At 47.4% G+C, this 116,889-nt stretch overlaps 1 protein-coding gene and 1 pseudogene across 1 annotated transcript; one reads left to right on the top strand and one right to left on the bottom strand.

The window, feature by feature from the left end:
• Positions 1-1,709: 1,709 nt before the first annotated feature.
• On the bottom strand, positions 1,710-101,166 carry MARK3 (microtubule affinity regulating kinase 3). Its single transcript, XM_062181087.1, is given in 19 exon segments — positions 1,710-2,609; positions 4,419-4,463; positions 6,487-6,513; positions 11,048-11,305; positions 21,511-21,614; positions 24,583-24,800; positions 29,170-29,323; positions 29,826-29,938; positions 30,203-30,302; positions 30,544-30,663; positions 30,767-31,003; positions 34,959-35,015; positions 39,133-39,203; positions 44,092-44,157; positions 45,249-45,297; positions 55,094-55,147; positions 74,584-74,624; positions 74,627-74,774; positions 100,997-101,166. Coding segments are annotated over 19 exon segments (2,259 nt in total). The 5' UTR covers positions 101,048-101,166; the 3' UTR covers positions 1,710-2,263.
• LOC133751669 (cytochrome c oxidase subunit 6A1, mitochondrial-like) lies at positions 68,434-68,764 on the top strand (annotated as a pseudogene).
• Positions 101,167-116,889: the final 15,723 nt, after the last annotated feature.

Consider the following 116,889-nt stretch of genomic DNA (forward strand, 5'->3'; position numbering starts at 1 on the left):
CGCACCACTAACACCAAAGCAACCATGAATACACACCTAAACACCACTCAGAGCGGTCAGTGGATTCAGACCTTCATTTGGTCAGCAATGTGTTGAAACGTGGTCACTGTTTATGACAAATGAGCAACCCAAAGAGAAAAGCTGTCAACACTTGTGTTAGCACAAAAAGCCTCTATCCCATCAGCCAATCTCTGGGAGCTCTACTTCTGTATTCCTTTTGTCCTCCATGAACACAAGACACCTGACAGTTCAAAACCAGCCCTAGGCGTGGTGGACAGAAGTAGGCCACAGCCCAGTGTCAGCTGGGACAGGCTGGCTGCCGTGGAACAGCTTTGGCAGCCTGTGACGAGCCAGCTTTGGGGACAGGAGTCGAAAGCAGTCAATCGCACGGTGACGGAGTGTATAGAGCAGTCCCGGAGCCTCTGCTTGGAGTGCAGAACCTTCTCCCCTGGGCTCTGCCGGCGGCACCCAGCCGAGTCTCTCGTGCGTGTGAACCTCCTCAAGGCTCACGTCCGTGGAGTGCCCCACTTCTCTAACCCTCGCTGGCTTGGCGGTGTTTCAATGAGATATACAGTCAGCCAGCACCCAGTGGCAAGGCTGCAAAGCTCCACCTCGCGGGACTGCCGAAAGCTGTTGGAGGAGGAATCTGGGAGCAGGCAGGGGACAACTTCTTACGAAGGTCTGAGAGTTCCAGCAAGGTGAGAATGATGCCCTGGGTCACGGGACGGGCAGCGTGCCCAGGGCAGGGCTGTAGCCTGTCTTCTCGGACTCACACCTCTGAAGAGGAATCATCCCCCAACCCTCAGCCCGTTTATCCAACTGCCACTCTGCAGCTCCCTCCTGCCCTAAACTTCTCCCCCAGCCCCATTTTGAACTCACAGCAATGCGGTCCTTCCTGCTGCTCAGACCAAAACCTGGGAAGTCACCCTTGGCTCTTCCCTTTCTCACATCCATCCAAGGGTAAATGCCAATACTTATTTCAAACACACCCAGAATCCAGCCAGTGTGTGCACCAGCCCGCGCTTACCGAAGCCAGAACCACCTCACTCCTGTTGCTACCCAAGGCCTCTAGAGAGCTTTTCTGGCCCCTGCTGGGTCCCCCCACAATGAATCCCAAACACAGCTGTCAGGGCCATCCTTTGACAGTTTGAGGCCATGCCACTCTGTTGTTGGAACCTCCTAGGACGCAGGACATGAACACTCTTTTACTCTGGCTTCAACTTCCGCTGAGCGCTGTCTCCTAGATGCCTGTGGGGGATGCTCGCCTACTCAGGCCCCTGGGTACCCCCACCCAGGGCTCCTCCGCCTCAGCACCCCATCACCATGGCAACTCCCCAGTGAGAAAAAGCGTCAAACTGCGCGAGGAGTTCAGTGCCCCCGTAGCCTTGTGTAGGTGTGAGGAAAGCTGCAGGTCTGACTCTGGAGCTGAGTCACGGAGCGCAGTCACCTGTGCCACGGAGAACCAGCCCACGACTAACAAGACTGCACTTCTCCCATGAGGCCCCGCGGCAGCAGCGGCCCGCCAAGCCCCATCCCTTCCTTCGCAGGCCTTGGAACATGGTGCTGTTCTGCTTTTGGTCACCCTGGCGATGGAGGAAGCACTTTCAGTGCCTGCCTGAGTCTGAGTCTTAAATACAGTATTAGGAGACAATGCAAGATTTTACTGAGAAAAAGTGAATTTTTAATTATCTTGTGAATCTACTTAGAAAAACACACACAAGCAAAGTTCACAACTATAAATTTAAACCTTTTGCACTAAAAAAAAACACAAAACAACAAACACAAAACCACAGGCATGAACTGTAAACCTGTATTAATCATCAACTACTCTTAAGGTTAATTCTTAGCAGTAATTCAGTATTTTCCTCCTTGGCAATTGTGATGTTTTAGCACCAAATGATCTCCTGCAGAGGTACTGGTAACAACGCTGGCTGCCGGTGTCAGGAGACGCTCTGCACACACCACTCCCCACACACACGGCCCACTCTCACGCCACACAGACAGGAGGCACGTGGATATGGTGTCACACGCTGACTTCCAGGGCAATGGAAATAAGACAGAGGGCACAGGGGTCACACGTCTTTTAATGTAGTGCATTCGTAGAAAAAGGCAGCTTCCGCTCCCAGGCGTGCGCTCGTCCTTGGGCTTTATATCATGATTTAGAAGATGCAGACGTTATTGCCTAAATATCATTCTATACATTTCCATCAGTGTTCAGGAAAACACTTTCAACTGCTACTTAATTTACACCATAATTACTGGGTTACAGCTTTAGCTCGTTGGCGATTTTGGAAGCAATGTTTTTGAAAGCTATGGATGTCCCTGATATCCGCTTAAACCGGACGCCGTTCAGAGACAGTCTGGGCAGCTTGCACACCTCCATTTCCCACTGCACGAGGTTCTCTGCGTGCCCATCGCCGTGGACACAGAAGAGCAAGAAGCGCTCCCTCTGCTCATAGTCGCAGCTGTTGGCGTCCAGCACTTTGCGGATCTCCCGCATCATGTCGCTGGGGTCCATGGAGCTGGTGGTCTTCATGCTCCAGGTGAAGCGCAGGGAGCGAGGTTTTGCTTCTTTGTTCTCGTCCTTCTGCTCAGCAGATACGTTGCGACTGAAATGCACAGTGGCAGGCTTATTTTTAACTGCACAGGAAAACCAGCGTTGTCTACTTCAGCTAGCTCACCACATCTTCAACACAGCACAGCAAGCAGCTCCACAGTTCCTGCAGGCTCACAGCTGGAACCTGTTCTTTTACGAAGAAGTATTATCTAGCTCTTCCCCTCCCAAATCATGACCCACACATGCAAAACTATACCTACTTAGGAATCCTTCAGCCACCTGTTCTTACTAAAACAAGAAAGCTATTTGGAAATGAGGCCAGGTAGACAGAGCCCGGCTCTTCTGCTCAGGGAGGGAGCCACTCAAGCCTTCGGCTGTTCCATCTCGGCTGCTTGGTCTCCATGTCTTCCTGGAAGACCACACACCATAGCCACCACAGAACTGGTGACCGGGTAAGCAGGGACTCAACATCCATGGTTTACAGCCACTCTCCCTCCAAACAGCGCCAGAGGCAGTGCCAGGTGCAGGCGGCCATTCTCTGTCACTTCCCACCCCTCATTTTTCCTTCTATTTTGCTAAACTTGCGATTTCATAGCTTAGAATAATCTGACATTATCTTGCTTCCAAAGTAAATGTAAAAATGCAACGTTACAGGCTTGCCTGTCCGCTAAGACTACGGTGACCTGTCTGCTTCCTAGGAGGGTCTCAGCAGAGTCAGACACTAAGTAGGCTGCCAAATGAGCCAAAGTCCTTAGATGATCTGGGGCTCTGAAGACAGGCAAGCACACAGCAGCAGCACTGAGAAAGGGCAGTCTGCTAGAGGGGTTTGGGAAAGAGCTGGATTCTGCCCAGGAGGGAGGAGGGGACAGGGACAGTGAAGGATGGCCTCCTGAGGGGTGGGGGTGGGGGGGTGGCCTCTGAGGGGAGCTATGAAACCTCCACAGAATTTTAATACAATGGAGATGAGGATGGAGTGGATTGGGGTGTTCTGAGCCAAGTGAGTACCATAAGCAGAGGTAAGCAGCAGGAAAGTACAGGCACAGTAAGGTGCACAGACCAACGGGAGCTGGGGCGGAGAGTCACCCCACAACAGCAGCTGGCATTTACTGAGACCGGCCACGGGCAGGTTTGGTTTTACTTGATACTAAGAGGTAAGTCCTGTCATCACTTCCCTGTTATGGATGTGGAAACTGAGCCGGGACAGCTGAAGCCCACTCCACGCTGGGACAGGCAGGCCTGGGTGGGACACTCGGCCATGACGTGGTCGAGCTGAGGCTGCTGGGGTGGCTTGCAGTAACCCATGCAGAGCCTTGCAAGGATGCGGCTGGCCAGGCAGCGGGGACCACTGCAAGTCTGAATTCAACCACGTCACATGATCAGAGCTGTGATTCATAGACAGTTCCACAGAACACAGTCCTAAGCCTCTCATATCTGTGCAACAACAGCTATACCTAATTGAAAAGCAAACATTTGGTTATATAATCAGCCTTAAATAATCATTCGTAAATGAAAATTCTACTCAATATTTTGCTCTTATTCCTTCAGAACAGAACCATGTGAGGGGTCACTAACATGTTGAGGGCTTCCTTTGACCCCCAGACCTGGGTTCAGGCTGTGGATGTCTGGAGGCAGGCATGGCCATGCACTTAACAAACACAAGAACCCAATTCCCCAGGCTGCAGCCGGGAAGGCTTTGGCAGTAGGGAGGCGCCCTCCTGTGGCTGCCAGCAGTGGCACAGCCAGCTGGTCTGCACCCGCCCACCTCAACAAGGACACACACTATCCAGACCTCAGCGTTGCCAGGGCCACAGAAATTAGGTAATATCTACAAAAGATTTCAAGTAAAAATTATTTCCCTCACCTTGAGCCCTCATATCTCCCGTTCCTCTCATATTCAGTTGGAAGCCTCAACGAATAGAGTGTAGAAGCAGAGAGAAGTGGGAAAGAGAAAAGAAATCTTACATGCTAGTACAGACATTATAAAATGAATACATCTAACATGTCTGGTCCCAGTGGGGCTTATTAAAACTCCTCCCCTCCACCTGACTGAGCTGCCACGTCTTCTCCATGAGGCCGCGCAAGGGGCTGGCCGGACACCCACCTCACACAGGCAGAGGTGTCCTGGCAGGCTTTTCTTGGAGCGCACTCATGGTGCTGGAATGGAAGCGTTCTTGCTTTTTAACCACTCCCACAGCCTAACATGTTTTCACTTAAAAGGAAATAGGCTATCTGTTAAATTCTACATTCAATAACATTTTCTGTCCAAGGAAAAATTGGACAGCTGGGAAGACTGCTTAAAAACTGATCACGGAGGAGTGGGTATTGTGGTGCAGTGGTCAATCCGCTGCTGGGGATGCGGGCATCCCATAATGGAGTGCCAATTTGAGTCCTGGCTCCAATGCTTCTGATCTAATTTTCCACTAATGTGGCTGGGAAAGCAGAAGATGGCCCAAGGAGTTGGGTCCCTGCCACCCATATAGGACAGCTTGATGGAATTCCTGGCTCCTGGCTTCTACCTACCTGGTCCAGCCCCAGCCCCAGCCCCAGCCGTTGTAGGCATTTATGGAATGAACCAGTGGATAAAGATCACTCTCATTTTCTCTCTTTCTCTGTCACTCTGCCTTCGAAATAAATGTTTTCTAAAAAAGATCACAGAATGGAGTTCCCAACAGGAAGCAAGCATGAAATTTTTCTAGTTTTTAACAGAATTCATGTTAACAAAACCTTGCAGTGACTCATCCGTTTCTTCAAAAACCACAGCTTGGCCTTCCGTTGATGGAGAGGCACAGGCAGAACGCGGTCTTTGGTGGCAGCTTCCCGCCTTGCACGTGCACATTCTAGACAGCAGAGTTCCTGGCGTTCTTAATGGCCATCATCAAAGAGCCTCAACCGAATGGGAGCTCTACTGACTACAGGGCCTGAGTGAAGACAGTGAGGCACACGAGCTCTCTGCAGTGCAGGCGAAAAAGTGGCTTTTGAATGGAATACTATTAACTTCAAATTTCTGGAAACATGAAAACACTTCTGCTACAAAGCTGCTCATATCTTAATTTCTTAAAAAAAAAAAAAAAAAGGCCGGCGCTGCGGCTCACTAGGCTAATCCTCCGCTTGCGGTGCCAGCACACCGAGTTCTAGTCCCGGTCGGGGCGCCGGATTCTGTCCTGGTTGCCCCTCTTCCAGGCCAGCTCTCTGCTGTGGCCAGGGAGTGCAGTGGAGGATGGCCCAAGTGCTTGGGCCCTGCACCCGCATGGGAGACCAGGAGAAGCACCTGGCTCCTGCCTTCGGATCAGTGCGGTGCGCCGGCCACAGCGCGCCAGCCGTGGCAGCCATTGGAGGGTGAACCAACGGCAAAGGAAGACCTTTCTGTCTGTCTCTCTCTCTCACTGTCCACTCTGCCTGTCAAAAAAAAAAAAAAAAAAAAAAAAGCCAAACCAAGTGAGGCTGTAGGTCTGAATTCCATGCTTGTTTCCAGTCTCAGGGCATTAGCTAACTCCTCTGCCATTTCAGTCTTGCTAATTCAGACTTCAGTGAACACCAGGGCTAACACAAAGGCACTTACCTCTCACAGCCTGCGGCTCCTCAGTAACTGCACACTAGTTACCGAGACCCTCATTCTTCAAACAGGAGCATGCCAAGTGTTATTAGTACGAAGACAGAATTATTTGGATGCTAAATAATTCTACCAAAGACAGATAATGCACAGAGCATGCACAGGGCTTGTGTTGCATGGGTGCCAGAGCTCCTTTAAAATGTCTGACAGAGTTAATCTGTTTCTTTCCAGTTTCTTTTCAAGGAAATAAGTACTTAGTTCTCAGCAGAAAGTTTAGTTTTTAAGGAAAAAACAGGGCCAGAAAGCCAAACCTGATGTTAATTGCAGGAGCCATTTGGGAGTGAGGATTAAAAAATAAGTGTGTATATATAAATCCTACCTTTTGATAAACCTGAATGACATGTTTCTAAAAGAAATTAAGCCAAAAAAAAAAAAAATTAACAAAAGTGACTTGCACAAACCAAACAGAAAATCTAATCAGTTACAGACAGAAAAACAAACAAACAAAAAACAACAACAACAACAACAAAAAAACCACAGGGCTCCTCTTTTGGCCAATAAACAATGAACTGGTAACATGTTGAAAAAGTAAAATTATTGCAGATAACTAAATGAGTGTGAAACAGAAATTAAAAACTGCAGTTGTAAGAGAATGTTTAGTAATAAATACTACTGACATTGGCTATAATTGTATTTGAAGTTTTATAGATGGATATACTTTAAAGATAAAACTCAATGTCTTGTGTTAAAGACATGCTTTGCAATGTAATAGTAACATTTCTAAATTTTCTTCAGAATATGAGTATCTAAGGAACAAAAATCTCACCTTCCTATATAAGCATTATAAATGTCATTATAAAATATTTAACCACTAAAAGGTTCGACTTATTTCAGAAATGAGTTAAATATTTACAGAATGCTTGTTACAATGGTATGATATAAATCACATTTTAAGAAAAAATACAGTATTGGGATTTAAAGTATACTATTCAGAGATTTAGATCTCAATGAAAATTAAGTCATCAGGCAACAGTATGGATTTTATTTTTATGTAATAAACTGAAAAGGAATGAGATGTGTAAACTGTGCCGACAAGACCCCGACAAGAGTTTCCAGGGTTTCATGTTCCTGTCATCAGCTTCCCTAAGCAAGGGCAGGATGGGACCTGTTAACCTCCATTTGTAAAACCAGCCCACTTCTGAACTACACCCACCCATATGTATTTGTTGAATGCCAGAACGGAACAATGAAATGTGGATTTCTTCCAATTGGCGCTGACTCTGGCCCTGTTTTATATACCAGTGCGTCCCATTTCGGAGCACCAGTTCAAGCCCAGCTGCTCTGCCCCATCCAGCTCCCTGCTAACACACTAGGAAAACCAGCAAGAGATGGCCCAAATGCTTCAGGCCCAGATGGAGTGTCTGGCTCCTGGCCCTGGCAACTGTGGCCAATTTGGGAGTGAATTAGCAAATGGAAGATATTTCTCCAATTCTCTCTCAAATAGATAAATAAACAAAAAAGACATCTTAACTACTATAGAAAACTGCCAACCACTTCATGATCAGACCACGTACACAGAAAAAAAGGAACACATGAAAGTATTTTATAAATAAGCACTACATGATATACAAGGTGATATTATTTGAACATTTATTTGAAAGTGATTAAAATGTCTTTAATCTATACTTTCCTTTCCCAGGGTTACCAGTCAAAATCTCTATCACCACCTGTCTTAGCTGTTTCTCCCATGACCACCACATCCCAACAGAGGGAAGACCTTGGACGAAGCTGAAGGATGGAGACCAAACAATCTGGATTCTTGCCGGAATCACACAGATCCAGCTGGGGCCCAGAGGCACTGTGTCTGGGCTATGGTGCCGCAGGGAAAAGGATCTCCAGGCCCTCAGAATGGGCTGGGCCTGCTGCAGGGGAGCCCACAGTCCCCCAGAGCCAGCGCTCTGAGGGCAGGTCTTCTGACACTAGCCTTCTTCACACCTGACCAGCCCAGCGCTCCCTCACAGGCAGCAGCTACGGACAAACGTCTTGGCTTTTCAGGCATTGCCACTTTAATTCTAGCAGTGATTGCTAAGGGGAGGATAGAAGTTTCAATGTAGCAGCAAGGATTTTAATTCTTTTTAAGAACAAAGTGGCTAGTACTAAGGGAGAAGACAGACCTGTTTGCAAACTTTAAACAAAATCAGAGAAAAGGCTATCTTTCTGTAAAAATTTGGGGGTAGACAGAGAGAGCGAAGGAGAGGGGGGAAGGAGAGGGGGAAGGAGAGGGGGAAGGAGAGGGAGGGGGGAGGGGCAGAGGGGGAGGAAGAGGGGGAGGAATAGGGAGAGGGGGAGGGGGAGAGGGAGAGGGAGGGGGAGGGGGAGGGGGAGGGGGAGAGGGGGATCTACTGCTTTCCCAGGCATATTAGCAGGTAGTGGGATCAAAAGTGAAGCAGCTGGGACTCAAACTGGTGGCCATATAGGACGCTGGCACTGCAGGCCGGGGCTTTAACCTGCTGCGCCATAGCACCAGCCCCAAGAATTTTTTAAAAACAAGTAACCTCAGTTTCCAATTTCAGTTTGAACACAAAATAAATGTATTTAGAAATGAGAGACCAGGAACGTGCCTGCCTTTGCTGAGCTCTCCAGGAAGGCACAGCGCAGCACCTTGCAGGCCTCTTTGGAGATCCACCGACCTGGCTCAGGCACCTTTGTGCTGTAGGAATCTTGGACGCACTTCCTAATCTTAGAACCTCATCGTTAGTTTCCTCTATAAAATGGGGAATCTCTACCCTACAGGGTGGACTGTGGAGATTCCGTGACTCAAAGGGAGTGTATGTCTATGTTACCAGATCATACACATATGTGTATGTGTAAAACGAGTACAGTTATCTATGGATATGCATCTTTACCTATCTTAGCACATGGTAAGCATCCCAGCAGCAGCTGATGTTCTTATTAATGGCAGTCTTAAAACGATCAGAAAAGGGCACAAAGATAATCAAATCATCTCAAAGATTTGAGTGTGCAAGGTTTTATTTAAAGAACCATTATGTAACAAACTATGAGGACATAAAGCTTCCTTTTCTGAACTCACAGAAACCTGACTGCTGGCACATTCTTTCTGTGCTCAGGGCTCTGAGAGAGAAACGTCTGTGACACTAAGCCGGATAGGGAGGTAAACAGCCAGGTGAGTGGTACCTGGCTCCATCTTCTACCACCCAACTTTCATAGAAAGATCTCATTTCTGAGGTAGGATCTGGGAGACAAGCAGAGAAAAAGGAATGAATTATTTGGGGGCGTGGCAGGGAAAGGCACCAGACTTTCCTTGGGTTGAACTCAGTCTCCATTGCTGATCACTAACAGGTTCCCCAAACCTGGCAAAGCACTTTAGACCTTTTTGTTTTACGCACTCTGGATGGGGTGTCTTAGTGAAGGGCTGAGAAGAGAGTATGAGGATAGGCTGAGACCTCTGTCTCCTCTGACTGCCAGTTAATGCTAATGGGTGTGACAAATCCTCTCGAACGAGGTACTGAACATCCTAACAGAACATAAACACTATTCAAGATGACTCATCCAAGTCTTAAAGGATGACTGGTCTAACATAAAATAAAATTACTGGAGTAATTAAGGAGCTTGAAAAGGGACACTTAGCTCACAGTTTAAACAATGGAGATGGGGTAAACCTGGCAGTGGAGACTTTGCTCTTGCTCTGTATGCTACAGACAACAGGCAAGGGTCTGTCCCAGGAACACCTGCAGGATCGGGACCACCTACCCATAGCTCAGCTTCACTTCAAAAGATTTCCTCTGGCCAGTCCCTGAACCGGCAGGGCTCCTGGGCTTCCAGAGTGCATTCCTGGCCAGAGGTCTGGTTTCCTATCTTCTTATAGCAGCCAATATGTCTAGGCTTTTGCAACTTCCACACTAGTTATGGAAATAGAATCTCCTTGAAGGACCCTTAGGGTCTCTCAAAGCCCACAGCCTAATGGACATATGAGATATTTTATACACAACTAGATATTCTGAGACTAAACTAAGGGTTTTATTTCTAAAATTATGCCATTTGAGTAAAGTTACTAATTGTTGTAATACAACTTTCTGAGACCAAGAAAGAGAACAATGTTAGGATTTAAATTGGAACAAGCGCAGTTCTCTTAATGTCAATGAAGTGAGAGAGCAGGAGGTGTCCCTCTCTCCCAAAGCTGGGATGATGACCAGGACTATGTAACTTTCTTTGGTGCCTACTATGGAATGCCAGCTGCTTATACCTGTATAGACTTGGGGTTGTGCTAACTGCAGTGAACATATGCCTGATCACAAGGAGCAGTTAACAGCAGAAAGCTTCCAAGTGCTAGATAACTTTCTTTTTTTTTTTTTTAACTTTTTTATTTTTTTTATTTATTTATTTTTTTTTGACAGGCAGAGTGGACAGTGAGAGAGAGACAGAGAGAAAGGTCTTCCTTTTGCCGTTGGTTCACCCTCCAATGGCCGCCGCGGTAGCGCGCTGCGGCCGGCGCACTGCGCTGTTCCGATGGCAGGAGCCAGGTGCTTCTCCTGGTCTCCCATGGGGTGCAGGGCCCAAGCACTTGGGCCATCCTCCACTGCACTCCCTGGCCACAGCAGAGAGCTGGCCTGGAAGAGGGGCAACCGGGACAGGATCGGTGCCCTGACCGGGACTAGAACCTGGTGTGCCGGCGCCGCAAGGCGGAGGATTAGCCTGTTGAGCCACGGCGCCGGCCTAGATAACTTTCTAAGTGCTGTGAAAAGACTCTGAGCTCTGCAGTTTCTGTTGTAAAGGTTTTAGTTATCTAGATTTACATAAATCAGAATAAGAGGAGCTAAAGGCAGAATGAAAACCTTCCATGAAGCAGCTTCACAAACCACAAAAGACATTTCTCCTTTTGCTCTATTTGTTCCCAAACAACCAGCATCATCTGCACTTACCTCCTTGTGAGTTTTGAAGTTAATTTACTAAAAAGGTTAGTGGAGCCTCGGCTTCGGGTCTGGGACAATGGTGTGGCTTCATGGGACAGGCTGGGTGAGGCAGGTGGGCCGTTGTATGTTGCAGTTCGCCGCTCCCGGGGCTGGCCGTGGAAAGTGCTACGGGTGGCAGTGCCTCTTGGGAAGCGGATTCGATCCGGAGTGGCTGCACTGCTAATACTGTGAGTTGAAGCGACTGGGGTCCTCTGGTCAGGGACGGTGCTGTGAGATCAGAAATAGGAGGCTCTGAGATCTCCTGTTCACAAAATCATGGCACAGAGAATTCACATCACTTCCCAGGGCAGCAAGTCAGGTATAACAAACCCAAATCCAAGAGGTGCTTATAGGACTTACAAACAAAAGGAAGTGGGACAGGGGACCAAGCAACAGCATGTAAGAGAAAGCTTCATGGAGTTCCAGTTTACATACAGTCTTTAAGGACAAGATTAATGGAAGGGAATTTAGGACAAGAACGGCCGACTCAAGCTTTTCCCCTCTGCTTCCCTCTCAAATTGCTTCCATGTAGAGAACTGTGCCAACGTAAAAGAAAGAAAGGATATGGAGGCGTAAGTAAACAACAGGCAACTAAAATGTCTGGAAGCACAAATGGCATAAAATCCCACATGCTGAAGGCAACTCAGGAGGGAGAAGGAATTTCTTTTGCCCTTTGTGGTATGCGAAGGCACAAAAACACACAGATGACCAAGGACAGGGACAGGATGTGCTTAATCACAATCACATTGAAGGACACCTTGGGGACAACTGTAACAAAATCTTGGACTATAAAATCCACGGCACAAAACTGAGCAGCAGTGGGTACACAGCAGTTTCACAGGAATGTGGATTTTTCTTACACAGCCTTGAAGTTATCCCCTCCACTGTCTACTGGAGTTAGCATCATCCTGGGGTGCCCACAGGCTGACATCGACATCGACTTCTGATGTCTCAGCCGGCAGGTGGAGGATGTGGCACAAACTGAGGCAGGGCTAGCTGCGTAAGCGAACACTTCTGTCAGGCTGGGAGGGGTTTGGGTTCAGGCAGAGGCAGAAACAACAGTATGATGGAGTAATGGTGAAAAAAGAGGAAAATGCTATTCAAAGCACACACCTTCCTCCCCAGACAATCTCAGCTTTGTGAAAGAACAAAAATCTCTTATCTTGTTTTGAGGATTTTGGTATATCTGATAACCTAGAGCTGGCTTTTTTTCAAACAGAAATTTAAAAGTTTATTAACTTAAAGACTAAGTGTTCCGTGTGAACTATCTATGTGAGAGTAACAGCACCCTCTGAGTTTGCTACAGGCAAAACAGCGATTCCCTTTAATCCTGACGGACACAGTCTAAGGTGTTCAGAACCTGATACACTGTGTTCTCTCCTATGCACACATATCAATGATAAGATTTCACTTATAAATCAGGCAAAGTAAGAAATTAACAATAATAATATAGAAAAATATACTGTAAAAGAAGTTGCTTAAAACTTAAGAATTGGGGCCAGCATTGTGGCACTGCTGGTTCAGCTAGTTGTGACATCACATCTTAGTTCCAGTCCCAGTTACTGTCCTGATCCAGCTTCCTGCTAACATACCAGGGGAGACAGCAGAAGATGGTCCAAATACTTGGGTCCATACCCACTCATGCAGGAGACCAGGATAGAGTTCCTGGCTCCTGGCTTCAGCCTGGTCCAGACCTAGGCACTGTGGCCATCTGGGAAGTGAACCAGTGGATGGAAGATCCCTTTCCTTCTCTCCCTTTCTACTTTCAAATAGATAAATATTTAAAAAGTGAAAGAAATGGAAATTTATGAATAATTTCTAGAATTTTCCATTTAGTTTTTCTGGACTATGGCTGACACTAGGTAGCTGAAATTGTCCAAAGTAAAACCTTGGATGAGAGGGGACAACTGAGATAAGCATATTGTGCTGTCAATCTTCCCGAAAACACACTGACATATTTTCAGCGGACTACTAACGTCAAGAGTGTAGTTAATAGTTGTTACATATCATATCCTGTTTTTTGTTTTTGTTTTTTTTTTTGGACAGGCAGAGTTAGACAGTGAGAGAGAGAGAGAGAGAGAGAGAGAGAAAGTCTTCCCTCCGTTGGTTCACCCCCCAAATGGCTGCTACGGCTGGCGCGCTGCGCCGATCCGAAGCCAGGAGCCAGGTGCTTTCTCCTGGTCTCCCATGTGGGTGCAGGGCCCTAGCACTTGGGCCATCCTCCACTGCCTTCCCGGGTCACAGCAGAGAGCTGGACTGGAAGAGGAGCAACTGGGACAGAATCTGGTGCCCCAACGGACTAGAACCCGGGGTGCCGGCGCCGCAGGCAGAGGATTAGCCAAGTGAGCCGCGGCACCAGCCACGTTCTTTTAACAATAGTTTAAAACTTTGCTCCTCATAGGACATCTATTCCTTTATAAAGGACAGCCAAAGTTCCTAAAGAGTCATCAAAGCTCCTTCTTTCAAGATGGGAAAATTCTTTAGAGCAAATTAGCTTTTTACAGACCCTGGTGGTTGAAGGCTGCAGTTCACCTGCACAGACAGTGAAGGGCCAAAGCCACCCCTGGAGGACTCACTATGACCACTCCTACTCAACTCCAGTTCAGTCATGACATCTGCAGGATCCCAAGGGACAGTTTCTTTCCATTAGGGACAACAGAATTTTAAAATTCACATAGTATCTTTTCAACATCTTTTAGCAGGAATCTTTCCTGTGTCTGAGATCTAGAGACACTGGCAAGTGCTTCCCTTCCTCAACTCCCACTGACAGACCTCTGTGACATCTGTGACACAGACCCCGGTGTCAATGTCTAGCAGTTCTTCAGTCGGCCCTCTCTGTCCACCTCTGCCATCAGAATCTTGGCGTAGGGCTTTGTTCCTCATCTTCATCATCTCCCTGACTTCATCCTATACCTCCAATCTATCCTCACAACACAAACATGGCCTGTCACTCATCTGCTCATACCCTTTCAGGTACCTGCGGTCTGCACCCTGCCACACTGCCAGGCTCCACCTTCTGTTGCTTCCTCTTGGAACCTGACTCTGGCTCTCCTGATCAGCACCAGTCAGTGAACTTCTCCAGGACTTCCCCTCTGCCTGGAGAGCGGGCACCCATGCACTCTGGAGGTCATTTCCTCCATGAGGTTTCCTGATGTGCTGCTCCTTTAGCGTCTGTAGTCATGTGTGCCACACTGCATCACAGGGACTCTTTCCTGCTGGGACTCCCTGGAAGAATGGCCCATGATCTTGTCAGGGTGTCCTGTGGGGTCAGACGGAGGCCCAGGCAAAGCAGGTAATCAATACATGCTCTTCTTAAGGAGACAAGTCAGTCCAAAAACAAGCTACTGGAATTCTGACATTCCTAACATGAGGGAGACAGGTCTTTAAAATGAACTGGTCAAAGGCCGGTGCCCTGGCTCAACAGGCTAATCCTCCGCCTAGCGGCGCCGGCACACCAAGTTCTAGTCCCGGTTGGGGCTCCGGATTCTGTCCCGGTTGCCCCTCTTCCAGGCCAGCTCTCTGCTATGGCCCGGGAGTGCAGTGGAGGATGGCCCAAGTGCTTGGGCCCTGCACCCCATGGGAGACCAGGAGAAGCACCTGGCTCCTGCCTTCGGATCAGCGCGGTGCACCGGCCACAGCGCACCGGCCGCGGCGGCCATTGGAGGATGAACCAACGGCAAAGGAAGACCTTTCTCTCTCTCTCTCACTATTCACTCTGCCTGTCAAAAATAAAATTAAAAAATAAAATAAACTGGTCAAGAAGGGCTGCTTACATTAGAAAAGTTTATTTTCATTTATTTGAAAGGTAGAGAGCAAAAGAATGCTTCCATCTGCTGAGTTACTCCCCAAATGCCAACAGCCAGGGATGGGACAGGCTGATGCCAGTAGCCTAGAACTCTATGTGGGTCTCCCACATTGGTAGCAGTGCCCAGGCAATGGAGCCATCATCTACTGCTTCCTGGATGATAGAGCAGGAAGGCAGATTGGAAGTAGAGTAGTTAGGACTCAAACCATCACTCCCTATATAGGATACAGGCATTCCAAGTGGTGGCTTAACCTGCTGCACCAACACCCACACCTGTCTTTGCATTTTTATTTGAAAATTCTCCCCTCTGCTTTTGGAGAGTGGCTCTATATAATCAGAGAATAACTGGAAAAAAATGCCTTATATAATAAATAAGTAGAAAGATCTCATTTTCCCCTATTTAAATGAAGGGCAGTGAATGAGAGATCAATCAACTGATCGGTGATCTATTCCCTGGTTCACTCCTCAAATGCCTGCAACAGCCTGGGCTGCACCAGGCCAAACCGCAGGGGCCCAGAACTCAGTCTGGGTCTCTGAGGTGTGTCAAGGACAGAAGTACTTGAGCCATAAGCTGCTGCTTCCCAGAGTGTGCACATTGGCAGGAAGTTGGAATCAGAAGTAGAGCTAAAAGTCAAACCCAGGTACTCTGATATGGTACGTAGACAATCAAGGCAGCATCCTGTTATGCTAAAAACAAAAAACAAACAAACAACACCAATCCCAGTCTCATTTTATTAAAAATTTAAGAAAAACTTATTTATTCATTTATTTGGAAGGGAGAGAGAGAGAGAGAGATCGATCTCCCATCCACTGGTTCCCAAATGTCTGCAACAACTAGGTGCTGGGCCAGGCCAGAGAGCAGCCTGGGATTCAATACAGATATTCCACAGGGGTAGCAAACACTCGAGCCAGTACGTGTTGCCATCCAGGGTGTACATTAGCAGGAAGCTGGCTCAGAAGCAGAGCTGAGACACGAATCCAGGGATTCTGATACAGGATGCAGTCATCCCGAAGGGGGAGACTTTAACTGCTGCACCAAATATCCACTCTTTTAAAGATGCCCTTTTAATGTCAGTGTGTTTGGACAGGGTTTTCTGTCACCTCCAGCAGAGAATCCTGACTCAGGTATTTAAAGAAATGCCTGGTTGTTCCTTGTATGTGTGTACAAAGAGACATATATTTGTATAAAAATTGTAATTTTCTAACACATCACAGATAAACACAATTATTTTCTCTGCTGTTTTACCTATTCAGGACAGGTTAATATGCTCACATGTTGACATTTTCTAGCCCAAACCGGGAACTGAGATCAAAGGATATACCAAGAATAGCAGGGGGAGGGGAGGCAAGAGTTGATTGCTTTTTCCCTGGAGAATACTAATTCCAAAAACCAAGGGGGAGGGAAAGGTTCAACTGAGTGCAGAGCAGCAGCTATACCATCTATCCATGAGACACGTACAGGCAAGACCTACAGGTATGTGAGCTGTTGGACCTGGCCTCATTACAGCCAGAGTCCTCTCTCAGAAAGACTGCCAAGTTGACATTTCCATTATAAACTGCTAAGTTTTATGATGCACCAATCTTAAAGGTGATTAAATCAATAATTTTTTGGATACAGTTCATGTCCTTCCATATCCTCCATTAAACGAGCAATAAAACAGATCTGTGCTTTTGGCTCCTGTGGTAGACAACTGTCCTGACACAGAAACAGTAACTCAGTAAACGTCTTCCGAATTTTAAGTTCATAGACTCAAACTCGCAAAAATTGTATTTACAACAGCTCCAAAAACATAACAAGCTACATTTTCAAAAGCTGGTTGCTGTGGAAGCTTGAACAATATTTCCTTTTCCAGAGAAGTGTTAACAATTATGGTTACAGTCACACTCCAGTAAACAACATTCCATGTAAGCAGAACAGCAGCTGTATTACATTTTTAGTAGTTCTGGGTCCAAGGAAGCACCATGTCTTAAATCTTACAGAAATAACAATATTTTTTGTAAAATTCAAGTTGCAAGAAGTTGAATTCCTATTAATCTTCCCAACTGTTTTATTTTATGTTTACTTTTTTCTTAAAAAATAAATAAATAAATAAAGCCTTTAATCCACTTGAGGTAAAGGACAGGTGGTCTGAATCAGTCTGATAGGATGTTTTAGCTCATATCAGAATATTCTGACATGAAAAGTTTTAGTTGCTGACTAAAAGCATATTCAGGGGCTGGCGTTGTTGCGTAGTGGGATAAGTCTCTGCCTGCGGTGCCAGCATCCCACATGGGCACCAATTCGTGTTCCAGCTGCTCCTCCTCTGATCTAGCTCTCTGCTATAGCTTGTGAAAGCAGAAGATGGCCCAAGCTTTTGGGTCTCTCACACATGGGTACTTGAGCCATCACACCTGCTGCCTCTCAGGTGTGCATCAGCAAGAAGCTGGATCAAAAGTGAAGGTGGGACTAGAACCCCGGCATTCCAATATGGGATTCAGGCACCCCAAGCAGCATCCTAATTGTTACACCAAATGCTTGCTTATAGCTTTATTTTGCAAATAGTGAAGCTCATAAAATAAAAAGAAAGATTGGACCAGTCAAGGATCAACAAATGGGCTTGTGCTGTAGTGCAGTGAGTTAAAGCCAAGGCCTGCAGCACTGGCATCCCATATGGGAACCAGTTTGAATCTCTGTTGCTCCAATTCAAATTCAGCGACCTGCTAACACACCTGGTCAAGCAGGGGAAGACGGTCCAAGTGCTTGTGGCAGATCCAAAGAAACTCCTGGCTCCTGGCTTCAGCCTGACCCAGCCCCATTTTTGTCAATGAGGACTGAACCAGCAAAAGGAGAATCTCTCTGTCTTTCTCTCAAATAAATAAATAAATAAATAAAGTCTTTAAAAAATCAACAAGTAAAACTAATTCTCAAAAGGAAAAACCTATGTAAAAAAAATCAATTACTGGGGCCAGTGCTATCGAACAGCATACAGCCACTGCCTGCAGTGCTGGCATCCCATATAGGCACCATTTGGAGTCCCAGCTGCTCTACTTCCGATCCTGCTCTCTGCTATGGCCTGGGAATGCAGTGGAAGATGGCTCAAGTCCCTGGGCCCCTGTACCTGCATGGCAGACCTGGGGGAAGCTCCTGGCTCCTGGCTTTGAATGGCCCAGCTCTCATTGCTGAGGCCATTTGGGGAGTGAACCAGTGGATAGAAGACCTCTCTTTCTCTCTCTCTGCCTTTCAAATAAATATAAATCTTTCCTTTTTTTTTTTTTTTTTTTTTTTTTTTTTAAATAAATTAGACTGTCGGGGTAAGCGCTGTGGCACAGGGGGTTAAAGCCCTGGCCTGAAGCACTGGAATCCCATATGGGTGCTGGTTCTAGTCTGGGCTGTTCTGATCCAGCTCTCAGCTGTTGCCTAAGAAAGTAGTAGAAGATGGCCCAAGTCCTTGGGCCCCTGGACCCACGTGGGAAACCTGGAGGAAGCTCCTGGCTTCGGATCGGCACAGCTCTTGCTGTTGCAGCCATCTGGGGAGTGAACCAGCTGATGGAGGACCTCTCTAACTCTTTCAAATAAATTAAGAAAAAAAAAAAAAATCTGTCTTGTGAAACTCATCTTCAAAAGCATTTGCTACAACTCAACATACCTTCATGATAAAAATCCTCAATAAATCAGCCACAGCAGGAACACGTCTCAACATAATAAAAGCTAAATATGACACACCCACAGGCAACATCATGCTGAGGAAAAGTTGAAAGTGGAGATGCTTCCTCTGAGATATGGTGTGGGGAAACAAGATAGAGACGCCCACCTTCAACACCAACACTCCTTTTCAATACAGTACTGAAGTCTCGGCTAGAGCTATTAGGCAAGAGAAAGAAATAGGATGGGGCCAGCGCTGTGGTGCAGCAGGTTAACGCCCTGGCCTGACGCGCTGGCATCCCATATGGGTGCTGGTTCAAGTCCTAGATGCTCCACTTCTGATCCAGCTCTCTGCTATGGCCTGGGAAAGCACTAGAAGATGGCCCAAATCCTTGGGCTTCTGCACCCACATGAGAGACCTGGAAGAAGCTCCTGGCTTCGGATCAGCGCAGTACTGGCTGTTGTGGCCAACTTGGGAGTGAACCATCGGATGGAAGACCTCTCTCTCTGCCTCTCCTCTGTGTAACTCTTTCAAATAAATAAATAAATCTTTTAAAAAAAATGACAATTAAGACACCCCATCCCCAAACATCATCCTATATTCAAAAGCTTGAGACACTGGTTAAGTCTTCATATAGCTTTTATCAGCCATGACTGTTCTCAGGTTGAAGTTCTCAATGAACACATCCAGAAGAAAGAAGTCTAACACACTTAAGTTCAGACTAGGAATGAAATTCAGTGTGGTTGTTTCCGAAGTTAACAGGTGCAGGATCTTGTAACTTACTAGTATTGTAAATCAATGAAGGTATAAGATGGATATGTGGGAGAGGAGAGGAAAAAGCAACAATCTGCCTAAGAAGCCCTCTGTGCAGAGAGATTTGTGCATCTAAAGGAAGACTCAAAATTCCTGTACCAGCCAGGGGTGGGCCAGAGTGAGGTAAGGAGTTTGGAACTCAATCCAGGTCTCCCAAGGGGTTGGCAGGGACCCAAGTACTTAAGCCATCAGTTGTTGCCACTAATAGAGCCTATTAGCAAGAAGCTAGAAATGAAGTGGAGCCACGACTCAAATGAGGCACTTCAGTGTGGATGCGGGCATCCCAAGGGGTGTCTGTTGTGCTCAACAGTTGCTTACACAGATTTTCAATTCATTTATTAGAAAGAAAATGAAAATTCAGATACTACTAAAACTGTGGGCCCTGTCTTGTAGGGTTTGGTGCTGGGGCTTTGACTTGTTAAAGGCAGCACCTTCAAACGCTAAGTATCTCAGTGATTAGTACTGAGAAGCAACGAGGCCAGGTCCAGGCCACTGAAGAGTCAGTCCCCAGGGAACACAGAAAGGCAGCGCCTCCAGTGAAATTTAAGAAGCCTCAAAACCACTTCCACAGGGCGAGCTGAGTACCATGGGGAAGGTCAGTGGGCAGAGAATGGGCGCGCACACAAGCCCTGCTGAGTGCACAGACACAAAGTGGGGACAAATGACAGATGGCGGTTCTCGGTCTGAACACTCTACCTCACAGCACCATACGGTGTAAAGCCTGAAAGGAGCCCGGCAGAGTAGTGCAAGAACCGAGGATCATTTGTGATAACAAGAGGGGTCACAGAAAGTTTTCCCTGTCCTGCAGGCAGAAATCTGTAACATTAGAAACTTCTAGTAAAGTCATATACATATGTACACACCAATACACACACATTCATGTACACACATATGCAAATGTATCTCATATTAAGTCACTTTTGAACTCTAAGAAATTTGACAGAGAATTAAAAAAAAAATCAGAGACTAATACAAAGAAATAAGTATACCAATCATTATCTATGAATCAGCCCAGTTGCCAAACTCTAGTTCTTAATGATTTTTAATCATAAGGAAAAATATAATGTTACACATAAACACAGAGTCAGAAAAGAGAACACAAAAATGAAAATATTTCTAAAAGCACTAAATAATAAATGTCACTTTACAACTCAGACTCCAGTGACTGCGAGACAGGGAAATGACACACAGTGTGGTCTTAAGGGCGGAGGAAGAGTCTGCTTCAGCAGTCACTGAAGTTAGTGATGCCACATTTCCTGTCATCAATGAGATCCAAAAACAGAAACCTTACAATGCAGTTTAATGTCAGAAAAAAAGAAAGAACGACGATGCCAGACATGACCATTAAATAACGCTCCAGTGAGGAGGCCACAGGACAACACACGGTTTTACAGATTTCCACCTCGGCACCCTGACTCACGTCACATTAACGTCAACTTAGTTTACACAACTCTTCCAAAAATAACACAATCCGTAAGAGCCTGGTAAATTTGTTCTATTTACAATATATCTAATGTTTCTCTTTTTCTTTCTTTTCTTCTCTTTAACCTCAAACTAACTCTACCTTGCAGTTTCCGGAACTTTAACCTCAAGAAAGTCCCCTGCAGTATGATGCTCTCCTCACTGACGTCTCACACGCTTCACGTTGTCAATCATGCTCCTCCCATGCATGCTTGCTCCTCAGCCAGAGGAAAACACCTCTGCTTCTCCTGGACTCTCCAGTGGTCTCTTCCTAAGGTGGACACTACGCTACCACTCTGCTACCTGTGGCAAACAGCTGACGTTGGCACATCCTTCAAGGGTGTGACTCCTGGTCTCAGGCCTTCATCCCTTCTCTCTTTTGGCCTTTGTGCAAGAAATTAACGTGCAAAAAATTAAATTATTTCATTTCCTTATTCACTGTCCTACAATGAAACCATGGTTTACCATCTACCTCCTCTGGGAAATCTCCCTGGTTTAAGGCAACCCTTCTCATTATCACACATCCAGTCAGGAGGTTCAGGCTCTGGACACTTTGAATCCTAAAGTCTTTCTAAAAATAAGCACTCAAATTTAACCTATCATTAGAAAATACTGACTGTTAATGCTTGAATTTTGACGATAAAAACCAAGAAGTAAATAACATGCTACCATTTATCTTGGGGGAAAAAAAAGAAACAAATTTTCTTGCAAACACAGGTGAAATTTTGTACCTGTTCTCTTTGCCATTCTGAATCACTGAGTGTCTATCAGCTGTGGTTCTCTCACTGCAAACGTAAGTATTTCGCCGTGTCATTCCACCAGATGCTGTGTTACTCTACAAAAAAGGGCATTTTTATGTTCCATTATTTGGCCAAGTACAGCACAACAACAAAAGAATTTACCTACACAGACATGAATACTCAGTCATTAAATCAAATTATACTAAAACATCAACCACAATGTCCAAAACATCAGAAGAGGGTTTGAGGACAGTAATCTCTATGCTCTCTCCTGGCAGAAGAAACGCAAAGTAACCATGGTAGATTGGCTCTGAAAAGCTGGTCTACAGGGGCTGGCGCTGTGGCATAGTAGGATAAGCCTTCGCCTGCAGTGCCAGCATCCCATATGGGCACCAGTTTTGTGTCTCAGCTGCTCTTTCTTCTGATCTAGCTCTCTGCTTATGGCCTGGGAAGGCAGGACAGGATTACACATGTGCTTGGGCCTCTGCTACCTAAGTGGGAGATCCTTAAGAAGCTCCTGGCTCCTGGCTTTGGACTGGCCCAGCTTCAGCTGTTGTGGCCATCTGGGGAGTGAACCAGCAGATAGAAGATCCTTCTGTCTCTGTCTGTAACCCTATTTCTTCAATAATATTTTTTTTTAAAAAAAGTAAAGCTGGTCTACAAAAACAATAAAGTAATAATTCGTGAATTACTTTAAATAGGACAGAGGGTAATCATCTGTTTTTAAAAGCAAATATTTTTCAAAGCTAAAAAGCAAGATTCTATGGGGCTGATGTTATAGCACAGTGGGTAGTAAAGCCACCCTCTGCGGTGCTAGCATCACATAGGAGCACCACTGTGTCCCAGACGTTCTACTTCCAGTCCAGCTGTTAATGGCTTGGGAAAAGCAACAGAAGATGGCCCAAGTGCTTGGGCCCCTGCCACCCCTGGGAGTCCTGGATGGAGCTGGGTTCAGGTCAGCAGTGTAAGTACAGACAATCACCTAATGCTCTCTCGCATTTCCTTCCCCTTGTGACTTCATTAATTCGTGATCCTTGGCACATGGCAAGGACTCCAACAATGTCCTTGCTCCTAACAGCCCTCCGAAGACTCAGTGCAAACACGTGGCTAGGGCATGCAGTCAGGCCCCAGGAGGCTTCTGTCTGCTGGCACTGTACGCTGCACTTCACATCCTCTGAGCTAACAGGTCAGCCCATTTCTCAGTGCCTATCACAACCTAGAGCTTAACAGATGTTTGGGAGTCACTGGACAGGCCCAGAAAGAAGATCTGATCACTCAGGTCTTACGTGGGGTGCTATCATGTGACATGCTGCATCCCTTGAAAAAGCATGTTGAAACACTCTCCAATTCAACAGCGTTAAGAGGTTAGGCTCTCATGAGGCGAGTGGGCCACGAGGGTTCTGCCTTCATCAATAGCTTAGTGTCTAATAAAGAGCTTTAGGGAAGGGCTGGCACTGTGGTGTAGCAGGTAAAGCCGCTGCCTGCAGTGCCCACATCCCATATGGGATTCAGTTGGGAGGCCCAGATGCTCCACTTCCAATCCAGCTCTCTGCTATGGCCTGGGAAAGCAGTAGAAAATGGCCCAAGTGCTTGGGCCCCTGCACCCACATGGGAGACCAGGAAGCTCCTGGCTTCTGGCTTCAAATTGGCTCAGCTCCGGCCACTGGAGCCATTTGGGAAGTGAGTCAGCGGATGGAAGACCTTTCTCTCTCTCTCTGCCTCTTCAAATAAATAAAATCTTAAAAAAAAAAAAAAAAAAAAAATTATGGAGTAAGTTTGTCCCAGACACAGCAATTGTCTCCTTCAGAGAACATAGCAACAAGGCACCTTTTTTTTCTTTCTTTCTTTTCTTTTTTTTTTTTTTTTGACAGGCAGAGTGGACAGAGAGAAAGGTCTTCCTTTTGCCACTGGTTCACCCTCCAATGGCCGGTGCGCTGTGCCCAGTGCATTGCACTGATCCGAAGCCAGGAGCCAGGTGCTTCTCCTGGTCTCCCATGTGGGTGCAGGGCCCAAGGACCTGGGCCATCTTCCACTGCACTCCCGGGCCACAGCAGAGAGCTGGCCTGGAAGAGGGGCAACCGGGACAGAATCTGTGCCGCAGGCGGAGGATTAGCCTAGTGAGCCGCGGCGCCGGCCCCATTTTTTTTTTTTTTTAAATTCCTTTCCTTTTTTTATTTCTTCCTTAAGAGTTATTTCTTATTTGAAAGGCAAAAGCAGAGAGAGGGGGGAAGGATATATATGAAAAGAAATATTTCTTAAAATATCCAATTTCTTTTTTTCCCCTTTTTAAAGATTTTATTTATTTATTTAAAAGGCAGAGTTGCAGAGAGGCATAGGCAGAGGCAGAGAGAGGTCTTCCATCTGCTGGCTCGATTCCCAAATGTCTGCAACAGTCAGCGCTGGGCCAGGTTGGAGCCAGGAGCCAGGAGCCAGGAGCCAGGAGCTTCTTCTGGCTCTCCCAAGTGGGTGCAGGGGCCCAAGCACTTGGGCCATCTTCCACTGCTTTCCCAGGCCATAGCAGAGAGCTGGATTAGAAGAGGAGCAGCTGGGACACAAACGGGCACCCATATGGGATGCCGGCGCCACAGCTGAAAGCTTAGCTTACTTTGTTAAAGCGCCAGGCGCCAAGAAATATTTTCCATCGTTGGTTCACTCCCCAAATAGCCACAACAGCTCAGGTAGGAGCAAGTCAAAAGCCAGGAGAGAAGAACTCCATAAAGTTCTCCCACATGAGCCATCTTCCACTGCTTTCCCAGATGCATAAGCAGGGAGTTGGATAGGAAGAGAAACAATCAGGACTCTTATGGGTGCTCATGTGGGATGCTGTGGTCACACCCAGCGGATTAACCTACTGCACCACAACGCTGGTTCCACAAGGAACCATCTTGGAAACAGCATAGCCCTCCCCAGATATTACCCTTGCTGGAACCCTATCTTGGGTTGCCCACTCCAGCGAAAATAAATTACCCAGTCTCAAGTATTCTGTTACGGCTAAGAGGTAAGAGGGAGTGTAAACTCCAACACTACACGCACAGGAGCACTCTCTGGATCAACACTACTTACACTAGGGACAGCAGAGCTTTTCTTGCGTTCAGGAATATCTGCCTTATTGGGATTACTTGCATTCCCAAGCATTGGGCTGGCTGGAGCAATTCCCTTGCCTCCAATAGCACTGACGCTCGTTTTCCGGGAGGGGATTCCATCTTCTTTGAGGTCACTATCTGCAGTGCTGGTCTGACTCCGTTTTGGATAGGTCACAACTGAAGGAACAGCTGGTCCAGCTAAAATAAAGAGTGCAGGTTTTAAGACAGAACAGTTTTCCATCTTACTTTGTAAAAATATACATATGTTGTAAGATGATCTAAGATTGTTAAAAGTAAACATTAAAATCCCGTTTTCCACTGATACATGTTTACTCTATACAATGAATTAAATTTTGAAATTTCACTAATAGTCTTTTTCTGCCTTTTTCCTTTTTAAAAAAGATTTACTTATTGATTTGAAAGGCAGAGTTATAGAAAGCGAGCAAGAGGGAGAAGGAAAGAGATTGTCCATCTGCTGGTTCATTTCTCAAATGGCTGCAATGGCCAGGGTAGGGCCACTCCAAAGCCCAGGTGTCTAAAACTCCATCCAGGTCTCCCATGTGGGTAGCAGAGAGCTGGCACAGAGGTGGAGCACCCCAGACTCAAACTGGTGCTCAATGGGATGCTGGTGTAGACTGTGGTTTAACCTGTTTACCACAGACCTGGCCCCTCTGCTTTTCTTTTCTTTTTTTTTTTTTTAATGTTTTATTTATTTCAAAGTCAGAATTACAGAAAGAAACAGAGGGAGATACGGAGGGAGATCTTCCATCCACTGGTTCACTCCCTAAACGGCTGCAACAGCCAGAGCCGGGATAGGATGAAGCCAGGAGCCAGGAGTTTCATGTGGGTACAGGGGTCCAAGGACTTGAGACAGCTCTGCTGCATTCCCAGGCTCACTAGCAGGGAGCTGGATCTGACACAGAGCAGCCAGGACTCACTGCTGCCCATATGAAATGCCAGCGCTATAGCCAGCTGCGTTACCTGCTACACCAAAAAGCTGGCCCCTCCTTTTCTCAAACATTAAAAAATTTGGGGCCAGAGCTACGGCCTAGTGGGTTAAGACACTATCTGCAGTGATGGCATCCCACATTGGTGCTGGTTCGAGTTCCGGGTGTGCAACTTCTGATCTAGCTCCCTGCTAATGTGCCTGGGAAAGCAGCAGATGATGGCCTAAGTGCTTGGGCTCCTGCACCCAAGTGGGAGACCTGGAAGAAGCTCCTGGATCCTGGCTTCAGCCTGGCCCAGCCCTGTCTGTTGTGGCCATTTGGGGAGTGAACCAGTGGATGGAAGATCTCTTTCTCTCCCTCTCTAATTCTGACCTTCAAATAAACAACATTTAAAACAAACAAAAGATTAAAATTTTAAAGTTTATTTATTTGAAGGGCAGAGTGACACGAACAGAGACAGATGGTGAGTGTGTACGTGAGTGAGAGGGAAAGAGAGAGATATTGGGTGGGGGACAAAGAATAGATTTTCCATCTGCTAGTTTATTACTCAAATCCCCACAACTGGTTCAGGCCAGATTATGCCAAAGCCAGGAGTCAGGAACTTCATCTGGGTCTCCCATGTGGGTGGCACAGACCCAAGCACTTGAGTTACCACTGCTGTCTCCCAAGGTATGCTACAGTAGGAAGCTGGATTAGAAATGGATGTGGGGCTCAATACTAGGCACTCTAATATGGGATATGGCCACCCAAGTGGCAGCTTAACCTGCTGGGCCACAATGTTTTCCCCGAAACTTTATTTATTTATTTATTTTAAGATTTTATTTGAGAGGTAGAGTTACAGTGAGAGGGAGAGACAGAGAGAAAGGTCTTCATTCTGTGGTTCACTCCCCAAATGGTCGCAAAGGTCAGAGCTGAGCCGAACCAAAGCCAGGAGCCCAAGCACTTAAGTATCTTCTACTGCTTTCCCAGGCCATAGCAGAGAGCTGCACTGGAAGAGGAGCAGCCAGGAATAGAACCAGTACCCATATGGGATGCTGGCGCCACAGGCGGAGGATAACCTACTGTGCCACAGTGCCAGCCCCACCCCCAAAGCTTTTTTAATTAGTAAGTGTCTAGAAACTTCCTTTAGAAACAATTTGCAGAAGTGTTACTATATAAATAACTAACCAAACCACTAGATATACAACATGCAAAGTGTATATACATCTCAGTGAATTACAGCTTATTTTGTACAGTGGATACTTTTACCTTATGGAACAAAACAGTAGGTATTTTATAGGTATTTCTTTTGAAGATTTACCTTGGATTTTAAAAGAGCACTCATAGGCTTCTAGATAAACAGGAAGCTGGGGAGACAGGGAAAGGTGGCAGAGAAGAAAACATGGTCTTCCTGCAAGCTGCAGGGAGGAACGGGTGGATGTCCCTGAGAACAGCACTGTGCAGGAGGACGTTAACTGGTGCCTGCAGTAAGCTGTCTGGAGATGCCACTGTAGTACAGGAGACTCCGGATGCAAAGAGCTTGGGAAATGAACACGAGAGCTAGGACACACATCAGATAGGATGCCCAGCACCAAACGCTCATGATTTATTCTATAAGGTAGAAGTGAGACTGTATTTGAGGTCTGCTGAAGTGGGCATATGGAGAAGTTACTTCTGGGAGAAAAATCTAAATGGTAAAAGTATTTGGCCAGCGCCGCGGCTCAATAGGCTAATCCTCCGCCTGCGGCGCCAGCATACCAGGTTCTAGTCCCGGTTGGGGTGCCTGATTCTGTCCCAGTTGCCCCTCTTCCAGGCCAGCTCTCTGCTGTGGCCCGGGAGTGCAGTGGAGGATGGCCCAAGTGCTTGGGCCCTGTACCCCAAGGGAGACCAGGAGAAGCACCTGGCTCCTGGCTTCGGATCAGCGCGGTGCGCCGGCCATTGGAGGGTGAACCAACGGCAAAAAAGGAAGACCTTTCTCTCTGTCTCTCTCATTGTCCACTCTGCCTGTCAAAAAAAAAAAAAAAAAGAAGTATTTGGAATTTAACTAAAAGTAAAGAAGGGCTTACTGAGGTTGGCGATGTTCACATTATAGAACAAAGCATCAATCAAGTACAGGTAACACTATCGTCATCATTGTTTTCTTCCTGAAATCAGCACAGATTCACTAACACTGTACACTTTCAGGTTACCACTGACTTGAAGTTTTTATCATTTTTATTTAGAAAATACAAACTCAAAATTTGAGTTCTGAATGGAAACAGACATTACTCCCATCCACTGACCCCACTTATTTTCCTGCACTCATTTATGTCTGTCTATTTAGCACTACACCCTCATTACACGTACGGATCATGAACACCAGTCAGGAGACAGAACAGTCCCCTCTCAGAGACCCTGAGAGCTACGCTGCCATAGCTACAGCTGCCCCCCTCCCACCTTATCCAACCTCATCTCTACAATTCTGCCACTTTAAGAGATGTCTGGACACAGTCACTAGTACGTAACATTTGGAGTTGTTTTCCTACTCAAGGCAATCCCCGTGAGGCGTACTCAAGTTACTGTGGCATCTTCGTCTGTTCCTGTACATGGTGTAGACCATAGTGTGGACATTTTACAATGAAATTTGGTTTTTATGTAGTCAAATGTGTGCTTTTTTTTTTTTTTTTAAAGATTTAGTGTTTGAGGTCATAGTTAGAAAGATCTTCACCAGTCCATGTTAAAAAGCACATTATCCCATGTTTTCTTTTAATATTTCTCAGATTCTTTCTGTTTTTGTTTTTTTTTTTTTTTTACTTTCATGTTCAGTCCACCTGGAATTCATCCGTGCATAAGATGTGAGAAATGGATCCAAACGAACACTTTTCTGATAACTACAAGGCTGTCCTAATAGCACTTACTGATTACTAAACCAATGATTTCTTATTTGAGAGTCAGGCTGGCAAAGTTCCTATCTACTGGTTCACTCCCCAAATGCCAACAGCAGCTGGGGCTGAGCTGGGACCACCAAACCCAAAAACTGGGAATGCAGTCCAAGTATTCCTCATAGACGACAGGAACCCAATCACCTGAGCCGACACTTGCTGCCTCCCACAGTCTGCAGTAGCAGGAAGCTGGAGTCACAAGTCAGAGCTGCGAGTTGACTCAGGTACTCTAATGTGAGATGTCCAGGCCAAATGCTCATCCCTTTGTGTTTTCTAATTTTTATTTTTTATTTTATTTTTTTTTATTTTTTTTTTTTGGACAGGCAGAGTGGACAGTGAGAGAGAGAGAGACAGAGAGAAAGGTCTTCCTTTTGCCGTTGGTTCACCCTCCAATGGCCGCCGCGGTAGCGCGCTGCGGCCGGCACACCACGCTGTTCCGATGGCAGGAGCCATCTTCTAGAGAAGAGATGGACAGACCTAAAGCCCAAAGCAAGAAGGCTCCCAGAGGGCAGATGGTAGATCGAAGTCTCACTCAGCAAAAGCACCGAATGTACAACATGGGTCCAGCCACCAACTGCAGGCATGCTGGGAAAGGTAGAGGGACAGCAGGCCAGTCTCCTGCCTGACAGATCCTGAGGGAGAGGTGCTTCCCAGTGGCAGGAGGCCCCGTAGTGAGGGGAGACGCCCCAAGGGAACACACCGGAACAACCTCACACTTACCATGGTCACTGTACCTTCTCTGTTTCTGGCTTGAAGAAACACTTCTCTGTACTTTGTGATGAGGAGACTGACCAGTACTGTTGTTGAGGTCACTGCTCGGCCTGACCTTAGCAAGTGAGAGATTGCTGCTAGAACTGGAATCACTAGCATCCAGCTAAGAGAAAATGAGAAAAACAAAGCAAACCACAACACAGATCCAAATGGCTTCTTCATTAGGAAACTAAACTTCTCGTCGAGCATAAAGCTCTCATATAGCTCATCCAGAGAGAAAGAATTATAATGTGCAAAAATGGTAACCTTAAACTTGCACAAAAGTATTTTTTTATGACTGCTAGAAAAGCCCACAAAAAGTAACATTTATAATCTTTTTTTGAGGCTTTTTCAAATAACTTAAAATGCTCTATCCACTTTGCTTGATATTTCTGATCATCTCTAAATTATTAAGGACTATAGGCTAAAGCCCAAGTTTGGACAGTATCATTAAGGGGTGAAGCTAAAATCGTAGTGCTAGCAGACTTAGTAGGCTGCTTCTTACAGGCAAATTTTACAATATTTCAAATATACATTTAAAAACCCCTTAAGGACCAGTTCATATAAACTAACAATGTACATAAAGGTATTATGTAAATATTATCCTCCTCTCGGGTTATTCTTACCTCTGAAGATTTTCTCCCCAACAACAAATATGTTGCTGTGATTTCATCATATTTCATTTTACTAAGAGATTCTTGAATTTCTTCTTGTGAATATCCCATTCCCACCATAATATCTAACAGAAAGATATAATACAGTTACTGTTTGGTTTGGGTAAGAAGTCATTCTGTTACCAGGTATAATTTATTTGACCTGAAATATTACACATTTTCTAACACACAGGACCAGTTTGTTGTTTCATGGTTACTGGGTGCTACTGTAGAAACTGCAGAACTACGTTCCCAATCTAACAACAGACAAGCTGCCGACACACGAGCCCAGACAGAGGCGTTACAGAGGGACAGACAGACAGACAGACAGGCAGCCACAGGGCAATCACCTATTCTCTTCTGATCGGAGATGTCTAGTTCAGGTTCGACAAAGGGTTTCAGTTCATCTTCCTCATGCCCTGCGTTGATCCACCTGTCCTTCATGATTTGCTGGAAAGGTGAACTGTTCATTAGCAGCAGAAAATATACCAATAATTACAATATTAAGGAAACTTGATTTTCAACATTTCAATAATTATATCTCAAAGGAAAATTTAAAAATACGTTTTTAATGTTTGAATTCCTTCTTAAAAAGTCTCAGGAACGTGCTCAGTACGTCACCCAATTCAACAAAGCTCTTAAAACCCCGTGGAGACCCTCTAAAGCGGTTGCTCACTTCCGCTGTGATTACCTCTAGAGTGCCTCGTTTGATTGGATTCAGCACCAGGAAGCGTTTGAGGAGGTTTTCACAGTCTGTGGACATGTAGAAAGGGATTCTGTATTTCCCTCTTAATACTCTCTCTCTCAGTTCCTTTGAGGAGGTAGAGAAGAAAGAAAATGAGTGAATTGACTGCTAGGTTTTTAAAACTCCTTTATAGTTTTGTGAAGTACACAAATGTAACTGCTTTCTACACCTTTAGATTTTGCCCGTCAAAGGGAAGGGACCCGCTGACTAGCGTGTACAGGATGACGCCGAGACTCCACACGTCAACTTCTGGCCCATCATACTTCTTGCCCTGGAAGAGCTCTGGGGCTGCGTACGGAGGACTGCCACAAAACGTATCCAGTTTACTGCCAACAGTAAACTCATTGCTGAAACCAAAGTCTGCTATTTTAATGTTCATATCCGCATCTAACAATAGATTTTCAGCCTAGAGGAAAACACCAAGACAAAAATGAAATTTACTCAAAATATAATCAGAAAATGATAGGATTAGCATTTCATAAAAATTTTTCAAAATGATATGAAATTATTATCTCTTAATGACAAAGTATTTTTTCTAGAGAAAAACAGGAGGCAATTTAGAATTCCTAATTTAAAAAAAAATTTTAATAGCTCTTCCTTCCAGCACTTTATTTATTATTATTTTTTAAATATTTTATTTATTTATTTGAAAGTCAGAGAGTTACGAAGAGAGAAGAGAGAAGTCTTCCATTCGATGGTTCACTCCCCAATTGGCTGCAATGGCCAGAGCTGCGCCGATCTGGAGCCAGGAGCCAGGAACTTCTTCCGGGTCTCCTACATGGGTGCAGGGGCCCAAGAACTTGGGACATCTTCTACTGCTTTCCCAAGCCATAGCAGAGAGCTGGATTGGAAGAGGAGCAGCCAGGACTAGAACTGGCACCCATATGGGATGCCAGCGCTTCAGGCCAGTTAACACACTGCACCACAGCGTTGGCCCCTATTTATTATTTATTTTTAAAGATTTTATTTATTTGAGAGGTAGAGCTATAGAAAGAGAAAGGGAGCCAGCATCGTGGCTCAACAGGCTAATGCTCTGCCTTGCGGCGCCGGCACACCGGGTTCTAGTCCCGGTCGGGGCACCGGATTCTGTCCCGGTTGCCCCTCTTCCAGGCCAGCTCTCTGCTGTGGTCCAGGAGGGCAGTGGAGGATGGCCCAAGTGCTTGGGCCCTGCACCCGCATGGGAGACCAGGAGAAGCACCTGGCTCCTGGCTTCGGATCAGCGCGGTGCGCCGGCCGTAGCACACCGACCGCAGCGGCCATTGGAGGGTGAACCAACGGCAAAAAAGGAAGACCTCTGTCTCTCTCTCACTGCCTACTCTGCCTGTCAAAAAAAAAAAGAAAGAAAGAGAGAGAAAGGGAGACAGAGAAAGGTCTTCTATCCGCTGGTCCACTCCCTAAACGGCCACAATGGCCTGAGCTGAGCAGATCTGAAGCCAGAAGACAGGAGCTTTCTCCAGTTCTTGTGTGGGAGACCCTGGAAGAAGCTCCTGGCTCCTGATTGGACCAGCTCTGGCAGTGGCAGCCATTTGGGAAGCGAGCCAGGGGATGGAAGACCTCTTTCTCTTTGCTTCTGCCTCTCTCTAACTCTTTCAAATAAATAAATAAATCTTAAAAAAAAAAAAAGTTAAAGGTAGGGGCTGGCACTGTGGTGTAGCAGGTAAAGTCGCCGCTTGCAGTGCCAGCATCCTATATGGGTGCCAGTTCGAGTTCCAGCTCTCCACTTCCAATTCAGCTCTCTGCTATGGCCTGGGAAAGCAGCATAAGATGGCCCAAATCCTTGGGTTCCTGTACCTGGGTGGGGGCCCAGAAGAAACTCCTGGCTTTGGATGGGCCAACCTCCAGCCCTTGTGGACATCTGGGGAGTTTACCAGCAGATAGGAGACCTCTATCTCTACCTTTCCCTTTGCCTCTCTGTAACTCTGTTTTTCAAATAATAAATCTTTAAGAGAAAAAAGTTAATGGCAGTAAAAGCAAAATAAAATAAAAGTTAACGACAGTAAGAAGCCAGAAATGTAATCTAATCCTGGTTTGAGTTTTGCGGGGTGGGGTTTAGTGAGAGGTCCCAGAAGGTGTATCCTTGAAGGGCAGTTTTTCTTCAATATTTATTTTATTTGAAAGGCAGAGCTAGAAAGAGGGAGGGAAAAACAGAGTGGTCTTCCATCCTCTGGTTCACTTCCTAAATGGCCAACAGCCTGGCCAGGAGCTAGGATCTTCTTCTGTGTCGCCCACGTGGGTGCAGGGACCCCAAGCATCTATTTGAGCCATCCTCTGTTGCTTTCCCAGGTGCATTAGCAGGGAGCTGCATCAGAAGTGGGGCAGCAAGGACTCGCACTGGCACCCAGATGGGATGCTGGCACTGAAGACAGTAGATTAACCTGCCATGCCACTCCGTTGCTCCAGCTGGTTCACTCCCCATATGGCTACACAGCTGGGGCTGGGTCAGGCCAAAGCCGCAACAGCAGAACAGTAGAACTCCAGCCAGGTCCCCCACGTGGGTGGCAGGGGCCTAAGCACTTGGGACTATTCTCTGCTGCCTTTCCAGACGCACTAGCAGGGAGCTGGAATGGAAACAGAGTAACCAGGACTCACACTGTGCGCCAAAAGAGCATGCCAGCATTCCACATTGGCGGCTTACCCTGCCAGCGTTCCACACTGGCGGCTTACCCTGCCAGCGTTCCACGTTGGCGGCTTACCCTGCTGTGGCCACAATTTCAGCCCCTGGCATTCTGTGTTTTTTGTTTTGTTTTGTTCTGCTTTTTCCATTTACTTTGAAAAAAAATGCAAAGACAGAAATCATCCACTTCCCGATTCACTCTCCAAATTCTTGCCATAGCCAGTGCTGGGTCATGCCTAAGCTAGAACCCAGAAGTCAATTCAAGTTCCCCATTTGGGTGGCAGAAACCCAAGCATTTGTGGCATCATCTACATTATTGGCATTGTTGTGCCAAAATGCTACAAGGTATGCATGAGCAGGTCAGAAGAGGAGCCAGGACTGAAACCAGGCACTCCTGATATGGGATGTGGGCATCCCAAGTGGTGATTTAACAGCTGCGCCAAATGGCCTGCCCCTCACCTTTTTGTTTTTAGTTTGACATTTATTTATCTATCTGAAAGGGAGAGTTACAAAGATAAAGAGGGAAATACAGAGATCTTTCACCTATTGGTTCACTTCTTAAATGGCTGCAACGACCCAGGCTGAAACCAGGAGCCAAGAACATCTTCCAGGACTCCCACATGGGTACAAGGGCCCAAGCCCAGGGGCCATCCTCTACTGCTTTCCCAGAGACATTAACAGGGAGCTGTATCAGAAGTGGAGTGGCCAGGATGTATACCCATATGGGATGTAGAAATTGAAGGTGGTAGTTTAACCCACATGTCATAACGCTGGTCCTCATTACTTGTTTTTAAGATTATTCTGGGTGTAATGTAAAAAGCATTTTTTTTAACCTGCTACGCCACAGCATAGGTCCCTCAAATAAATGTTAAAAAGAAAAAACAAAGCTGTATCTGGAAGAGAAGCAGGGTATAGACTTGAGCATGTGGAAACGCTACTGGGGAGAAGACAGTAGAGAGAGAGTAAGCAAAGCAATGCAGAGGAAAGAGGCAATGGATAGAGCTCAGAACTCAGAGCACAGGCAAGGCAAGCACAGGCACTCCACTCTCCTGGAACCAGAGAAGAGCGAAGGGTGCATGCAGGTGTAGTCAGGCTTGAGGACCTGCTGGAAAACCACTGTCAAACGTGAAACCTTCTACTTACTATGTCAAGAGCCAAGGCAGTGCTAGAACAGAGAGGAGTCTCAAACAGGACGTCTGAGGCCAGTGCTGTAGTGCAGCAGGTTAAGCCACGGCTTGTGATGCCCACATCCCATATCAGAGTACTGGTTCAAGTCTTAGCTATTCTGCTTCTAATCTAACTCCCTGTTAATGGGCCAAGTCCCTGGTCCCTGCCACCCACATGGGAGACCTGGATGGAGTTCTTGGCTCCTGGCTTTGGCCTGGACCAGCCCTAGCTACTTGCAGCCATTTGGGGAGTGAATAAGCAGATGAACGATCTATAACTCTGTTTTAAAAATATGAATCTTAAATAAAAAAAAAGAAAAGGCACTTCTATAAACAGGATGGAAACAGTACTGAGTAGGGTGGCGTGATGACTGTCCTCTTGAAGAAACTACTACCCACTTTCACTGAAATGTAACTTTTAATAAACTTTACTATCACCTGATTAAAATGATTCAATTACTACAGGATTTATTGCTTTCTTGATCATACAAACTAATCTCTGCCTCATTTGTCTAACGATTCTTGGGAGAACTGAACACATACAAATATGGCATACACTTAGGAAGGGGGCTGGCACTCACCTTGAGGTCTCTGTGCACGATTCGTTTTTGGTGGCAGTACTGTACTGCAGACACGATCTGGACAGGGAGGGAGGGAGAGATTGAGAGGGAGATCCAAGTCAGTCACCATGGGTGTACATTTATAATTAAGATGGAAATGCTCTGTTAATGTTCACATATGCAAAATATTCAGTAAGCACTTGAATGTCTGTTTGGGTTTCATAAAACAATTTTCTAGAAAAATTCAGGGGTAAGGACAAGGAGAGCAGGGTGAGACAATGTTCTCCTTGTTCTCACTGGTTCATCCTACCTGCTGCCATTCACTTCATATGGAATGTGGTGCCACAACACAACTAACTTCCTGGGTCTCAATGATCCCAGCTGCCCAAAGGCCCAGGACCAGATGATCTTGTTCACTCTTTATCTTTAGATTTATCTATTTATTTGCAGACTGTCAGAGGGAAAGGGGGGGGGGGGGTTGTGAGAGAGAGAGAAAGGTGGGGGGAGACAGAAGAAATCTGTCCACTGGTTTACTTAAATGCCTGCAACAGCCAGGACTAGGGCAGATGGAAGCCAGGAGCCAGGAACTCATCTAGATCTCCTATGTGGAAGGCAGTACTAGGGCCATGTTATTCTGTCTCTCAGGTACATTAACAGGAAGCTGGACAGAGCGGCTAGTACTTCAATGAGGCACTCCACCACTTGGGACCACCTGTACTGGACATGTAACCTTACAGAAGCTTGTCTGGTATTCTGGTTTACAATAAGCATGGAGAAAGGGCCAGCGCCGCGGCTTAATAGGCTAATCCTCCGCCTGCGGCGCCGGCACACTGGTTCTAGTCCTGGCTGCCCCTCTTCCAGGCCCCTCTCTGCTATGGCCCGGGACTGCAGTGGAGGATGGCCCAAGTGCTTGGGCCCTGCACCCCATGGGAGACCAGGAGAAGCACCTGGCTCCTGCCTTTGGATCAGCGTGGTGCACCGGCTGCAGCACGCCGGCCGCGGCGGCCATTGGAGGGCGAACCAATGGCAAAGGAAGACCTTTCTCTCTGTCTGTCTCTCTCTCTGTGTCCACTCTGTCTGTCAAAAAAAAAAAAAAAAGGCATGGAGAAGCTGGGCTGGGATTATGTCATAGTCAGGGTTTTGATAAGCAGCATCATTATCTTATTTAATGAGTATTTGTAACATTAGATCCACTCATAATTAACTAAAGGTTCAAAATCCAATGTTAAAATACAGGTTTTAGAGCACCTGTTTTCCTTGGATTATCGCCATTGCTGCTGTGTGCTGCAGCATGAGAACCGGGAAAGTGCAACAGTTTGGTTTTCCAGAGCAAAGCAACAGGTTCATTATACCCAGGACACTGGCAAACTGAACTTACCAGGGCCTGATCCATTGTTTCCCTTTTCCCATTTTTCTATTTTTTTTTCTCGTACTGAGATTTCTTAAATATAATTTAAAATCTGCTTTTGATTCGGATTTGACAATCCTGCCCTTTCTCAAAGAGATCAAATAATTTATCTTTCTTTAGCTCCAAACTAACCTGATGCCACAACAAATCGAACATACTCGACTGTAGGCTGCTGCTTTTGCGCACTGTGTGCCAGGTTGGAAAGAGTCGTTTCTACAGAGGGCTGAGGACCTGGATGTTTCTGGGCTAACACATGAATGTCAGCCTGCTTCAAGTCCAGTCTTCCTTGACAAATGGAGGGCCAACACGACCAGTCCACTGAGAAAGAATCCATTCTCTTCCTTCGAAAATAATAAGATTTAAGCCAAAAAATAAAAATGGCATAGAAGGTAATCTGGGTGAGGAGGGAGAACAGCAAAGGAAAAACCATCTGCCGATGAGTGTGGGAAGAAGGGCCTATCGGAGGCAGAATGCAGATCACAAAGCAGTGTGCTTTGTGTGTGGCACACCTTCCTCTTTGTCATAAACAGGAAGTTGTTTTTGTTTTCATTTAAAATGATGACACACTATCAGCTCCTAGGAAGTGTGGTATTTAGAAACACAAAGCGGGAACACCAGTATCATGCTTGACCCTTCTGGATGCAAGGAATATGTCTTAGGCAAATATCCTGGCAAGAAGGGACTGCACTAATTCCATGTGCTATGCTGTAAATCAAGTCATTAACTGTAAAAGCACAGACACAAACCATCTTTCCTGGTCTAAGTCAAGGCTTTGGAATTTCTGCAGCAACCTTGAAATAAAAATCTGATTAATTTCTGCAGGATTTAGGTTAGCAAATGTCCAAGTCCCTCTGGCAAGCTGGATCCTGAGGGGGAAGGATGGAGATGGCAGAGGATAGGAAAGGAGTTGTGGGTTCAGCTTCAGCCCTACTCTTGCTAGTCTGTATTAGCTCTTTCCTGGTGGTCAATAACCTGTATCCACATCACTATCTCCAAGTCAGATTTACCTGATGGGAAGAATTTAAGTTGTATTGGGCAAAAAAAAAAATCTTGGCTTCTAGGTAGCCGATTGATACCAAGTGTGATCCAGTTATGGAAGGGATAGGCTTACTTCCTAATAAAAGTCTGAGTTTTTGGGTCGGTGCTGTGGCGTAGCAGGTGAGGACACCACCTGCAGTGTCGGCATCCCATATGGGTGCAGGTTTGAGTTCCAGCTGCTCCACTTTCTGATCTAGCTCTCTGCTACAGCCTGAGAAAGCAGTGGAGGATGACCCAAGTCCTTGGGCCTCAGCACCCACATGGGAGGCCTGGAGGAAGCTTCTGGCTTTGGATCAGCTCAGCTCCAGTCATTGCAGCCATCTGGGGAGTAACCAGTGGATGGAAGTCCTCTTTCTTTCTCTCTCTACCTCTGCCTCTCTGTAACTCTGCCTTTCAAATAAATAAATAAATCTTTAAAAAAAAAAAAAAAGTTTGCGTTTCCTCTCATAGGCCACAAATAAAATTATATTGGAACTAGAAAGAAACACAGATTTCCATCAAGCGTCACTTTATCTTTTTATAGAAAAGTGAAGACCAGAGAAGTAAAATGATAGCCAAAGTTAGCTTCAACTTTGAAATTTAGTAGATTTTAGTTCAAAGTATCCATTAATATGTTTTTTAAACTCTTAAAGGAAGAGCAAAAGTTAAGAGACTTGAGTCCTTAACTGTATACAGCAGACTAAAGGTAGCATCGAGAGGAAACTTAAAAATCAGCTAAAACTGCCTTTCTAACATATGAAGATTAAAAAGTCTCCCAATCCAAATGTAAGTGAATAAAAACTGAAAGGTTCTGAGAGAAAAGGGCTGGCACTGCCAATGAAATCACTGTCAGTGATTCTTCTGAATCAGGGGTAGCAAGTTATGGCTTAGGGGGTCGTCCTTGGTCCATCCTTGTTTCTGCAGGTGACAGTTCATGGGAATCCAGTCCTGCTGACCTTGTACACTATTATCTACAGCTGCTTCTATGCTGCAGAAGAGACTGTGTGAACCTCACAGCCTAAAACACGACTGGTCCTTTATAGGAAAAGGCTATGGATCCTTATCCTAGAGGAGAACACAGCACGGTCCTGACGAGTCTGAGGTCTGCACCTGGGCAGAGCTGCTCTTTCGAGGCAGGAATCTCTGGCAAGCTAATCTCCCACGCCTCAGCTGTCCTAGCATTAGCAAACAGGCAATATTCTTTAACTGACAAGGCTGCTGGCAAGACTTACTAATGTAGATAAAGCACTTGTCCCAGTGTCTGGCAGGTAACAGTCAGCCAGTAAATAGTAATCTTTATTAACAAAGATAGTTAAAAGTTGCCTTTATGCTTAAAACTGCTTATTAACAGAAGTATCTCTTTAAAGAAAAGTAAGCCACTGACAGATTACGGTATATCTTATGTAAGGCAAAACAGACAATGAATGTTGGCGTTGTGAAACCTTTCTTGCTAAAAGCTTGAAAATAGTTTTAATGAATGTAACCACAGGTACTTTTTAAAGGCTCTATTTTTTAAAGTTCAACTGTTAAAAAATGAAGGTTCAGGGTGAGACTAACATCCCAACTATAAAAGCGGGACTAGCACCCACAGTTGCCTCTACTACGGCACTTCAGGTATGGATGGTCCTACTTAATCAGTCTTTGTTGAACTGAATGGCCAACCCCTGCCATCCAGCCGGCCTTATGAGCATTTACGGAGGCAAACACTTGTTTGCTTCGGGTTTAAGCAAGATAACTTCATTAACAAACTAAAGACAAGTTGATTCATACCTGTCTAAATTTAGCTCTTGCTTCTTTTTCCTTCATTCTTCCATGTGCAACCAAATAGTCAAATACTTCACCTATAATCGAGAGAAATATAAGTAAACAGAAGTCCTACTTCTGAGCATTAATTTTCCCATAAATTGATAATGTTTCACTTTGCAATGCGTTAATTTCTAAGTACAGCTGTGAAGTTAGCCAGAAATATGTGGAATTTGAACTAAGCTAGGCTTACAGTTTTGTCCCCAGGCATTTAAAATAATCAGCATAATCTTTAAGCTGGAGAAAAAGTATTAAAATTAAATTCTCACATGCCTATACAACTTTTAATTTTAAGGGTGTTTTCTATACACTTTAATAAAAACTGACCAGTGAAAATTGAAAGTTAAAATGGATTAGGTTGGCCGGCGCCGCGGCTCAGTAGGCTAATCCTCCGCCTGTGGCGCTGGCACACCGGGTTCTAGTCCCGGTTGGGGTGCCGGATTCTGTCCCGGTTGCCCCTCTTCCAGGCCAGCTCTCTGCTGTGGCCAGGGAGTGCAGTGGAGGATGGCCCAAGTGCTTGGGCCCTGCACCCCATGAGAGACCAGGAGAAGCACCTGGCTCCTGCCTTCGGATCAGCGCGGTGCACTGGCTGCAGCACGCCGGCCGCGGCGGCCACTGGAGGGTGAACCAATGGCAGAGGAAGACCTTTCTCTCTGTCTGTCTCTCTGTGTCCACTCTGCCTGTCAAAAATTTAAAAAAAAAAAAAAAAGGATTAGATTATTCAGTTAAAAGAGTATGTCCTCATTGAACGATTAAGATAACAAAACATTTCCTGGGTAAATTTGTTTTATTCAAGAGATTATTTATCGAGTGCCTACTAATTGCCAGGCACTGTTCTAGGCTCTGGAGAAATGCAACAGAAAACACAGCAAAGCCTCCTTCCTCCTGGAATTTACATTCTAGTAGGGGAGCAAGGAAACATGAGAGGTTAAGTGCAGGGGAAAGAAACAGGCAGTGTGCTAGCTTGCGTGTGCTTTCCCAACCACTTGAGGGAGTAGAGAGTGGTTATTTGGGAGGAAGATTCCACCAAGTCAGAGACAGCAAGGAGGTCTTGAGGCACAGCTCCCAAAGAGCCCTGAGGACGCTGGCCTCCCCCTAAGTGAGCTGTAAAGCAGACAAGATCTAACAATTGGTCACTTGCTGGTTGAGGGAGGGTTAAGATGAAGGGAAGGAACAAGGACACCTCTAGGGAGCTCAATGTAACAATTTAACTACACCTGACAGTGGCTTGGGCTGAGCGGATTGGAATAGGAAATGGGGGCTAAAGACAGGGAAGGTAAAACCAAAAACTCCCCATAAACAGCTACAGCAATTTATGCCATGTTAATTCCTTGAGGAAGAGAGGTGACATTCTAGAGAACAGAGTGTTAGCACTGCCAACTGCTTATCAATTTAGCATAAATAAAGACTACCTCTGACACCAACAGAATACTTGTACAGAAAATTACACAGAAAATGTTTTGGGGAAAGAAATACATATACTTCTTATTCACACAGCATATGTAGCTCCGTCACCCTAGTAACAACATAAAATACCCTGACACTTAAAACAGCTTTCTGAATTATACAGGATCTTATGAGTTAAATGCTAGCTCAGTGAAATGTCAGCATTTTCTACGTGAATGAACTTCTATTTGCAGAAAAGTACACAATGTCAAAACAAGTGGTTAATAAGTGAAAACAATTAAGGATGTGGGCACAGTACACAGAAACAATTTTAACTTTTTAAAAAAATGGCTTAAGCCCAATAGTTCCTATACAGTAACACAGATGAAGTCCAAGCCTATCAATATGGTTTTTAAATATTTTTATTAATTCAAGTGCAACATAAACCTCTTAAGAGATTTCTGAAACTACAAAGTCATATTCACAATTACCAAGTTATAAATTAGGAATTAATTTTTTTAAGGCTTTATTTATTTGAGAAGCAGAATTACAGTGAGACAGAGAGACAGAGAGATCTTTCATCTGTTGGTTCACTCCCCAAATGGCCACAATGGCCAGAGCTGGACCGATCCAAAGCCAGAAGCCGGAGCTTTTTCCAGGTCTTCCACGTAGGTGCAGGGGTCCAAGCACTTGGGCCATCTTCCACTGCTTTCCCAGACCATTAGCAGGGAGCTGGATCAGAAGTGGAGCAGCTGGGACCTGAACCAGCACTACAGGCAGAGGCTTAACCTATGCCACAATGCTGGCCCCAGGAATTAAATTTATAATCCAAGATTTCAACCCAGATCTCTCCTCTTTTCCTTTATTAAAAAATGTATTAACACTTAGATTAAGCAGCTGAACGAAAATCTCCAGAAGCTATTTAGAGACAAAAGAGCGACAGTGACTCTCGCCCTGGTTGGGGTGTTGTTGGACAGAAGGCTGGGATAATTTGGAAAGGCCTCAGCCGCACTTCACGTCCTGTGACTGATGAGCGAAGGGATCCTTGGCACAGAACAATCTGAGCTTTCATGATCTCTGTTGCTTTGGATGATTTCTAGATCCTTTCCTCTTTTTTTTTTTTTTTAATTTATTTATTTGAAAGGCAGAGGGGGAGAGGGGAGAGGGAAGAGGGGAAAGGAGAGAGGGAGAGGGCCGTTGTGACCATCTGAGTGGTGAATCAGCAGATCTCTAACTCTGACTTTTAAATAAATAAACCTTTAAAAAAAAAAAGATTAAGGGAAAGGGGTAGTCAATTTAACGAACGTTTTGTTGTTTTGTCAAGGATACAACAATGTCTTGAAGACTGGCAGTGCGTTGTTCAGTTCATTAAAACTAACGGCCCACTCAAGACAATAAACTACTACCACCACTGATTAAGTACTGCCCAAACGCTGGTCAACGCAGATGGCTAACACCCCCACTCTGAAGTCAGCAAGTTCAGCTGGCCTGGTATTTGTCAAGACACATGGCTGAGAGGGGCCACTGCCTGCATTCACCCCCATCTGGCTTTTCCAAAGGCTATCTTCCTTCTGCTGGATCTGGATGCCTCTCAGGTGTTTTTGTCTTGCCCTCACGTAACAATAATACTGTCCAAGACCTGGGCACCTGAAACAGATGGGGACAGATGACTGTGACAAACTGCAAGCCCCAAGAGGCTCTCTGGTGTCAGAGGCAGGGGTCCAGGCCCAGCAGCACCACTGCAGTGAGATGCCCCACCCTCTGTTTCCTCCAAGGTGAAAGTCTCCCCATCTCCTCCTAACCACACCATGGAGTCATCATGAGACTATCTGACGCTTTCAGAAGGCACCAGGTAAGAGAAAGCACCTTGAACTCTGATGAGGCTACACCAACGAGGAATTTATGAACTCTACTTATGGGTGCCTATCTATAAAGCAAGTAGGAAGGTTAGAATTCCATATAGATTTTTTAGTCCTATAAAATTAAGTCTCTAGCTTTTCCTACTATTCCTCGGGTCTTAAAATACCAACTAACAACGAATTACAAGTGTGAAAAAGTGGTCAGAGCATGGGAAGTCAGGTTTTATCTCCTGTAATTCACTTTTCCTCACAAGTTTACAATCTTTTATTTAATGAGGCTATGATTTAACATTGCATCTCTGGGTTTTGCAGCCTGGATTAAGGTGCTAACGATTTAACTACCATCCTGCAGATTCAGCAGAACGTATCCCCAGCAGTTCGTAATATCACAGATGGAGTCCAATCCTGGTTGGTGAGTACCTGCTCTGTGTCAGGCATCGACACCAACAGCTGAGCAGGACAGTTTCTGAGCCCCACAATCAGAAACTGTATGCTCAGTCCAAACTCAGTCCGAAAATGAGAATCTTCATAAAAAGACAGCATGCATTTCAGAAAATGCCTACAGCTTTACAACCTTGTAGGCAAATATGTATCAGTCTTTAATCTCTATTTTAAGGAAAATATAGTTACTGTAATCATTTCTGGCCTTGGGAAAGATGATATATTAAATCTGATAAACAAAAACATGGAATACATATTTATTTCAAACAAACCAGTAAATACATTTAAAAATCCAGTATTTGGGATAAACAAAATGTACACATACAAACACACACACACACATACCCCAAATCGACTGTTATTCAGTCTTAAAAATGAAGGAAATTCTAGCATGCTGCAACATGGATAATCTGGGAGATATTATGCACTGTGAAATCAGCCAGTGACAAAAGGGCAAATCCTTATGACCCCATTATACTGGATCTGTAGACGAGTCAAATCCATAGAGCCAGGAATAGAGTGGTCATCACCAAGATCTGGGGAAGTGGAACTGGAGAGTCCATGTTTCATGGGGATGCATCTGTAGCTCAGGAAGATGAAAAGCTCTGAAGAATGGTGAGTGCTGCACAGCAATGTGACTGTCACACTGTCACTGTCAACAATGTGACTGAACCACACACTTGTGAATGGATAGGATAGCAAATTCCATGTGATGTCTATTTTAATCCAATAAAACAAATCTAACTACTTGAATATTATCATTTTATAATCCTAATGGTGATAACCCACAGAACTGCTAAGCCAGTATATTACAACTCTGGATTTAGAAAAAAAATCTTAACCATTATCCATATGGGCAGTGAAGTAGTGTATTCTTTTTAAAGAAAAGAAAATACGGGCTGGCACTATTAAAGCCTTGGCCTGCAGCACCAGAATCCCATATGGGAACCGGTTCAAGACCGGCTGCTCCACTTCCAGTCCAGCTCTCTGCTAATGCACCTGGGAAAGCAGCGGAGGGTGGCCCAAGTCCTTAGGCCCCTGCACCCACGTGGGAGACCTGGAAGAAGCTCCTGGCTCCTTGCTTTGGATTGGCTCAGCTCTGGCCGTTTCAGCCATTTGGGGAGTGAACCAGTAGATGGAAGACCCCTCTCTCTGTATCTACTTCTCTCTGTAACTCTTTCAAATAATAAAATAAATATTTAAAAACAAAGAAGCCTTCAATATATTAGAGTGCTCTTACCTCCGCTTGCATACTCCATGATTAGGTAGAGTGTTTTTTCAGTTTCAATGACTTCAAATAACTTCACTGGGGGAGGTGAGAGAACATAACAGGAAAAGAAACAATTGTTTATATTCACAAACCACACATATAAACCGTAACTTTAAAAACCAAGTTTTTCTCTGTTACAGATTTTAATAGCTCGTCTTCTTAAAACTGCATTTAGTGAGTTTTATCTTAAATTACAACAATGGAAAAGGTTTTATAGAAGCGTGGAATTCCATAAATATAGACCTTCTAGGTGCCCACAAAAGTGACTTCAGTGCACACTAGTAGTCTAGCCAAGGGCATCTACTCGGACTGGCTCCATTGTGCCACTGTCTGGCTGTGTACTGGCTCGCTGACCTCCTAGTAGCTCATCTTTTGTGCCACAGGACAAGTGGTTCTCTTTCTCTCCATTTGTAGAATCACTCAGATTTACTCCACTCCTACAAGTGCTGGTCTATTCACTGGTCATTAAGGCTTTAAGGACCAAATTATACTTCGTTGCTTGGGAAACGTAACTCTGTAAGACCAAGGGTTCCTTGAAACAAGTAGAAGAGATCATGGTGCAACTGTAAAGAACTTTAGAGAATGATTTTCAGTGGGTAAGTGTGATTTTGCCATCGCAATTCCTTGTTACTGATAGAAATATTCCTACTACTGCCAATTCATAAAACCATTAACAGCAATTAGAAATAATTATTTATAAATGCAACTAAAACGAATCTCTGAGACTACCAAGTCATTTTGCATATGTACTTAATTTTGTTAATATTTACTTTAGAATTAAATTCACCCAAAAGGGGTGGGTGTGTGTGATTCTGGTATTAAAAAATATTTAACAAAGTTAAGACATATGTGTTGGTAAACAAGCAAAATAAAAATAAAATCCAATATTCCAATGCAAATTTTCTTTTCTAGAAAAATTATTTTAACACAATAGGAATTTTAAAAAATCTTAACCTACTATCAAAGATACATTAGTAAGTAGGAAACTCTATTCAGAGTACAATTTAATTACTTGAAAGGCGAAATAAATACATTGAGTAATAAAGTGTTTTTGATGGAAAGCTGGAACCTGAAAATCAGAGTTGGCTGGCTATCCCCAAAGGCCTAAAAATGAAAAGCAGAAATACCTATGTTTGGATGATTTAAAATCTTCATTATTCGTACTTCTCTGAAGAGCTAAAAAAAAAAAAAAAAAAAGACACAATTTTCCCAAAACAAATTATTAAACATTAGATTCCACTGCTGCAGCAGAAATTCTTCTCTTAGCTATCTGGTTCGCTGCTAATGTTCTAAGACTAACATGAAAGTTTGGAGTGGCTTAAAAGTACCCTTACCATCTATTACCAAATGGTGTTCCCACTTCTAGCCGCCTTACCTCCTCTCAGTTGGTAAAACGTGCTATCTCTTCATCCTTCGAGTCTCAAGCATATGCTCTGAAAACTTCTCTAAGTGGGTCTCACTTGTTCTAGATCACAGATGTCTGCCCGCTTCTTCCCCAGAATGTGTCAAGCTGTGATGATGCAGGAAGTACGCCTGTCTCCTCACTACTAGACATCTGGAACCAACCATGGCACACACAGGAGCACACTGGCTTGGCAAATGCCTGCTTGAAAGCACTGACCACCACGTGGTTTGAGCCAGCCTCCCTAGCACTCTGATTCCCACACTCCCTTAAGTCCTGACTGGCAGGGTGCTTGTTACCAAGTTGTCAGAGTTTTTCTGCCAGGAGAAGTCAAATGCAAGCAACCACTTTTAGTCTTTATTATTTACTTTATTTAAAAGGCAGAGTGACAGAAGATGATACGCACACGCACACACACATACACACAGAGGGAGAGAGGGAGAGAGGAGAGAGAGAGAGGAGAGAGAGAGAGAGAGAGAGAGAGAGAGAGAGAGAAAGCAATGTTTTATTCACTGGTTCACTCCTCAAATGCCTACCACAGCCAGGGCTGGGACAGGCCGAAGCCAAGAGCCAGGAACCCAATCCAGCAGTCCTACGGTGGTGGTAAGCACTGCTTTCCCAGGCACACAAGCAGGGAGCTGGGTCAGAAGCAAAACAGCAAAGACTTGAACCAATGCTTCAATACAGGATGCTGGCATCGCCTGCAGAGGCTTAACCCGTGAAAATTACTACTAGCAGTGCAGCTGACCAAAACAAAATGAATTAGAGCCAAAGAGCAAGAAAAAAAGACAGAATACTATAGGAACTCAATGGAGAGAGAGCTTGCTTCTGTCTAGGGTGGTGTGTGCCATGGAGGTATCAGACTTAAGCAGGATTTAAAATATAGGTATCTAGAGTTGAACATGCAGTAGGTGTGCTCTGTGTATGTGAAAAAAGATGGAGAGGAGCAAACAATTCAGTTATTTAAGGAAGACCAAGAGATCCATCTTGGCAAGAGCAGCAAATTTCCAAGTGAGCACTTCAGGCTACCACATAGGAACTTAGACAAACTGCAGGTTTCCCAGGTTCTACCGACCGCTACACCTGAAGTGAGGCTTCAGAATATTTCATTTCAGCAACCACCCCAAGATGTGGTGGTTTGAAAAAATATATCTATATGGGCCAGTGGTTTGGTGTAGCAGGTAAAGCCATCATCTGCAACACTGGCATCCCATATGGGTGCCAGCTCATGTTCTGACTGCTCCAGTTCTGATCCATCTCCCTGCTAGGGGCCTGGAAAAAGCAGCAGAATATGGCCCAAGTGTTTGGGTTCCTGAAACCCATGTGGGAAGACATGAAGGAGACTCCTGGCTTCAGCCAGGACTAGGGCCATCTGGGGAGCAAACCAGTGGATGGAGGATCTTTCTCTCCCCACAACCCCTTCTCTGTAATTCTTTAAAATGAACAAATAAATCTCTTTTTTAAAAGATTTATTTATTTATTTGAAAGAGTTATATAAAGAGAGGAGAGGCAGAGAGAGAGAGAGAGAGGGAAAGAGGGGAGGAGGGGTCTTCCATCTGATGGTTCACTCCCCAAATGGCTGCAACAGCTGGAGCTGCGCTGATTCGAAGCCAAGAGCCAGGAGCTTCTTCCGGTTCTCCCATGCAGCTGCAGGGGCCCAAGGACTTGGGCCATCTTCTACTGCTTTCCCAGGCCATAGCAGAGAGATGGATCAGAAGTGGAGGAGCTGGGTCTCGAACCAGCGCCCACATGGGATGCCAGTGCTTCAGGACAAGGCATTAACCCACTGCGCCACAGCGCCGAACCCACAAATAAATCTTAAAAAAAAAAAAAAAAGGCCCATCAATTCCTCTCCCTAAAAGGCAAAACTTAATATTTCTTCCTTTGAAAGTGGGCTGGACTTGGTGACTGATTCTTATCCAGCAGAATATGGGACAGTGACAGTGGGAACTTCAGAGACCAGGTACTGGAATGGGCGCCATGTTCTCGCACTGCTCTCAGAGTGTCATGAGCACATTCGAGCACCTCTGTGGACAGGCCCCCCCCCGACAGGCGGTGAGAACACATGCCCACAGAGCGAGGACCTGCAGTCTTGGTAAGAGCCACGAGAAAGGAGCCTATGGAAACTGCTCCATCAGCCCCGGAACTCTCTGGATGAGAGTAGGTGGGATTGACATCTGAGGAAATCCTCTCTATAGAGTGCCTGAGTCAGATCAGCCACACACGTCACTCTCCAACTCTGGAACAGAAACTGGAGCTGACTGAATTGATTCGCTTTTGCTAAGTTTTGGAGTTAACTTATTAGACAGCAGCAGACAACTAACATAACACAATACACTGGGAATCTCTGACACACGGCAAAAATCATGCCAGAGACACACTGTGGAAACACAACGGAGAGGCCCGCACCTGGCTCACTTGGTTAATCCTCTGCCTGCGGTGCTGGCATCCCATATGGGCGCCGGTTCTAGTCCCGGTTGCTCCTCTTCCAATACAGCCCTCTGCCATGGCCTGGGAAAGCAGTAGAAGATGGCCCAAGTCCTTGGGCCCCTACGCCCACATGTGAGCCAGAAGAAGCTCCTGGCTTCGGATCGGCACAGCTCCAGCGCTTGCGGCCATTTGGGGAGTGAACCAATGGAAGGAAGGAAGACCTCTCTCTCTCAGTCTCTCCCTCTCAATGTCTAACTCTACCTCTCAAATAAATAAATATTAAAAAAAAAAAAAAACACAAAGGAAAGACAAATGGAGCCACAGAGAGATGACTAATAAAAAGCTTAGTCCTGTAGACGGAAAGAGCAGATAGCCACAAATTCTCAAACAGGGGTGGGCATCGTGGTACAGCGAGTTAAGCTGCCATTTGGGAAGCTGCAAACCATACTGAGTGGCTAGTCTGAGTCTCAGTCCTCCATTTCTGATCCAGCTTCCTGCTAATGTGCCTGGAAAGACAGCGGATTATGGCCCAAGCACATGGTTTCCTGCCACCTGTGCAGGAGACCTGGATGGAGCTCCTGGCTTGGCTTGGCCTATCCCTGGCTGTTGTAGGCATTTGGAGAGCAAACCAGAGAATGGAAGATCTAGAAGACCCTATAAGCCCCTCTGTCACTTTCCTTGTCACTCTGCCTTTGGAATAAATAAATCTTAAAAAAAGATTCCCATGTAGGGTACTGTCAGGATATAACCAAAATAACTTCATATATTTACCTATCAGAATGATCTATCAGGTAGAAATTGGCAGGAAGCAAATGAGTTAATGAAATTCATGCCAACACAAACGAGGAGGATGGGGAAGAGGCAAAAAGCTAACAGTTATCAAGTGTCTAGCATATCTGAAGCAGAGCTAGATAGATGCTTTACATGTATAATGTTATCTTAGTTTCAGTAACTTAAGTGTACAGAAATACCCATTTCTTTAGTTATTCTTACTTATTTGCAAAGTTGTACAAAAGATTCCCTTATAATTTAAATTATTCTCTATCTGGTGCTTTTCTTCTTCAGTTTTTTGTTTTTAAATTTTATTTATTTGAAAGGAAGAGTGGTGGGTGGGAGGGCAGGAAGAGACACAGAGAGAGATATCTCTCACCTGCTGGTTCATTCCCTAAATGGCTACAATAGCCAGAGTTGGGCCAGTCCAAAGCCAGGAGCCAGAAGCTTCTTCTGGGTCTCCCACATTGAGTGCAAGGGCCCAAGTACTAGGGCCATCTTCTACCACCTCCCAAACGTATTAGCAGAAAGCTGGAGCTGAAGTGGAGGAGTCAGGGCTTGACCTGGGGCATATGGGGCAGCAGCTTTACTCACTGCCTCATAATGCCATCCCCAGGGAAGATTTTCTTTCCTTCTTTCTTTAAGATTTACTTATTTGAGAGGTGGTGGGGGGTGGGAGTGGGTTTCTATCTACTAGTTCACTGCCTAAATGGACACAATGGCCAGAGCTGAGCCAATCCAAAGCCAGGAGCAAGGAGCTTCTTCTGGGTCTCCCACGCATATGCAGGTGCCCAAGGCCTTAGGCCATCTTCTATTGCTTTCCCAGGCCATAGCTGGGAACTGGATCAGAAGTGAAGCAGTCAGGACTCAAACTAGTGCCTATATGGGATGCCAGTACTGCAAGCAGCAACTCTACTACACCACAGCGCCAGCCCCAAGATTATCTTAGAGACAATATAGAAACTACAAACCAAGTAAAAAAAAAGTCTGATACATTCAACTGTATTAAAATTAGGAATTTCAGCTATTCAACAAAAGACAACATCAAGAGTGAAGATATGGGGCTGGCGCCATGGCATACTTGGTTAGTCCTCCACCTGCAGCGCCAGCATCCCATATGGGCGCCGGTTCTAGTCCTAGTTGCTCCTCTTCCAGTCCAGCTCTCTGCTATGACCTGGGAAGGCAGTGGAAAATGGCCCAAGTGCTTGGGCCCCTGCACTCGCATGGAAGACTGGGAAGAAGCACCTGGCTCCTGGCTTCAGATCGGTGCAGCTCCAGCCCTTGCGGCCATTTGGGGAGTGAACCAATGGAAGGAAGACCTCTCTCTCTGTTTCTCTCTTTCACTGTCTGTAAATCTACCTGTCAAATAAATAAAATCTTTTAAAAAAAGAGTGAAGATATTTGTCATATATAATAGTATACCAAATATATAATGATCCTCTAAAATGAACAGGATATAAGAATCTACTGGAGATTGAACAAAAGGCCCAAGCAAGAGGACAGATGGTATAGTTCAGTGGGTTAAGTCCCCACCTGGGATGCCTGTATCCCTCACTGGAGTGCTGAGTACCAGCCTACTCTGCTTCTGATTCAGCTTCCTACCAATGGGCCTGGAGCAGGGAGGGGGTGGAGGGGAGTGGCTGATGGAGCAAGTACTTTGGTTTCTTCTACCTTCACAGAAGACCCAGATGGAGTTCCTGGCTCCTGGCTTTGGTCTGGTCAGCAGATAGAAGATCAGTCTCTCATTCTCTGTCATTCTGCCTTTCAAGTAATCAAATAATAAAGAAAAAAATTTTTTTTAAATTTACTTATTTATTTGAAAGGCAGAGCTACGGAGAGGCAGAGGTATAATGGGGACAGGGAGATGACTTTCATCTGATGGTTCACTCCCCAAATGGCCACAGCTGAGCCGATCTGAAGCCAGGAACTTCCCCTGGGTCTTCCACATGGGTGCAGGGGCCCAAGGACTTGGCTCATCTTCTACTGCTCCCCTAGACCATAGCAAAGAGCTGGATCAGAAGTGGAGTGGAGTAACTCTGCCTTTCAAATAAATAAATAAATCTTTAAAAATATATATATATGTGTGTGTGTGTGTGTGTGTGAAAAGATGCTGTTCCTCTTCAGTAATCAGGAAAATGTTAAAATTAAAACCACAGTAAAATATCACTTTTTAATATCCACCAGATTAGTGGCAAGAACTAAAAAATCAGAGAAAAACTATGATAAGGAAGAACATTCTTGCATCCTATCGTATATGCCACCAAAGGACTATAAATCAGCACAACTGCTTTGGAAACACTTCGGTTTTTAACAAATGGAGATAAATATTCCCTGTGAGCCAAGAATTCTACTACTGAGTATTTACCCTTAAAAAACTTGCACAAGGGCTGGCACTGTGGTGTAGTGGCATAGTGGATAAAGTCACCGCCTGTAGAGCCAGCATCCCATTTGGGTGCCAGTTTGAGTCCCAGCTGCTCCGTTTCCAATCCAGCTCTCTGCTATGGCCTCGGAAAGCAGAAGATGGCCCATGTATTTGGGCCTCTACACCCAAGTGGGAGACTTGGAAGAAGCTCCAGGCTCCTGGCTTCGGATCAGCCCAGCTCCATCAGTTGTGGCAACCTAGGGAGTGAGTCAGCAGATGGAAAACTTCTCTTCCCCCCGCCCCACCTATCCATCTCTCTCCCTTTTAAATAAACTAATCATTAAAAAAATAAAAAAGAAAAGAAAAGAAACTTGCACAAAGGGCTAGACTTGTAGCACAGTGGGTTAAAACACTGCTTGAGATGCTGGCATCCCATACAGGAATGCCATTTCAAGTCCTGGTTGTTCCACTTCTGATCCACCATCCTGCTAATACACCTGGGAAAGCAGCAAATGATAGCCCAAGTCCTTGGGCCCTGGCACTCATGTGGGAGTCCAGGTAAGAGTTCCAAGCTCTTGGCTTCAGCCTGGTCCTGCACAGGCCATTGCAGCCACTTGGGGAGTCAAAAACAGATGGAAATGTGCACACACATTCTCAAATCCTCCCTCCCTCCGTCACTCTGCCTTTCAAATAAATAAATAAATAAATGTTTTAAGAACAAAAAAACATAAAAAAAAAAAAAAAGAAAAACATTTTCACAAGTGCACCACCAGAACACACACAGAATGATTCAAGAGTTCCAGGCTCCTGGCTTCAATCTGGCCCAGCCCTGGTTGTTGGCATCACTGGGGGAATAAATCAGCAGATGAGATCTGTATCTCCCTGTCGCTCTACCTTTCAAATAGATAATACAACTCTACAAAAATAAAAAAGTATCAAATATTGGTACTATCATATCATTTCAGATGATATGTAAGAAATTCTCCCATTCTCCAAAACCTGAGGATCTAGTAGCCAAGAGTCCAAGGATTGGGATAATATCAGGAAACATTAATTTAGTGTTTGGTACTAACAAAACAGATTTGAAAGACTGTATTGGTTATGCATCCCATGCAAGGTGTACATCAGTATGTTCCTCTGCTGCCTTCCCACTGGGAGGATGCTAGAAATGCTTCTTCACGGAAGTCACGAGTCAGCCAAGCTACAGGAAATCATAGCATTGCGTCCTAATGCTGGTTCAGTAATTCACTGCATGACTGATAAGCTACAATCTCAGAGAACTTCAATTCACTCATCTATAAAACACAGATTTTTAAAAATTGCTTCATCACTACTATGAAAAGTACACACAACAACATAGGTGTGTGTAGTCATTAAGAATTTGATTGGGGGGCCGGAGCTGTGGTGCAGCTGGTTAAAGCCCTGGCCTGAAGCACCAGCATCCTATATGGGCACCAGTCCCAGCTGCTCCTCTTCTGCTCCAGCTCTCTGCTATGGCCTGGGAAAAGCAGTAGAAGGTGGCCCAAGTGCTTGGGCCCCTGCACCTGCATGGGAGACGCGGAAGAAGCTCCTGGTTCCTGGCTTCGGATCAGCGCAACTCTGGCCGTTGCGGCCATTTGGAGGGTAAACCAGCGGATGGAAGACAGCTCTCTGTCTCTAAACTTTTTCAAAAAAAAAAAAAAAAAAAAAAAACTTAAAAGAAACGGGTTAGAGGCCAGTGCTGTGAAGTAACAGGCAAAACCACTGCCTGCAATGCCTCTACTTCCGATCCAGCTCTCTGCTATGGCCTGGGAAAGCAGTAGAGGATGGCCCAAGTCCTTGGGCCCCTGAGCCCACGAGGGAGATCGGGAGGTAGCTCCTGGCTCCTGGCTTTGGATCGGTGCAGCTCCAGCTGTTGCAGCCATCTGGGGAGTGAACCAGTAGATGGAGGACCCCCAACCCCTCTGACTCTGCATTTCAAATAAATAAATAAATCTTCTTTTAAAAAACAATTTGATTAATCAAAAAACTTTTTTGCTTAAATAAAGGGGAAAAAATTGTCTCTACCTCTCTCTGTAACTCTTTCAATTAAATAAAATAAATATTTTTTAGTCTTTTTTTTTTTAGTCTTTTTTTTCTTTTTTAATTTTTGACAGGCAGAGTGGACAGTGAGAGAGAGAGAGAGAGAGAGACAGAGAGAAAGGTCTTCCTTTTGCCGTTGGGTCACCCTCCAATGGCCGCCGTGGTAGGCGCGCTGCGGCCGGCGCACCGCGCTGATCCGATGGCAGGAGCCAGGTGCTTCTCCTGGTCTCCCATGGGGTGCAGGGCCCAAGGACTTGGGCCATCCTCCACTGCACTCCCTGGCCACAGCAGAGAGCTGGCCTGGAAGAGGGGCAACCGGGACAGGATCGGTGCCCCGACCGGGACTAGAACCCCGTGTGCCGGCGCCGCAAGGCGGAGGATTAGCCTAGTGAGCCGCGGTGCCGGCCAAAATAAATATTTTTTAAAAAATTTATTTATTTGAGGGGCCACTGATGTGGTGCAGTGAGTTCAGCAACTATCTGCAATATCTGCATCCATGTGAATAGCAGTTCCAGACCTGCCTGCACTTCCAATCCAACTCCCTACTACTTTGCCTGGCAGGGCAATGGCAGATGGCCTGAGTGCTTGGGAACCATGCCATCCACATGGAGAGAACTAGATGGAATTCCAGGCTCCTGGCTTTGGTCTGGTCCAGCCCTGGCCATTGCAGCAGGTAGCTGGGGAGGCGGTAAATAATGGCTAAGTATTTGGGCCTCTGCTATCCATGTGGAAGACCAGGATGGGATTCACAGCTCCTGGCTTTGACCAGGCCCAGACCTGGCTTTTGCAGAAATTTAGGGAAGAGAACCAGTGTATGGACATTCTTCCTATGCCTTTCAAATAAATAAATGAATAAACAAACATATCCTTAAAAAAAAAAAAAAAAGAAAGAAAAGAAAAGCCTTAGGCCCATTTTGGGCTGCAATTTACAAAGAAACACTTTTGTAAATATTTATTTTTTACTTATTTCCATCTACTTGAAAGGAACAGCAATAAGAGACCTTCCATTCACTGGCTAATTCCCCCAAATGCTCACAACAGCTACGGATGGGTCATGTGAAACCAGGAGTCTGGAACCCTACCAGGGTCTCCCATGCTGGTGGTAGAGAACTGTGCACTGGCGTTATCATTCCCCATTTCCCAAGATGCATTAGCTGGAAGCTGGATCAAAAGCAGAGCCCAGCACCTGAACCTATGCTTCAAATAGGATGCGGGCATCCCAAGTGGCGGCTTAACCCATTGTGCCACCCCAGAAACACTTATTTAAATATTTTTAGTGCAGGAGCGACCATTGTGGCATAGTGAGTAAAGCCACCACCTGCGATGCTGGCATTCCATATGGGTGCCGGTTCAAGTCCTGGCTGCTTCATTTCTGATCCAGCTCCCTGCTGACGAAACTGGGAAAGCAGCAGAGGACTGCCCAAGTCCTTGGGCCCCTGCACCCATGTGGGAGACCCAGAAGAAGCTCCTGACTTCAGTCTGGCCCAACACTGGCCATTGTGGACATTTGGGTAAGCCAGCAGATGGGAGGTCTCTCTCTCTCTCTGTAACTCTTTCAAATAAACAAAATAAACCTTTAAAAAAAGTTTAATGACACCAAAGTGATTTTAAGAGATTTCAGCATTACCTATAAGAAATATATACAAACCTGCAAATATCAGTTACATGAAAATATTATTGTGCTGTATTTTTTGCTCTATTTAATATTTAGAATATTAAATTTTAAAATAGAGCCTTCAGTTTATTCTATTAAGGACATTTAAAAATCATTAACTGAAGATAACCCAACCATTTTTAAATATTTGAAGTTGCATTCATTTGAAGACTAGGAAGCTTTACTAAACATAATAAATTAAAAATACCAACTGAGGTTTTTAAGGAACAAATTACATGGCAACTAGCACCAGAAATAATGTGTTAAATACTGGATACTAGACCAATCTTACCTTTTGTAGACTTGTTGGATTCAACTGAGTTTTGTCAATTATTTTTATGGCAACCTAGAAAAAAACATTTCCAGATTTTAAGAATTCGGTAATTACAGATATTAACTGGTAACAGTGTTGTAAATATCCACATATATGACATCATTAAAATGCAAGTAAACTGCAAAACCTTAAAACATAAAGCTGTATAATTGAAAATAGGGTCTTTGGCTCCTGGCTTCAGATTGACACAGCTCTGGCCGTTGCAGCCAATTGGGGCAGTGAACTAGGGGATAGAAGACCTCTCTCTCTCTCTCGCTCCTTCTTTGTGTAACTCTTTCAAATAAATAAATCTTAAAAAAAAGAAAATAGGGCTTCATGCAAATAAGCACATTACTACCTCCTGGTGTCCCACACGAGTACAGGGGCCCAAGCACTTGGGCCATCCTCTACTGCTTTCCCAGGCCATAGCAGAGAGCTGGACTGGAAGTAGAGCAGCTGGGACCCCAACCATAACCCATATGGGATGCTGGCATTGCAGGCAGTGGCTCTGCCCGTTATGCCACAGCACCGGCACCTAATAAAAATATTTATTTATTTATTTAAAAGAGCTACAGAGAGAGGTAGAGACAGAGAGAGGTCTTCCATCTGCTGGTTCACTCCTGAGATGGCCGCAATGGCCAGAGCTGAACTGATCCAAAGCCAGGAGCCAGGAACATCTTCTGGGTTTCCCATGTGGGTGCAGGGGCCCAAGGACTTGGGCCATATTTTACTGCTATCCCAGGCCATAGGATATGTTCACTCCTCTTCTGGGGAGTGAACCAGCAGATGGCAGGTCTCTCTTTCCCTGCCTCCCTACCCAAAACCCCATAACTCTACGTTTCAAATAAGTAAAAATAATAATAATAATAATAATAGAAAAACTGCTGCATCACAATGCCTGTCCCAACATTTTAATTTACTTACATAGATGGGGGCAAGAGAATATCTTCTACGTTTCCCACAACAAAACAGAAAAGGAGAGGGCTGGCAATGGGTCATGGTCTGGTTGGAGTCCTGGTTGCTCCACTTCCGATCCAGAACTCTGGTAACTGTCTTCAGAGGGCAGTGCAGGATGACCTAGGTGCTTGGGCTCCTGTGCCCATGTTGGAGACCCCAGGGAAACTCCTGGCTCTGGGCTGCAGATTGGCCCAGCTCCAGCTGTTTTGGCCATTTCAGGAGAGGATCAGCAGATAGGGGACCTTTCTCTCTGTCTCTCCCTCTCTCTCTGTGACTCTCTGCTTCTCAAATAATTAATCTTCAAAAACACATTGCCAAATTCAATGTCATGAAATATTTCCTGCCGGCGCCGCGGCTCAATAGGCTACTCCTCCGTCTTGCGGCGCTGGCACACTGGGTTCTAGTCCCGGTCGGGGTGCCGGATTCTGTCCTGGTTGCCCCTCTTCCAGGCCAGCTCTCTGCTATGGTCCGGAGTGTCGCGGCGGCCATTGGAGGGTGAACCAGCGGCAAAAAGGGAAGACCTTTCTCTCTGTTTCTCACTATCCACTCTGTCAAAAAAAAAAAAAAAAAAAAAAAAAGATGGCCGGCGCCGTGGCTTAACAGGCTAATCCTCTGCCTTGCGGCGCCGGCACACCAGGTTCTAGTCCCAGTTGGGGCGCTGGATTCTATCCCGGTTGCCCCTCTTCCAGGCCAGCTCTCTGCTATGGCCCGGGAGTGCAGTGGAGGATGGCCCAAGTGCTTGGGCCCTGCACCCGCATGGGAGACCAGGAGAAGCACCTGGCTCCTGGCTTCGGATCAGCGCGATGCGCCGGCCGCAGCGGCCATTGGAGGGTGAACCAACGGCAAAAAGGAAGACCTTTCTCTCTCTCTCTCTCTCACTATCCACTCTGTCAAAAAAAAAAAAAAAAAATTTCCCAAGTTTTCATCAGTGGATTATACTATTTAAAAAAATAATAAAAAAAAGATTAAATAATGAAAACACTTCTAAACTATACATACTAACATGGCAAATCTCTTCACATTTTATTAACTCTTCAGTTGAGTTGATTCTGTAAGTTTATGGGTTTACATAGCCCAGAATTCCTCCCACAGTGTCGTGCAAAGTGAGAGTTTAATAAGCACAAACACAGACTGCTACTGAATCTGAAAACTTTTTTTTTTCCTTAAGGTTTTTTTATTTACTTGAGAGGCAGAGTTATAGACAGAGAGAAGGAGAGACAGAGAGAGAATTCTTCCATCCACTGGTTCACTCCCCAAATGGCAGCAATAGCTGGAGGTGGGCCAATCCAAAGCCAGGAGCCAGTGGCTTCTTCTGGGTTTCCCATGTGGGCCCAGGGGCCCAAGCACTTGGGCAATCTTCTACTGCTTTCCCAGGCCATCAGCAGGGAACTGGATCAAAATGGAGCAGCCGTGACTCGAACTGGCACCCATATGGGATGCTTAACCTATTACACCACAGCACTGGTTCCTGAATCTGAAAACTTTTAAAATATTTAAAAAAAAAGGAAAACTCTTGAGGTAGCCAATGACGACCAGTTCTAGACAAGTTTATGGGTTAACCACATAAAATGTGTACAAAGGGGGCTGGTGCTGTGGTGTAGTGGGTAAAGCCACCACCTGCAGTGCTGGCATCCCATATGGGTACCAATTCAAGTCTCAGCTGCTCCACTTGGGACCCAGCTCTCTGTTATGGTCTGGGAAAGCAACAGAAGATGGTCTAGGTGCTTGGGCCCCTGCATTCACCTGAGAGAGCTAGATCAGCCAGGCCCTGGATGTTGCAGCCATTATTATAATTATTTTAATAATAATTATTTTAATTATTTGAGTCACAGCAGATGGAAACTCCCCACCTTGCCTATCTAATTCTGCCTTTCAAGCAAATAAATAAATCTTTGAAAAAAAGAAATACATATAAAGGAAACAAATGGGTCTCCTGAGTCTTTGTTCAAAAGGGGGTGAGTACACTCCCCAGTATTTCAAAAAGCCACTAGGATACAGAAGGAAGAATTTTAGCATCTATCTATATGATGTATTTATCTTACGAAGTGGACCAAAAACCAGTGTTACTAATAACTACTAAATGGACTGGCACCAGCACTCTTACTTGGTTGCTTGTCACTTGTGTAAATATGATTTCTATGGACTACAGGGATCCAGTGGGGGCTGAAGATGGAAGGACACGTGGAGAAGGCTTTGCCAGGGCTAGGGAATGTAAGTTAACTGAGCTTTGCACCCAAGGTCCAGGACAGCAAATGAGCCTGCCCCGAAAGAGGGGAGCAGCTTTGCTTCCCACTGTGCATCCCTGACAGCACAGATCCGTCAGACATGCTGAAGAAAGCAACCAAGTCTGGGACACAGACTCACACCCGTCAGTCCCTTTTATACTCTTCAGAGTCCTCACTGGGGCCGGCACTGTGGCACAGCAGGTTTTAAGCAGCTGCCTGAAGCACCGGCATCCCATATGGGCGCCGGTTTGAGTCCTGGCTGCTCCACTTCCGATCCATCTCTCTGCTATGGCCTAGGAAACCAGTCAAGGATAGCCCAGGTCTTTGGGCCCCTGCACCCACGTGGGAGACCCAGAAGAAGTTCCTGGGTCCTGGCTTCGGATCAGCGCAGCTCCAGCTGTTGTGGCCATCTGGGGAGTGAACCAGCAGATGGAAGACCTCTCTCTCTCTCTGCCTCTCTTCTCCGTGTATAACTCTTTCAAATAAATAAATCTTTTTTTTTTTTCTTTAAAAAGAGTCCTCATGACCCCAAACACGGGTTGATCTAACAAATGAAAATTGAGACATTAAAATAAGTATTATAATCCCTTCCAAAATAACAACAAACCCACTACATTTTTTAAAGATTTATTTATTTATTTGAAAGTCAGAGTTACACAGAGAAGGAGAGGTGAGAGAGAAAGAGGTCTTCCATCCACAGATTCACGTCCCAGATGGCCGCAACAGTTAGAGCTGTGCCGATCTGAAGCCAGGAGCCAGGAGCTTCCTCCAGTTCTCCCATGCAGGTGCAGGGTCCCAAGGACTTGGGCCATATTCTGCTTTCCCAGGCCATAGCAGAGAGCTGGATTGGAAGTGGAGTAGCCGGGTCTCGAACCGACACCCATTTGAGATGCCAGCACTGCAGGCAGCGGCTTAACCCATTCTGCCACAGCGTCAGCCCCACCCACTACATTTTAATATAATATATTTTAATGAAATTTTCATGTGCTTCTACTTTCAATCTGTTGTTATATGTCCTTGTTATATACTTGTTATGTATCCTCTGGAAAACTCCACGTTTGTATAACAAATGACACAAGCAGATGTCTTAATAGTATTACAGCACAAAAACAGTTTGCAGGCCTCCAACAGTGTCTTAGAAAGCTTCCAGAGTCCATGATTACGCTAAAAACAGCCACACTCTGTGTATTAGTCAGGCTTTTAAAAACCACTTAACTCGGTATAAAGTAAGTACTTGCCCAAGTTATTTATTTCTTATGAACCTATTAACCTCCAGAGGAGCTCAGACAGAAAACCACTACAGCAAGGCAACAATGATGCTGACTCTAAAGTAGAAGGACCACTACCTCACCTCAGGAGGAAGCAAATCAGAACTGGGAAGGGGTGGAGAGCAAATGTGTGTGTGTGTGTGTGCGTGCGCGCTTGAAAAAAACAACAAAGAATTTGAATCCTGTATCTGGAAAATATAAGGCTCAAAGGAAAATACACTAAATAAGTCAAAGAAAATATTAGGTGCTGGAATATGCAAATGTTGACTATCTTGTACAATGTCTCAACTGGGGAGTAGATGTCTTATCCTTATAGCCTTTGCACAAAAGTACTCAGTAAATGTTTGCTGAGTTGACTGAGGCCTTGAACACTCAGCATCAGGAACCAAATACATATTAGAGATGAAGACAAGATAGTTAAGAAACAAGGTTTGTGGTATTTTAACAGACACTAACATGATTTTTAAAAGTTACTTCGATTTGGGGCTAGCTCTGTGGCATAGTGAGTAATGTGGCTGCCAGCAACACTGGCATCCCATATGGGCACTAGTTCATATCCTAGCTGGTCCACTTCTGATTCAGCTCCCTGGTGACGACCTGGGAAAAGCAGCCAAAGATGGCCAAGTGTTCGGGCCCATGCCACTCACATGGAAGATCCAAAGGAAACTCCTGGCTTCAACCTGGAGAGATCTGTCTTTCCCTCTAACTCTTTCAAAATAAATAAACTGCGGCGGCCATTGGGGGGTGAACCAACGGAAAAGGAAGACCTTTCTGTCTAACTGTCCACTCTGCCTGTAAAAAAAAAAATTTTTTTTTGTGGGGCTGGCACTGTGTTACAGCAGGTAAAGCTGCCACCTGTGCCATCAGTATACCATATGGGTACCAGTTTGAATCCCGGCAGCTCCACTTCCAATCCAGCTCCCTGCTAATGCACCTGGGGAAGCAGGAGAGGACGGCCCAAGTGTTTGGGTCCCCGTACCCACATGGGAGATCAGGAAGAAGCTCCTGGCTTCAGATGGGCTCAACCCCAGCTACTAAAGCCATTTAACAAGTGAATCAACAAATGGAAGACTGATCCCTAATTCTGTTTTTCAAATAAATATTTTCTGAAAAAGTGGCATTATATAGATGATAAAAAATAATTTACAGTATGACAGCTGAAATAAGAAAGCAAAGTGGTGCTCTGCTGGACCTTAGAAGGCATCAGGAACATATTTCACCACTCTGCACATGTTCAAAAATTACTACAAAAGCATTTTATTTATTTTGGGACTATCGATTTTATTGAGTAGATAAGTTTATAAATATAAAATCCCCCAAAAATAGTGACCATGGTTGTATAACAATGCAGATGTGTTTAATAGGGGCTGGCACTGTGGCACAGTGGGTTAAAGCCCCAGCCTGCAGCATCAGCATCCCACTTTGATCCAGCTCTCTGCTGTGGCCTGGGAAAGCAGTGTAAGATGGCCCAAGTCTTTGGGCCCCTGCATCCATGTGGGAGACTCAGAAGAAGCTCCTGGTTCCTGGCTTTGGGATCGGCCCAGCTCCAGCCGTTGCAGCCATTTGGGGAGTGAACCAGTGGATGGAGGATCTCTCTAACTCTTTCAAATAAATAAATCATTTAAAAATGTGTCTTACGTCACTGAACTGTGCTTACAAGTGGTTAAAACTGCAAATTTAACTGTATTTTATTATAACAAATAAGTACTCACATCTGTGTAATTAAGTCAATTCTAATTTGTAGGATTTGGATTTATATGGATTTATTCCCCCTGCACATTAACTGTTCTCCAGGTCATATTAAAAGCATGCTGATCATCTCTGCTTTTTAGTTAAGTCTATTACCAGAATACTAAGGGTTTCCTTCACCCTTCTGTTTGCTCACTTCCAAATCCGCTATTAATCTTCAACCAAGGGAAATTGTCTTCATAAATAACTTTTTTTGTCAGTCACTACAGTTGTTGTTTTTTGTTGTTGTTGTTGTTGTTTTTGACAGGCAGAGTGGACAGTGAGAGAGAAATAGAGAGAAAGGTCTTCCTTTGCTGTTGGTTCACCCTCCAATGGCCACCGCGGCCGGCGCGCCACGTTGATCCGAAGCCAGGAGCCAGGTGCTTCTCCTGGTCTCCCATGGGATGCAGGGCCCAAGCACTTGGGCCATCCTCCACTGCACTCCCGGGCCACAGCAGAGAGCTGGCCTGGAAGAGGGGTAACCGGGACAGAATCCGGCGCCCCAACTGAGACTAGAACCCGGGGTGCCAGCGCTGCAGGCGGAGGATTAGCCTATTGAGCCGCGGCGCCAGCCCACTACAGTTGTTTTAACTACAAGTTCAATTAATCACTGTCCCTCAACCCCAGGAAACTACTACTTACTGAGTTTTGGTATAGTATCAAACACTAAGATGCACAGCAATCTGTAGAGAGTACTAAGATATCCGTCCCTTTTCTAGCTAGATAATTCTGCAAATACTGCAACTAAAATGACAACCAAAATGGGCTGGGTATAGATCAGATATGACACATAACGTCTAATAAGCCAGACATTAAGGAGATTCGAAAAAAATTAAAACAATGTCACTTTCCTCAATAATTTCTTTTGGAAAATAGATACTTTTCATGAAAGTGCTATTTATGTTAACATGTAATAGGTTTTTTTATGAATTAACATATATATATATTTTTTTTTTTTTGACAGGCAGAGTGGACAGTGAGAGAGAGACAGAGAGAAAGGTCTTCCTTTTGCCGTTGGTTCACCCTCCAATGGCCGCCGCGGTAGCGCGCTGCGGCCGGCGCACCGCGCTGATCCGATGGCAGGAGCCAGGTGTTTCTCCTGGTCTCCCATGGGGTGCAGGGCCCAAGGACTTGGGCCATCCTCCACTGCACTCCCTGGCCACAGCAGAGAGCTGGCCTGGAAGAGGGGCAACCGGGACAGGATCGGTGCCCTGACCGGGACTAGAACCCGGTGTGCCGGCGCCGCAAGGCGGAGGATTAGCCTAGTGAGCTGCGGCGCCGGCAACATATATTTTAAGTACCTCGTTTTTTTGATGTTTTTGAAACAAATGTATTTATTTGAAAGGTAGAGTGTCAGAGAGAGAGAGAGAGAGAAACACACAGCCATTACAACTCTCCCCACTCTGAATTCTTGCCCACTGACCTAAGGAGAGCCTTCAGGCTGCCTGACAGTTTACTACAGTTCTCTAGTCTCCTCCTTCTCCTATCTGCTTGATAATTACTTGTACCCTAGATCTCTAATACCTGCCTCAATTCTCACACTCTTGGCTGATGATTTTGCTTTCTATTTTACTAAAAAGATGTATGTACTCAGATGAGAACTTCTACAAGCTCCCACCACAGTTAGGAGCCGCTTGCATGTACAGATGTCAGTCCCCTTTCCTTTCCTCCTGTTGCTATGAACGATCCACACCATCCAAAGGCCAATACCACCATCATTCCCTCTCACCCACTCTAGTATCCCTCCCACAGCACCATGTTTTCCTTTTTTGTTAACTTGTTGGCATGAGCAAACAATCCACGTTGTGCAACTTCTAAAAACCACATCATTTAACTTTGTTTTTGTAGCTACCATCACATTTCTCTGTGCCTGCAAAACTCTCTGACACTAGGTCTACCACCTATAGACTCCTGAACGAATATATTACATATTATCATAGATATCACATAGATACCACAACATATTTGAAGGATATGCAGGAACATCTGGACCAATCAGCAGTAAACACTCAACTAAGAAATTAATAAAGAAGCAACTACTGATTCTAGACAAAATTTAAAAATTATATAAGAAGATAAATGAACATAGCCAACACTCAACAATCTCTACATACTCTGAAGTAAATAAACTAACCTTAACCAAACTTATCATTGCAACAGAAAGGAAAGTAAATGTAGAAGTGAGATATGGGCCGGTGCCGTGGCTTAACAGGCTAATCCTCCGCCTTGTGGCGCCGGCACACCAGGTTCTAGTCCCGGTTGGGGCGCCGGATTCTGTCCCGGTTGCCCCTCTTCCAGGCCAGCTCTCTGCAATGGCCTGGGAAGGCAGTGGAGGATGGCCCAAGTCCTTGGGCCCTGCACCCGCAAGGGAGACCAGGAGAAGCGCCTGGCTCCTGGCTTCGGATCAGCGCGGTACGCCGGCCGCAGCAGCCATTGAAGGGTGAATCAATGGCAAAGGAAGACCTTTCTCTCTGTCTCTCTCTATCAAACTGTCCACTCTGCCTGTCAAAAATTAAAAAAAAAAAAGGAGTTATATCCTCATCCTCCATAAGGAGGAAATCAATGACGTCTAAAATATTTAGTTAATAACTGATAGATCATCATACAAAAGAGCTTAAAGAAATCAAAATGGGAGGCTCTGAGTCCTAAGGGAAAAGCAGCTAAGAAATGAAACTTCTGGGCCGGCCCCGCGGCACACTTGGCTAATCCTCCGCCTGCGGCGCCAGCACCCGGGGTTCTAGTCCTGGTTGGGGCACCAGGTTCTGTCCCGGTTGTTCCTCTTCCAGTCCAACTCTCTGCTGTGGCCCGGGAAGGCAGTGGAGGATGGCCCAGGTGCTTGGGCCCAGCACCTGCATGGGAGACCAGGAGGAAGCACCTGGCTCTGGATCGACACAGTGCGCCAGCCGTGGCAGCCATTTGGGGGGTGAACCAATGGAAAGGAAGACCTTTCTCTCTGTCTGTCTCTAACTCTGTCAAAAAAAAAAAAAAAAACTTCTGAATTTTGGTTAGAGGTTGTTTTTTTTTTTAATTAGTATATTGCACTTTTTTTTTTTGACAGGTAGAGTTAGACAGAGAGAGACAGAGAGAAAGGTCTTCCTTTTTCCGTTGGTTCACCCCCCAAATGGCCTCTACAGCCGGCGCTGCGCCGATCCGAAGCCAGGAGCCAGGTGCTTCTTCCTGGTCTCCCATGCGGATGCAGGGCCCAAGCACATGGGCCATCCTCCACTGCCTTCCCGGGCCACAGCAGAGAGCTGAACTGGAAGAGGAGCAGCCGGGACAGAACCTGGCGCCCCAACTGGGACTAGAACCGGGGTGCCGGCACCACAGGTGGAGGATTAGCCAAGTGAGCCACAGCACCGGCCAGTATATTGTACTTTTAAGCTATGTGCATGGATTACTTTGGAAAACACTTTTAAGGTTAAAAAAAAAAGGTGGGGGGACAGCACTGTGGTGCAGTGGGTAAAGCCACTGCCTACAGCTTCAGCATCCCATATGGGTGCTGGTTTGAGTCCTGGCTGCTCCTCTTCTGATCTCTCAGTTGTGGGCCTGGGAAAGCAGAGGAAGATGGCCCAAGTTCTTGGGCCCCTGCACCTGCATGGGAAACCCAGAAGCTCTGGGCTTTTGGGTCAGCCCAGCTCTAGCTGTTGCAGCCACTCGAGGAGTGAACCAATGGATGGAAGACCTCTCTCTCTCTCTGCATCTCTGTAATTCTGCCTTTCAAATAAATAAATCTTTGGGGCGGGGGGCAGTTCCCACAGCTGCACACAGTGGGCCACTCCCAGATTTCCATGCTCCATCCCCTCCAGTGCTTGGATCTTGTCAGATTGGCTCAATACCCTCTCAGCTCTTACACGGACCACTCTCCTTGCTCCAGGGCCCTCTCACTACCACCATCTTCCTCACTCTACCCTTATTCCTCTTCTACACTGCAAAGACCACATTTCAGGAGTCTCCAGAATCTAGTTTGACATAAAAGGGATAACACATCAGTTTAAGAGCCCGCATTAGAACAACATGAATTCAGCTAACATTGAAGCAAAAACAAACACCAAATTTATGATGAAACTTGAGTGGAAGAATGGCGAAATCAATGATGCTTTACTAAAAGTTTATTGGGACAGTGCACCAAAGAAATTAGCAGCCTACAAATGGATAACTCATTTTAAGGAGGGTCAGGTCAAGAGAGTGTTGTAGATGAGGCTCACAGTGGTAGGCCATCTAAAACAATTTGCGAAGAAAAAAATCAATCTTGTTTGTGTCCCAGTTGAAAAGGACCAACCCTGGCCGGTGCTGTAGCATAGTGGTAAAGCTGCCACCTGCAGTGCTGGCATCCATATGGGCACCAGTTCAAGTCCTGGCTGCTCCTCTTCCGATCCAGCTCTCTACTACAGCCTGCGAAAGCAGTAGAAGACGGACCAAAGTCCTTGGGCCACTGCACCCACATGGGAGACCCAGTAGAAGCTCTTGGCTTCAGATCAGTGCGGCTCCGGCCTTTGTGGTCATTTGGAGAGTGAACCAGCACATGGAAAACCCCTCCCCCTCCACCGCCTCTCCTTCTCTATCTGTGTTAACTCTGATTTTCAAATAAATAAATAGATCTTGAAAAAAAAAGGACCAATCACTAACAACAGCAAAAGCAATAGCTAACAATACAGACATCTCAATTGGTTCAGCTTACAAAATTTTGACTTTAAAGTTGAGCAAGCTATCTGATCGATGGGTCCCTAGGTTGTTGGGCCCAGCTCAGCTGCACACAAGAGCAGAGCATGCAAAGAAAATTTTAAATGAGTGAGATCAAGATCCTGAAGTATTTCTTAGAAGAATTGTAACGGGAGATAAAATGGCTTTACCCGTACTAACCTGAAGACAAAGCACAATCAAGCAGTGACTATCAAGAGGTGGAAGTGGTACAGTCATGGCCGGCGGCGTGGCTTAACAGGCTAATCCTCCGCCTTGCGGCGCCGGCACACCAGGTTCTAGTCCCAGATGGGGCGCCGGATTCTATCCCAGTTGCCCCTCTTCCAGGCCAGCTCTCTGCTATGGCCCGGGAGTGCAGTGGAGGATGGCCCAAGTGCTTGGGCCCTGCACCCGCATGGGACACCAGGAGAAGCACCTGGCTCCTGCCTTCAGATCAGCGAGATGCGCCGTCCACAGCAGCCATTGGAGGGTGAACCAACGGCAAAAAGGAAGACCTTTCTCTCTGTCTCTCTCTCTCACTATCCACTCTGCCTGTCAAAAAAGAAAAGAAAAAAAAAGGAAGTGGTACAGTCAAAGCAAAAGCAGACCAGTCAAGAACAAAGGTCACAGTGACTTTACTCAAAGCTTCCATGGGAAAATGACCAGCACAGCCACATCAGAGTGCCCTCCTGCACCACACCATGCTCCTGCTTTCTCTGAACAAACGCGGCTTTGCTAGTCCTGATTGGGCTCCTTTGACTTCATTTTGTTTCCTAATCTTAGTTAAGTCTTAAAAAGCCCATTTTTCTTCACTTAAAAATGTAAGAAGACTGTATTCACATAAATTCTTGGTACCCTCAGTTTTTTATGAGTTATGTAGATGACTGCTATTATCCCTTACAGCTGTACCTTGATACTGATGGAGCTTATGTTGAAAAATAAAGCTTATCTACTAAAAAAAAAAATTTTTTTTTTTTTTAAACTTTTAAGTACCAATGACTGATAAATTTAAGTTGTCCTGTAATTCATGAGGGAAGAGATCTGGAGAAGCTTAAAAAAAAACCAGTGGGGAAGAAATGAACTTGAAAGAAACCCTGTAGCTTGAGAAAAATTATAGTGTAAAAACAGGTATTTCAGAAGCCAAAATAATCTTAATCTGTGAAAAGTTAGCCAAAAATAAAACAGAACTCACATCCCCGAAGTCGGTGTTTCTAGGACTGTAAGGATAACAGATGACCTTTTTAAACACTGCGTAACACTGATTAACATTCACCAGGATTGTGATTCAGAGAGCAGCTCACGCAGAACTAATGTTGGGGACTGGCATCCTGGCCACGGCCTGCAATCACTGGCATTCCCCTATGTGCACCAGTTCAAGTCCCAGCTATTCTACTTCTGATCCAGCTCCCTGCTAATGCTCCTGGGAGAGAAGAGGAAGATGGCTCGAGTCCTTGGGCCCCTGCATCCATGTGGGAGACCCAGATGAATCTTCTGGCTTTGGCCTGGTCATTTGTGGCTATTTGAGGAGTGAGTCAGTAGATCTTCCTCTCTCCCCCACTCTCTGTAACTCTTTCAAATAAATAAAAATAAATCTTTAAAAAAAGTTTGAATGTCAGGCTCAGGAACTTATCTGTCATAATGAAGGAATGAAAGTGCTTGGGGATTATTAGACAATGGAACCAAGATAATTTTCAGAAAGAAAACAAAACTCACATCAAACAATCAGAAGACACTGTTAACTACAGTCAGAGTAAGTCCCTGGTGAAAATTCATATAGGTTGATGGAATTAAAAATAATCTTTATGCTTGTTTGATACCTTCCAGAGAAAAGTTCAGCTGTCTCAGAAACTGCGCCATACAGAAACAGCCAATCATTTTACCAGTTTGATCAAACTGCAAAGGTGTCCTATGAAAACATGGTTGTTGTCAGCAAGAACTCTAAGGTTGCTTTTCTCAGAGAATGGATAACATTTTCATCCATGAGGTAAACCAGATAAATTTTACAACCAGTGCTTGTGTTTTAAAAACATACATAATCCAGGGCCAGCGCTGTAGCATAGTAGGCTAAGCCTCCACATGCAGCACCAGCATCCCACATGGATGCCGGTTCATGTCCCAGTTGCTCCTCTTCTGATCCAACTCTGTTAATGTGCCTGGGAAGCAGTGGAAGACGGCCCAAGTTCTTGGGCCCTTGCACCTGCGAGAGAGACTTGGAAGAAGCTCCTGGCTCCTGGCTCCGGATCAGTCCAGCTCCAGCCATTGTAGTCATTTGGGGAGTGAACCAACAGATGGAAGATACCTCTCTCTCTGCCTCTGGCTCTCCTTCTCTGTAACTCTTGACTTTCAAATCAGTTCTTAACTATAATGGTTATGGTGTAAGTTCAATTTAGATGAGACCCCTTTTCCAGGGAGCTAGACTGAGCAGCTGGGACTTGAACTGGTGCTCTGGTGGTCCAGGAGGAAAATGGCAGCAGTGGCAGCCGGGACCAGGGTTTCTAGGCTTCTAGGTCAGTCCCACCTACAGATGGGTTGGCCTATGTCAAGTGGCACCCATGGCAAGAAGCTCTCAGCTCGCACGTGGAAGGTCCTCACCTACTTTGTCACGCTCCCCAGAGTGGGCATGAGCATGCGGAACATCTACCTGAAGTCGCACCACGAGGTGCATGAGAGACCCAAGTTCATCACCTACCCCCATCTCCAAGTGGTCCAAGCCCTTTCCACAGAGAGATGGGAATCATACTCTATTCCATAACCCTCGAGTGAATCCACTTCCAACTGGCTATGAAGATGAATAAAGAGAACCTGGACCCTTAGGCCTGTACCGGGGACCATAGCACTGGTTTGGACCACCAATCTACAAGTGGATCAGGAAAGTATATGGGGCCTTAAGCTCACCTTCCTCACTTGTGTCAAATGCTGAATTATACTGATCTTCCATCTCTGCTTATGGCAGAAGATGGCATAAATAACTTAAAGAATACAAAACTAAGATTTTGATGTCCATTTCTGATTGGTTCACAGTCTAAAAATTGAAGTTTTTTTTAAAGAATTATTTTATTTATTTGAAAGAGTTACAGACAGAGGTAGAGTCAGAGAGAGTCTTCCATCCGCTGGTTTACTCCCCAACTGACCACAACCACCAGAGGTACGCCGATCTGAAGCCAGGAGACAAGAGCTTCTTCTGGATCTCCTACATGGGTGCAGGAGCACAAGGACTTGGGCCATCTTCTTCTTTTTTATTTTTATTTTTTTTGACAAGGGCCATCTTCTACTGCTTTCCCAGGTCACAGCAGAGAGCTGGACTGGAAGAGGAGTAGCCGGGACTCGAACTGGCACCCATGTGGGATGCCAGCGCTTCATTTGTGCCACAGCGCAGGCCCCAAAAATTAGATTAAGAGCCATCCTAGAGGCTGGCATTGTGGCAAAGTGAGCTAAGCTTCCACTGGCATCCCATATCAGAGCACCAGTTCAAGTCCCAGCTGCCCCACTTCCAATCCAGCTCCCTGGAGAAAGGGGTCTCATCTAAATTGAACTTACATCACAATCATTTTAAGAACTGATTTGAAAATGCTTTCAGAATATACATATTTTATACTATGATTATACTTCATTATTCTAACATGTCTTTAAAATAAAAATGCCGGGGCCTGCGCTGTGGCATAGGGGGTTAATGCCCTGGCCTGAAGTGCCGGCATCCCATTTGGGCACAGGTTCAAGACCCGGCTGCTCCACATCCAATCCAGGTCTCTGCTATGGCTTAGGAAAACAGTGGAAGATGGCTTAGGACCTTGGGCCCCTGCACTCACGTGGGAGACCCAGAAGAAGCTCCTGGCTCCCAGTTTTGGATCGGTGCAGCTCCAGCCATTGCGGCCAATTGGGGAGTGAACCATCGGATGAAAGACCTCGCCTCTCTCTGTGTAACTCTGACTTTCAAATAAGTAAATAAATCTTTAAAAAAAAAAAAAAAAAAAAGGTCGGCGCCGTGGCTTAACAGGCTAACCCTCCGCCTTGCGGTGCCGGCACACCAGGTTCTAGTCCCGGTTGGGGCGCAGGATTCTATCCCGGTTGCCCCTCTTCCAGGACAGCTCTCTGCTATGGCCCGGGAAGGCAGTGGAGGATGGCCCAAGTGCTTGGGCCCTGCACCCGCATGGGACACCAGGAGAAGCACCTGGCTCCTGCCTTCGGATCAGCGAGATGCGCCGGCCGCAGCGGCCATTGGAGAGTAAACCAACGGTAAAAAGAAAGACCTTTCTCTCTGTCTCTCTCTCTCTCTCACTATCCACTCTGCCTGTCAAAAAAATAAAATAAAATAAAAATGCCTTTCTTCAATGATTGCATAGTTTTTTAAAGGATCATTTGTGTTCACATAGTTGTGAATTAAGTACATGACACTCCCTATTTTAGGAAATTCTTTCCAGTATATAATTCTACAATCTCTGCTATCACCTCAAGAGTAACACTTAAAACTGTCTCTTAACACAAAGTAACCTTTAATTGTATACTGACTTGGTAAGAACAATTAAGTCTCTGAATATAAAACAACAGCACTTCCAGCAACCCTCTGGGTTTCTTTGGAGGTTCTAGTTAACACAATAGGCAAGATATACTATGTTGCTGTCATGCACAAAGGAAAGCTCACAGAAACTCAGATGTTAGCTTTTAGTGATTTGAGAAAGGGACAGGCAAGCCCCTCCTTTCACTGTCTGCGCTGGAGCCATGACTCCTCTTTCAATTTCAGTTTCCTGCTAATGTGCACCCTGGGAGGCGGAGAGAGATGATGGCTCAAGTCCCTTGGGTCCCTACCGCTAGGTGGGAAACTCAGATCGAGTTCCAGGATCCATGTTTGGTTCAAATAAATAAGCAAAATTTTTAAAGTGTACTAATAAATAGACTACAGAGATTTTAGAGTTCTTTCTAGTGGAAACATGTTACTAAACCTGTAATAAACCTATATTAAAACCAACTTTTGGCCGGCGCCGTGGCTTAACAGGCTAATCCTCCGCCTTGCGGCGCCGGCACACCAGGTTCTAGTCCCGGTTAGGGTGCCGGATGCTATCCCGGTTGCCCCTCTTCCAGGCCAGCTCTCTGCTGTGGCCCGGGAAGGCAGTGGAGGATGGCCCAAGTGTTTGGGCCCTGTACCCCATGGGACACCAGGAGAAGCACCTGGCTCCTGCCTTCGGATCAGCGAGATGCGCCAGCCACAGCGGCCATTGGAGGGTGAACCAGTGGCAAAGGAAGACCTTTCTCTCTGTCTCTCTCTCTCACTATCCACTCTGCCTGTCAAAAAATAAAAATAAAAACCAACTTTTGAGTAATGATTCCCTTAATTTTTTATCAGTATGACCCAGCAATATTACTCCTTGGTTAAGTATCTTTGAGAAATTAAAATTTATGTCCACAAGAAAGCTTGGTACAGCAGGCTGTGTTACCATCTGTCAGGCTTGCATCCATCCTGAGTGCCTGTTTGAGTCCTAGCTGCTCCCCTCTAGATCCATCTCCCTGCAAATGCACCTGGGAAAACAGTGCAAGATTGCACAGGTGCTTGTGTGGCCACAGTGGAGACCTGGATGGAGTCTCTGACTCCTGGCTTCAACCTGACCCAGTCCTGGCTGTTGTAGCCATGTCAGGAGTGAACCAGTGGATGGAAGATCTCTCTTTGTCTTGCCCTCTCTGTAAATCTGCCTTTCAAATAAAATAAGTAAATATTTTTAAAAGATTTATTTATTTGAAAGTCAGAGTTACACAGAGAGAGGAGGAGAGGCACAGAGAGAGGGAGGGAGGGAGGGAGGGAGGGAGGGTCTTCCATCCATTGGTTCACTCCCATTGGCTGCAATGGTCTGGAGTTGTGCCGATCCAAAGCCAGGAGCCTCTTCTGGGTCTCCCATGGGGGTGCAGGGGCCCAAGTATTTGGGCCATCTTCCACTGCTTTCCCAGGCCATAGCAGAGAGCTGGATTGGAAATGGAGCCACCGGGTCTCAAACTGGCGCCCATATGGGATGCCGGTACTGCAGGCAGCAGCTTAATTCGCTATGCCACAGCACTGGCCCCAATAAATCAATCTTTTTTAAAAACAAAACTATTATAGCCTTCCTAAATATTCACATAACTTGGGGGTGGCAGCGGGGAACACGGACCACATTCACATAGCAACAAAAATTACAAAACATCCGGGGGTGGTCTCTGGTCTGGTGGCTAAGAAGTCTGCATCCTATATCAGAATGGTTGGGTCTGGCTCTGGTTCCTGACTCCAGCTTCTTGCTAATGCAATCCTGGAAGAAAGAGGTGATGGCTCAAGTAACGGCATTCCTACAGCCCACCTGGAAAGAGTGGGACTGAGCTGCCAGGCCCCTCACTACAGCCCCTGCTGCACGTGGTATTTGCGGAATGAATCAGTTGACAGGAGCACAAAGGAGCCCTCTAATAATTTTTTTTAAGTTATAAAAAACCCTTAGAACAAATTTAACAAGAATCATACAAAACCTACATGAAGAGAGTTACAAATCCTGAGAACAAAACTTCATTTTCCTGGATAGAAATCACTTGGTACTATTAAAATATCAGACTTTCTCCCCAAATTAATTTATAAACCCAATTAATTTCATCAAAATTCCAGTGAGACTGTTTTTCAGAACATGGCAATTTGATACTAAATTTCACCCTAGACATGTAAATGGCAGAAAGAACTATGAAACTTTTGAAAAATAAGAATGATCAGCAGGGGACATAACCTATTCAAAAATATCAAAATGAACAAATGCTGCAGTGATAAAACCATTCCAGTATGTGTCTAAAACTAAATAAACAGGCCAAAGAAACAAAAGAACATATGTTGGAATTTAGTAAGAACAAAGCAGTCAGTGGAGTAAGGACAGATTGTTGGTTCCAGGACAAGCTGTAATCCATGTGAAAAACTAAGTTGGGGGCCAGCATTGTGACACAGCAGGTTAAGCTGCTACCTGCAACACAGGCATCCCATACAGGTGCCGGCTGGTATTCCAGCTCCTCCACTTCCAATTAGCACCCTGCTAAAATGTGCCTGGGAAAGCAGCAGAAGATGGTCCAAGTGCTTGGGCTCCTGCACCCACATGGGAGACCCAGAAGAAGTTCCTGGCTCCTGGTTTTGGCCTGGTCTAGCCTTAGCTGTTGTCCTCCTTCCCCCTCTCTCTGTAACTCTGCCTTTCAAATGAGTAAATTTAAAAAAAAATTAAGTCAGATCCCTAAACCTCATGATAATCCCCTGATAGATGCACCAAATGAATTAAATATTCAAATGTGAGTCATAGGAGCATTAGCAGAAAATATAGAATTTTTTTTCGAACTTTTTTTCCCCTAAGATCTATTTATTTATTTGAAAGGTAGAGCTACAGAGAGGCAGAGGCAGCAGCGGGGGAGGGGAGGTATCTTCCATTGGCTGGTTCCCTCTCCAGTTGGCCGCCGATTCTAAGCCAGGAGCCGGGAGCCTCTTCCAGGTTTCCAATGTGGGTTCAGGGACCTAAGGACTTGGGCCATCCTCTGCTGCTTTCCCAAGCCACAGCCAAGAGCCAGATTGAAAGTGGAACAGCCAGGACACAAACTGGCATCCATATGGGATGGCTTTACCGCTACGCCACAGCGCTGGCCCCTAGAATGTTTTTTAAATCCTGAGACAAAGTAAACTGTTCTCACCAATACATGAAACCCAAATGTAATAAAGCATTGGCTTTACCAGCTATGCCACAACACTGGCACACTTCATATTCTTTTTTTTTTTTTTTTAATAACAGGCAGAGTGGACTGTGTGAGAGAGAGAGAGAGAGAGAGACAGAGACAGAGAGAAAGGTCTTCCTTTTTTTCCGTTGGTTCACCCTCCAATGGCCGCCGCGGCCAGCAACTGCGGCCGCATACCGCACTTATCCAAAGCCAGGAGCCAGGTGCTTCTTGTGGTCTCCCATGCGGGTGCAGGGCCCAAGCACTTGGGCCATCCTCCACTGCACTCCCGGGCCATAGCAGAGAGCTGGCCTGGTAGAGAGGCAACCGGGACAGAATCCTGCGCCCCAACCGGGACTAGAACCTGGTGTGCCGGCGCGGCAGGCGGAGGATTAGCCTATTGAGCCACGGCACCGGCCTTCATATTCTTTTAAAAAAAAGTTTAGGGACCAGAACTGTAGTGGGGTGGATAAAGTTGTCACCTGCAGTGCCGGCACCTCATATTTGCACCAGTTCAAGCCCCAGTTGCTCCACTTCCAATCCAGCTCCCTGCTAATATGCCTGGGAAAGCAGTAGAAGATGGCCCAAGTGCTTGGGATCCTGCACCCACACAGGAGACCCAGAAGAAGCTCCTGGCTCCTGGCTTTGGATCGGCCCAACTCTGGCCACTGCAGCCATTTGGGGAGTGAACCAGCAGATGAAGGACCTTTCTCTCTGTCTCTCCCTCTCTCTGTCTTTAACTCTATCTCTCAAATAAATAAATAAAACTTAAAAAGAGAAGTTTATTTAAAAAACAGTTTAATTAGCTCAGAAGTAAGTCTAAATATATACATATGTGTGTGTGTATATATATATTCTCTCTTCTTTCTCTTACATGGAAATAAACTGTACAATGTCGTAACAGAAAAAAACATTAACTCATATTTACCTCTCTGCCTGTAAGGATATGTCTTGCCAATTTCACTTTGCAAAATTTCCCTTGCCGATTGTTTTCAACAGTCTGTAGTTTCCGATATGAGGTTGTTCATCTGCACAGGAAGCTATGGAGTTTCTACACCGGGCTCCAGTGCGCCCAGTGCGAGAGGTAACTTCTTGACGCCCATCTCCATGTGACGTGTGCTACAATACACACAAAGACAAGGAAATGAGAGAATGCACCGTACTTGCCAAGTTTTAAGAGCTTCTAGTTGAAGAAACAAAACATTACTGACCACATGATATAAATGAGGAAAACAAGAATACTGAGAAGAAAAATACCAAGTGTTGAAGTTCAATGAGGTATTCATTCATAAAGCAATGCTACAGTCCTCAATTTACCATGATTTTTGAATTCACAATGATGTGAAAGTGATACAAATTCAGTAGGACCTACACTCTGAACTTGGATCCCTTTCTAGGTTGTATGCAACACGACCCTTTGATCTGGGCAGTGGTAACCACACAATGGGAAGGGAGAAGGATATGGACAGCTGATTCTATTTTTAGATATGGTATTCCATGATTACATGAAATACCTAATACTTTATAAAAAAGGCTTTGTGTTACATGATTTTGCCTAACTGCAAGCTAATACAAGTTTTCTAAATCTATTTAAGGTAGGGTGGGCCATACTAATATTCAATAGGCTAAAAATATTGCATGTATTTTTAACTTAAAATGCATTTTACAGGACATAAAGCATCTGTTCTGAATATATGGCTGTAACATAAAATAGGAGTAACAGTACTACCTTTCAGTCATACAGAGCTTAAATTTTCTAAATGCTAGTAAACGCACCCACAAGGGGCTGGCACTGTGGTACTTGGTTTAAGCTACTACTAGCCATGCGGCTGGCATGCCTATTAGTGCTGGTTCAAGTCCTGGTGGCTCCACTTCAGATCCAGCTCCTCCCTAATGCACCTGGGAAAGCAACAGATGGCCCATGGTATTTGGGCCCCTGCCACACATGTAGGCTTCAGCCTGGCTCAGCCCCAACTGTTGTGGCCATCTGGGGAGAAAACCAATGGATGAAAGATTTCTGTCTCGTGGCAGCGCTGTGGTGCAGCGGGTTAAAGCCCTAGCCTGAAGCACCAGCATCCCATATGGGTGCTGGTTCTAGTCATTGCTGGCCCTCTTCTGCTCCAGCTCTCTGCTATAGCCTGGGAAAGCAGTAGGAAATAGCCCAAATCCTGGGCTCCTACACCTACATGGGAGACCCGGAAGAAGCTCCTGACTCCTGGCTTCAGATTGGCTCAGCTCCAGCCATTGCATCCATCTGGGGAGTGAACCAGCAGACAGAAGACCTCTTTCTCTGTCTCTATCTCTCTCTGTAACTCTTTCAAATAAATAAAAATAAATATTTATAAAAAATTTCTGCTCTGTTATTCTGCCTTTCAAATAAACAAATAAAGAAAATTTTAAAAGGCTGTGGTAAGGATCAGGTGTGTGAATGCATTTTTTAAAAAATTACTTACTTGAGCCGGCGCCGCGGCTCAATAGGCTAATCCTACTTTGCGGCGCTGGCACACCGGGTTCTAGTCCCGGTCGGGGCACCGATCCTGTCCCGGTTGCCCCTTCTTCCAGGCCAGCTCTCTGCTGTGGCCAGGGAGTGCAGTGGAGGATGGCCCAAGTGCTTGGGCCCTGCACCCCATGGGAGACCAGGAGAAGCACCTGGCTCCTGCCATCGGATCAGCGCGGTGCGCCGGCCGCAGCGCGCTACTGCGGCGGCCATTGGAGGGTGAACCAACGGCAAAAAGGAAGACCTTTCTCTCTGTCTCTCTCACTGCCCACTCTGCCTGTCAAAAAAAAAAAAAAAAATTACTTACTTGAAAGGCAGAGTGACCTTGCTGCACAATAGCAGCCCCTCCCCACAGCTTTGGAAGCAGCAGAGAAGCTAATGTCACCATCTCATGAGTATGCAGCTACATAACTCTTCATGAGAAATCCAAAGAGAAACTGGATTCCCAATTTCTTTCTACACTATGCTACCAACAATTCAAAACAATTCCACACGCACTCATAGCCACTTCAATCCTCTTTCTACATTCACCTTTTCCAACTTTCTGTCCAGGAAAATGTCCTTTCATTCATTCTCCCTATATCTAAGTAAGAAACTACTTTGTAATATAACTCACATCAAACAAAATGAAGTGTTGTAAAGCTAAAGAAAGCTTAAAACTTATACCACTGACCTCTGATGCCCTCAAAAGATGGCCTTTTCAGAATTTCAATGTTACTCCCCATGTACTTCCTCATATTCCTGTCACTATATGTTTTCACACTCATATTCCAGGTTTTGTGATAAGTTCTCATCTGTCCTGTGCAATGATCACATAATAGGGCAGGTATATTTCCTAGGAGTTAGACGCTACTTAGGGGCCAGCATCATGGCATAGCAGGTTAAGTAGTTGTCCGAGATACCAGCATCCCATGTAAGTGCCAATTTGAGACCTGCCTGCTCCACTTAAAATCCAGCACACTGTGAATGCGCCCGGGAAGGCGGTGGAGGATGGCCCAGGTACTTGGACCCTTCATCCACATGAGAAACCAGGAAGAAGCACTGGGCTCCTGGCTTCGGCCTGGCACAGCCTCGGCTGTTGTGGCCATGTGGGGAGTGAACCAGCAGATGGAAGATCTGTCATTATCACATAATACTGTATTGCAATAATCTGTTTTATTATAAATGTGTTTTAAGCATGCTCTTATGAACTAGAGAGGAATCTAAGAAACTTGTAACACTGTTCATAAAACAAAAATGATTCTAATTTCCAAATCAGAACTTGGGAAAATGGCCCATCTGTAAATGAATTGATTAAGTGGTGCAGTGGGTTAACACCCTGGCCTCGGCCGGCGCCGTGGCTCAATAGGCTAATCCTCCGCCTAGCAGCGCCGGCACACCGGGTTCTAGTCCCGGTCGGGGCACCGATCCTGTCCCGGTTGCCCTTCTTCCAGGCCAGCTCTCTGCTGTGGCCAGGGAGTGCAGTGGAGGATGGCCCAAGTGCTTGGGCCCTGCACCCCATGGGAGACCAGGAGAAGCACCTGGCTCCTGCCTTCAGATCAGCGCGGTGCGCCTACCGCGGCGGCCATTGGAGGGTGAACCAACGGCAAAAGGAAGACCTTTCTCTCTGTCTCTCTCTCTCACTGTCCACTCTGCCTGTCAAAAAATAAATAAATAAATAAATAAATTAAAAAAAAAAAAAAAACACCCTGGCCTGAAGCACCAGCATCCCATATGGGCGCCAGTTTGAGAGCCGACTGCTCCACTTCCTGTCCAGCTCTCTGCTGTGGCCTGGGAAAGCAGTAGAAAATAGCCCAAATCCTTGGGACCCTGCACCCATGTGGGAGACCCAGAGGAAGTCCTGGCTCCGGACTGGTGCAGCTCTGGCCGTTGCGGCCAATTGGGGAGTGAATCAACAGATGGAAGACCTCTCTCTTTCTGCCTCTCCTCTCTCTGTGTGACTCTGACTTTCAAGTAAAATTAAAAAGGAAGAAAGGAAGAGATGGAGGGAGGGAAGGAAGGAGGAAGGGGAGGGGGAGGAGGACAGGGAGAGGGAAAGAGGGAGAGAGAGAAAGAGAGAAAGAGAGAGAGAAAGAAAGAAGAGGGGAGGGGAGGGGAGGGAAGGGAAGGGAAGGGAAGGGAAGGGAAGGGAAGGGAAGGGAAGGGGAGAAGGGAGGAAGGGGAAAGGGAGGGAGGGAGGGAGGAAGGGAGGGAGGGAGGGAGGGAGGGAGAGATGGAAAGGAAAGGAAAGGAAAGGAAAGGAAAGGAAAGGAAAGGAAAGGAAAGGAAAGGAAAGGAAAGGAAAGGAAAGGAAAGGAAAGGAAAGGAAAGGAAAGGAAAGGAAAAGGGAGAAATTAATTCAGAGAGGAAGAGAGATCTTCTATCCACTGTTTACAGATCGCTGAACGGTCAGCTCTGGGACAGGCTGAAGCCAGGAACTTCTTCCAGGTCTCTCCCTTGGGTCCCAGGGGTCCCAACTGAACAGCCAGGACATGAACCCACAGCACCCATATGGGATGCCAGCATCACAGGCAGCAGCTTTACCCACCATGCCACAATGCTAGCCCAATAACAAAGCTTTTTCTTTTTTTTAAAGATTTATTTTTTTACTTGAGAATCAGAGCTACCCAGAGGAGAGAGTTACACACAGAGAGGAGAGGCAGAGAGAGAGGTCTTCCATCTGATGGTTAACTCCCCAATTGGCAGCAACAGCCGAACTGCACCAATCCGAAGCCAGGAGCTTCTTCCAGATCTCCCACATGGGTGCAGGGGCCCAAGAACTCGGGCCATCTTCTACTGCTTTCCCGGGCCATAGCAGAGAGCTGGACTGGAAAAGGAGCAGTCAGGACTAGAACCGGCACCCATATGGTTGTCAGCACTTCAGGCCACAGCATTAACCCGCTCTGCCACAGCACCAGCCCCAACAATGCTTTGACACTAAAGCTTATATATATATAAATAGAAGCTACCCTAATAGACATTGTTACATCAACTGGAGGATGGTTTTAAAAGAAGTTTGATCATGTCTGTAGTATGGTTACTTCAATTTCATTAGAATTTATGTTTCATGAAAACAAGAACAGTTTATTATGCACAAAACGGATACATAATAAATACTAAAATGAGTAAATGGTATCAAAATACTAATTACTGTAGTATTCAGGTTAAATTATTGGAATCTTCTCTCCCTCCCTCCCTCTCTCTCTCTCTCTCACACTCACACACCAGGCACTGTTTTAAGTATGGGAAACATGGCAGTACTTAAAACAGTCACTGTCCCCATAAGATATGTGTCCAATGGTTTTACTATTTATGGAATGAAAACATAATCATTAAAATTATACTACTATCCAAATTCTGGCTAAAAAAAAACAACTGCAATATAAACATACACTAACTTGTTTTATTTATTTATTTTTTTAATTTTATTTTTGACAGGCAGAGTGGACAGTGAGAGAGAGACAGAGAGAAAGGTCTTCCTTTTGCCGTTGGTTCACCCTCCAATGGCCGATGGCAGGAGCCAGGTGCTTCTCCTGGTCTCCCCTGGGGTGCAGGGCCCAAACACTTGGGCCATCCTCCACTGCACTCCCTGGCCACAGCAGAGAGCTGGCCTGGAAGAGGGGCAACTGGGGCAGGATCGGTGCCCCGACCGGGACTAGAACCCGGTGTGCCGGCGCCGCAAGGCGGAGGATTAGCCTGTTGAGCCACGGCGCCGGCCACTAACTTGTTTTATAAATTCATCATTCCATGTATTGAGTTTTCTACAATGAGGTACAAATACTAATTTTTGCACAAATCGCTGCCTTCCATAGCAGGTAAAACAGAAATACAAGAAGAATCTTAAGATTCAGAGGCATCTAAAGTTTATACTTGTGCTGACTCGCCAATGTGCCAAACCTACTCCCTTGTGTTGTGCCCTCACGAGGACAGGGTTTTCCTGCCTTGTTCACAACCAGACATCTTAGAATGCAGAACAGTGTCGGACACATGGCAGAGGTAACAAACATTTTTGCTGTATGTTAGCTGAGTTCAAGGCCTTTTCTGATCTATTCTAGTCTTCTTCTCCCATGACATCCACCGTGCTCTAGCTTTTGAGTCTAACTTTTATTTAAGAGTCTTGTTGCCTTAATTTTAATATCCTTTCTTCTCTTCAAACCTAAGAAAAACCTACTAATTCTATTGCTTTTGTATCATTTCTCACTGTCTCCACCCCAAAGCCTTCCACAACTCTCCCTGTGGCTCATCACAAGTTCTGAATTCTTTGGGCTGCTAACATAATTTGCCTGCCTGTCTTTAATACTACTACTTTTACTTTATTATCAATTTGCTGTAGACTATATTATTGGCATTCTTACTTCTGAGTTCAAGGATTACACTGGCCTTGCTGGAGGGTATGTACAGATAACCACATGGCTAAGTTTGAGTAAAACGTCTCACTAGTAAGCTGCAAGTCAAAGTGAATGTCATTCCTATCCAGAAGCATTTTTTTTTTAAAGATTTATTTATTTTATTTGAAAGTCAGAGTTACACAAAGAGAGGAGAGGCAGAGAGAGAGAGGTCTTCCATCTGATGGTTCACTCCCCAGATGGCCACAGCAGTCGGAGCTGCACCAATCCAAAGCCAGGAGCCAGGAGCTTCCTCCAGGTCTCCCACGTGGGTGCAGGGGCCCAAGGACTTGAGTCATCTTCTACTGCTTTCCCAGGCTACAGCGGAGAGCTGCATTGGAAGAGGAGCAGCCGGGACTCAAACCCGCGCCCATATAGGATGCTGGAGCTTCAGGTCAAGGCATTAACCCACTGCGCCACAGCGTCGGTCCCCAGAAGCATTTCATTGCCAGTGCTTCACCATCTCCAGCCCTATGCTTTTCTGCTCTCCTGCTGCTGCCTTTTTTTTTTTTTTTTTTTTTGACAGGCAGAGTGGACAGTCAGAGAGAGAGAGAGAGAGAGAGAGAAAGGTCTTCCTTTGCCATTGGTTCACCCTTCAATGGCTGCTGCGGCCGGCGCATCTCGCTGATCTGAAGTCAGGAGCCAGGTGCTTCTCCTGGTCTCCCATGGGGTACAGGGCCCAAGGACCTGGGCCATCCTCCACTGCCCTCCCGGGCCACAGCAGAGAGCTGGCCTGGAAGAGGGGCAACTGGGACAGAATCCGGCGTCCCGACCGGGACTAGAACCTGTGGTGCCGGTGCCGCAAGGCGGAGGATTAGCCTAGTGAGCCACGGCGCCGGCCTGCTCTCCTGCTTCTGAGCACTGTCCCAAGACAGCCAGCCATGAGACTAAATCAGCCTAGACCTGAAGATCAGTCTCCAAAGGAGCCAAAAACCCTCAAATAAATGAAGTATCAGCAATTTTTAATTTAATTTTTATTCAGATATTTTTAAAGATTTATTTATTTGATGTCAGAGTTAAAAAGAGAGAGAGATCTTCCATCTGCTGATTTATTTCCTAATTTGCCACATTGGCCAGGGCTGCGCCGATCTGAAACCAGGAGCCAGCAGCCTACTCAGGTCTCCCACGTGGGTGCAGGGGCCCAAGGAGTAGGGCCATCTTCTACTGCATTCCCAGGACATAGCAGAGAGCTGGATGGGAAGTGGAGCAGCCGGGACTTGAACCAGCGCCCATAAAGTGATGCCAGCACTACAGGCAGCAGTTTTACCCACTATGTCACAGCACTGACCCCAACCACTAAAATTTTGGTGTTTATTAGCACAGCACAACCCAGCCTAACCTAATACATACTCATATAAATAAATAATCACAATACAAAGATAAAGATACTTGTATTTCTCCAAAAAAGAGTCAAACATCTGACGTTTGTTAAATTCCAACACGGTTGGGCCGGCACTGTGGCTCACTAGACTAATCCTCAGCCTGCCAGCACCACAGGTTCTAGTCCCGGTTGGGGTGTCAGATTCTGTCCCAGTTGCTCCTCTTCCAGTCCAGCTCTCTGCTGTGGCCCGGGATGGCAGTGGAGGATGGACCAAGTGCTTGGGTTCCTGCACCCGCATGGGAGACCAGGAGGAAGTACCCGGCTCCTGGCTTTGGATTGGTGCAGCACCAGCCATAGCGGCCATTAGGGGAGTGCACCAACGGAAGGAAGACCTTTCTCTGTCTAACTCTGTATGGCCAAAAAAAAAAAAAAAAAAAAAAAAAAAAAAAAATCCAACAGGGTTCACTGTATATTTCAACCGCTATTTCCTTATATAATGTCCTTAAATTTTAAAATCTCATGGCTTGAAGCTGGTGTTGTGCTGCAGTGGGTTAAGCCACCACCTGTAACACTGGCATCTCATGTGAGCTCTGGTTTGAGTCCAGGCTGCTCTACTTCCAATCCAGCTCCCTGCTGATGGTCTGGGAAAAGCAGCACAGGATGGTCCATCCAAGTGTTTGGGCCCCTGCACATGCACTGGAGACCTGTAGGAGGCTCCAGAATCCTGGGTTTGGCCTGGCCTTGCCCTGACTGTTGTGGCCATCTGGGGAGTGAACCAGAAGATGGAGGATCTCTCTCCCTCTCTCTCTAAAATTCCGCTTTCAAATAAACAAATAAATCTTCTTCTTTTTTTTTTTAAGACTGACTTATTTGAAAGGCAGAGTTACAGAGAGGGAAGAGAGAAAGAGAGAGGTCTGGCCGGCGCCGCGGCTCACTAGGCTAATCCTCCGCCTTACGGCGCCGGCACACCGGGTTCTAGTCCCGGTCGGGGCACCGATCCTGTCCCGGTTGCCCCTCTTCCAGGCTGGCTCTCTGCTGTGGCCAGGGAGTACAGTGGAGGATGGCCCAAGTGGTTGGGTCCTGCACCCCATGGGGGACCAGGAGAAGCACCTGGCTCCTGCCATCGGATCAGCGTGGTGCGCTGGCCGCAGCGCGCCTACCGCGGCGGCCATTGGAGGGTGAACCAACGGCAAAAGGAAGACCTTTCTCTCTGTCTCTCTCTCACTGTCCACTCTGCCTGTCAAAAAAAAAAAAAGAAAGAAAGAGAGAGGTCTTCTATCCACTGGTTCACTCCCCAAATGGCCGCAATGGTCAGAGCTAGGCCAAGTCGAAGCCAGGAGCTTCATCCAGGTCTCCCACGTGGGTGCAGGGGCCCAAGCATTTGGGCCATCTTCTACTGCTTTCCCAGACACATTAGTAGAGAGCTGGATGGGAAGTGGAGCAACTGAGACTCAAGCTGGCACTCATATAGGATGCCGACACTGGAGACAGCGGCTTAACCCACTACACCATGATGCCGGCCCCAAAAATAAATATTTAAAATAAATTTTATCTCTAAACAGAAGCAAATAAAACTGCCTTTTGCTTCCATTTAGCCTTCACTTTACCCATTCACCACTACTGACCCTAAGAAAAGTTTCCTAGTCTTATACAATTGCACTCAAAGCTGATACAAAATATATTAACATATAATTGTGAATCTTATACCATTAAACTAACTACCTCACTCATACTGTTTTCTTCCCAGAGAACCAATAAACAACATGCACACTTTCACACAGAAAAGTGTTACAAAATTCCTTGGTAGTCAAATTTTGTGGTAGCACTGAACATGTAACAGATACTGAAAAGCTATTTTTTAAGATAGTATTTATTTGAAAAGCAGAATGACAGACACAGAGGGGAACATAAAGAGAAAAAGATCTTGTACCTGCTGGTTCATTGCTCAAATGGCCAGGCCAAAGCCAGGAGTCTAGAATCCTATCTGGGTCATGACAGAGGCCCAAATACTTGGGCCACCCTCAGCTGCTTTCCCAGGTGCATTAGCAGGAAGCATGATCAGAAGTGGAACAGCTGGTACTCCAACCAGTGCTCTGATACGGGATGCTGGTGCCACAGGTGGTGGCTTAACCTTCTACACAATGGAAACCTTTTGGATGTAATTTGTAAATTAAAGGAGTTCTGATTTTATTTTTCTGTGGAATTGGGCTGACACCACTTCATCCACCACACTGCCACTGAAAATAATGCAGAATCTAGCCAAAGTCAAGATTTCCACCCTTTTTCATTACCAAGAGAAGCTTAACGTGTATTTCTGATTATAGCCAGCTAAATAATTTTTTCCCAGACATAGCCAAGTTCAGGGTAGCGATCTGAGTTAGTGCTGGCCAGTTCTTATTAGTGAAAGTCTACTGCTTCATTTAGCATAAAAGGGGACAGACAAGCTAACACAGCCCCTTCTTATCTTGAATGCAACCACGTAGGGGGAGCTGCCTGTTACTCTGTAGCTACAGGAGTTCCAAACATGAGAAAAATGACAAAAATATTTTGCAAGAACCAGTAACTCCAATCTTATTGAACTGCTGAATGAAAGCTAGAAGTTGCCTACCTATGGATTCCTTTGAGAAAAACAAATGCCTGTATGTTGTTATCTTCAGCCTAAGTATTTACTGATACAAGGAGACTTCATGGAAAATATATACTCTGAAAAAACTATGCAAGGATTTCAAAATTCCTTTGTACCAAAATAAATTTACCTTCTCATTCCATTTTTTCCACAAACTTTTTAAAGTACCCTCCATCAGGAACCATATCAAGTAAATATAAAAAGCAATTTTTTAAAAAATGGAGAATGCACTCCATTTTTATTTATAAACTAGTTTGTTAAAAATCTATCTACAGGCCAGCGCCGCGGCTCAATAGGCTAATCCTCCGCCTTGTGGCGCCGGCACACCAGGTTCTAGTCCCGGTCAGGGCACCGGATTCTGTCCCGGTTGCCCCTCTTCCAGGCCAGCTCTCTGCTGTGGCCTGGGAGTGCAGTGGAGGATGGCCCAAGTGCTTGGGCCCTGCATCCCGTGGGAGACCAGGAGAAGCACCTGGCTCCTGGTTTCGGATCAGCGAGATGCGCCGGCCGCAGCAGCCATTGGAGGGTGAACCAATGGCAAAGGAAGACCTTTCTCTCTGTCTGTCTCTGACTGTCCACTCTGCCTGTCAAAAAAAAAAAAAAAAAAATCTATCTACAAATAAACACCAATTATAAACCACTGTATAATCAGAAGATACAAATTAAAATAGTCCACAGATTGGGGCTGGCATTGTGGTATACCATGTAAAGCTGCTGCCTGTGATGCTAGCACCCCACATGGGCACCAGTTCAAGTCCCAGCTGCTCCACTTCTGATCAAGCTCTCTGCTAACATGCCTGGGAAAGTAGCAGAAGATGCCTCAAGTGCTTAGGCCCCTGCCACCCATGTGGAAGACCAGGAAGAAGCCCCTGGCTCCTGGCTTTGTATTGGCCCAGCTCCAGCTGCTGTGGCCATTTGAGGAGTGAACCAGCGGATGGAAGACCTTTCTCTCTGTCACTCCCTCTGTCTGTAACTCTACCTCTCAAATAAATAAGAAAATATATTTTTTTAAAAAACTCCATATAACCTAAACTTTTTCAAAAATTTAACAAAATAAACATGATTCTAGAATTGTTCTGCCTTGTACCTATGTGGCAGAGATCCAAGGTGGAATTTGAGAGGTCTACTTAAGTGTCTCCTACATGAGAAGAAATCAAGTTTACAAGTTTAAGATAATTTACACCACGTTTCAGTTTTTCCCAACCACGATTGGTGCCTTTTACAAAACATGACATGTGCCCACATATCCTTTCTAGCCCTTAAAATAACAAGCCACCTCCTTAACACATGAGCAGCTTTGTCAAATGTAAAAACCTACAAAGCCCAATTGTGACAGTAAATGGCCTTCCTCCAAGACAAATTTCACTTCTGAAAGTAGCTAGGCAACTATTCATTCACAGCATGAGAAAGGATTTCATAAGATTAAACAATTTATGATTTTAAAAGCTCATAGCAAACTAGGATTAGAATGGAACCTCCTTGACTTGGTTAAAAAAAAAATCATAGACCAGAGATTAAGCTGCAGCTTACAATGCTGACATCCCAACTTGCAGCACTGGGGAGGGAATCAGAGGATGGTTCAGATACCTCTCTCTCTCTCTCTCTCTCTCTCTCTCTCTCTCTCCTTTTCTATATATCACTCTGCCTGTCAAATAAATAAACCTTTAAAAAAATAATCATAGGCCAGGCCAGCGCTGTGGCTCAACAGGCTAATCCTCCGCCTTGCGGCGCCGGCACACCAGGTTCTAGTCCCGGTCGGGGCACCGATCCTGTCCCGGTTGCCCCTCTTCCAGGCCAGCTCTCTGCTGTGGCCAGGGAGTGCAGTGGAGGATGGCCCAAGTGTCTGGGCTCTGCACCCCATGGGAGACCAGGAGAAGCACCTGGCTCCTGCCATCGGAACAGCGCGGTGCGCTGGCCGCAGCGCGCTACCGCGGCGGCCATTGGAGGGTGAACCAACGGCAAAGGAAGACCTTTCTCTCTCTCTCTCTCTCTCTCACTGTCCACTCTGCCTGTCAAAAAAAAAAAAAAAAAAAAATCATAGGCCAAAAAAAATCTGGCTTTTTGGTGCAGTGGATTAAGCCATCACTTGTGACCCTGGCAACTCATACTGAAGTGACAATTCAAGTACAGGTTGTGGCCGGCGCCGCGGCTCACTAGGCTAATCCTCCGCCTTGAGGCGCCGGCACACCGGGTTCTAGTCCCGGTCGGGGCACCGATCCTGTCCCGGTTGCCCCTCTTCCAGGCCAGCTCTCTGCTGTGGCCAGGGAGTGCAGTGGAGGATGGCCCAAGTCCTTGGGCCCTGCACCCCATGGAAGACCAGGAGAAGCACCTGGCTCCTGCCATCGGATCAGTGCGGTGCGCCGGCCGCAGCGCGCTACCGCGGCGGCCATTGGAGGGTGAACCAACGGCAAAGGAAGACCTTTCTCTCTGTCTCTCTCTCACTGTCCACTCTGCCTGTCAAAAAATAAATAAATAAATAAAAAATAAAAAAAGAAAAGAAAAAAGAAAAAAAAAAAAGAAAGTACAGGTTGTTCCATTTCCTATGCAGCTTCCCTCACCTGTGAAGGCAGCAGAAGTTCAAGTACTTAAACCCTGGTTACCCATGTGAGAGACTAAGATGGAGTTCCTGACTCCTAGCTTTGGCCTAGCCCAGTCACAGCCACTGCAGCCATTTCAGGAGTAAAACAATGTATGAAAAAACTCATGGGCGCTGGTTCAAGTCCTGGCTTCTCCTCTTCCGATCCAGCTCTCTGCTATGGCCTGAGAAAGCAGTGGAAGATGCCCCAAGTCCTTGGGCCACTGCACCCATGTGGGAGACCTGGAAGAGGCTTCTGGCTTCTGGCTTCGCATGGGCTCAATTCTGGCCATTTGGGCAGTAAACAAGCAAATGGAAGACTCCCCCCACCCCCACCTCTACCTCTGTAACTCTGCCTTTCAAATAAATAAATCTTAAAAAAAAAAAAAAGGCCAGTGCAGTGGCTCAATAGGCTAATCCTTTGCCTTGTGGCGCCGGCACACCGGGTTCTAGTCCCGGTCGGGGCGCCGGATTCTGTCCCAGTTGCTCCTCTTCCAGGCCAGCTCTCTGCTGTGGCCCCGGAGTGCAGTGGAGGATGGCCCAAGTGCTTGGGCCCTGCACCCGCATGGGAGAACAGGAGGAAACACCTGGCTCCTGGGGATCAGCACAGTGCGCCGGCGCAGCAACCATTGCGGGGTGAACCAACGGAAAAGGAAGACCTTTCTCACTGTCTCTCTCACTGTCCACTCTGCCTGTCAAAAAAAAAAAAAAAAAAAAAAGAACAGATCCAGGGATAGACACTGCTGCATAGCGGGTTAAGGGGCCACCTACAATGCCTGCATCCCAGATGGGTACCAGTTTGAGCACTAGCTACTCCACTTCTGATTCAGCTCCCTGCTAATGTGCCTGGGAAAGCAGAGGAGGACGGCCAAAGTATTTAGGCCCCTGCACCCATGTGGGAGACCTGGAATAAGCTCTTGGCTCCTGGCTTCCAGGCCTAGCTATTGTGGCCATCAGGAAAGTGAGCCAGATGGGGATCTCTCTCATTGTCTCTCCCTCTCTCTTTGTAACTTTGCCTTTCAAATAAATAAAAATAAATCTTTAAATTTAAAAAATAAAAACAGATCCAATCAAAGAGAATACAAATCTAAGGCATAGAGATAAGGGAACATAAGAGACAATCAAAGGAATCTTATTTAAAAAACAAAAGAGGGGAACAATTTTTAGCAAGCAGTCAAGATGCCACTTGGGCCACCCACATCTCATGTCAGAGTGCATGAGTTCAAGATCAGGTTCTGGGCCACGGCTCACTAGGCTAATCCTCCACCTGCGGCACTGGCACCCCAGGTTCTAGTCTCAGTTGGGGCACTGGATTCTGTCCTGGTTGCTCCTCTTCCAGTCCAGCTCTCTGCTGTGGCCCGGGAAAGCAGTGGAGGATAGCCCAGGTCCCTGCACCCACATGGGAGACCAGGAGAAGCTCCTGGCTTCAGATCAGCGCAGCGCTGGCCATAGCAGCCATTTGGAGGATGAACCAACAGAAAAAGGAAGACCTTTCTGTCTCTCACTGTCCACTCTGTCAAAAAAAAAATCAGGTTCTGCTCTCCATTATAGTTACTCTGGTTTACTTCCTAACTAGCTGCAACAGCCAGGGCTGCCAACAGCCCCCAGGTGCTGGCTAGCCGCAGCGGCCGGCCACGGGGGGAGCACACACACCTGCGGGCCCAGTCCAGCCCTGGCTGTTGCAGCTAGTTAGGAAGTAAACCAGAGGATAAAAGATCTTTTTCTCTGTCTCTGTTATTCTGCCTTTGAAATAAATAAATAAATCTTTAAAAAAAGAATGAAAGCAGTCTGAGGTTTTTGTTTAAAAAAAAAAAAAACCAAAAAACAAAAAACTGTGGGGCCAGCGCTGTGGCGCGGTAGGTTAATGCCCTGGCCTGAAGCATCAGCATCCCATAGGGGCGCTGGTTCGAGATCCGGCTACTCCACTTCGGATCCAGCTCTCTGCAGTAGCCTGGGAAGGCCGTGGAGGATGGCCCAAGTCCTTGGGCCCCTGCACCCACGTGGGAGACCTGGAGTAGGCTCGTGGCTCCTGGCTCCAGATCAGCACAGCTCCAATCGTTGTGGCCAATTGGGGAGTGAGCCAGCGGATGGAGGACATCTCTCTCTCTCTCTCTCTCTCTGCCTCTCCTCTCTCTCTGTGTAATTCTGACTTTCAAATAAATAAATAAATCTTTAAAAAAAAAAAAAAAAAGCTGTGTGGGTGTGGAGAGGTAACCTCACTGGAACGCACTACAGAGGCTGAGGACCCAGGACGGCAGTGAGCAGGTCCACACACAGTTCTGAGTTAATGATGTCTGTCCGTCACTGCTCTAGGTGCTTTACTCTCTGTCTCATTCAATCACTCAGTTATCTGACCAATATTTATTTATCAGTCACCCACAGGTATTCAGAATATCAACAAATAGTCCTGCTTTTATGATGCTTTTAGTAACCTGGGGAAACTGACAAAACATAGTGAATACAAGAAATATGCAAATTATATGGTATGCTAGCAGGTAATAAATGCAATGGGAAAAAGAAAAAATTAGGGGGTGAGCACTGTGGTATAGGTTAGAAAATGCTCTTGGTTTCAGCCTGGCCCCACACCAGCTGTTGTAACCATCTGTGGAGTGAACCAGTGGATGGAAGATTTCTGATTTTTCTCTGTCTCTGTGTGTTAACTCTGATTGTCAAATAAATACATAAATGTTTAAAAGTAACAATCCTGGCCGGCGCCGCGGCTCAATAAGCTAATCCTCTGCCTGTGGCACTGGCACACCAGGTTCTAGTCCCAGTAGGGGCGCCAGATTCTGTCCCTCTTCCAGTCCAGCTCTCTGCTGTGGCCCGGGAGTACAGTGGAGGATGGCCCAAGTGCTTGGGCCCTGCACCCCATGGGAGACCACGAGAAGCACCTGGCTCCTGGCTTCAGATCAGCGCGGTGCGCCAGCCACGGTGGCCATTGGAGGGTGAACCAACGGCAAAAAGGAAGACCTTTCTCTCTGTCTCTCTCTCTCACTGTTCACTCTGCCTGTCAAAAAAAAAAAGTAACAATCCCAGGGTTGGCTCTGTGGCATGATGGGAGTTCCCATATGGGTGCCAGTTTGGGGTCCCGACTGCTCCACTTCAGATCCAGCTCCCTGCTGATGTGCCTGGAAAAGCAGTGAGAGGATAACTCAAAATCTTGGGCCCCTGCATCCACATGGGAGACCCAGAGGAAGCTCCTGGCTCTTGGCTTCAGAATGGCCCAGCTCCAGTCATTGCAACCATTTGAGGAGTAAACCAGCAGATTCAAAGTTTCTCTCTCTCTCTCCAACTCTGCCTTTCAAGAAAAAAAAAAAGTAACAATCCCAAAAGATGATCCTGGGTAAATTTAAAATGTTAACAAAAAAGAAGACTATCCTTCCAGCAGTAGTATGAGGTCAGGCCATTACTACCACCAACCCTATTTTATAGACGAGGTAACTGGGACACAAACAAGTTAAATAACATGCTGAAGGCCATGATAAAATGCTAGGTTAAATTATTAAGACAAAAATCACTATTGTTGTGGTTTAAAAATATGACCCCCAAAGTCTTTGACCTCCCAGTAACATCCACACTCCCTCCACTTGAACCTAACCGGGCTTATATCTGCTTTAGTCAAAGCACAATGGTAGAAGTAGCCAACCTTGGAGACAAGCAACTTCTGCCTTGTTCCCTGCAACACTGAGTCACCATGGAAGAAATGTATCTCACCAAGGCCTCCTGTGCAGCTGCTCTGGTAAAGGGTCCCAACTGAGCCCAGGGCAGGCTCCTGCCTGTGGCTTGTCCTACCCCAACGACTGCCCACATCTGGAGAGTGAACTGGTGGATGGAAGATCTCTCTCTCTGTCAGTCTGCCTTTCAAGTAAATGAAAATAAACAAAGATACCCCTCAATTGAGGTTCAAATACAGTCAAGCAAACATAAGAAAATGCTTGTTGTTTTACACTACTAAATTGTGGCATAGTTTGTTCCATAGCAAAAGTAAATGATAAGCAATAAATAAATATTTAGAACCTGGACTAAGTTAAAAGAAACAGAAATTAGAATGCATTACCATATATGAAAAGTTCTTCATCACTGAGTATCTTAAATGTCTAGATGGCAACCTTCTTTTGATGACTTAAGAGGAAAAAAAATAAGCTCCTTAATCCGTTCTACTAGTAAAGCTAATTAAATGTATATGAGTACCACAGGCAGGCTAAGGATAGGCTAAGAACTAGATAAGGCAAAGAGGATAAGAAAAGAGTGAAAGGTAGAACATGAAAAGAATGCATGAAAAACAGCCTTGAATACCTTCAAAAATAAAACATACTTGCCCAGTTTAAATTATCCTTCTGGGTAAGTCTAAGAACAGAGGGCAAATTGAGAAGTTAAGTTGTTCTATGTCTACTACTCTCCAGCAATCTCATTCTAGAATATGCTATTTTAGTCAGTGCAGTCACAAAGGTACTGACAGCATAAAGAATGTGGTTATACAAACTCTGGAATCAAAATCTTAGGTTTCAACTTACACAAATTTCATATTAAATTCTACTAGTATAGAAATTCAATCAAACTGTCCGTAACACAAACCTCACAAAAGCAACTGCCCAACTATTAACAAGAAATACAGACAAAATACTTCCTGCTTTGATTCCAACTTTGAACTCAAGATCCCACGTAACTCACAGAAACAATGCCTTATCTAGCCCACATAAGATTACATAAGACTAAGGAACCAGAGCCATGGCATAGCAGGTAAAGCTGTGCCAGCAGTGTCAGCATTCCATATGGACACCAGTTCAGTCCTGGCTGCTCCACGTCAACCCAGTTCTCTGCTATGGCCTGGGAAAGCAGTGGAAGATGGCCCAAGTCCTTGGATCCCCGAACCCAGCTGGGACACCTGAAAGAAGCTCCTGGCTCCTGATCAGCACATCTCCAGCCATTGCGGCCATCTGGGGAGTGAACCAGTAGATGGAAACCTACCTCTCTCTCTGCCTCTGCCTCTCAAATAAAGACTAACCACACCTGAGCACAGCATAGTGTTAAAGATGCCACTTGGGGGGGCCAGCACTGTGGCATAGCAGGTAAAGATGCAGCCTGCAGTGCCGGCATCCCATATGGGTGCAAGTTCGAGTCCCAGCTGCTCCACTTCTGATCCAGCTCTCTGCTGTGGCCTGGGAAAGCAGTAGAAGATGGCCCAAGGCCTTGGCCCCTGCACCCACGAGGGAGACCAAGAAGAAGCTCCTGGCTTCAGATCGGCACAGCTCTGGCTGTTGCAGCCATTTGGGGAGTGAACCAGCAGATGGAAGACCTCTCTCTCTCTCTCTCTGCCTCTCCTCTCTCTGTGTAATTCTTTCAAATAAATAAATAAATCTTAAAAAAAAAAAAAAAAGATGCCACTTGAGAAGCCTCCCATGTTGTGGTACCCAGATGGAATCCTGGCTCTCAGCTTCAAATCCAGCTTCCTGCTAATGTATACCCTGGGAGGCAGGTGATGGCTCAAGTAGTGGGCCATTGCCACCCACATGGGAGACATGGATTGAATTCCCAGCTCCTGGCTTTGGCCTGGCTAGTCCTGGTTATTGTGGGCATTTGTGGAGTGAACCAGTGGAAGGGAAGATAATTTCTCTTGATCTTTCTCTCTCTCCCTCTCTCTTTCTCCTCTCTCTGCCTTTCAAATAAATTTTAAAGGTGAGGAAAGAAAAAGTGTAAAGCTTCACAGACAGGACTGGTGTTGTGGCGCAGCAAGGTAAGCCACTGCTCAGAATGTCCTCACCCTAGGTAAGAGTGATGTTCAAGTCCCGGCTGCTGTGATTCAATTCAGCTCCCTGCTAATGCATCTGGGAGGCAACAGATTGCAGCTCAAGGCCTTGAGTCTCTGCATCCCACATGAAGACCTAGTGCAGCTCCTGGCTCTGGCTTCAGCCTGGCCCAGCCCTGCTTGTTGCAGCCATGGGAGGAAGTGAACCAGTGAATGGACCATCTGCAAGTCTGTCTCTGGCCTTCAAATAAGTAAATAAATATTTAAAAAAAAGCGGCCGGTGCCACTGCTCACTTGGCTAATCCTCCGCCTGAGGCACTGGCACACCAGGTTCTAGTCCCGGTCAGGGCGCCGGATTCTGTCCCGGTTGCTCCTCTTCCAGGCCAGCTCTCTGCTGTGGCCCGGGAGGGCAGTGGAGGATGGCCCAAGTGCTTGGGCCCTGCACCCCATGGAAGATCCAGAAAAAACTCCTGCTTCCAGGCTAAAGATCAGCCCAGCCCTGGTAATTGCTGCCATCTGAGGAGTGAACCAGTGGATGGAAGATCTCTCTACGCTCTGTCTCTCCCTCTTCAGCTCTAACTCTTTCAAATAAATAAATCTTTAAAAAAAAAAAAAAAAAGGGTATAGTTCACTTATCAAGGCTTCACTGGACACCAAGGAAGGCAGTGATATTCTTTAGCGTGGTGCCTGGACTTGCAAAATCAACATCATCTGTTAACTTGGTAGAAATGCAAACTTGAGGTGGGACTGGTGTTGTCGTACAGTGAGTAAAGGCCCTGCTTTGGATACCCACACTCTAAATCAGAGTGCCTCGTTCAGTCTTGACTACTCCATGCTTACAATCCAGCTTCCTGCTAATGCACCTGGGAGGCAGTGGGTGATGCCCAAGTAGATAAGTTTTACAGAACTCAGAGTGCTTTTTCTACATTTACAAGAAGTTCTAAAAAGCAGGAAGCAATCTGGTTCTCAGGTATATGCAGTAATTCAAAAAGTTCATTGAAAAATTGCCTGGGAAAAGCAACAGAGATGGCTTAGTGTTCAGGCCCCTGCCACTCTCACAGGAGACCTGGATGAAGCTCCTGGCTCCAGCCTGGCCCAAAGGCCATCTTGGGAGTGAAGAAAGATGGAAGATCGATTTCTCTCTACTCTGAATTTCAAATAAATAAATATTTTTAAAATTTTAACTAGAAAATGTTTATGGGCCAGCAACTGTGGTACAGCAGCTTAGGTTGTACCCATATGGGTGCCGGTTCGAGTCCCAGCTGCTCCACTTCCGATCCAGCTCTCTGCTATGGCCTGGGAAAGCAGTAGAAGATGGCTCGACCGGCACCACGGCTCAATAGGCTAATTCTCAGCCTTGCGGCGCCGGCACACCAGGTTCTAGCCCGGTCGGGGCACCGGATTCTGTCCTAGTTGCCCCTCTTCCAGGCCAGCTCTCTGCTGTGGCCCGGGAGTGCAGTGGAGGATGGCCCAAGTTCTTGGGCCCTGCACCCGCATGGGAACCCAGAAGCACCTGGCTCCTGGATTCGGTGCGCAGGCCACAGCGCACCGGCCGTGGCGGCCATTGGAGGAAGACCTTTCTCTGTGTCTCTCTCTCTCACTGTCCACTCTGCCTGTCAAAAAAAAAAAAAAAAAAGAAGAAGAAGATGCCTCAAGTCCTTGGACCCCTGCACCCCTGTGGGAGGCTCAGAAGAAGCTCCGGACACTGTGGCCAATTGGGGAGTGAATCAGTGGATGAAAGACCTTTCTCTCTCTCTCTCTCTGCCTCTCCTTCTCCCTATGTAATTTTTTCAAATAAATAAATAAATCTTTTTTTAAAAATGCTTATTTTGTGCAAAACAATTGACATCCACACATACAGGCACACTCTTTCTATAAAATGTATTTTACAATAACTTTTTGAAGATCTCTCTTATATCCTCCAGAGCACCTAAAACAGTGTCATATTCATAACAGGCACTCAAATTTGCTTAACAGGTGAATTCAGTCTCACCAAAACAAACAGTTGGCTACAATACCATCAGTTTATCTGTTTCACAAAGTTAGGAAAACTTGATGATTATTTAGATTAACTACTCAGTACATGATACACACACTCTAGGGGCTGTTAAATAACTCAGTCCTAGAGCCTTTAGTACTCTGGCAAATAACCCCGGCTTATAAACTTGTATGCTTTAGAAGTAAAAATGTATTTCTTTTTTTTGACAGGCAAAGTGGACAGTGAGAGAGAGAAACAGAGAGAAAGGTCTTCCTTTTTTTCCGTTGGTTCACCCTCTAATGGCTGCCGCGGCCGGCGCACCACACTGATCCGAAGCCAGGAGCCAGGTGCTTCTCCTGGTCTCCCATGTGGGTACAGGGCACAAGGACTTGGGCCATCCTCCACTGCACTCCCGGGCCACAGCAGAGAGCTGGCCTGGAAGAGGGGCAACCGGGACAGAATCCGGTGCCCCGACCGGGACTAGAACCTGGTGTGCCAGTGCCTCAGGCAGAGGATTAACCTATTGAGCCGTGGTCCCGGCCAAAAATGTATTTCTGTAAGTAGGTACTCAACCTAGCAGTTAAGACACTAGCATCCCATATCAGACTATCCGAGTTCAATTCCCACCATAAGCTCCTACCTCCAGCTTCCCACCAGTGGGTACTGATGACTCAAGTCAGAGAATTGGATTGGGTTCCTGGTTTCCAGCTCTGGCCTGGCCCAGGCCCAGCCATTGTGGGAATTTGGGGAGTTAGGCCCCAGGAGTTCTCTCTTTCTCACAGATATTTTTTTTCAATGTTTCTAATTTTGCCAGAATAGAAACAGGATTTGTTTGTGGCTCTATTCAAGTCAACTATAGAACATATTAAAAAAAAGCTTCTTGTTGTTCTATAAAAGAATTTTATTTTAGGGGCCAATGTCATGGCACAGGACTTTCCAGGCTCCTGACTTCAGGCTGGACCAGCCCCTGCTGTTGCAGCCATTTGGGGAGTGAACCAGCAAATCAAAGACCTCTCTCTCTCTCCCTCCCTCCCTCCTTCCTTCCCTTCCCAACTCTGCCTTTCAAATAAATTCTTTTAAAAAACATGCTATTTTATGCATTAGTCACCTGTATGTGTAGATTTCAGTTGGAATCTAATCTGAACAGGTTAAAATTTAGACAACCGAGGAAATTTGGACACTGTGTATCTGATATAAAGAAAACATGATAGGAGCCGGCTCTGTGGCATAGTGGGCTGAGCCTCCGCCTGTGGCGCCAGAATTCCATATGGGCGCCAGTTAGTGTCCCGGCTGTTACTCTTCCGATCCAGCTCTCTGCTATGGCCTGAAAAAGCAGTGGAAGGTGCCCCAAGTGTTTGGGCCCCTGCAAGCACGTGGGACACCCAGAAGCAGCTCCTGGCTTTGGATAGACTCAGCTCTGGCTGTTGAGGCCAACTGGGGAGTGAACCAGAGGGTGGAAAACTTTTCTCTCTCTGCCTCTGCCTCTCTCTGTAACTCTACCTCTCAAATAAATCTTCAAAAAACAGGAAAGAAAAATGTGATAAAGGTATTAATTACATGTTCTTTAAAAGGAGGTTCATTTCTTCTCGAAGCTTTTGAGATGAAATGATATGAGGCACTGAATCTGATTCTTGAGGGAATAAATAAGACTGACCAATGAGATACTGAGAATGGGGGCTCCCTGCACACTGACATTTGGGAATAGACAGTTCTCAGTTACGGGGGAAGCTGTCTTATGTATTGCAAAACATGAGCAGCATGACTAGCGACCAGTAACTCCCACTTCCTCTAGTTGTGACAACTAAAAATGTTTCTAGACATTGTCAAATGTCCCTGGAGGACAAAATCATCAATAAATTCCATTCTACCTATTTGAAATTTTCCATAACAAGCCTTTTCAAAACTGTTTATTTTAAATATTTATTTGAAAGGGAAAACAGAGAGTGAGAGACAGAGAGACAGAGAGCTTCATCTGCAGGTTCACTCCCCAATACTTGCAACAGCCAGGGCTAGGACTGGCTGAAGCCTAGAACTCCATCCAGGTCTCTCAAATGGGTGGCAGGGATGGCTGGCGCCGCGGCTCATTAGGCTAATCCCCCGCCTGCAGTGCCAGCACCCCTGGTTCCAGTCCTGGTTGGGGCGCCGGATTCTGTCCCAGTTGCTCCTCTTCCAGTCCAGCTCTCTGCTGTGGCCCAGGAATGCAGTGGAGGATGGCCCAGGACCTTGGGCCCTGCACCCCATGGAAGACCAGGAGGAAGCACCTGGCTCCTGGCTTCGGATTGGCACAGCGTGCCTGGCCGCAATGTGCCAGCTGTAGTGACCACTTATGGGGTGAACCAACGGAAATAGGAAGACCTTTCTCTCCGTCTCTAACTCTGCCTGTAAAAAAAAAAAAAAAAAAAAATGGTGGCAGGGATTCAAGTACTTGGACCATGACCTGCTGCTTCCCAAGATGCACATTAGCAGGGAGATGGATCAGAAGCAGAGCAGCCAGCGATGTGATAAAAATGAACTCTTATGGGCGGTGCTGTGGCAGGCGGAGGATTAGCCAAGTGAGCCGCGGCACCGGCACCCCGGGTTCTAGTCCTAGTTGGGGCACCGGGTTCTGTCCCAGTTGCTCCTCTTCCAGTCCAGCTCTCTGCTGTGGCACAGGAAGGCAGTGGAGGATGGCCCAAGTGCTTGGGCCCTGTACCCACATGGGAGACCAGGAAGAAGCACCTGACTCCTGGCTTCAGATCGGAGCAGTGCACCAGCCACAGCAGCCATTCGGGGTGAACCAATGGAAAAAAGACAACCTTTCTCTCTGTCTCTAACTTTGCCTATCAAAAAAAAAAAAAAAAAAAGAAAAAGAAAAAAAAAATGAACTCTTATACACCTATCCACTAACAGTGAATCTTAACATTTGAAAAATCAAGTGAAAAATAGTGTACAAGCTACCTTTTACTATTCTTAACCTAATAAGCAACATTCTTGTCATAATTACATACATTAAAAATTTAAACACAATTCCTAAAATAAGCAAAATCTAAGGTCTTTTGACACAACAGAAGAACAAAGCTGTTTTAGTAATCATAGCCAAAATGTCCCTCAACTGGTGAATGGATACTAAAGTTGGGTACATCTAAACAATGAAATACTACTTAGCAATAAAAGGGAATGAATTATATACACAAGAAAACACAAATAAATCCAAAAAGTATTAAGTGCATGAAATCAGACACAAAAGATTGTATTCTCTGAGACTGTTTACAAACATTCTAGAAAAGGGAAAACTATAGGGGCAGAAAAATAGATCAGTAGTTGCTGGAGCTGGGGTAAGGGAGAGAAGATCCACTGTCAAGGGCCACAAGCGACCTTTCTGAAGTTGCAAATGTTCTAGATCTTGATTATGATGGTGGTTACACGAATATACATTTGTCAAACTCATCAAGCTACACACAAGAAGTATAAACCTGACTTCAACAAAAGAGCTTCTCAACACAGAGCTCCCATTCTTGTATACTCAACACTCAAGGGGCAAGAAGTCTAATGCTTAGCAGCATGAGAACAATGAGTAAATAAGATGGCATATGGTCAATCAGAATCCGAGGTATAACACTGACACAAAGGCACCTCCACTGCCAGAACATGCCAACACAGAAGTTAAAAACGGACTCCAGTGCAGCATGTGGCATACCAGTTAAGATGCCCTCATCCCAAACCCTAGTCACTGGGTTCCAATCTCAGCTCCTCTCCTGATTCCAGCTTCCTGCTAATGTGCATCCTGGGAGACAGCAGGTGATGGCTCAAGGGCTTGGGTCCTTAACACCTATGTGGGAGACTTGGACTGAGTTCCTAGCTACTGCCTTCAGCCTGGCCCAGGTAGCCCTGATGGGAAATCTGCCTGTCTCCCTGCCTTAAATATGCATTAGTGAATAAATTCTAAGAAGTATTAAGATAAAACACATGACAGTACAGTGGATTAATGAATGATGAGCTATAAACTTTTGATTTCAACAATGCTAAAAATTCTATTTTAAATACATTACACGAGAATAAAGAAAAGGCCGGGGACTGGCACTGTGGCACAGCTAGTGAAGCCGCCATCTGCAGCGCAGCGATCCCATATGGGTGCTGGTTCTAGTCCCGGCCACTCCCCTTTGGATCTAACTCCCCATTAATGTGCCTGGGAGAGCAGCAGAAGACGGTCCAAGTACTTGGACCCCTGCCACCCACCAGATCCTAGCCCTTGGCTTTGGCCTGGCCCAGGCCTGGCCACTGGGGCCATTTGGGGAGTGAACCAGTGGAGGAAAGATCTCTCTTTCTCTGCTCTCCCTCTGTCTGTACATCTGACTTTCAAATAAAGAAGGAAAGTCCTCCACATCCCCAGAAGTTAGTAATGGCCGGCACCGTGGCTTAACACGCTAATCCTCCGCCTTGCGGCGCCGGCACACCGGGTTCTAGTCCCGGTTGGGGCTCCGGATTCTATCCCGGTTGCCCCTCTTCCAGGCCAGCTCTCTGCTATGGCCCGGGAAGGCAGTGGAGGATGGCCCAAGTCCTTGGGCCCTGCACCCGCATGGGAGACCAGGAGAAGCACCTGGCTCCTGACTTCGGATCAGCGAGATGCGCCGGCCGCAGCGGCCATTGGAGGGTGAACCAACGGCAAAAAGGAAGACCTTTCTCTCTGTCTCTCTCTCTCTCACTATCCACTCTGCCTGTAAAAAAAAAAAAGAAAAAAAGAAGTTAGTAATTAATTTTCTTTTTAAAGATTATTTATTTATTTGAGAGGCAGAGTTACAGACAGAGGGAGAGTGAGAAAGGTCCTCTATCCATTTGTTCTCTCCCCAAATGGCCACAATGACCGGAGCTGGGCAGAAGCCAGGAGCCTCCCCTAGATCGCCCACATAGATGCAGGCACCCAAGCACTTGGGTCATCTTCCACAGCTTTCCCAGGCCATTAGCAGAGAGCTGAACTGGAAGAGGAGCAGCTGGAACACAAACCAGTGCCCACATGGGATTCAGGCACCGCAAGGAGAAGGTTTAATCTACTACACCACGGCATCAGCCCCAGCAGTTAGTAATTTCTAACACACAAAAAAAAATTACAAAATAGTTCAACAAATTACTCAAATAACAACTGAAGAACGAGCCAAGTCATTCACCAACATCACAAATATTCACCACCTAAATCACTCATTCATGAGTAAAAATGGCCTATTTCTTCCCTACTGAAATATGTATTAAAAGAAGACCTATTTGAAAGCCTTCATTATCACAAATCTGCTCTATTTTGGCTGCAGTTTACAAAGTGTGAAGCTCAAGGTAAGGTTTTGCTCCTGAGTGAAGATCAATAATCAAAGCTGATCGACTCATTTTCCTTGCTCCTTCCTTTTGGGAAGTGGTCAAGTCCGGGTCTGAAACGGTTTTCTTCAAGAGGACTAGAAGAAAATGAGCCACTGACTCACCGAGTCTCAGACTTCCTATTACTCACTTTCTAGCCCATCTCAGGTGGAGGAACGTCTGCCACTCTCCTACGTAGGTAACGCTGGGCACAGGGATGCTCTAGACGGCGGCTTACGTAAACAGGTGACAATACCAGCCAGCCAGCCAGCCAGCCATCGGCATCTTGAAGATTAACGTGAAGGCACTTGGTATGTCTGGGCCACAACGTCTCGGGACGTCACCGAAAGGATGGAAACAAGCAGAGCAAGAGAAGTTCTCCAGAGCTGGCACTACCTGCTAACACGCACCCTGAAAGGCCCCGAAGCTTCTTTACCAGTTACTGGCTCTCGGGGTTGCGGGGGACTAAGGAGCAGAGGCAGACACGCAGGGCGCCCGGTCCCGCAGCGGGATTCCTGCTCCGGGCTGTCAGTGCCCGCAGCGCTGCCCCGGCCTTTTATAAAAGGTGCACAAGAAGCAAAGCCAAGGTTCCTCCAGGAGGTGCTGGGCGCTCGTCCTAGGAGGGCGGAAGGCGGCGTCCCCGGCCGCTGCGGCCTCGCGGGGACGCAGCCCGCCCCGGGCAAAGGCTGCGCTCTCCGCACAACTCTCCGGGGTCCAGGCGGGACCCCGAGTTCCGGCGACTGTCAGCCACTGACGCCCGGCTCCGCCCGCAGCAAGGACGGTGCACGTGACCCGTCGAGCCCCTGAATCAGCACCAGCGGACACAGCCGCCCGCCCAACTGGACCGGGGAGCCCGCCGGGCCGGAGCAGCCCGGGGCCCGTGAGGACACGCCCGCCGCCAGAGGCCCGGCTACTCACGTTTTCAGTGTCCCGTTCATTCACCGTGGGCAACGGAGTCCTAGTGGACATTTTACTGCACTCGGGTTCCGCACAGGGCGCGGGCGAGAACAAAACGGCACAGCCCAGGAAGCCGGCGCGCGGCGCCCCCCCGCCTAGATCCCGGGCCTGGCCCGGGCCGTGCCGCGGCGGCTCCCGGGGCTCATCCTCCCCTGCCCGGGCGGCCGCGCCAAGGAGCCCGGCGGGCGGCGGCCCCGCGCCGCCTGGCCTCCTCCCCCTCCGCTCCCGCCCGCTGCGCCCCGGCTTTCAGCTCCGGGGCCTCCACACAGCGCCGCCGGCAACCCCCGAGGAGGAGGCGGAAGAGGAGGTGGAGAAGGTGGAGCGCAAGACAGGCCGCCGCGGGCTGCGGGCGCCGACCATGGAGGGGGCTGCGGAGGAGGCGCCTGCGCCCGCCTGCTTTCCTCTCTCCCGCTCGCTTTGCGCCTCAGCCTCCGCCCTGCTGGCCGCCGCCGCCGCCGCTCCCGGCACCTCAGAGCCTCACGGACCCAAGATGGCCGCCACTCGGCTTCCTCTGCTGTCTCCGGCTGCCGGAAGTGACGCCGCCCCGCCTCCCGAGGCCGGCCAATCAGAGCGGCGGGAGCGACCCGGTCGGGCTGCTGTTGCTAGGGGCGACTTGGCCCGACAGGTCGGGCGCGAGGTGGGCGGTGCCGGGCGCCGGGGAGGCCGGCCGGGGTCCGCTGGCTCGGGCAGCGCCGGGTTCCCACAGTCCGGCATCCCTGCGCGGCGGCGGTGGCGTTTACGGATTACAGATCTGGCTTTCTTGGATTACAGATCGGGCGCCTGCTGTGTGCAAAAACCGAGCTCGCCTCCCGGGGACCACGCTACGTGGGGTGGGTGGATCCGCAGGGTGCGGGCTGCGGTGGGCGCGCGGCTCCTGCACGACCCGCTGCGACCCAGGCGTCGGGCGTGCACACACCCAACTGCCTGCCTGCCTGCCTGCCTGGCCATCAGGAGGGTCTGACTTGGACCCAGCCAAATGCCACCTGGAAGGGAGAGTGCGGCTAGGGGGGCAGGCAGGGGAGGGGATCGGTCCCCTAGGGACCAGTTCTTAATGCCTCTAGGGGGTCTTTAACCAGGACCAGCTGCAGGTGTGGCTCAGTAGCCCCTTACGGCAGGAACACTGGAAATGCCACCTCCTCTGGGCCTTGGGTACCCCTGCTCCGCCTGGTCGCCAGGCTGGGTCACAGAAACCGTTCTCGAGAGTCTGGGGCGGGGGCGGGGGGGGGGGCATTGCACCAGCTACCTCATTTAAGCCTCAGGGCAGATACACCAAGTTACCCGGGGACAGGTTGGTTACCAAAGGAGCCTCGATTTGAACCCCGTTCCTAAAACTCTGGTAATAACAGATAAGCGAAATGTAGAGTGGGTGTGGATTGCTTGTTCTTCCGTTCTTGGGGGGGAGGGGGGCATCTTGCTAGCATTTTCTGCTCCGTGAAACATATACTTTTTTTTTTAAAGATTTATTTATTTTTTTGAAAGGCAGAGTTACAGAGAGGCAGAGATAGAGAGAGGTTTCTATCTGCTGGTTCACTCCCCAGATGGCTGCAACAGCTGGAGCTGCTGTAATCCAAAGCCAGGAGCCAGGAGCTTCCTTCAGGTCTCCCACACAGGTGCAGGGGCCCAAGGACTTGGACTATCTGCTGCTGCTTTCCCAGGCCATAGCAGGGAAGTGGATCAGCTGGGACTCGAACCAGCACCTATATGGGATGCTGGCACTGCAGGCAGTGGCTTTACCCAGTATGCCACAGTGCCATCCCCAGAACATATATATCTTTAAACACCATAATCACTCCTAAAGAAGCCAGATGCTCCCAGTATACAAAACCTGCGGACCAGGATACTGTCAGGGCTCCCATGTCACCCTTCCAGGACAATGCTAGAGGGGTCCAGGGTATCCCTATATAGAATGTTGTCCCCATTCTTTCTTTGGCAAAGGGGAGATGTGGAATTCCCGAGAATTAAATGTGTGCCTGACACAGTTCAACCAAAATGTGGGTTATATGATAAGATTGGGGTGAGCACAAGTGTTGTTAGCCCAACTTGGGGGTTGAGTCAGAGAAGACTTCCAGGAGAAGGGAACGTTTACACTGAGCCTAAAAGCAGCGGCACAGTTAGCTGGGTAAAGAGGGTGCAAAGGACCGTCCAGGCAGAAGGCCGATCCAGCCAGGGCTGCAGGGGTTGGAGAGGTGAGACTGGAAGAGCAGGGCCTGGACTCAGCACAGCACCTGGCTCTGTGTCTGCTCCCAATGACGGCAGGGAAAACACCCCGAGAAGTGCAGCCTCGGGCCGAGCTGAGAGACAGCGTGGGGTGATTCACAGCATTCCCCGTTGACCAGAGAGGTACGGGCGGGCGGGGTGGGGGGGTGCCACCCAGTTGCTTTTCTCACTGAGAAATGAGTCAGTGAACGCCCAGAGTCAGAAAACGAAGATGACAGCACCCAACTCATGATGTTTGGTCTTGCTGAAGGCTAGAATTAAAGAGGCACCTGGAAGGCTTCGTGGCACTGATGTCAGATGACCTCACGACACCATCAGGGTCTTGATGTGGGAGGCTAGGTGGGTGTGTTACATGCAGAACAGAGAGAGGTGGGGGAGGGAGCAAAGCATTGTTCTGTCCAAAGAATGCTCGGAGACCCTCAGCTGTGTGCATCTGCAGTCAGGAAAACACACACACACACACACAGAGTTGTGTTGTGTGTCTTTGGCAGTTGTCTTTGGAATGTGTTCCTCCATCCCATTGCATGTTCTTTGTTTCCTGTCTTCATAGTCAGACAGTTCCCATCTTCAGCTCCTGGATACAGAAAAATGTACCAAGCTGTGTGCATGCATCGGCAGCACAGTTTTTCCTCAGTACCTGTAGGGGACCAGTTCCTTACCCGAATTCTTAGCTGCTCAAGTCCCTCAAAGAAGACAGTGTGAAGTTGGCAAACAACTCACACACATCCTCCAGTGTACTTGAAATCATCACCCGGTTACTTCTGCAATGTAAATGTGATTTAAACAGTTGCTACGTTATGTTGTTCCAGGAATAATGACAAGAAAGTCTGTGGACTCCCAGTGCAGATGCAACTTTGAAAAGACATGTTTTTAAATTTATTTATCCGAGAGGCAGAGAAAGAGAAAGAGAGAGAGAGCCGCACTCCAGATGCTACAATGGCCAGGACTGGGCCAAGCTGAAGCTGGGAGCCAGGTCTCCCATGCAGGTGGCAGGAGCCCAGGACTTGAACCATCACCCCTGCTTCCAGCACTTGCCCTCGCAGGGAGCTGGAGTCGGCATCGAGCCCAGGGACGGTGGAATGCAGTTCGCAGGCGTCTTCACTGCCAGCCAAACGCCCACCTGTGATTGTATTCATTTATTTATTTTACTATTTTTCATCAACGGTCATTTGGGTCCATGGTTGCAAAGCCCACAGGTAGGGAGGGCTCCCTGTGGTTATCTTCATGGCAAGAAGGGAGGCCACTGAGACACATCAGAAGCTGGAAATGATGTTGTCCTACGCTGTCCCTGGAGGTGAAGTGCCACCTCAAGGCCACTGGGATGGTCACTGTCAGAAACCCAGAAAATAGGGAGAAGTCAGCCTAGTGGTTAAGACGCTTGCCTGGGTTGGATTCCTGGGTCCAGCTGCTGATTCCAGCTTCCACTAATGTAGACACTAGGAAGTAGCAGTAGTGGCCCAAGTGCTTGTGGCCCTGCCACCCACATAGGAGACCTGGATTGAGGTTCAGGCTCCTGGCTTTGACCTGGCCCAGTCCTGGTAACTGTAGCCATTTGGAGAGTAAACCAGCAGATGGAAGACCTCCCTCCCTCTCTCTCCCTCTCTCTCTTTATCTCTCTCTCTCTGCCTTCTCTGCCGGAAGAAGCTCCTGGCTTCAGATCGGCACTGCTCTGACCATTGCAGCCAATTGGGGAGTGGACCATCGGATGGAAGACCTCTCTCTCTCTCTGTCTCTCTCTGCGTAACTCTGACTTTCAAATAAATAAATCTTTCAAAAAAAAAGACTTAATAAATAAATAAATATATAAATTGTTTTACAGAAAAAGAATATGGAGAATTTTTTTTTTTTTTGACAGGCAGAGTTAGACAGTAAGAGACAGAGAGAAAGGTCTTCCTTTTTCCATTGGTTCACCCAACAAGTGGCCGCTACAGCCGGAGCATTGCGGCCAGCGTGCTGCGCCAATCCAAAGCCAGGAGCCAGGTGCTTCTCCTGGTCTCCCATGCGGGTACAGGGCCCAAGCACTTGGGCCATCCTCCACTGCCCTCCCGGGCCACAGCAGAGAGCTGGCCTGGAAGAGGGGCAACCGGGACAGAATCCGGCGTCCCAACCAGGACTAGAACCTGGGGTGCCGGTGCCGCAGGCTGAGGATTAGCCAAGTGAGCCGTGGCGCCGGCCGAGAAATTATAATTTGTGTGCAGTGTTGGTGGAAATGTAAGATGGTGCAAGTGTTGTGGACAGCTGTGGTGATTTTGGAAAAAACAAGAATTACCATAGGACCCAACGATTCCAATTCCGGGTAGATACCCAAAAGAGAGAAAGCGGGATCTCACAGAAACGTTTGTTCATCAACATCCATGACAGCACTACTTAGAGCAGCTGGAACATGGAAGCAAACCAGGTGCCCATCGTTGAAGGGATGGAGGAGCAAAGGGTGGTAAGTCCCTACAATGGGATATTGTCCAGCCTTTAAAAGGACCATGGGTGCCTTGAGGACACTATGTCAAGGGAAATGCGTGAGACGCAGAAGGGCAAATACTGTGTGGCCCTACCTCTGAGCTACTCACGGCAGTGGAACAGTGGTGAACAGGGGCCGGGGGAGCAGGCCCTGGGGCTTCAGTTCAGGAAGGGGAGAAAGTTCTGGAGCTGGGTGGTGAAGATGCGGGCAGAAGCGCGTGAATGAGCTTTACAATGGTTAAGCTGGTACGTTTTATGTTAGGTACACCTCACCACAGTCTTTATAATGAGATGAAGAAGTGGGGGCAGGCATTGCAGCACGGCAGGTTGAGCTGTTGCTCGGGATGCCTGTGCCTAATCAGAGTTGCAGGTCCACCACTTCCAATCCAGCCTCCTGCTAATGCATCCTGGGAGGCAGCAGATGGTGGCTCAAGTGCTTAGGCCCTGCCAGCCACGTGGGAGACCCGGATGGAGTTCATGGCCCCTGGCTTAGGCCTGACCCGGTCCTGGCAGTTGCAACCGTTTGGGGAGTGAACTACAGGAGGGACGATATCTCTCTCTGTGAGTCTATTTCTCTCTCGCTCGCTCGCTCTCACTCTTGCTCTGCCTTTCAAGCAGATGAAAGTGAATAAATAAACATAAAAAAGAATAAGGAGATGAAGTGACTCATTCACGCAGCTCGTTAGCAGCAGGGCAAGAGGGAGGACCTCAATCTCTAAGCCCCAACCCCGTGCCTTCTTCCCCCGCCAGCCGGTGTCGCCACATGATCCCACGTGGATCTGCTCCAGCTCCCCAGCCCAGCACCAGAGGAAGAGGGAGCGTCTCTGCTGGCGTTTCTAAGGGCCTGTGCTGGCCATGAGCCTGCATCATCCAGACTGCCTGTGGCAGAGAAAGAAGCCTCCACTGCGGAAGTCGGTATAGCCGGGTTGTGTGTCCCGAGTGTTGCTGTGGTACTCAACGAGCACCCAGGGCCTGGGGCAGGGGAGAGAAGCTCCAAGGCCTGGAGGCTTGGGGAAACATGAAGTCTGTTCCAGACTCTCCTCCCAGGCCACTCCTCAGCATGTGGGGTCAGGGCTGGCCTGTTGCTTTTTAATTCCCCACTCCAGTCGCCTGTTTTACCTGAAGGGCCACTGTTGCTCACGTCAGTGCTTGGTTCCTGCCACTCCCTCGTCCGGAGAGCCTTCCCTTGCCTACCCTGGGCCTCCGTTGCAAGGCAGCCTGTTGTCAAGGCTTCTGCAAAGCCTTCCCAGACTACCCCCCAGGGAGCTCCACCGCCCCAACACCCTTGACTTCCACAGCCTGGGGTCACAGTGCATGTACTGAACTCCAGCTGTATACTTGGCAACTCTCCAACAGCCTGGGTGGGACCCGTCAATGGAGATGTTAGGCAGGAGGACCACTCCTGGGAGACAAACTGTGCCTGGCTCCGTGTTGCCAGCAAGCAAAGGGAGAGGCTGACGCTCGGCCTGCAGGCGCCCGATGGCCGCCAGTGCGTCTGTTCTGAGAAAGCGTGGGCCTTCTAACTGCCCCGTGCCAGCGCTCTGTCCTGGCTGCCCCAAGGGCTGGGCTTTCACGATCGCCTGGAGAGAGAGCTTCCCAGGCGGACTCTAAGCTCCCTGGCCCTCCCAGTTCTTTTTATTTATTTATTTTTTTTATTTGTTGACAGGCAGAGTGGACAGTGAGAGAGAGACAGAGAGAAAGGTCTTCATTTACCGTTGGTTCACCCTCCAATGGCCGCTGCTGCCGGCATGCTGCAGTCGGCGCACCACGCTGATCCGAAGGCAGGAGCCAGGTGCTTCTCCTGGTCTCCCATGGGGTGCAGGGCCCAAGCACTCGGGCCATCCCTCCACTGCACTCCCGGGCCACAGCAGAGAGCTGGCCTGGAAGAGGGGCAACCGGGACAGAATCCGGGCCCCGACCAGGACTAGAACCTGGTGTGCCAGCGCCTCAGGGGGAGGATTAGCCTATTGAGCCACAGCGCCGGCCCTTCCCAGTTCTGAGAAATCATTTCAACCCCTGCCATGACATGGAGTTATCCTTCGATTGGTTCCACGCTTTGCTGCAACATGGAGGTGGCTGTGGGGCCCTGGCTCTGGCACCTGCTGCAGAGAATGTACCGAGACCCTGATCTGGCCCTAGATGCACACGCGTGACCTTAGGGGCCCGGGGGTGCCATGAGTAGCTTCCCTGTAGCAAGCCCTCTCCCCTCATCTGCTCTGCTCTGAGCTTTGGACATTCAACCCTGGATTTGAACCCTGGCCATGGGTTTGTGCCAATCACGTCCCATCTTTGAGCTCTGTTTCTGGGTTAACCCAGAACCTCCCCCAGTTGCCACGGGCGTCTGTGGAGGCAGATGGTCACCCTCCTGCAGCAGAAGGCCCTGCCTCCCAGGCCAGGAGCTGCAAGTTTCAACTTCTCCGGAGCAGAGCATTGGCCTTGCAGCCTGGAGACACAGGTCAAGGCTCCTGCAGCCACATGGGGCGCCCAGTCAGGGTCACTCTCCTCCCTGGTGTCCTCCCTCCAGATCAGTCACGGACTGCTGCAGGAGCAGAGGACGACTGCAGGTGTGAGAGCTGAACAACAGACGGGCCGGGGCATCGCCGCTCACGGACTCGGAGGGCCGGAGGCGACAGACGGGCCGGGGCATCGCCGCCCATGGACTCGGAGGGCCGGAGGCGACAGACGGGCCGGGGCATCACCGCTCACAGACGGAGGGCCGGAGGCGACCGACGGGCCGGGGCATCACCGCTCACAGACGGAGGGCCGGAGGCGACAGACGGGCCAGGGCATCACCGCTCACAGACGGAGGGCCGGAAGCTTGCCCACGTGCGCACGGGCAGAGTCCCACACCCCAGGCTGGTGGCTGTGACGCTTTGCTGGCTGCCAGACAGGAGGACAACACAAGGATGGGGAGAAGGACAGAGTGTATGAGTGGAACCCCAGGCCCTTCCAGAGCCTCACACCTGCCCATCTCTTTAGGGTTAAAGTAAGCACATCTGTTAAGGTAAGCACATCTCCCAAATAGAAATAACAGGTTTTCCAGAAACAATAAAGCCTCAGGTCTTTTTTTTTAAAAGATTTTATTTATTTATTTGAGAGGTAGAATTACAGACAGTGAGAGAGACAGAGTGAAAAGGCTGGTTCACTCCCCAATTGGCCGCAACGCCTGGAGCTGTGCCAATCCGAAGCTGGGAACCAGGAACTTCTTCCGCATCTCCCATGTGGGTGCGGGGGCCCAAAGACTTGGGCCATCCTCTACTGCTTTCCCAGGCCATAGCAGAGAGCTGGATAGGAAGTGGAGCAGCCAAGATTCGAACCTGCGCCCATATGGAATGCCGGCACTGCAGGCCAGGGTGTTAACCTGCTGTGCCACAGTGCTGGCCTCAAGCATATAGGTTTGTTGTTGTTGTTGTTGTTTGTTTGTTTTTTTGACAGGCAGAGTGGACAGTGAGAAAGAGACAGAGAGAAAGGTCTTCCTTTTGCCCTTGGTTCACCCTCCAATGGCCACAACAGCTGGCGCACCGTGCTGATCCGAAGGCAGGAGCCAGGTGCTTCTCCTGGTCTCCCATGCGGGTGCAGGACCCAAGCACTTGGGCCATCCTCCTCTGCACTCCCGGGCTATAGCAGAGAGCTGGCCTGGAAGAGGAGCAACCGGGACAGAATCCGGCGCCCTGACCGGGATTAGAACCCGGTGTGCCAGCGCCGCAGGCGGAGGATTAGCCTATTGAGCCGCGGTGCCAGCCCAAGCATTTAGTTTTTAAAAGCATTGCCCTTCACCCTTTAATGGTTTCAAAGAAGGAAAACAATTTGACATAATGTAGCAAGTAAAGTTAACTTTGGCATCCCTTACAACTCAGCAAATCCATCCAAAATATTTATCCTAAAGAAACACCTCGACAGGAGTACAGGGACCGTGTAAGAATAACCATAGCATTGCGGTTTGTCATAGAAACCGCTGGCACCGACCCCATGTCCACTACCGGAAGGAACAGAGAGCAGAGCTTGCTCTCACGGAGAATTCAAATACAGCGGCGGGAACAGCGGCATTCCAGGCTCTCAGGACCGCGTGATCTCAGGAACACAGCCCTGCGTGGAACCCTGAAGAGCAACTCAGAGACTCCACACAGCAGGATCCCACTGACGTGAGTCCAGAAATGCTGACCACGTGGCGCAGCGCTTAGCCATGCAAACAGGTGGGATAAAACTGTCGTAGAAAACACAGGACGGGGGACGTTGTGTGGCCTGGCATCCTGCATCGGAGTGCGGGGGTTTGAATCCCAGCGCCACTCCCGATTCCTGCTTCCTGCTCCTGGGCACTCTGGGAGGCCGTGGTGACAGCTCAGGTGCTTGGGTCCCTGCCACCCATGGGAGACCTGGACTGAGTTCCTGGCTCCTGGCGTCAGCCCTGGCCCAGACCCAGCTGTTGTGGGCATGTGGAGAGTGACCCAGCGGATCGGAGCCCTCTTTTTGCCTCTGTGCATCTCAAATAAGCAAAAAATAAAAGAACAATAAACACAAAAATCAGGAGTGTGGTGAAGAGGTGGGGCAGCTGGGAGTAAGAGGAGGGGGGAGACGAGAGAGAGATGCCCAGCCATCTATGTCACACGATTCCCGGCAAAGATTTGGGACATTTATTGATGTGGAATTCAGATAACATAAACTTAACCAGGAGCAAACATTTGGCCTAGAAGTCAAAGCGCGTCCTACAGCGCCGAGGTTCAGGACCTGGCTCTGCTTTCTTTCCTTTTTTTTTTTAAGATTTATTTATTTTGTTTACTTGAAAGGCAGAGTGACAGAGACAGAGAGAGATCTTCCATCCGCTGGTTCTCCCCCAAATGGCCACAACAGCCAGATTGGGGCCAGGAGCCAGGAGCCAGGAACTCCGCCCTGGTCTCCCACATGGGAGGCCCAGGGCCAGGCGCTTGGACCTCAATCTGCTGCCTTCACAAGGGCATTAACAGGAAGCTGGGCCAGAAGTGGAGCAGCCGGGACTCAAACCCAGCGCTCTGATATAGGGTGCAGTGTCGCAAACAGCAGACTAACCACTGTGCCACAATACCGGGCCCTGGGCACAGATCCTGGCTGTGAGCAGTGCTACAAAGGACGTGCACAAGCAGATGTCTCCTCCACGGGCTGATTTCCTTTTTTTTTTTTTTTTTTTTAAGATTTATTTACTTATTTGAAAGTCAGAGTTGGCAGCGCCGTGGTTCAACAGGCTAATCCTCTGCCTTGCAGCACCAGCACACCGGGTTCTAGTCCCGGTTGGGGTGCCGGATTCTATCCTGGTTACCACTCTTCCAGGCCAGCTCTCTGCTGTGGCCCGGGAAGGCAGTGGAGGATGGCCCAAGTGCTTGGGCCCTGCACCCACATGGGAGACCAGGAGAAGCACCTGGCTCCTGCCTTCGGATCAGCGAGATGCGCCGGCCACAGCGGCCATTGGAGGGTGAACCAACGGCAAAAAGGAAGACCTTTCTCTCTGTCTCTCTCTCTCACTATCCACTCTGCCTGTCAAAAAAATAAAAAATAAAAATAAATAAGAAAGAGTTACACAGAGAGAGAAGGAGAGGCAGAGAGACAAAGACATATATATATATATATACATATATAATATATATAGAGAGAGACAGAGAGGTCTTCCATCCTTCCATCCACTGGTTCACTCCCCAGTTGGCCGCAACAGCTGGAGCTGTGCCAAATCAAAGCCAGGAGCCAGCAGCTTCCCCCAGGTCTCCCACAGGGTGCCAAGGACTTGGGCCATCTTCTACTTCACCCCCCAGATGGCCGCTACGGCCGGCCGGAGCTACACTGATCCGGAGCCAGGAGCCAGGAGCTTCCCCCAGGTCTCCCACAGGGTGCCAAGGACTTGGGCCATCTTCTACTTCACCCCCCAGATGGCCGCTACGGCCGGCCGGAGCTACACTGATCCGGAGCCAGGAGCTAGGTGCTTCGTCCTGGTCTCCCATGTGGGTTTCCCAGTCGAGGAAACCTCAACTGCGTGTGCCCACCCCCGCCTGTGCAATCTTTTTTCTCTCATTCTCTGCTGAGATCCGACCTATTGGCTCTAGTTACCCCCGACCTCTCCCAACCGAAGTGACCCCTTGGTTGCCCTCTCCACTGGGCGTTCCAGGCCTCGACCCCCCTCAACTGCCCGTGGTACCTGACCAGGCCCCCCTGGCCTGCCTGGCTTCACACTCCGCCTTGCCTCTCTTGGTTAGAATGAGTTCCCACTTTGTAGGTGAGAACACTGGTGCTCCCGCTATGAGAACAGGCTCACCTGCTGCTAACTGTGGACACCAGGCCTCTCCTGGGGTCCTCCACTCCGCTTTCTGTGCCAGGAGGGTGCCGCTGTGAGGAAGAGTGGGACTCGGCACAGACGTAGGCTTGGCGGCCTGCACGTCGGGCGGGGGGACAGTGAAGCTGAGCAGAGACTGACGTCATGGGGTGTCAGAGCCAGCGCAGCCGGAGCTGCCCCGTGATCAGCTCCTCAGCCGAGCCAGGAGGACACAGAGCTGGACTTGCCTGGGCAGAGATGCGGGCAGCAGCCCAGGTGCCTCTTCCACTTCTGACCACGCAGGAATGAGGAGGGTCTCCTGGGAGCTGCCTGGGGCAGGCTCGGGCCAGCTTCCCTTAGAGCCCTGATGAGCAGCCCAGGGCACTCAGGTTGGTGAACCTGCAGCAGGCCGGGGCGCCTTCCCCCAGCGTCCTTCTTGGGCAGTGGTGAAGAGACTTGCTGGGCACCGCAGCAAGCGATCACAGACTGCGTGGCTCACAAGGAGGGGTTTAGTCTCTGTGTTCTGCAGGCCGGACATCAAGTCGGTGTCAGCAGGGCGAGCTGTGGCTCCCCTGGGGCCTTGAGGGACAGTGTGTCCCCGCCTCTGCCAGCTCCCGGGGCAGCTGGCACTCCTTGACTTGTGGACACCTCACTTCGGTGTCTGGCCTCTATCGTCTCCTCTCTGCACACAGTCTAGTCTCCCGTCTTTCTCTGTCAAAGACACTTGTGATGGCGTTTCCAGCCCACCCCTCCCTGTCTCAGTTCCTTAACACCATCACATCTACACACCTTTGCCATACAAGAGACCACGGACAGGACCCGCACCTCTGTGGAGCGTTACTCCGTCCGCTGCACACAGGCGTGGTGGGGCTAAGGAACTCGTCCAAGGCCACCGACTCAGAGTGCTAAGATGGCCAAGAAAACGGGACTGGGATGTGCAGACAGCTTGTGTTGGCTGGTTTGTGTTTTTCAGACGATTCTTCACTTCTTGATAATCTAATCTTGAAGTCAGGGCACGAGGGCGTGGCAGCGGAGGACCCAGCCCGCTGCTGTTCCTCACCGGTTCCGGCCGGGAGGCTCGCGGGGAATGGTCACCCGCAGATGGAGGACCCGCCCAGCTCGGCACCTGGCCTTGCCCCAGACCCTGCTGCCTGCTCTCAGCCTCAGCCTCCCCTTCTGCTGATCACAACGACGCTGATTGTGCATCCCGTTGCTGGCAGGCATCCGCTGTCGCGACTGCATTTGTAAATATTTGCTGCCAGAGCGGTTTCAGGTCAGGGACAGGGTGGAGTGTAAAGAGCAGAGCCCTCAAAGGTCTAGCTTCCTGTCTGGACAAAGGCCTGACCTCACCCGGACGACGCAGGTGCTGGGCAGGGCAGGCGGCAGAGCTGTCCGGACAAGATGCTGATCACGCCGCCCCGCAGGTGCCACCTCAGACGTGAGCTGTCCGGGGCTGGTCCTCTGAATCAGCTCTGAGTCCCACCTACACGCCTTCCCCGGGGGCTGCCGGATTCAAAGCCTCCTTTCACAAAGAGGGCAGGAGAATGGATGACTCGAGTGTGCAACGCGCTGGGGTGCGGATGAGTAACTGGGGTGCTTGAATATTCACGAGCAGGAGCTGCTTTCCTAGCCGGTGAAGTCCAAAAGAGATTCTCTTAAAGCAAACTCTCCAATCTAGACCTAACAGACAGGACCCCAGTCTTCCTGGAACCCCTCTAAAACCAGAAGCCTGCTTGGAGGAGATCCTATCTTCGTAAGCATGTTATTAAAAATAAAAGCTATTTACTTTTTGGCTGGCATTGTGGCACAGTGGGGTAGGTCACTGCCTACGACTCCAGCATCCCCTATGAGTGCTGGTTCGAGTCCTGGCTGCTCCACTTCCAATCCAGCTCCCTGCTAATGCACTTAGGGAGGCAGCAGGAGATGGCTCAAAGTACTTGGGCCCCTGCACCCACATGGGAGACCCAGATGGAGCTCCAGGTTCCTGCCTTTGGCCTGACTCAATCCCAGCCTTTGCAGCTATCTGGGGAGTGAACCAACAGATGGAAAGTCTCTCTCTCTCTCTCTCTGCTTCTCTGTTTGTAACTCTCCCTTTCAAATAAATAAAATGAATCTTTAAAAATTATTTTTGTCTGAAAGGCAGAAACAGAGACGGACGATGGAGAGACCTCTCATCTGCTGGTTCTCTCCCCAAATGCCCACAACGGCCAGGCTGAACCCACGGCCAGGACCTCAGTCCGGATCTCCCACGTGTGACAGGGATTCGGGTGCTTGAGCCGCCTGTGCTGTGTGCATCTGTGCATGTATGTGAGATCATGTGTACATGCGCGTGATGTGCATTGTGATATGTCTGTGTGAACATGTGTGCATGTGTGTGGTGTGTGAGCATGCGTGCCTTTGTGTGTGGTGTGTGTGAGCATGTGTGCCTGTGTGTCCGTGAGCATGTGTGCATGTGTGTGGTGTGTCTGTGTGTGTGTGGTGTGTCTGTGTGCGTGTGTGTGGTGTATCTGTGTGAACATGTGTGTGTGTGAGCATGTGTGCCTGTGTGGCTGTAAGCATGTGTGCATGTGTGTGGGGTGTCTCTGTGTGGTGTCTGCGTGAACATGTGTGCATGTGTGTGCAGTGTGTGTGTGAGCATTGTATGCCTGGATGTCTGCGAGCATGTGTTCATGTGTGTGGTGTGTCTGTGTGAGCATGTGTGCCTGTGTGTGCCCTGGTTTCCCACTGCTCAGATCTGAACTCCACATTGGCTCCTCCCCCTTCTCTCCCATCATGCTCTGCCTCTCCTCAAAGACCAGATGTCTGGCACTGATGAAGAATTATTCGAAAGTCTGGAGAAGTAACACCAATTCTTCAAAAACTCTTCCAAAACTTTGAAGAGGAAGCCCCACGGTGTCTTGGTCCACTTCCTGTTGCTATGACTGAAAAGGAGAGGCTGGCTCGTTTGTAAGAGAGGGCTGGGGTGGGGGTGTGGCTCAGCGGTTAAGCCACCACTTGGGACACTCATTGCAGTGCCTTGGCCCTGCTCCTCACTCCTGCTTCCTGCTGGTGTGCACCCCGGGAGGCCGCTGGGGATAGCTGGAGTAATGGGTCCCTGCCACCCGCACGGGAGACACAGAGTCCTTGCTCCTGGCTCTGGCCTGGCCCGACCCAGCCCTGGCTATTGAGGGCATCTGGGGCATGAGCCGGCAGGTGGGAGCGCTCTGTCCTCCTCTGTCTCTCTGCCTCTTAGCTCTCAAGTGAGTAGAATAACTGCTAAAAATGTGAAAGAAATAGGTCTGGCCAGCTCACGGTGGAGGCTGGGGGTGCAAGCTCAGGGGCAGCCCCTGGGAGAGCCTTCTTACTGGGGGGCCCCGCAGAGCCCAGAGGCAGCGCAGGCCCTCCCAGGGTGACTGGGGTGCCTCAGGCCCAGAGCCAGGCCGGCTCTCTAACAGACCCACCCGCAAGATAACCCAGCAGGGGCAGGCACTGGTGAAGCGGCTGCCTGCGCTGCCGTCGAATCCCAGCTACTCCGCTTCCCGTCCATCTCCGTTGCCGATGCGCCTGGGAAGGCCAGGAAAATGGCCCAAGTGCTCCGTCCCCTGCACCCGCGTGAGGGATGAGGCTGCAGTTCCTGGCTCTTCACTTTGGCCTGGCCCAGAGAGCAAAGTCCCCATGATCTGCTCACCTTTCAAAGACCCTAGCGGGACCAGCACTGTGACATAGTAGGTAGAGCTGCCGCCTGCAGTGCCGGCTTCCCATGTGGGTGCCAGTTCGAGTCCTGCCTGCTCCACTTCCCATCCAGTTCACTGCTATGGCCTGGGAGAGCAGTAGAAGATGGTCCAAGTGCTTGGGCCCCTGCACAGCATGGGAGACCTGGAGGAAGCTCCTGGCTCCAGATTGGTGCAGCTCCAGGTGTTGTGGCCAATTGGGGAGTGAACCAGAGGATGGAATACCTCTCTCTCTCTCTCTCTCTGCCTCTCTGCCTCTCTTTCTCTCTCTGTATAACTCTGCCTTTCAAATAAATAAAATAAAATAAATAAATAAATAAAAAGACCTCAGCTAGCTCAGCATGGGGACTAAAGTTAAGATGAAATTTGGTGCAGCATTCAAACCACAGCACACTTCTCAGCTTGTTCTGGGAGAAAAAGCAGGGCCAAGACACCACAAGCAAAGGAAAGCCAAGCCCCAGATCCGTCACTAACCTCAATGGCCACTGCTCAACACGATTCTCGTTACGTAGGATCCAGAAACACACAGAGAACAAGGTTATGGACTCTGAACCAACGGGGTCCACACCAGGAGTGCAGGTGCCTAACGTGTAGAATGACCTGATGCAGTGCACTGGATCCACAGAGCAGAAGACAGAAAGCGCAGACTCAGGGTGAGCACCTGCCGGGGACACCTGAATCCCGCAGCAGCGCTGGTTTGAGTCCTGGCTACTCTGCATCCTATCCAGCTCCCTGCTAGCGCGCCGGGGAAAGCAGTGGAAGATGGGACAAATAATTGGGCCTCTGCTACCCGTGTGGGAGACCAAGATAGGGTTCTTGGCTCCTGGCTTCAGCATGCCAGCCCCACCTGTGGCAGCCAGTTAGGGAGAGAACCAGAGGATGGAAACTCTCTCTCTCTCTGTCTCCCTCTCTCTCTCTCTGTGGCTTCCATCTAAATAAATCTTAAAAAATAACTCCACTTGAGAAGTTTTGGGGTAGTGGTAAAGCACATCATCCACAAAAATGCAAAGCCTGTGGCGTCAGATGGGCGCCGGTTTGTGCGCCGGCTGCCCACTTCCAGGCCAGCTCTCTGCTGTGGCCTGGGACAGCAGAGGAGGATGGCCCAAGTGCTGGGGCCCTGCACCCATGTGGGAGACCTGGAGGAAGCTCCCAGCTCCAGCAGATGGAGGACCTTTCTCTCTCTGCCTCTTTCTATCTATCTG

Source organism: Lepus europaeus, chromosome 22, assembly GCF_033115175.1.
Source record: "Lepus europaeus isolate LE1 chromosome 22, mLepTim1.pri, whole genome shotgun sequence".
Classification (NCBI taxonomy): domain Eukaryota; kingdom Metazoa; phylum Chordata; class Mammalia; order Lagomorpha; family Leporidae; genus Lepus; species Lepus europaeus.